Genomic DNA, 144,179 nt, shown 5'->3' on the forward strand with positions numbered 1-144,179 from the left:
ATTACAGCCATTAACTTCAGATTAATCATCATTATCATCCCTTTCACTGAGAGGGAGACCATGCTGGATGAAGATTAGCTGAATGCCCTCTTAGCACTGATGAAATCCTAGTTTGTGGCAATGGTTGTCTTTTAAGTTCATAATGTGCTTGCATTTATGCATTTAGTTTTAGAAAGGAGAGCAGTTGGAGCTTTAAGGAATGACCACAAAACCAAAAACACTCATCTTGACATAATTAATCAGTTAAAATTAGTTTTACATATATGACACTATGCTGTATAAGATAGTCGTGTACACACACTTACCTTTTCTCATCTATTGCTGCCATTCCCTAAATCTACATTCTTTAATTATTTTATACTGACCAGTATTCCCAGTAGGGTGAGGAGGAGACACTTGGCAGGTATACCTTCATTTATTGCATATTTGTGCAGGTTGATTAAGCTAAAATAATTAGTAAACAATCAAAAGTATTTGTACGGTCTCACACCTGGTTAATTTAGGGCTATTTGCATACCTTTATTGTCTGTGTTTCCAAGTCACATTCTTTTAAAGATGGCAGCTGCCTCTTTCAGTGACCACAGCTAAGAATCTAGCCAGTGCATTTATAAAAGAAGACTATATCTTTCTCCTTTGCCTTTAGCCACTAAGCTTTTACTGCTTAAAGGGATAGTTCACCCGAAATTGAAATTTCACTCATTATCTACACACACCAAAAAACATCCAAATACCGCCATGCTGCTCGTATGTAATGTCCGTCTTGTATTGAAGCCCCGAAATGCGAAATTGTCCCGAAAAAAATTAAATATTAAGTCTATTTTTCAAGCTTGTTTGTAGCGGAAGCTCCTCTTCCCAGTTCGTCAAATTTGGACGAACCAGGGTCTGTCCTCTTCCCAGTTCGTCCAAATTTGACGAACCGGGAAGAGGAGCTTTGAGAAGCTTCCGCTACAAAACAAGCTTGAAATATAGACTTATTTAATTTTTTTCGGGACAATTTCGCATTTTGGGGCTTCAATACAAGACGGACATTACATACGAGCAGCATGGAGGTATTTGGATGTTTTTTGGTGTGTCTTTTTGTTACGAAGACAGTTGGTATCCATTTGCAACCGTTATATGGACATGCACTGCTACGCCGAGACCCCCTGTAACTCAGAGAAGCCACGGATAACTCTGAAACTTCTCCCAGCCCTTAGTCGATATGAGGGTGAGTAGATAATGAGTGAAATTTCAATTTTGGGTGAACTATCCCTTTAAAGAGACAGCGTATGTGGCCCAGATATGGCTCCACTTCAAAAAAAGATGTGTTTTGTGGAGGTATGAGCAATTGAGGGAAAAAATGGGAATCATTTACTATCATGTGGCCGCTGGTGCAAAATCTGAGTCACTGACTGTGTCTGACAAGTAAGTATGCTGAAGTAATGGCACAGTCAAATTAAAAATTGTGAAAGAGATGAGTATCGGATATTATGGAGATTAGCTTTATACGTGTAAACTGCATCATATAAAGTCATGTGGTGCACAGGTGCACTTCAGGTCACTGAAAATTCCATCTGTGAATCAGTTTTACTTCAGATTTTAGACTTAATGTCATTAACATGATGGGTAATGTTACAGTGACACACTTACTTCCTCTTGCAAAGAGAAATAAATGGAAATTGAGCAGTGGCGAAAAGCAGCATGCATAATAATTAACCACTGAAAAACTATACTGAACACCAATGTTCATCTTTATTTTCTCAGTGTAATTATGTAAGAAGCACATCTCACCAAGTTCAGATGTTCACTTAACCACAGGCAACCCTCAGGCAACCTCTCCCAGATTTCATTTGATGTTGCATAACAATACTAAGCTCCTTTTCAAGTATGTTCCTCTCTTAAACACCTGTTGACAGTACTCAGTTGTATCCGAACAGACGAAGAAGTGTTGCATCAAAAAATGTTATCTTTTTCTCCCGACTTAGGACACTTTCACACATCACTGTACATGCAGGAGAAATGATCTGATGATGTGAGAGATGTCTCTGCCAACCCATGCAAAACTTTAGGTGTGTACACTGGGATCTGTTACGCACCACCCGTGAACCCCAGATGCACAAACACAGAAACAGTAACGTGATCCGCCATCTTTTCCCCAGTAGGCAGATTTATGCACATAAATCATTTCCTATGCCGTGTTTTGGGGGATTTATAGCAATAATAGGCCATCTCTGCCATTCCCATCCTGTTCCCCCGGTGCAGTCCCTGGGAAAAAACCTCACAGGTCTTAACTTTTGGTCACATCGGGTTTTCACTTGCAGCGTTACCTTTTCCTAACCTCATGGCCCCTGAACATAATCATGTGTTTCCATGAAGTTACCTGCCCAATCTAATCTCAGAGAGCTTTGAAACAGCAGCAGGCCAGTGTGTAACAATGTTTTGGAACATGTCCATATGACCCTTTTCTGCTGTTTGATCATGTTGGTTTTACTGGGAGGGTCCACTGGTAAAACACAGAGACTGCTTGTACAATAATATCGCCACTGTCATGTTTAATAGACGTCTTGATTGTGCGTGTCATTCATTGTTGCTCTGTCTATTGCGGAGGCGCTGTTGCTTATGTGTAATGTTACAGATTTTCCCAGTAGCCATATCTGACATGTAAAAGAGTTTGGGGAAGAACTTGGAAGATTTTGTTGTTTACTCTGATTTGCTGCAAGACTAATGTGGGACTGGCATGCTCCTATTAAAGCAGAAGTAAGCGGAATATTTGTGTTAATATAAGTCTTAAATAGTTATATCTTCCGACAGCAATCACTTAAATACTGTAGAGTGTTTGGTCTGAAACACGAGTCTGTCAGTCACTCTGCTCTGCTGTAAGCCGAGGAGAAAACTTCCCTGGTATCCTAAAACCTTTATCCAATGAGGAGAGAGAACGGCATAAAGGGGCGGTCCTCTCTGTGTGTGCAGCCAAGGGATGCGCGTGAATGTGGTGACGTAGGGACGAGGGCCGGGACTGCTAACTCCATCAGCTGACAAGAAGTTAGCCAAAACGACCGGATCGCTTACTTCTGCTTTAATTAGATAAAAATGAGCGGCAACCTCTATCACGCGAAATGACTTGAATAAAGTGCAATTGCTGGATCTTATTTTATGCTCAAATTTTGCTTTTGAGCCTAACCTTTGTTAAATACAACAGTACAATCAGTATGCTTGGTCTAACCCTAACACTCACCTAGTTTCTGAGAAGCAGCTTTGCAAAACCGGCCACACTGTTAACATAATTACCTAAAGTACCTGAGACAGAAAACAGATTTGCCACAAGTTTTAAGTTGTAAATAATGATTTTTTGATCTTGGTATACTGCTTAAACATGTTGTTATGACAATGAAAGTGAATTTATTTTGAAGTGATGTGAAAGTACATACAGTTACAGGAAACAGACACCTTGATTTGATGAACACATTATTGTGACGCACAACCATGATGGTCATCTGTGGTATTACTCAGCTGTGCTGCATGTTCCCAGTGGTTTAAGACGTCAAACTCAAATTTCATTCTTGACAACAAAACTTTTGTGAAGACAGTGAACAGCAACTGTCTGTGCAGCTCATACAGCTGCTTAAACTTTAACATTCATACATCAACAACGCTCTACTCTGTTAAATCTCACGAACACATAAACCCTCCCCAACGCCGACACTTGTTTCAATTTGAAAATGCTCCCGAACACCTTAGTCAGAACTGTTTATTTCCAGTACTGTATGGCCTTAGCTCACTGTTTTTTACATCATGTTCTGTAAGTTGAGAGCAAACTGTACGTACCAGGGTGAGGCTGAAAAGAGTCAAGATGTACACTGTAGCCTGTTAGCTGCGTTTCTTTTGTTTGGTAAGTGAATTTGTTCAAACATGCAAGTAAAATATCATGATGCAGTGATGATGATGCAGTGACTACAGAGTTGGTCTAAAGAACTTTTGGTCATTTTACTGTAAATGCACTGTTAAGCTGACTCTCAGAGCATTGTGAACTGACCTGCCAGTACAGATTTGATGTCTAAAGTCTTAACCTGCCCTCATCCATTCACATGTTGGGCATTTAGCTGATAGTCCAAGTGACTTACTTGGTTGCTTGAAATAGACACATGGCTGTTGATGGACTCATTGACTCCAAAGGCACTAGGCCACCCCACTGCCTGACATGGGGAAGGCACAGCCGTCTGAGCGATAAATGTGGTAGGTAGTAATGGGGGATAACATCATCCTCAAGCGCAGAAGCCCATCACGCTTCACTCCTTTTTATGACCATCTTAAATGGATACTGCATACTCATTTCCTGTGAAGCACCTGCATAACAGGTCTTATGGTACTGTGCAAATCTCATATCAGATGGCTTTTTTTTCCTTATTTTTGCTGAGCACATATACTTCCACAGCTCTGTTCTGCTTTTCATTAATTCATATTCATACATACACACACCTTAATGAAGCAAGGTGAAGTTCTTGGGAACCTGCCCAACAAAGGCAAAGAAAGCTGTTATCCTTTCCCTCCTGCCACTTTAGTCAGATGGGTGGATTTTCCAAGAAAGTTTACAGATCTCAGTTGGTGAGATGGGTGAGAGTTCCAACCTTTGGTCTAGTATCACCGCATTTGCCTGTTAACAAATCAGTGGTTTCATAATTATAAAGCACTGTGACAGTGGTTATGATTTGTGAACCCTGTAACTATCTTGGGCTTGTTTGAGTAGGCCAAAATTAGTGAGTATGAATGATGACAGAATTAGAAACAATGATATGAGACACAGGTAGGCTGTCCTTGTGCAGGAGTGTATACAAACATAATTCAGAAAAGCATGACGTGATCTCCAAGCATTATTTTTGGTTTAATAGCATTAAGTGTTTATGGGTATTACTAAATGAATCTGAAACGTCTGCTGGATTTTTGCCCAACTCGGATACAAGATATTTATTTGTCTAGAAATTTAGTAATTCATTTTTTCATTTATCTACTTTTTTTGGATATGAATTTTGAATTCAAGCCAGTAACATTTGTTGAATAAATGACTGCCTTTTCTTCCTCTAATAGATTTGCCTTATACTGAAGTATGAAGGGATAGAGGCAGATTTGTGTCACGTTGATTAAATATGCTTCATATTTTAATTTTATTAGTGCAGTAGCTTGTTTGTACAGTCAGAGTTGCAGATGATGGTCTGTACATGATTTTTCTTTGTTATTATGAGTTATTATTACTATTACTATTACTATTATGAGTTATTATGAGTTATTATTACAGTTCCACCTGTTTTAAATATCACTGAGACAATTTTTTAACATGACCCATCAAACTAAAACAGCGGTGGAAAAATCCTTGTGGTTCGAAGAGTGTTTGCTAGCATTGCTAAAGCCCGTTTTTCACAGCAAAATAGATTAGACATTGCTGTGCCCTTCTGAAGTGAGGAGCGATCACCAAAGTAGTCGAAGAGGTGTTTTGGTTCAGCAACTCAATGACATCATGGAGGAGTGCACCCTCGTTAGCAAAAGGGACGGAGAGCAATTAGCTAGTGCAATTAACCTTTAAAAGGCTGCCTATCTGGAATGAGCAGGGATGAATAATAGTCAAGTCTCCAGTATAAATCCAAGGCATTGCCATCCAAAGATCCTCCCAAGAGACTGCTGAGGTAAATGACTGCAAGGGCACCATGCAGGAGCTTGGTGAGTCAGGAAAAGGAGAGATTGCCAAGTCACACTTTGGCGTAAGCAAAATTGGCATAAATACTTGTCTTTTCTCCTTTCCTTATCATGGTTTCTGTGACTGGTCTGTGTTTGTTTCCCTGACAGCCATCACAACTCTAATTACCTTCAGGGCCATAAATTACATTGAGGCAGTGACAGGTATTTAACTGAGCCTTCGGCCAATAAACTGCAATCCCAATGTAATATTTACTTCCTATGGAAACAGGTTTTTTTTTATTTTTTTTAATGAAAAACAATCAAACAACAACTGTCTCAGAGACAAATACAGCCCCAACCTTAATATAAAAGCTAATATTGGAAAGTGTCAGATTAACCACCCACCCATGGATTGGTTGAAGATGCAGAAAAGGTGTTGCCCCCAGAGAGCATACATCACTCCCACGATGCCTTGCACTGACAAATGGGACAGTGGGATGCCGTCACAGTGACGTCTGAGAGGGCCTCTGTTGTGAGAGCAGAGCTTGTGCGTGTTTGTGTATGATAAGGGTCAGTGTGCATTCCGGGTCATTGTTGTCCAGGCATTAACCTCTTAGCACCACATCAGCTGCTGCCACCCACTTGCTTAATTACCAGGGGACAAAGGATGGCTGCATGTGAATGTGTGATGACAATGCTTTAGTCTACAAAGGTAGGTGGATATGGTGGGGATCCTGTATGTTTTATCTTTAAAGTTTAGAAGTTTTTGTTTTAATTTTAGATTTATAAACAGCTCACTGGTCTTTTGTTGGCGTATTTACCTTTACTTTATATGACTGCCCAGTGAGGACGGCCTCAACATCTTCTCACTGCAGGAAACACTGGAACATTAAAATGGGCAAGTTTTTGTGTGCTGTTAGTGACCTGTGTGTGTATAATGTGGAAATACTATATAGTACGTCAGAGGTGGAAATACCACTAACATGCGTGCATGTATATTTATAAACACAGTTCGACTATTGTTACATTTCCTTAACAGAGCAACCAGAAACTATAACTGCAGCCCAATCACACTGCTGTGTGAGGAGGTGTGAGGGAAAGAACAATAACTCTAATTATCCTCACTGATTGGTTTTGCATGCGTTGGCGTTCACCCTGTCAAACTGTTGTTTCTATTTGTGGCCAGTCTGACTGCAGAACACCAAAATGTCTATTTTAGTATGATGAAATGCCAGTGACCCACACTGAAGAGCTTACACTTACCGGTGACTTGTAGCAATACCCCACCTTCACTAAAGTACATCATGAAACACTCCCGCTGAAATTTCACACAAATTTGTAGCTTTACAAAGTTTTACGGTGTGTTGACTGAAACCTGGAGCGTGTCCTCAGATGTCATGCTGGACTATATTTCACACTGTAAGGGCATAAACAGTTTTCTTCAAGCAAGTGTAATGCTTAACAGTTGTGCCACTGCCGCCAAGTTCCTGGTTTGGTTTAATGACTTTTGGATGGTGTGACTGCGTTTTTGGAAGGCACCAAGGTGTGAATTACTGACTGGAACATCCATTTGCTTCCATCGGACGATGGTGATGCTCAAAGCTAATGGAGACAGGCATAAATATCTTGATGTAATGGATTGCTCATAAATGCCATGAATATTAGGTATGATGATTTATTTGTTTTTAATTGAAGATACTCGTAATACAAAGAGGTGCCTGTCAACACGTTATCACAAATCAACCGGGAATCTTTTTTTTTCTGTTTCATGAAAGCACAGAAGTGAAACAATGAAAAGCCTTCTTTTTGCCATCTTTCACAGCGCTGTTTAGGATCACTGTAATGTGTACATGCTCATGTGGTACGTGAGTCTGTGCATGGGTGTTTTTATTGTGTCAGTGTGTGTGTGTGTGTGTGTGTGTGTGTGCTCGCGCATGTCTGTGTCTGAGCTGTTTTTGAGTAATCCATACCAGGTTTTTTTTCTTAATCATTCTTAAGCACTCCTCATCAAACCTGTTTTCAGAATTGCAAGCTCAGCCAAAAGAGATGCGGGATAACGCACGTACGTAATCTTATCAAAAACAACACTGAAATGCCCTAATCTCTTCTGCAGTGTTAAAGCAACAAGTACAGACGTTATCGAAACTGTTTGATTTCCTGCCAGTAAGTATGAAATCTCAGCTGAAGCAAGTGTATCCCCTCAGAAAGAAAATAGAAGATGGAGATAGCAGCAGGGTCTAGTGACCACACACACACACAAACACACATACATATTCAGTAAGTTTGTTGAGATACTGTTGTGAAATATTAACAAAGATTAAAACTTGTAAGTTGGGGCTTGAGTAAATATATGTACTGTATTTACCACTAAATAAACACTACAGACTTTATGCCAGAACTGGCTGTAGGTAAAGCTTCAGTCGCTCACATTAGTAGATGATTTTGAGAGGTTCATGTTTTGAAGTCTGCTTCAAACAGATGCAAGCCATTACAGCACAACTGGTGCACTGATTACCCACCACACACACACACACACACACACTCTCTCTCACTCTCTGTCTCTCACTCCCACCCGCTCTCTCTAACACACACACACACCTCTTGTTGCTTTAAACCAGCATTATGAAAACAATTTGACAGCCCACACCCCTGCAGATAGATATAATCAGATGCGTATTGTGGGGTCCACTATATATACAATAATATCAAACAATATAATGGCCATCGTCTGCTTTTTTCTAAGGCAATACTTCACTCTTGCAGAGACTGACGTAGTATGGACAAGCTGGCAGTTGTTAAGATGTGTTCAGTACATGTACAAATGAATTCTTATCAATAAATCTTCAAAGTAAACCAACTACATTGCATCACTATTGTCACTGAATGAATCAGGAGCTCAGTGAAGTTCCCACTCACTGCGAGTGTCAACTCAGCTGTGACGCACAGCACTGACTCTGTTGCTTTCTCAATAAAAGCATATGAAATCCACAGAAACAGTTTGGTAACTGTTGTAAGTAAGGCATTATGTTCTTAGGTTGTGTACGTGTACCTTGGGAGCACATCATCTCAGTCACACCCTTAGGGACAACATTTTTTGACATCAGGTGTGACACCTGTCCAGGTGCAGCTGATCTCCACAGCGGAGGGTCTTTTTTTTTGTCACCGGGACCTGTCAGCGAGGATCGGGCCGAACCAGCCGAACCATGCCATCAGTGCTGATGGTTATAAAGTTGCGGCTCTGATTTCTCAAACACTTATGTTTAGTAAACTGCAAGAGCATTTCATGAGATCGCTGGGTTCCCTAACGTGATCGGTGATACGTGCGTCTGCAGCCTCCATCCACCACTGATGATGCTTTTATCCATCACAGACACTCTATTAATGTCCAGATATTTAATGGTGCCGCCCTCTCCCTGTTGAACGTAGTAATGTCAGATAAACACCAAGCCGGTTCTACAGTACACCGAAATCGGCAATGTACACACTTTTCGTAAATCACACGTGGCACTTGGCGCACGCTGATATTTACACCAGATTCTACGCAAGTTTGATAAATGAAGGCCATTATCTCTGGAACTCTTAAAGAAAATCCCCTCATATTTGGTATTACTGTGCGTTCACACCAAAAGCTTCCAAAGCGTCAAAAACGCTCGAGGGTGCGCTTCAGACAAGACAGCTTCCAAAACGGCAAATATTTTCGGCCGCTTTGGTCGCTCGTCACGTGACTGACGTCAAAGTTCGATCGCGCTGGTCATTAGGGAGCCGAAATACAAAAAAAGGGGAAAAAAAGGGAGCCAAAGGACCTCTCTATTCTGACAGGATGCCACCGAACCGCGTCATAGCTAATTACCCAAGGCTCAACCTCTCGTCTGGTGACGCTTTGGAAACGCGGTGACACAAGTTGACCTTTGGACGCTCAGTGTCGCCGGACTCTCATTGAAAATGAATTGACTTCCGGCGTTTTGACGCTTTGGAAGCTTTTGGTGTGAACGCAGTTATAGTTTTTTTCAATTGCCAACAAGCATTGGTCGAAACTGAAGTCACAGTTTCAAATCTCTTTAAGGGATAGTTCACCCAAAATTGAAATTTCACTCATTATCTACTCAGGCTCGTGTCGACTAAGGGCTGGGAGAAGTTAGAAGAGTTATCCGTGGATTCTCTGAGTCACAGGGGGTCTCGGCATAGCAGTGCATGTCCATATAACGGTTGAAAATGGATACCAACTGTCTTTGTAACAAAAAGACACACCAAAAAACATCCAAATACCTCCATGCTGCTCGTATGTAATGTCCGTCTTGTATTGAAGCCCCGAAATGCGAAATTGTCCCGAAAAAAATTAAATAAGTCTATTTTTCAAGCTTGTTTGTAACGGAAGCTCCTCTTCCTGGTTCGTCAAATTTGGACGAATTTTGCCCATTTCGGGGCTTCAATACAAGACGGACATTACATACAAGCAGCATGGAGGTATTTGGATGTTTTTTGGTGTGTCTTTTTGTTACAAAGACAGTTGGTATCCATTTTCAACCGTTATATGGACATGCACTGCTATGCCGAGACCCCCTGTGACTCAGAGAATCCACGGATAACTCTTCTAACTTCTCCCAGCCCTTAGTCGACACGAGCCTGAGTAGATAATGAGTGAAATTTCAATTTTGGGTGAACTATCCCTTAAAGAGATTTGAAACTGTGACTTCAGTTTCGACCAATGCTTGTTGGCAATTGAAAAAAACTATAACTGCGTTCACACCAAAAGCTTCCAAAGCGTCAAAACGCCAGAAGTCAATTCATTTTCAATGAGAGCCCGGCGACACTGAGCATCCAAAGGTGAGGTAGATAAGGGTGAGTAGATAATGAGTGAAATTTCAATTTTGGGTGAACTATCCCTTTAACACAGTCTGCAAAACAGAAGTCCATGTGGAGTAACCTGTGAATCACTTTTGCATTCAGTGACCAGTCACCAAAATTCATGAACTCTTTTCTCAGTTACTAGTCCACCAGCATCTGCAAAACACTTAAGTTTTACAGCACTTTTTTCAAATCCCAACACACTTCGTTGAAAACAGAAACACAATCAAAAAGAAAAAAAAACTCCATATTCCATATCAAAATATTGGCAATACGTAAAATAAAATGTGAAGAAATATTGAAGATAAAAATTATACAAAATATAAAAGATGAGAACGACTAAGGAAGAAACGTCATTGGGCAGCAGGCAACTGTGGATGTCCCAGGTCAGAGAGTGTGAGGCACTCTCTGCCATGAAGATATGTCATCATTGGTCTTGTTGGACCCTACAACATTTGTTGTTGTGGGGTATACGTAATGTGGTATTTGACCACTCTGCTGCAGTCACTGACTGGTTTGCTGCTGATGATGAAAACATCTGGAAACATGTGGCCAGATTCAGATATTTCTGACATTTCGATTTTCTAACATTTCCATGCTGTCAAGATGCAATGTATTATCAGGTTTTTGTCTTGATAACAGAATTTTTGACATTTTGACAATTTTTGAAATCTGCCCTCACAGCCGCTAATCCATTTGTGATGTTCTTGTTTTCTTCCTAATTTGTCTCTTGGTGCCCCGACCACTGCTGCAAAGCAGCTTTAATTCTTTACATATTTATAGTAAAATGTATTTTTTGTGGGAACTATAAATCACTATACACAATACATTCACTGTAACTGAAGCAAAATGTTGTGTTGCTGATTCATACAGTATATACAATATATAATACAATAATTTAGTGCACTCAGTGAAGGTCAAAATGTTTTTCAGTGATAAAATAGCTTAATGATTTATCTGAAAAAACAACAACATCAAAACCTAAAAGATAAAATATATTTTATGTAATGCTATTTTGTAGTTCAGTGTGTTTAGGGTGATTGTGTTTGTTTCTGAAGTGAGACTTTTTGCCAGTGTTGTGGATGAATGAGCTTCTTTTGAGACATGTAGGAAGTGTTTTGTTGGTGAGAAACAGTTTTGGGGATGAGATGAACTGTTAAGCTTAGATGCATGATGGAAATGCAGACTGTCTTACAGGGTTTTGTCACCTGTGTGACGTGTTGCACAAGCCGGCCAATGGTGTTTGCCCTTGATTGCTTGGTTGTTGGTGATTGACAGAGAAATCTCTCAGATCTTTGAGGGTGATTGCGGCAAAAGATGAAGAGAGAGTGAAAGAGAGGTGCACAGGGATGGAACAAAAAGCTGCTCGATGTAAGGAAACAGTAATAAAACAAAAACAACAACTGTGTTTTGGACACTCTTACACTATGGTGAAACACTGTACTGTGTTTGATGTTTTGATCCTTTTTTTCCACAAATATTTATTTAAAAATCCCTAAATATCTCACATGTGGACAAAATGTAACCAACAAGCCAACTCAGATGCCTGTGCCAGAATTGTTCACTGGCAATGTAGCCTGTTAGTTTTGACTTTTAAGCAATCAACATCAGTTATGGAAATGAAATGTTTCAATTTCAGAAATGAAAGGAAACTTTATTCCACTCCTACTCCGCAAGCTTTTTCTTTTTTTTTCAAATGTACCAGATGGCTGGTATTTACAGCATAAGGACAACTCTGATAGCCTCAGGTATATTGTCAGTCTTGGAAAAGTATATGAAATTGACCTTTAAACATCTCCTAGTGGTTGTCTAAACTTTCCAGCTTTCATTCTACCCATACAGTGATCCCCAGCCATCTGGCAAGAGATTAGACTAAATCAAACTATAATATGCTGTGCCAAACATTGTTTACCCCAAGTCTCACAGTGGCAACTTTTTAGGAAACCCTTTTTTTTAACCAGACTTGCATCATTTTAACGACTGACATTCATATTTTCTTAAATCAACTTCACCTTTTTCATGATTTCCCATGTTGGTCAGGCCTACACTCTGTCGTACAGTTTTTCTTAGTTCAATCTCCACAACGTTTAGTTATTTGTGCACATCATTGTAGCAATTTCTCCTTCCTTTGAACAAATTGCAATTGCAAATGCTTTTGGACATGTATCAGTTGCTCTCATACAATTCTCTGCTGTTTTATAACATTATCATTTGCTTATGACATGTCAGTCAATATGAACTATACTTATGAATGCTGAATAGTCGTTCCCTCTAAAACTAATAGTCCTCATTTCATTGCTTGAGTCATTACATACAAGATTGTTGAAGTAGTTGTCAAAATCTGTCAAACTAATTTTAAATGTTGGGAGAACCACTGTGAATTCAATTATTCAAACATTTCAGGGAGAACGGGTATGTATAGTATTGGACAGTAATTCAGCACTAAACAATCTGCACTGCACTACTGTCATTGTATCAGGCATTAAGTTTACAGCGGGTGCCAGTTTCATTGACATGAATACTTGCTTTTGCAGAATGAGCTATCCATTTTGAGAAAGTGACACACTTTTGCAGGTTATCCACTTGGTTTTGCAGTTTGTACTAATTGTTTTGAGAAATGCACCAAACCAACAGAGAAAAACTGTAACATTTGCATTTGTTTTTATTCCTTCCCAAATAAGTCAGAGTACATTTAGATTTTCTCCAGGCAGTGATGAGCTTAACTTTCTGAATAAAGAGAAGTGTTATTTTTTAAGCTCCTACTATATTTTAAATTCCCATGTATGTAATCTTTAAACAATCAATAAGATAAGATATTTGCCACGTAGACAGACAGACAGACAGACAGACAGACAGACAGACAGACAGACAGACAGACAGACAGACAGACAGATAGACAGATAGATAGATAGATAGATAGATAGATAGATAGATAGATAGATAGATAGATAGATAGATAGATAGATAGATAGATAGATAGATAGATAGATAGATAGATAGATAGATAGATAGATGTCTTTATGACAAGAGTCTGTCCAAGGCATTGTGTCAGTGTCCTCTCAAAGGACAACCTTAAGTGATTTCCCTTGAAACTCTTATCCCAACTTTGGTCTTTTACTTTTACAACTGTAACTGAATCGGTCTTTGATCCAAGAGGTTTGATGTGGCTTCCTGTGGACACTTGAGAAGCCTTGGGGTTCATGGTAGTCTAAAAATGATCAGGGGTTTTGTCACCTGTGTGACGTGTTGCACAAGCAGGCCAACGGTGTGTGTCCTTGATTGCTCGGCTGCTGGTGATTGAGAGTGAAATCTCTCTGATCTTTGAGGGTGATTGCGGCAAAAGATGAAGAGAGAGTGAAAGAGAGGTGCACAGGGACGGAGTTAGCAAGAGTACACCAGTGACCCTTGGCTGAGCTCTCCTACCCACAACATGCACCAGCGGAAATGGGGGAGGGTGGGGGAGCACTCACAAAAACTGCAGCAACACTGAAGAGGGGAAGAGAGTGAAAGAGAGCGAGAAGCCACAGGCAGGGGGAAATAGAAACAGAAGGGAGGGGTGGAAACAGAGAGGGGGACGGAGTGAGCAGAAGCGATTAGGGGTTCAGGTTTACCAAAACATGACTTAAGCAATTAACTGTGAACAGCCCAGTCAAGGTCATCGACAAAGGGCTAAGGAGCCATTCCTGAAGGCAAAGCCCTACAAATGAATTTTAGCCACGCTGCCACAGCATCCGTTTGGCTCATTGGACATTTCAGGTGCCACTTTTGCCTTTCTAAAATTGGCCAAATCTTTGGCAGCAGCTCTGTGAAAGAATTAGAGTAAGCATGGAAAGTATTAGATCATGGCCTGATATTCCCATATCCTCTCAATGGCAAAATGAATGAGTTTTCCTTCAGTATTTAGAAGTGTTGAGAACCCAAACCTGCAGCGATAATAGAGGCTAGTGTGGATCTGATTGCCACACATATGCTCAAAAACCTCTTTCTCAGGACTCCCCTTTTTTTTTTCTTGCGGTGCTTAATCAAACAGCTAGAAGGAAATTCAATGTCACAAGCTATGCAACCAATACAGTATAGTGTGCAATATACTGCATTTATGAAATGTAAGTAATGTAAGTATGATGTGTTTTTTTAATATGCAATTTGATTATATTTTTGCACTTATTCACTAAATACATATAAGAAATGCTTATATGCTTTCAGTGAGTTATGACAAATTAGCATATGATGTATCAGACTCTGTCTATACTCTAATAGATTTAACAAAACCTCCTCTCGATCGATGTGAGGGTCTAAGGACAGAGGACAGAGGATGTTGTTACGATGCCATGTAAAGCCCTTTGAGACAAACTGTTTGTAAAAACGGGCTATACAAATAAAATTGCCTTGCCTTGCCTTGCCTTGCCTCTCCTCTGAGATGTCAGTGTGTTGCACCAAGATTGCACACAGGCACACAGCATGGCAGGTGGGCCATTGTTTCATTTTTATAAGATGTAATATTTACTTTCCTCTTGACGTAGGCAGCCATTCACCTAGACAAGTTCAAGGTAACATTTCCTTTCTCTGTTTTCATGATCACCCAAATAAGTTGTATTATTGCATCAGCAATACCATTGGTAAATGGTAATGACACTCTAAGCCAGCGGTACTCAATAGGCGGCCCGCGGGCCGCATCCGGCCCGCCGAACCTTCCAATCAGACCCGCGACTGAGTTCTACTAGTTTACATATTACTGTATACTGTATTTCTCGGGCTCCGTGCGCCTGTAAGTCAAAGCGCTGGGACATGGAAACACGTGCCGAGCGTTTGTGTGTGCCTGTGAGGCGCTGCACTGGGATACAGAAACGCTGACGAACCCAAATCACCATGCGTGAGTGTTCGGGGAGCGGGCTGGACTGCAGGGTTTTCCCTGCCTGTCTGCAAAGGCCATGGGTGATTTTGACCGCCGTCTTGGTTCAACTGTGTGTGCATCATGCACGGGGGGCCGTTCAGATGAAGCGTCTTTTGCGCGCGCTCAAACCCATTCAATGTAGCCGCGCGTCATGCACGCTCACGCCTAGGATCCACTGGCGTCAATGCGATTTCTTGCCGGACGCGACGCCTCCAAAAAAAACGGACGCTTCGGTAGGCGGGAACACAGACCGGCGAGTTAACGGACAGTGGACAAGCAGACCCCCGCCCCCCCGAGCTGTTCTCTATCTCGCTCCCCATTGGACAGTGACCCTGCGTCGGACGCATTCATTTGCATAAAGTTGAGCTCCGGTCAACTTTTGGACGCGCCGCAACTGCTCGAACGGACGCGCCGCGTACCCAGAATGCTTTGCGGGCGCGTCATTAACGGTTCGACGCGTCCCATAGAAATGAACAGGCAGCCGCGTCGCGGCGGACGAAACGAACGCCAGTGGATCCCAGGCGTCACAACTCAAAAGCCGTAGCCACGCGCATTTGATGAGACGCAATTGTTTTTTCGTGCACGTCCGCGGCGCACAGCTGCACGACCTGCTTCTCCCCCGGTGTTGTGTCCCGGTTCCATCGGCCTGTGTCTCTCCTACTGTTTCCCACTGAGCTCTGCCTCGTTTGAAAGGTGAAGGAAGCCCATGTGTGGAAAGACGTCGCCTCTGAGATGTAGAATGTGGATTATAGAAGAGAAACACACATCTCAGGACCAATGACTTGTATCCTCAGAACAGAGTCAGACATGTCCTGTGATGGTCAGCCTCCTTTCATATTTAAGCTGAAAATCACAGGGCATGTCTGAGGATACAAGTCAGCAGTGTAAAGCTCCAGCATGATATGTAAATGATGATATGATAATGTCAAGATTTTTCATTTTATATCATACTAAACACCATGGAGTGTATAAATAAAAAATTTGTGCTTACAAGTAAAATAAAAATATTTAAATTATTAGACGAAAAAGGTTAATTTAATTTTAATCTAGGCCTATTTGAATGTGCGGCCCCCAAGGTGTCTGTTAAGAAAAATTCTGGCCCTTTGACAAATGTATTTGAGTACCCCTGCTCTAAGCTCTAAGTCTTGTTATCTGACCCAACAGTCAAAATCAGTTCCAAGGGGAAATGGCTACCCCAAACCAGACCTGATTTCCACCAGGAGAAATACAATTTTGAAGAGTGGGGGCTCAAAAATGGATAAGTAACCCTTTGTATTTCTAATGCTGCAATAAACCATACCATGAAATTACATCTCATGATCTGCAATTTTAAACCTATGTGCTACCCGTCCATGGTCTTTGACTATCAGAGAACATGTATCATGTCTCATTGACCAGCTACTAGACCTCCTGCCAGTGCATTGAATTAAGCAGTGTCTCTCTCATCATCTCCTCTGTGCATTAAAACTGAGCGTTCAATCACTCAGTATGTTTAGACTCGACTGCCTATGGAGATCACACATCTTTGTAGAAAAGATGGGACAGCTCCATCAACAGAACTTAAGAGACTTAACCCTTGGTTTGGGACAACCTACCAACAGGTTGTCAAGGTCCTGCAGTGCTGCATCTGGGCTCCATTACCATAGGATTGTTTAGTAAATTGTTTAACACATCATTAAAGCACTCCCTGTAAAAAATCTGATGCTCCGACCATCTCACAACTTGCATCTTTCCATGTTGAAGCTATTTTTAATGTCGTCAGAACACTTAATTGTTTCCTTGTTGCTAAAAATAAACAAAGGTTTGGCTTACATGTCTGGTCATTAAGTACCTAAGAATCGTAAAGTGAGGGGTGTTAAATACTTGGGGCTTAATTTTTTTTGCCTGCACCTCAATTAGATGTTTAGAATTTGTCCGTTTGTGCATTCAAATATTACAAATGTACGTAAACTCATGATTGGAAAAAAACAAACATGCAAACCATTGTCCTCAATCCAGTAAATTACCAATGTTAACAAGACCGGTATATGGGGTGTCCCAAATGGTGATGGTCAAGATGATAGTGGTTCTGTTGTTTGAGGATGTATTTCACCTGGGTCAGAGCCCTGATACTAGGGTGTGTGAACATCATGATATGTTGACTAATCATACCTTCAGACTGAAAAAAAAACCAAATTTATTTAATCCAGTCCATCTGGGAATTTGTGTTTTCAAGGGAAGTGAAGGAGCCTTATAACAGGTTCATTTGTACAATTTACAAAAGCTTCCCAAGACTGAAAAGAGAAAGGGAGAAAGAAGCAAAAAAGGCCTTTGAATCAGTGATCGATGAGGTGGCTTTATTTGACTTCAAAGACTTCAAGAGCCGTTCAGGCCGAGTTTTGGCCACGTCTTTGCTCTTTCAGTGGTGGAAGCGAAGCACGTGATGTGCCTCCGTTCTCGCTGGAAGTCTACCCCTGCTGTTGTAAACAAAAAGATCCTAACAATACTACTTTCTCTCAGTCTGGCGCACCATGTCAGTGGCTATTTTACCCCAATCTCCACATTTTCCCCCTTTTTCCTGCCTTTTGGGCATTCATTTTTATTGGCCTCCTTGTTTTGTACCCTTTGCGCAGTGGTCCTCAAGTAAAAGAAGCCAGGATTCTTTTCCCCATTTCCTTTTGTGAAGAGGTTCGTGCTGGGAATATCTATGACTACTCATATCAGGGGTCGTGTAAACCCTGCCTTTTGACTGTGTGGTTGTGGCATTTTTCTTTGTGTTGGGTCTGAGTGATGTGAAACATTCTGACTCAGTCATGCAGCACCTAATTTGATCAAGGAGCTTAACGAAGTTTTCATGTGCAAAAGTTCACTCTCTATGGGCATGTGAAAAAGGTGCAAAGAAAAGGTTTCACCAGAGATTCCAGCCAACCTTTACTATTAATGAAACATATAAGTGTCTTGACTTGATATTTAACTTAGACCACTTACAACAGACTGAGTCTTTTCTTGTAATTTTTGAGTTAGTGCCACACTCATAGCCCTCAGGCTGACAGGATTTAGATACACTGGGTTGCAACACCTGACCCCTGAAAGGACGCTGTTGTAGGGGGGTCATCAACTGCACCTCCCATTGAGGTGTTATGGAGCATTTTTATTTGGTCTGGACACCAAAACGGTTCTAATTGGACTATTTGGCTCCATGTAAACCCAGCTAGTGCGTCCTTTGCCAGCCTGCTAAATTTGCAGGCTGAAAAAAAAAAGTGATTCTTCTTGTGCGAGGCGATAATGTCTCACGCCACACAATTACGTCACATCATAATATTCCCAAGGCAACAGGGGGAAAATGGCTGCTTCTGTTTAAAGTAAATACCGTATGCAACATTTTTCTTTCAACTTTCTGCGAAGATATATGGACCTTTTTTGCTACAGACATGCAGGTATTCTGAGGGCTGGTTGTAGCGAGGGCTGTAGCCTCTGCATTTGGGGCGCCTACTCAACCCAATAGGCTACACAGCATACCGAAAATCGGCAATTCATGTCGCAGAAGTGTGGCGTCCTTGAAAAAATGTGACACCTGCATAATATGTGGCTGATTATGTGTTGAATTGTTGCATAATCCCTTTTTTCTGGAGGGACTGGCTAGTGTTTTGTTTGACCTGCGGCCTTTTGCTACATGTCATCCTCTCTCTTCTCTCTCTCTTCTCTCTCTCTCTCTCTCTCTCTCTCTCTCTCTAGGACAAGAGTAAATATTGTAGATATCTGAACTACTAATGCAAGTGTATCTAAAACAATGTTCATTCAATAAATAAACCCCTCTAAAGTTTACTTGCACATGACAACAAGACTTTAAAACATTTACATTGTTAACTACAATACCAGCCTTGTGAAGACCAAAAGCCGTCCCTTCCTGTTAAATATTTTCAGATTTCTCACTACAAAGTGTGTGTCACTTTTTTCCTTGTTTGGAGTCTGACATGAATTACCTTTCAGCAGCTAGGAGTATAGCATCAAGCGGCCTGCCTGGAAATAATCAATTCAGGAGGTAAATTATACATAATAAAAAGCTTCTTTCTTCTGAAGTGTAAGCAATGTGGGCAGTCCCGGCCCCATCTTTTTCCTGTGAAGGTAAAATGGCTTGATATAACTGGAAACTACACAAGTATTGCAGTCAGTGCATCAGCAGTGATTGATAATGTTGCAGTAGTGTAATTTGAGGGTTAGAACATGAGTGCATTGTGTCAAGTCGAAGTGTTCACACACCATATCTTTACAATTTGTTTTGACTTGTTCCCTTTTAGTTCCAATACAGTAATTCTGTGAATCGTTTATCTACTGTAGATGTATAGCTCTCATGGAATTTTACCTTTCAACTATAGAATCCGTGGGCTTGTGGGCTTCAGATGAGGAAATCTAGGTTGCATTTCACACTTAAAGTCTTTACAGAAGGGAATGCTAATTCCCTGGCAACCTGAACCCTCAGGCAGTAGTGCAGTGAGCACCATCCAAAAGTCTATGTCCCTGACTTATAGCATATAGCCGCCTTCAAAATACAAAGCACTTTGTGAATATATGTATAGTAATTGTTGCAACCCAAGCACAAGTTCACAATGAAGCCAAGCTTTTACCCCTCAGAGCATTTTGGAGCAAACAACTTTGGCATGTCAGGAATTGTCTTCCTCTGGGAGTATTTTCAATATTCTGTCCTATTCCATATGCTTGCTCATATCCAGGTATATGCATGAAATAAGCCTTGATTTTATAAGGCCTGACAATCAACTGGGTATGACTGGCATGTGAAATCTTTGACACTAACAAGAGTGGAAATACTGGTCTTTTTGTGTAGCCTATCAACACCCCCCACAGGCTGCAGTGGAGAAATTGTGGGCTGCAGTCACAATCCATTGGGTAACTGAAATGTTGCTGCAAGGTGTGGAGAGCCTTCAAAAGAACCAGAGATTAGTTTTGAAAGGGAAAGTGTCAACCAGTGTAGATGCTGTTGTCATGAAAATGGGAAGAAGTAGTTGACAAAACTGCAGCAAATGCTTCACTGCTGTACGTACAATAAAGCAGCATAAAGATTGGCGTGAGTGTGCACACTCATGCACAATTGCTTGTGGTCTACAAAGGTTTAAGTTTAAAGAACTGTTTTACAAATCAAGGTTGTGGCAAAAGTTGGCTTCGCAAATGGAAAAGGAACCAGTTTTAAAATGTGGCCTGCATTTTATTTTATTTAATGTTTTTGACGGCAATCAAAACAAATGTGTGCTGATGGGCGGAATGTATGAGGTACTGGTCTGCTCTAGTATTTGACTATTTTGCTTTGACTCAAGTATCTCCTGCTATGGATACAGCGTTGGACAACGGAGTGTGTATGGCATTGTATTGCAGTTAAGCGCAGTGTGGCTGAATATTACTCAAAAATACTTAGACCCAATTTTATTCTAAAAAAAAATGACAGTGTTGGCACTATTTTAGTAATGTGTGTACCACCTACATCGCATGTCTGCATCGAAATATACCCATGTTAGGAAAAGTGTTTAAAAGAAGTGATTTTGTACAAAATTGCAGCAAATTAAAATACTGCATAGCACTAAACTGTGCAAATTGGATGTTGGACCCTCTAAATTTATGATTCAAATTTTCTTTAATTGGGCGGCAACCATAGCTATTTGATGTATTTTTGAAATAAGCAATGTGGACAATGACACATCAAGAATATAGACAGGAAACCTATTATAGGTGCACTTTAACAGGGACCCATTCCCAGCCCCATTATCATCTGCACAGATGTGACCCACAGGAGTAAGGTACAGTTGAGTAAAATAGGGCTTTCCCATACAGCAGCTTTTAGTCTGTCTTCACACTGCTGCTTAAATCACCCCAATATTATTTCCTTTCACAGGTTACACAGATCTGACATGTTAATTGTTTTTTTCTACTTCTCCTGAGGTGAATTTCAGTGCAGACTTCAGCTTGTTTTGGATTTTTGATCGCTGGTTCAGTTCAGAAAGACGAGTGGCAGTAGGTGCTATCCCATGAGGCCAGGAGGTCAGCCCAGCCCTGCATGTGTAAATCGCTCTCAGGCTAAAGTCACCATGTTTAGTTCATCATGGACCATTCCCACAGGTTCTTTCTAGCCCACCAACACTTAGTGGTCTGTGCCTTGGATTATGATTTTATATGGTTTTATAAACAGGTGACAGATTAAAGGAGAACCCGAATAAAAGGTGTTTTGGATTTTCGACAGAGAGTGCTACCATAATCATAAAACCACTAAAGAAGGGAATATCTTTTGGCGACTTCCAGAGACTTGTAGAGTCAATGCCAGGGTGCATTGAAGCTGTTGGTGCAGCATGTGTCGGCGGGTTACTTTTGCACACAGAGAAAGTATAAACCACGCACACAGAAATGAATTACTGTCAGAGATACTGCAGTGGCATGTTCATCTCTTCAACAGATGTTCCTTGTGCTCTGTTTGTGCGTGCTCTTTTTTCTTCTTTTTTTTAAATTTAAAGTTTTTCATATAATATGTAAATCTCTTTCATTTGCCCTTAAGATGCTTTACAGATGAACCTTCACATTATCCTGCCAATTACAGCTTTTTTCCCCATAGTGTACAGATAATCTTACACCAATGCTGTGTATCTCCTAAGGGAATTCCTTGCCCATCTTACGTATAAGAAATAACAGTTACGTTGCCATCCACGTATTGTATTTCCCATTTAGTGATAGATTAATGCCCTGCAATGTAATCATACCTGTCAGCAAAATAGTACAAAGAAGAAGTTTGTCCTCAGTGTGGGTGGTGCCTAGATGTGGTTAATGATAAGAGGTCTATTTATCTGATGGCAAGAGACCTCATTTGCATTCCTCCAACCTATCTCTCTAATCTGCTACTAAGCAGGTAAAGACATGTCCGACAGATATCATGTTTATATATCAAAGTAAACAGTGTTACAAGACCTTATCTCTGCATCTGTGTGTCTTTACTCTATAAATCAAAGAATAATGTAATCAAAATGAGAATACAGTGTATTGAACCATTTTCCTCCGGTGGGTTTCACTGACTGTTGTATCATGTGGAATATTAAAACCACTTGTTTATAAAACAGTATCACCTTTACTTTCTTGTGCTTAATGATGTGTATGGGTAATGTCTTCTCATTTGGAAATAAAACAAAAAACAAAGTAAATCATATTGAGAAAGATTTTATGTACAACTTTGCCTTAATGCAAATGTGAGAAAATTAAATTGATTCAAACTACAGGTAATTTATGTAAATGACACTACCAGTATATCTATATAATGGCTTAAATTGTAATAGCACAGTATCACAAAATCATACTGAGGCCTTGAAGGTGAAGTAAAGGCTTTTTCTCAGGCTATTGAGAACCAGGATCTACCACCAGAGGGATTGTCCAGTAGCAGGCTCGCTTCAGAAACTTGGCCCCAGGCCTGAGTGCAGGACCATGTAACTCCTCTAATGTTACTGTATGGCTTGTGTTAGAGCTTGAGTTTCCAGAGTTTGAGTGGAAAATTAGGCCTTTATCATGAAAAGGAGACCACACAAGAGCCGCATAGGTATTAAACTTTCCCACTAAAAGTTTATTGAGTTATTTTGGTTGCAATATTGCAATACCCAACCCAGTATGGGCCCCCCAAAATAGAAACCAGTGTAGTAGTTTGAACATGGGATCTCACAATAAAATCAGCTCCCTGCAGCAGCGAAGTGCTGGGCAGGTAAACGCTACCAGGGAATCCTCAGGATATTTCCCTGTGTGAGGGGGTTTCCCATCATTCAGGAAGTACAGAAGCTGACGCACTGCAGGCCTGCCCATTTGTCTTTTGGCTCCTGCATTTCTCTTGCCCTCCTTCACTTTAATGGCCCACTGAGGCTTCCCAGTCAACAACTTTGAGCCAATTTCAGATTAAATAATTCTACCGTCTCTTTTCATGTTGAATCATTGGTTGTTCAGTCAAACCTTTGCCTGGCGATTAAGTAGGGGTCCTGGAGAGCTTGAAAAACAAAAAAGAGATAGATAAATCTCCAGACATGGACACTGGGGCGATGTACAGACAGACCGGAGAACGGTTTACCTTTTCATTCTCAACTTGGTCTGAGGATTTATGTTTGGCGAGAGCTAGCAGTCTAATTTAATGGTGGGACAGCGTTTGGGAATCACGCATCGTTTCTAGATGACAGTCATGGTAATACACTGCTGTAATTAGACAGTGAACCGTTGATGAGTGCAATGCTATATAACTACATCCATCAGACTAAGCAGTAATAATAATTATAACTAATGACGTCACTTATCACACAAGGGGATTTCACAAGGGCATCAGCATCATCTGCTCACCAAGATGTAAATCCCTGGTCATCTTTAGCTTGTTGGCTCCTTATCCTACTATATTAAGATAAGGAAAAATGATAAGTGGTAGAAGGGAAGGACTGGGGCTGTGCCGATATACATGATGATCTTGGTGATAGCTTTTGTCTTTGCCCATGTTAAGACGATCGTAATGGCTGTTGACAGTTTTACAAAGTATCGCAACAAAGATTTGATCATGGTTAAGATCATGAAACCCAAGTAAAAATACTGAATAGGAGTATTCAAAAGAAGTAGAGAACATACCAGTGGTGCAAAAGCCTCACATTTTGAAATGATGAAACAAAGTATTGTGGAATCTCACATTTACATATCCACAAGAATAATGGGACAGACATATGCTCAGTAGAAAAAGCTCTCAAAGTCTTATTACACAACTACATGTAGGTTGCTGATGCCCAAATAATTGTTCACTTTCCCAGGGCAGTGATGGAAAAGCCTTTGTTCTCTGGCAGTGAAGGTGGAAAGCTGGACAGATGTTGACTTCATGATGAAAATAGAGGGGCCAGGTTAATAAGAAGAGGGGATTTGTGCGTGGCGGCTGCAAGGGAGCGGTTGGTATCGTCAGAGAGGGGGCCCACTTGATCCAGTGCCCATGTAGGTGTCTGAATATTTTCAAGTAATAGCAGATTCCTGGCAGAATGAAATTCTTATATATCTTGTTGCTCCTGCTGTCTGTTGACAACAGAGGTAATCGGTGATATGTAACCATGGGAACCACAGGTACCCTGCCATCAGTCATTCTGCAAAAAACATTACAGGAAAGAATAAAGTAGCCTACAGTTTGTACAGCAGTTTTCTATCACACTGTTTTCTGGTACAGTAGCTTAATTGTGGCAAACTTCAGACGTTCCTGTGAACATCTTTGATCCATGTAACATAAAGCTCTTTTTAAAAGGTTTAGGGAGCGTGGGAGAGACTGATGCAATAAACTCATTGTGAGTATACAAATACAGTAATTAACACGCTTGTTACTGTTTGGAAACCAAAAATCATGGAGAAACCATCCAGGAAAGGTAATTACAGTGCATAATCTTGTATGGGAAAAAAAAAAAAAAACATATTATAAGAACCTGGTTTAAAAGCTCCTGCACATTAAAAATTGCAAAGATGGGGGAGGGGTGTTTTTAGCTTTGGACCCCAGCCCAGATGCTTGTGAAAAGACTTTGACCATACAGTAACTCCATTCTGGGCCAAAATAGGGTTTTGCTTGTAAGAACGTTGAGGTAATGAAACATCACCATCTTAAAAAGAATAATTGTAGGTTTATGTTGTATTTCTGAACTAATGTTTTGTTTGATGACTTTGGCAGTGAGGAACATTTTCTACTGAGTAGGTGTTCTGAAAATATTAAGTCTTATTATTCCTGATATTTGGTTGTGTGTTATTTCAACTATGAATGTACACATTTTACGGTTTATGCTAGACTTTGTGATCTATTCAGACTAATGTCTATTCAGTATTGAAAAGTCCATGTACTCAAAGGATCTGACCAGCCCAGTGTGTTAGAGGCCAGTGGACAGTGTGGAGCTGTTCTTCAGCACCAGTGCTCCAAGCAAACAAATCTTTCCTCAACCTCTGTGTTACTTTGAAGTTATGTTGAGAAAGGACTGCCAATTTTATGCCCCTATTCATTAACCAAATACAAAGATTATTACTGATTATTTGTCTTAATCACAAATTCCCAAGACCTCTACACTGGGCACCTTTTTGAACAGTTTCCCCCATGTAATATCCTTAGATCTCTCTTTAGTATGTCCTTTTTTAAATTAATATTAATCAAAAACTGATGTTATGTCACTTACTTTGACTTTGACAGCAGTTTGCTCCTTCTTTTGATCAAGTCATTGTTTAGGGTTACAGACAGCACAAATTACACTGACTTCAAATATTTCAGGAGTACAAAGTCTACTTGAATTAAAAACACCCCCTGGATTACATAGCCAGGGGAATCATTGTTGATGGGTTACTAGTTTATTTGAAACACACAGAACCAGAGCACTGTTCATTTACTTTTTTTTCTCCTTTTTTTTTTTAATCAATTTGAGAAATTCATTTTTTAAACCACAAAAAAGGTTAAAATTTGAAAGCACCATGAATTCACATAAATTCTTGAATGACTTGATAGAATAAAACAAACCCAAGCTGTTACTAAACTGTTTCAATGCTGTTCGGTCCAGAACATATCCAGTTATAATTTCAGAAGTTGGCAGACTTTATTTCAGCACCGCTCTGTGACTGATGCTTGGTTCCTGGTGTCCTCTGCTTGAACTTCTCTGTTTGGAGCTGACTGGCATCGAGGTCACAACAGTACCCAGCACCTGAACTGAGATCAGAGATTCTGTCAAAGGTGGTAACTAAGTAATACAGGTTTTCAGTTTGCTCAGCCTCACTGAGGGGAATGATTCCCCCACCCAACCTCTTTGAAATCTACTCCCATTGCTGCTCAGGTTTAATCTTTTGTTTCTAGAGCCCCTCACTGAGGACAAAGTATGACTTGGCAGCATGACTCCTGAAGATCAAACTGTTGCTGTGGTCAAAATAATGACATCATCAATTTGCATTTGTTTAAATTGATTTTGGGAGGACAGGAGTATGGAAGAAAAACCTCAAGGTTGACTGCTTTGGTTTCTAATTACCGTGACCTTTTCCAAACACTGACGTCTCAGAAGATGAATCAACAATATATTCTGTTTTTGGATCAACCCCCACCCAAAGTATAATTCACTTACTGTGCTGTTGCTTTGTTACTTTTGTTGACATCCGGTGTGGCCTAAAGGGTAAACGTCAAGCTGAGGATCAATTCAGTGTGTAGGAGTGTGTCTATTCTAACAGTGACCCTCAGAGCTCAGAGATCCAGCACAATGTAAGCACAGCAGGGTGACAGTCAACCTATTGCTACAGAGTGACACACACACACACACACACACATAGGGCTGGGTGATAAAACGATCTCGATTCAGGATCGCAATACATTTTTGATCGATTTCAATGCCGTCTGATACTTCGCCTACTGTCGTGAGCATGTACTGTAAAGTTTCTTTTGAGCTGCAGCAGCTGCAGCTAAAGGAAGGAACGATAAAGTGAAAGTTGTAAAAGAGGGAGAAAATGAGTGGAAATGGAGCCGATGGCAACCGAAGCGATGGTGAACGCGTGGAGCGGTCAGTTCGTCTGTCTCAGGTCGTCATGAAAAGAAGCCTGGCAATGTGGAGTCAGAGCGGCCTGATTATACAACGGTAAGAAAGTGGAGGAGAAAAGTCCAACTGAAAACACAGAGCTGCTCGTGACGTTTATTCTGCTCATAAACTCATTGGCTGCCAGCCATTTTCAGAGCAGAGAGCCCCATACTGCCAGCCGTTTTAGAGCATTTTGACCGATCTTTCAAGACCCACATAATATTGTGTTCTATGACTATGTAAACACCTGAACTACCCAGAGAAAGAGTAGACTCTCTTCTTTCATTAGGAAAAAAAAGTTTGTTTCTACCCTTTTCCGTTCTTTAGTAAACAGCAGTAGAACATAGGCTGGTTTCGCGAAAAACACCAGTTTTTGACCAAAACACTGAGAAAACGAGCTGTTTGTGGAAAGAAACATGTCAAGCAGAACAGTGACTTTGATGTTAATATCCTTTGCTATAGTGACACCTCAAACATCTGAACAGTGTTTTCCAAAATAACACTGAGAAAGGACTTTTGGTGGCAAAATATATTTATTTACAAAATGCATGGTCTGTTATAACCATTGGATGAATTACCATGGAATTCAATTGTCTACAACTCAATGGAAAATGTATTGAAATTAACTTTGTTAAAAAATGTGTTAATTTTATTTAATATATTTAATTTATTTAACAAATTGTTGACTTGACTGTTTCTGTAGCACCTGTAGACTAGCTTATGGACATTAAGTGGTTTTGATTAAAATGTGTAAATTGCCATGGAAGTTGGAGCAGCACCTCCTGAGTGTGCATCCCTAATTGTCTTTTAGTGCCATCAACACCTCAAATTGTTACATTGTCCAATAATTAGTTTTATTATCAAACACAATAATACAGGTAACATTCATACAATATTTTACCGTTCATTATTTTGAAAACAGGAACCCAGTTTTGTTGTTGTTAAAAAAAAAATAGACACAATTGTGTCAACAACTTTTAAATTAATTTTAATTAGAAATATTGTATTATCATTTAGCAATGTAAAAGTTATATAAAATAGCCTAATATTGAATGACCAACATGCACAATATGAAACAGAGAGATCTGAGAATGAAGTCCAACCCACTCCAATCCCATTTGATTGTATGAGAACACTGAAACTCTTTTGTTCGGTCTAATTGACACAAATTCAGCTTTTGTTGGGTCAAATGCACATAAATTATTAAAACACACAAGGACAAGGACTGCTGCAGATCTTTTTTCCCAAGCCATTAACACACAATCTATAGTAGTAGGCTACTTATGTCATGTATATATCTAACAGTCAACAGGAATAACATGAAAAATGACCGGACACAGCAAAGTGATGCTGGATGTTCAGGTCTCACTTTTTCCCAGGGAGAGAAAAGCAGGCTGTATTTTCAATGACTGCATAACTCAAAACCCCCACTGATATAATTGGCCAGAGCCAGAGCAGAGAACGACATACCCCTCTCTGGGGCCATGACCAATCTCCTGGACAGATCAATCAAACAGTTCAACACTGGCTCTTTCAGGTCTAAGCCCACCCTGGACTGATGAATGACCTTGGCTACAGTACACCCCCTACACACACAAACCTGACGCAAACATGTGGCTCCCTTAGTACTGTCAGGACGGCCTGACAAATACCTGTAGCTGCCCACCCACCAAACTGACAACAGCTAAATGAGTCCAGTGGAGATAGCCTATAACTCTCAATGCTGATACTAAATGTAGTAAGTCCATTTGGTAGATGCTTTTACCCAAATAGTACATACACTTAAATCAGAGAAATCCTGGTTTGAACCCGTTACCCCTGACAGTTGAAGATACAACTCCACACTGGCAGCATATACACAAAATTGAAACGTCCCCTGTAGCTCAGAGCAGTCAGAACAGCCTCATTTAACATCTGTTTGAATTATGTAAGTGACTCATGTTCCCTCTACCTTTACTTATCAAATTGATCTGGCCATAGCCAGGATTTTAGAATTACGGCACTGACGTCATCATGCAGGGTTTCTGTCTCTGCTTTTTTAAGTACATTTTTTGTTTGTAATTAATTTATCCAGTCAAGTATTCAGTAATATTTTGTGTGCATTTTATTTTCCAACAGGAAGGAAGGTCTGAAGGTCTGAACAGAATGCTAGAGGAGAAATGCTTAATTTAATTTGATTTAATTAATTCATTTGTTTGTTTGTTTAAAAGAGTCAAATTCAAATTTATGTCGTCAAAAAGTTTGGGATCATCTTATAAAATGCCCTCTGTGGTGAAAATAAAAAACTAAAAAATGACTTTACTGGATCTGTACCAGCAGCGTATTGCAACCTGTAGCTTATTGATAGTAGCTGTAGTAAATATGACAGGAGCAAAACAGGAGAAAGTTCTCACTGTGAGGAGGAGGATTGGGGTATATGGGTTGGAAAACACAGGACTTTGACGCAGACCACTCTTTCGTTGCTGTTTGAATATTGTAATCGCGCAATAGCTTATAATCTTGATTATCTTTGATTATCATTGATTATCATTACTATTTCACAACCTCAACTGCGGCTCCTCCAGGCTGCATGTCAAAGTGCCCTTGGGCGAGACACTGAACCCACATTTGCCATTGTATATATAATAATAATATTATTATATATGTATGCCTGCAATCGTTTTTTATCCCTAAACATGAGCAAACCATAGCATAACTGTAAGGATAACTATTTTGCATGTTTATTATTTAACCGCTACAACGAAAGTCAGCTATGCCTGCTGCCATTGCCCACCCACATACGGTGATATATAGTTGTGTAACTTTTTACAACTTATCTGCAAACAATCTCCTCCAAAAGTATTTTTTGTCTACAATGTGGTTTTACAAATATGTTTTCCTTTCTCACAAACTGAAAAAATGCCACCAAGGTGACATGTTATTGTAGTATAAGTGTTATCATGCACCTATCAGCTTTAATCTACCAGCAGGATATTGGTTTACATAGTAGTAATGACTGGATCATGTAAGAATGCACATGAGATGATGAATGTAATCATCACACAGTTAGTAGGTTAGCCCTAGGTTAGTTAATGTGACTATTTTTGACTGACCTTCACTTGTTCTGAGCATCCTTCTCTTGTTACCATTTCATAAATAGTAAACCACACCACTCCATTTTTCAGAGTGGGTCATTTACATGCTAGGCAGTCATTTATTAGAAGTCCACCCACATTTTCTCCACATCCGCACTGAATTGGCACCTGAACTGATTTAAGCTCTCCCTCTCCCATGTTAGAGCAATAATTTGATAACTATTAACACAAAAAGGAAAGATTAATGTCAGGTAAGAAGGTGTTTGTATATATATGTTTCCCCTTTTGTGCAGTGCTTCTGGTAATCTGATGATCTTGTTATTCTTTTCTCTCAACTTTCCTGACAAGTGACACATGAAGTGGAAAAGGCAGGAGCTGAATCATTTGAATGCTTTTTGGTTCATGTTCATTTCACTGTGGTTTTCCCTTTAATCACCACAGATGAGGAAGAAAAATTACATGACACTTGGCAGGTGGAAGTGGATATTTTTAATCGGTAAAAGCATAACATAAATAAGGCACACTTTTCATGTCTTCATGATAGTCATTAAGTATTACCAGTAAGCCTCTAATTACTCCTTGAAGAAATACTGTTCAAGCTGTAGCTTGACTTCAACTGGATCAATCCCACTTGACGACAGGGTGGCTGATTTTATGAAGTCTCGGGTCATTTTTAATCAAGGTGGAAGCATATGAAGTTCCAAAAAGGTTCTATGTGTATTTATTAAATACTGTAGTATGGAGTATGTATGAAACAGATGTTGTTCCATTCAGTACAAATGCTTCTCACCTAAAAGTTTATTTCCATCGATCCCTTTCATCCTCTGTCTGTTATTAAATGCATTGTCTCTCTCTTTATCATCTGCTGTCTCACTATCATTAGTTCTAGTCTTTTCTTCCAGCTTTCTTTATTATCTCAGTCTCTTTCACTCTCCTTCTCCCTTTCCTCACTGTTGCAGTCAACTGCCTTTCCCATACACTGCTGGCAGGTTAAATCCATATCCAAGAAGGAATTACTGAGAAAACATCTCTGGTTACCACCGTCTCTGTGGCCATGCTCTTTACCAATTTTTACAAGTGGTTCGTTTGAAGTCATGAATGAAAAATGACAACACTTTTGCTCCAACCTAAAAAACAGGTTGGTGAGAGCTGTTCACTGGCAATTAGAAACCTCATGCAAGTATTGTATGAAAGTACTTGGCTGTATTCGCCCTTCCTGCTTCTTATTTCTCTGATCAAAAGACTCAATCAAGGATTTGCAAAAGCTCTCAAGTAAGAGTGGGCAAAGGCCTCTCAAAAGTTATGCAAAAAGACAAATTTGTTTTTTTAAACTAAAATAATAATCATTGGTAGTGTTTATTTAAAGCAGAAGTAAGCGGAATGTTTGTGTTGATATAAGTCTTAAATAGTTATATCTTCCGACAGCAATCACTGTTTGGTCCGAAACACGGGTCTGTCAGTCACTCTGCTCTGCTGTAAGCCGAGGAGAAAACTTTCCTTGTATCCTACAACCTTAGGAGAGAGAACGACATAAAGGGGCGGTCCTCTCTGTGTGTGCAGCCAAGGGATGCGCGTGAATGTGGTGACGTAGGGACGAGGACCAATAGATCCATGACGAGGGCGGGGACTGCTAACTCCATTGGCTGACAAGAAGTTAGCCAAAACGACCGGATCGCTTACTTCTGCTTTAACATTCAAATGGTTTTACGTGCATAATATTCAAACTGGTAACCAGGTTTAAAACAATAATGTAATTCCTGGACACAGGCAGCAACTATTAACTGAATTTACTACAATGGTGATTTTGTAGTCACCCTTCAATATTATATGTTTTGTTTAGATAATAATCCTCCACCTAAATGAATGACTGAGTCCAAGTCCAGCTGAGACTAAAGTTATTAGTCATTGTAGCGCAAAAGTCACATAATGTTATTGTACAAGTAGCAAAGCCCGTAAATGGTTGTACAACAACTATGACTCTTGTCTCTCGTCTGGAAGAAAGGAGCAAGTAATGTGACGTTATAGAGTCACAAAGTCTGACAGAGCGATGATGCTGGGGTGATTGGATGGCACAACAAAATGTTGGACATTGATGTGGGAGTTGGTTTTTCACTTCCTTTCTGTCTTGACCATAACCACGATTGTTCCCTGACCTTAACCCTGTGGTTATTATTACAGACATGATGACGATGGTCCCTTAATCTTAGTAATGTTGTAAAGTTGTCATTAAACCCAAATAATGTTTTCCTACCCTTACGCTGAGCTATTGGCTGAAACCAGGCTGTGATTTGTTATGGTGCCATCAGATCTGAAAACTTCCATCTGCAATGCATATTGTCATTTAATTTTCAAGGACTATTGGGAAAATATAATATTTATCCAACTAGTAACCTTTAAGATGAATCCTTTTCCTGAAATCTCCTTATGTCACACTAGATTTTAGTATTATGTAGCATTGTTTTTTTTATTCAGAATGGTTTGTTTAGAAAACTAAACATGAAAAATATCTCATTGTCTCTATGTGGATCCAAATGTCATAAGTGTCCATTGTTTTTTAAATGAAAAGTTTAAACTTGACCTTGAAAAGCTGTTTTGGAGATTTATATCACAGTATTTTATAACAAATTTGTTTGCCTAAATCCCACAAAAGTAATATTTACTCCTTAACAGGTCAAGAGCAGCCCTTATCATGAAATTATTTTGTCAGTTTTGCCCTGTCCTCACAATGGAGGCTAGTGGCTTATACAGACAACTGGACCTCCTTCTGGGGAAAACCTGGTCTGATTAGGAGAGATGGCATCCATCCTACTTTGGATGGTATGAGTTTCGCTTTTACCGTGCTGTCATGCATGCACCCTTCTCTCTCTGTCTCTCTCTCTCTCTGTGTGTGTGTGTGTGTGTGTGTGTGTGTGTGTGAACGCCAGTAACGGTGAAAAACCGCTATGCGGAGATGAATGAACAGAACGATATTGCCGCTTCAGGTGCCCGTTCATCGCCGTGGTGCTGCTGTAGTATGCCATTTCTGTTTTTCTGCTGCACGTGTTCACAACCTGATGGTGTGTTGTACGTGTCAACGTATTCACGTGATCGACATAATCAAAAACAACTCGATGGTATGTTGCAAATGTGGACGTATTTACATCATCGACGTAATCGATTAGGTCGATTAATCGGGACAGCCCTACTTTTAGTCATATCCTTGATTTAGTACTAACTTATGGAATAGAAGCTGGCCACATCTTAATAACCATTTGGACCTACAGCAGAGTTACGTATGGTGTACCACAGGGTTCCATTTTAGGGCCATTCATTACATGCTCCCATTAGGGGATATAATCCGGAAGTACTCAATCAATTGTCATTGTTACACAGATGTTGCTCTACTCATTGATAGAGCCAGATGATAGAAGCCGCCTCACCAATCTGCAAGAAAGACATTAAATCCTTATTGCTTCTTGCTATTGAACTTAGATAAAACTGAGGTCATTGTGTTTGGACCTAAACATCTCGGGACACTTTTTCCAACCGGATTGCTACTCTTGATGGCATTACCCTGAACTCAAGTACAACTGCAAGGAACCTTAGAGTCATTTTTGACCAGGACCTTTCCTTGAGCTCCCACATAAAACAGTGACTCGGCCCGCCTTCTTTCACCTGCACAGTATCTGCAGGTCTGTTAGTGACTCCTACTATCTTTAAAACAGACTGGGAGGTAGAGCGTTCAGTTACCGGGCTCCTTTACTTTGGAACCAGCTCTCTCCATGGGTCAGAGAGGCAGACACTCTTCACATTTAAGTCCAGGTTTAAAACCTTCCTCTATGACAGAGCTTTTAGTTAGGGCTGATTCAGGTAGCTCTGAGCCATTTTATAGCTATGCTGCTACAGGCGTAGACTGCTGGGGGACACATCAGGTTACGTGGAGCCCTGTCCTGTCCTCTCCTCTCCTCTCGTCTCCTCCCCTCTCGTACATTTTGAACTGTCATTATCTTTTGCACTTTGTAGTTTGGCCTTGGTGTCTCGCACTCTGTGTTTCCACAGATCCACAGAGCTCCATCTCTCCCATCGCCCCCTTCCCCCCCTTTTCCCCTGCTGTTAAACTGACCTGCTCTTGGTGCCCATGAACCAGTCTGCCATCCAGTACTCCCATTACGCTGGCCTGCTCTCCCTGCCTTCCCTCCCACCAGAAGCTGCCTTCGTCAGCTCTTGTTAACATTTCCATGTTTTGCATATTCTGTCCTATAAAACTGTTTTCTTGTCTGTGTACAACATCTATTGCACGTCTACCCGTCCTGGGTGAGGGATCCCTCCTCTGTTGCTCACCCTGAGGTTTCTCCAATTTTTCCCTGTTAAAAGGGTTTCCGGGGGTTTTTCCTCAGTCGATGTGAGGGTCTAAGGGCAGAGGATGTTGTTATGATGCCATGTAATGCCCTTGGAGACAAACCTGTTTGTAAAAATGGGCTATACAAATAAAATTCCCTTGCCTTGCCTAATGAATGTCATATCAACTTGAAGCCAATGTGGCAGAGGAGTCCTCAGAGGAATGGAAATGTAAACATATACAATACAATTGCGTGACAACTGAGAAAACTCCATCTGCTGAGGAAGTTCACGTGGTGGAGGTAATCATTTTGCCAGCACATGGCACAGGGTGGTCTGGTTCTGAGTGCTTTTCAATAACAATGTTCTACTCAATTCATGCTCCTCTTTAAAAGTCTGTTTTTCGCTGTAGATAGTCAAAGCCCCATGAAGTTGTAGATGAACAGAGCTCTGTGTGTGAACCATTAGGATATTCCAACAGAGCTGCTCTCTATGATACTGCAAAGAACAAAGTGATTAACTCAGAATTGACTTATTAATTTCCAGAATTTTAAGCTGCATTGATGTTCAAAATTAAAAGCTAAGCTTGTCACAAGCCTGAATGAATAATTGATCCTTTGAATAAAACGCTAGCAGGCAACCCCACGTTAAAACACACCCACACTGACCACACAGGACTTACAGTAAATTTCTCCCGCTGTCTAATAGGTTTCCCTCCTTTCTTTGCAATCTCCTCTTTTTCTCTTTCCCACTCTAACAAACACACACACACCCGACCACCTAGACAATTACAGACGTCTGCTCATTTTGCCTTGGGAACCTTTGGCAGTTTATGGGCCAGATACCGCACTTTAGAAGAAACAATTTGGTACAGTCATGAAAGAGCAGAAAAAGCTCACCATAAAAAGGCTGCTCACAAGGTCTTCTCCTTTCAGGTAAATGGTTAGCTCCATACCTTTTTCCATTTAGGAATATAGTGTTATTGAGAGTTTGTTGTATGGTGTGCCAGCTAGATCATGACAGAACCTAACAACCTGTGCTTGTATTTATTTCTCCCTGTGGCTTAGGTGTTCTTCACGTTTATCAGTGCATCCTCTGTTCTCACTGCAGTAAATCTGAAAAATAAAAAAAACAAAGCAAATGTATTACATGTAATGTGTCTCACTCTATACAATCAAAAACATCTTGTGTTGAAACCAAGAACAAGGCCAACTGCCCTTTCAGAAAAGTGGAATTGTGTAATAGGCATAACTCAACGTGGTATCAGTCGTGGGAGCCTTGCTAATACACCAGTACAGGTGAAAGAACTGCTGGTTTAAAATCTGTAAAATGTCCACAGTTGAGATGGCCTTGAGCAAGGCATTTAAACTGCAACTGCTTTCAAGAACTTATACAGAGAAGAAACATTGTGACAGAGGGTTTCTGGTTTGTATCCCTATACCAGCTGGGAAACTGTCTGGGGAAAATGAGTAACATGCTCTGCTCACTTAGAAAACCACAGTTAAGGTGCCGCTAAGCAAGGCACTGGACCCTGCAGCTGCCACAGCTGGGGTCAGTGACCAGTGGAGTTCCCAGGCCAGAACATAAAGCTGGAATTTTCTTTATAAAAAGCAGGCTCAGTTCATTTTTCCCAAATAAGTCAAACTGTACCACGATGTACTGAGAACATACAGTATGTGGGATGTGCTAAAAACGATATATCCTTTGTAAAAACCCATGGCTTAATGTTGACCATGTGAAACAAAAACGAAACACCTTCAACATCACTCAAATTAACCAACCAACAGAATGTGAACACGTGTGTCAACATCAACAAAAAAAGTGATGACATCCTTGACAGTTTTTCTTTTTCTGTCTGATGATGAAGTTTTCCATTGAAAGAGAGAGAGAAAAAAAGAGCTCAGGGTAGTGACAATGTAAGAGAACAAAAAATAACCATCTCGATCATGTTCCAGGCATCATGTGCCCCTCTGGTCCTGTTTGATGTCTCTTTCAAACAAAGGGACAGAAACCCCCCACAGAACAGAACAAAGGCACAAAACACTTTCCATATAAATGTGGAATGGAAAGAACACTAAAACCAGAGTAAGAGTGAGCAGATGTGCCCAGCGCAGAGATGACACCATGCCGTTCGTCTTTGAAAAAGCCACATGTGTCTGATGTTGGGGACATGTAAAACGTCTATCGTCATTCAATGAGCAGAGAGGAAAGACTGTGGTGCTGAAGCTGCTGCTGGATTGTATTTTCTTTTTTCTTTTTCCTTTTTCTGCTGGTGAAGTCGTCAGCAGTGTCACTCCTGCCACCTTCTGGATCTCTGTGGCACGATGGATTAGGTCAGGAAAGGAGGAGGAAACAACAGAAGTCAAGGGCGTCTTTGTGTGTGTGCAATAGACCTTACTCAAAAGGTGCATGCACATTACGATTAGCATGCGTATTGGGGTGTTCTGATTTTTTTCAGCATGTCTTTCTGAAAGGTTCAGTGGAAGGAAAAACACAATTACAGACAATGAGGTCTAAAGGAGGCGTGCAACAACCGCTGATGGGTCGCCACTGAGTGTTAGCAAGTTCTAGCAGAAATTGCACTGAACAAGTAAATAAATGCTTAAATATAACGTAAAGTCTCATGGGGCACTGTAATGAATATCATCTGACCCATTACAAATTAACGGAGGAGAGATAAATTATTAATCTATAAATGAAAAACATGCAGACATGTTTGGCAAAGTATTAGTGAAAATAATGATATAATGAATGAACACAAATCTTATGGTATAGCCTTGCTAAAATATCCTTAATCCTGGCTCCTGGCACAAAGCAAGGAACAGCTGTTTTTTCTCTGATGAAGCTGGACATAACATTGTCTTGTGTTGGATTGTTTTAAGCTCAAATTCTGTTTATGTATTTGCCATGGATGGTTGCTGAGAGAGAAAAAAATTAAATGTTTCTATGCATGGTGCTGAAAAAGCAATAAAAACGATTTTGTAAGCAATGTTCTATGTATAGACTAGATATCATCTCCCTATTTATCCATCTAAGTGGACTATTTTTGAAATATGAATATGCAAACAAATGTACTAGATGAAAATCATTGACATCACCCTCTCTTTCTTGCCAAAGATTAATAAGATCTATAAATCATTTTACATCCATGGGCGATCACCATAAATACACTTTGCACAGTTTTATAAGTCCTCTCTTGCCTCAGACTGTTATATCTGTCTTCATACTGTACAGCAGCCTCTGGCTGAAACTACATAAAACCCTGTACTTCCTGCCAGCTCTTTGAAAAAATAGGTAGAACAAATTTCCAATCTCATCAAGACTAATCTGGAAAATGGTGGTTAAATCAAATGATTTAGAAGTTATACAGTAAGTAGCAAGGCATCAGAAGGATCCATGATTTACAGGATCAGGGCCTACACATCCTGGGTTCTGACTGACCCATATTTCTAGAGCCAGGAAACTTGTCCTCACCACCACCACCTCCACAAGCAGCCAGGTCCAATACAGGTTAGCTGTAGAGGGCCTACTGATCGTGATCCAATGCGACCCTGTGCTAATTCCCTGGTGAAAGCCACCCAGTCAGTCCAGCGATGCCTCAAAACCTCAAGGTTTATATGAACAAGCTCCACTCTGAATGGGAACCCAGGAACTAGGCCGGTAATAACAGACCTCAGGAAAAAAGCTTTTGACCAAAGAGAGAGCGGTGAACAGAGACTCACCCCGTTCGCCCCCTCGTTTTCTTTCCCTGCAGGTTTTGGGAGAATGTCGAACACGCTTCCTGTAAAAGTATGTAGTATTTATTACAGCCTCCGTTTTTGATGGCTGGGGTCATGTAGCCTGCTGTCTATTTATCCTAGAGGTTATTTACTACATTAGGTCTGGTTTCAGGGCCAGGAGAGGAAGAAAGGAACGAAATCTAAGATGCAGGAACTAAATTGGTAGCAAATGTATAGCCTCGAGCTTGACCCTTGGCCCCAATGCGTTTTTCAAGCACTCTGCTCACCGTGCTCCAAGATGCGGGGACGGCTTGCCTCTGAAATAATATTTCAACAGTGGTTACAGACGCAAAACCGGCGCCATCTCTCAGCTTGGGTTGTTCCCACCAAAGTGCAGCATAAGGGATTTTCATTTTATTTCTGGGAAGATATTATGCTTTGCTGTGTAGCGGTGGTGACCTTAAGGTTAAAAGAAGGAGCCTCGTGACCAAAAAGGTTGCAGGTTTGATTTCTTAGAGCAAGTGCTACAACAGATGGAGTTCCACTGTGTCCACTGAGGTGCCTCTGAGCTCAGCATTTAACTGCATCTCCACTGGAGCTGTGCACTGGTTTCAGTAGGAGACTGTGGTTGTACTGGGCCGCTCCCAGGTTGGATGAATGTAACTGTGTGAATGTGTAGCAGGGCGTTGCTGGAAAAAAAGAGCATGTGTGCTCAAATCCCCGAGAAAGGTTTAAAAACAGACATCAGTGCAGAGGCTACCAGGCCGCCCACAGGAGCCTGAAACAGAGCAGCTGAAGCTATACAAACAAATTGAAAAACACACCTTGTGTTAATGAGAGATCATTTACCCCTATGGTATAGTCATTCTGGTCAGCCATTTTGCAAAAAGGATTTGCACTAAGTTTGAAATCAGTGCCTCAAAGATGCTTACAAGGAGACTCAATCACCATTCCTCTGCCACTAAACTGTCTAAAAGATTACTTTGACCATCTCATTTTCATTTAAATGGCTCAGTGGAGAATCATTTGCTCTCCTCTTCCCTAAAGCCCAACAGCCTCAATAAAAGTCAATGAGCTGATGAAAAGAGGAAAACCTTGTTGTTGTCTTATACAAACAGCATATGGTTAGCTCAGTGTGGCTGCACATGGCAGCAATCCTTCGACTTCATTTGCTCCTCTGTATCAAGTTGTCCTCTTACCATCTGGGCAATTATGAAGTTTCACACTCCAAGTTTCTTTTGTCAACACTGCACAAGAACCTGATTCAAGTACATTCAGCATATGCACATTATGAATATATTATTCAGCATCTGTTGTGCATTTAATAGTTCTGTTCAGTTTCAGAATGAAACAAACGGGCATTTAAATATCAGGGAATATTACTATTTGTTTTAACTTTTAACTTGGAAAGATATTTAGTACACATTGCTGTGGTGTTTTTTAACATGAAAGATAGAGGGGCTTGAATAAACTTTAATCTTTTTCTTATGTCAGTTTAGTGACTTAACCACTCCAGTATAAAAAGTGTGGTACACAAAAGCTACAAGCATTTTTTTTTGTTCGTAATAGTGAATTGACAAAAAATGCGGTAGGTAGATTTTTTATTTATTTTTTTAAACTTGAGTTTACAGTTTCCCCTTGTTTCCAATCTTTATGCTAAGCTAAGCCAAGCTTTATGCTAAACTAAGCTAACTCAGTGAGTAGGCTACCTACTCTTCAGCCATGGTGGTGGTAGATTGTTGACTGAGGAGATCCCTCATAATCTTTTGTGGACATTGTCTCATATTGCAAAATCATCACCTCAGCTGCTCCCGCCACAATCAGACATTCCCAGAAACTTAATCGACAGCCTCACTGTCTTCACCTAGTTGTCAACGGCGCCTGCTTGTTTTTTTTTTTTTTCCAAAACTAAAAAGTATCTCCCCTCTGGACCTTGAAAAGATAAAGGAGCAGGATGTGTTCTTGTCATAGTGCCAGGCTCTGATCAGCAGCCATGCATGTAGCTGTCAGGATGTTGCAGATGTTTAAAAAGATACCCCCTTCCCCAAGGCAAAGTGAAATTAATGGTGCTATTGTAAACACCTGTCACACAGCCCAGATTTAACAAAGCATAAAGGCTTCCAAAAATCCTTGGTTTGTAAAGATCTGTGGCTCTTTTTGCTGCTTCATGTCTTGGCAGAGACTGATTATGATGCCATGGAGGTAGAGGGATAAGAGCAAAAATTAAATTGATGCCTCACATGGTGTGCTGCACCTGCCTGTGGGGCCACCAAGATGCCTCGTTCCACAGCTGCATGCCGTTTCTCTCCTGGACGTTTTGACACAAATGTGTGGATGGATTCAAAAGCCCTTGAAATTAGATTTAAAGGATGTTAATGAAATGAGTGTATTTTATAACATGTTTATACATGCGTCTAGTACACTTATGCAGTAGTGTGTGTACGTGAATTGGATTATCATGTGCGGACGTGACATGGAAGACTACGGCTGCTCATTAAATTGCCTCAGAACATTTAAGGTATTAAGTGAGATTGATGTTTGACTCGGGTGCCTCTGTCATTAGGGAGTCCAGCCAAAAAGTCTTGTTACTCAGCAACTTCTGTCTATTCATGATTATCTGGCAAATCAAACAAGTGTCAGGATGTTTCTCTTTCTCTCTCATTGCACACTGTCAGTAAAGGAAATATGGCAACAACATGGTGGTGGTGTTGGTGGTGGAGGAGTGGGGGATCACTGGATGTTCTCACCATGACCACTAGGTGGGGTAAAGACATTTGCAGTGAGTAAAGACAGAGGGGTGCATTTCATTTCAGAGTAGTTTTTAGTAATTTGTCATTGATATTAGAATTACATAAAAACTATATAAAAAAATATATTGACATAGTTTGATAAAATTATTTCATTTTGACCTTTTTGTAATTCACTGTTTTGTCTTATGCCCTATTTTTGTGTGAATAATTATTACTATTAATTAACATTGTTGCATGTGGCAAGACTAGAGAGGACAATGAAGATTGTGTTGGGTATACTTTGATTTAATCTCCTAGGTTTAAATGAATTATTCTGAAGGTAATATATAATTTATGTTACCCTTAAATGTTAGGAATCATTGTCACTCGTGATATTTCAGTCAGAGTTTAACACTTTTTAGGTGCTGCTGCCCTCTACAGGAATTATTACTGTGTCTGGTCACTTATCATGTGCAGTAAGACAAAATACGTAAATGAACTTTTCTGTCTCGTCATAAATCATAATGAAACAATTTTGAGTTATTTCAAAAGTCAATAACAACTTGATACAAATATATATTTATTGCAATAAAAGGACACATAATTGGGAGGACCAAAAAAGAGACTTGGAGACTGTTGTTACAGTTAATGGCAAATAGCAAATAAACAAGCTGCAAAAAGAAGTTCAGTTCATTATAGTTCCCAAAATGTTCACACATAAGTTCTTAGGAATTAAAATATCCTAAGAAAACACGACTGGTTCAATGAGAAAACTAATTTACACAATAATGAGCCTCATTGTCTTACCAGGAAGCTTCAGAAGGTTCATTGTACAAAAAAAGCAATCTGAGCTAAAGTACACTCTGAACATTTAAGAAACTTTATGCAAAAAGAGGACAAAGGCTTCTATTTGAAACAGAAACGGTCTTATATTGTTACTGTTGCCAATGTCAGCTACAACTGTTAGTTATTACATTGAAACTATTTGGTCATTTCCCTTTATGGTCTTCATTGGACTCAGGAAAAGATTTTAAAAAAAACACAGGTTTAGTCCCCTTTTGCATGATGTTGATCTGCAGGGTACAGTGAACTCGATGTGTCCTTTTTTTCCCGCACTGATTTAAATGCTCAAATCCCTCAATCCACATTGGATTGTTTTTTTGTTGTTGTTTTTTACAGCTTGTGTACCCTATTTGCAAAATATATGCAAAAGACCAGAATAAGTTTGGACCTCCAGACAATGTACAGTGAAGTTGTATCAGTCGCCATCTGACGATTCACTGGAGCTGGAAGAAGAGGAAGAGGAGGAGGATGGTGATTGGGGCTTTCTGCTCTTCTGCTTCTTCTTATGATGCTTCCCATGCTTTTTGTTCTTTTTGCTTGTCTTCTTGTGGGTTTTCAGTTTCTTTTTCTTCTTCCTCTCCTCTTTATCAGATGAGGAGTAGGACCTGCTGCGTTTCTTTTTCTTCTTTGTTAGCTCCTCATCACTTGATGATGACACAGATCTAGTGTATGACATAAGCGAATGAATGAAAGCTCAGGACTCTGTGAAATGACCTTTTCTCAAAATAAGTAACGTGGAGAGAAATGTATGTATCCAAGTATCAAAGCTGAAATATCAAGTTTGAAGTGTGAAAAAAACAAGTTACCTCTTTCTTGACTTTCTATCTCTGCTTTTCTTCTGTTTATGTCGCTCTTTTCTACCACCATCGTCTTCATCATCATTGGAACCTAATACACACCATTTTTTGAGACAGAATGGTCAAGATATTCTTGATATAAGAGGAGATGTTCATTAAGTCAAAGGCGGGTAACTCAACATCTGTAAAAGCATGTCTTAGTTGCACAACTGAGGCTTCAGCCACATGCACTGCTGGGGCAACCACTCCTCTCTCTCAACTCTGCACAAAATTGTATAGTAGTTAAAAAAAAAAAAAAAAGCTGTAGCATATTGTTTTTATTACCTTTGCGATGCTGGCTGCTTCGCCCCAGCTTCTCATTGCGCTGTGGTACAGGTGTATCGTCTTCACTCTCCTCACTGCTGGTGCTGCTCACATCCAGGACAATGTCTTTCTGAGGGTCAACTCTGACAAAGTTTCGGCACTCAAACGTCAAGTGACCCGCTGGTGGAAAAAATCCCAAAGTGAATGGATGAAATAATAAATAATAAAGTTATAACTTAAAGCAAATAAAAATACGTATCTGGCACATATTGTTCATTTTACTACTCATAATTACCCTCAATATCTCTGCATTACATCTAGTTTAAAGGGATAGTATAATTTTTTTAAAGCGGGGTTGTATGATCTACAAATAGCCCCTAAGTACTTTAATTGCAGTAGAAGGCTCTCTGCACTCCTCCCGTTAGCAACGCCAGCCCATAATAGCCCTGCCCAGAGATTTACAACATACATTGTTGTGAATGGACCCAAAGAAACGGCCTATTTTCACAGCCTAAAAGAGGTTTTACCTGAAAAAAAAATACACAGTTCCATTGTTCGCTATAATATAATTTTTTCCAGCCCTTCAAAGTGCAGGAAAAACGCAGTTTTTATTTGGACCTAACCAACTCACGTGTTTTTCAGGTAAAACCTCTTTTAGGCTGTGAAAATAGGCCGTTTCTTTGGGTCCATTCACAACACTGTATGTTGTAAATCTCTGGGCAGGGCTATGGGCTGGTGTTGCTAACGGGAGGAGTGCAGAGAGTCTTCTACTGCAATTAAAGTACTTAGGGGCTATTTGTAGATCATACAACCCCACTTTAAAAAAATGCTACTATCCCTTTAAAACAGATTCTATGATGACTCTAACAAGCCTACATTTACCCATCTTAAGGACACTTAAACTTAAAGCAGATAACAGCGGCACGGCCGTTTCGGCTAATGCTGTGTTCAAGGCAGGCTTTTGAAACCGTAAGTTACAGCTTCAAGTCACAACTACGACTTGGTAGCGTTCCAGGTAACCCGTAGCTCGTGTTTTTACCGTCCTGTTGTCTGTGAAAGTTCCCTATAACGGCCACTCGTAACTTCCGACCCGTGAACTCGTACCAGATCGAACTGGTATGACTTCACAGGAAGGAAAAACACAAAGTACGAGTTTCCTTGAACGCACCATGAGTTAGCAGCCCCCGCCCTTGTCAGGCATCAATTGGTCCTCGTGCTACGTCACCACATTCACGCGCATCCCTTGGCTGCACACACAGCCCTTCATGCCGTTCTCTCCCCTCATTGGATAACACTTGTATCCCACAAGGAAAATTTTCTCCTCGGGTTACAGCAGAGCAGAGTGACGGAGAGACTCGTGTTTAGGCTGAAATACTTCATGTAAGTGATTGCTGACGGAAAATAGGACTATTTAGGACTTATATTAACAAAAACATTCCACTGATATCTGCTTTAAACTGACAATGAAACATGTGGGTCAAAGCTTTACTCACGATATCCACATTTCTTGCACCCAGCTCTGATGTTGTCCTTGTTAGGCCCTGGAAGATATATTAAAAAAGTTTTGGGATAGTGTGAAGTAATTATCTGAACAGACACAGGTTTGAATAACTTTTTTTTTTTTACAAAGCAATTAGGCTAGAAATCTATATAGTCATGCAGTCATATCAAAAGATAAGAGACACTGAGACAGCCTGAATCCACAGATGAACTGTGGAAACAACCTACCTACCAAGTACCATGAAGACTGGTGCCATTTCAGAGGCAGAGGATCGTCACACTAAATATTCACCTAGATATCTGTTCTGCACTTTGTGTTAGGTTAACCGAGATATAAAAACCTTGTTGGCATTTCATTTGAAAGCTTATGTAGCCCATATGAAGTCCTTGTACTCTTTAATGCGACCTTGTTGTCTAACACGCTGGGCTCCACTTTGATTTCTACAGACACCTCCGAAGGGTTCTACATTAATGAATGAAAAAATGCACCATAGTCTAACTTACATGTGTTTGCATGTGTTCGGCTGTTTCTCGTTAGAGGGAGAAGATAAAGACTAACGTTAAAGAGAAGTTGTTTGGTCTGGCTAACTTTGAGGCTAGCGTTCATGTTAGCGCCACTTTTAACCATGTTCGACCATTACAATTGAATTCCACAATAAACCACACAGGTGAGACGGAATAAAAACGTAAACGTATATACACTATTAAACTATAGTGCCTACCTGGGGCAGCCATTGTATTTTGAACAGTAAATCAGTAAAAAAAAATGTTTTTTGTCCCGGGAGCGGACCCACGAAATTTCATCCGGTCCTCACTCAAAATACCGCCGACCGGAAACATTTGCTCACGAAACAACTGAGTTCCCCCATCCTACTCTGGTTCCCCCGGTTCACTGGAGGAAAAGATCATTACCTGTGCATTACTGCCACCACTTGGACTGGAGCGCGGAGCAGTCGATTACACTGGTTTTAATGGGATTGTTCCTCCTTTTAATCACAATATCTATGATCATATTAATAATGATAATAATAATAATAATAATATTGGAGAACTGAAAACAGAGACATTCTATATTGTAGTAGAAGGACTAGAAGGACTTTGCTGAAAAGCACTGTTTATAAAAACAACAACAGTCAAACCAAAGAAAGCCCTGAAAGCTTCTGTTTTGAATTATTTAGTTTTCCCATAGATTCACAACTCATTCTCTTAAATAACACAGGCTATGGAGCAAATTATAGGGTTTAGGGGGTGAGTAAATGGAAAACTGTTCTATTCTCTCTCATACTTGTTTCAATTCATTCTAACCGAATAGGCCAACTCATTATAAGAAGGTTTGTGTAAAAATTACTGCCCTTTTGGTCTAATTTTAAATGTTCATATGTTGTAATTAGGTGCCACATGGGCAGACATTGACATAAAAATTGGTGCAATAGCCTATGTGCAGAAAACCTAAGACCATCAGCCTAGTGAGCACAGCTTACATCAAAGTTTCTATAAGCTCCGCCTGAATTTCCCAGATCCTGAGCATTTCCAAGCATCAACTTGCTCTATTAAAATAATGCTCTGATTTTTTTTTTTTTTTTGCATTATGTTCCCAGTAATGCCAGTTGTGGTTTTAGTCAAGGGTTAATTGAAGCAGCCAGAGTCAGACTGACAGATGGAAAATGTCGACTTATGCAGAGGCCCCCAGACATGCTCTCATCATCTAGTCTATGACTGTGGCGCGTACACACACACACACACACATCTAGATCTTGCTCTTTTGATGATGCCATCTGTCTCAGTGATTGTTCTGCCAGAAATTTACACATCACTTTATTTACAATTAAAACTTAAATTTGTACAGTCACTGTTACCTAATCAGATGATGCCTCATGATAAGCTCCCTCACAGTTCACAGGTTCCACTCAGACAAAGGACTTTGATCCATAACACCACTTTGCTCCTCTTTTCTTTCAGTTACCTCACATGCTTAAAAACACATGTCACCTGCTCCTTTTTCCAGCCACTGGCCATATGTACCCTATGTACCTTAATTTTTTGTCCAGATAGTGATATGTTAATATATTATCGCTGATTTTGACAAAGCCCATGGAGTTCTGTTTTGATGATTCTTTAATCATTCTTGTCTTTTTGTTTCATAGTCAGTTGAAAACGTTTAATTGTTGCATTGTACATTTCTTTTAGCATAGCCTTATCTCATTTTAACATTTTGTATTACATTATCCAGTTTAAGTAAAACCTTTCTCCAGGCAAACAAACCTCAACTGTTCATATCAGGACTTGCTGTGAAGGAGCCTCAATTATTTAACAAGGCTTTGATACAGTTCAAATGAGTTTGCGTTATCTCTTTATCTCTGTCAGTTTTTTTGTTTGTTTTTTTCGCCCCAGGTGAGCGATTAAAACAAAGAGCGTATATCAGAAGCCTTTGCAGCTGTTTGCTGCAGTGTGTCTTTATTGCTGGAAGGAAACGTTAAATTCACTTTTCAGCCACTGGAAGGTGCAAAGATCACTTAGAAGTAAGGCAAGGCAACCCCTGTAAAACCATTATTTTACTGGTGGAATGAATAGGCAGCCATAAAATGGACAAACGACACAACACATAATTTAAAAGCTCAAAACAGAAACATAACACACAGTTAACAACATCTATGATTAATTCATGCCACTCATTTGTCTGTGTACACCAACACAAGGGAGAAATGCACACCACCAGTCATAAGGGGATAAGGAACTACCCTGCTGCCCACTAATTTACATCTGGGAGTTGCCACCTTAAAACTGACTGGCACAGAAAGCTCTTAGTTAGTGTATCTATGTTTCCACCTTCCCTAATTGTATCTGTGTCAGTCCTGGATGAGGATAGTTCTAACTGGTTGTGTTAGTCTATGTGCCAATTGAAAGAAATGTTTCATTGCCTTTATGAAATTCTTTAGGGGCCAAGTGCAGAACAGACATATCTCTTTAAAAAATCCCATCAGTAGGCTAAATATGATAATCATATTCAACATTTAAAAGTTACCATGTAATCTGACTTAAGTGAGTCAACTCTGTTCTGCCTGTAAAGCAAGTCCAAACTTGGCAAGGTAGCCCACTAGGCTGTGTGATTCAAGGCTCATGCCTACATTTCTATTATAAAAAGAAGCAAAATAACTGCTTATTTCCCATCTATGTTTTAAAAGAGTTGAGCCTTGAAGGAGGCCCTTATTGGTAGCTGCTGACAGGCTGGTTCACAAACTTGTCCACATTTCTGCTCACATCATAAAAAGCTCTCTGACAATGATAAGACCACAGTAAAACATTCCTCACTTGCTATGCTGCTGCTAGTTTCCTTTCATCCTTATCCGAGCACATGTCTACAGTGTCTGTCCTCTATTGTGCATTTTGTTACTTGACAAAAACAACAAGGGAGAGTTGCAGCTGTGAAAATGTAATGCTCCATGTAGTGTTAACTAATACCACTGTATTTGAAATACCACACCTTTAACAGTGTGCATAATAGATCGTTAAACAGACATTAATTTTAGTCTGCAGTATCTATGAGTAGGGAAACAAACAAAACATAATTATTTTTCTAATTATTATTGCAACTTTAATTTCAATTATTTTCCCATCTCATCTGATGGGAATAACTGTGCAAATGTAATACTTCCATTTGGTTTGTGGGTATTTTTCTTGACTTAGGTTGGAATCAAAAGTGGTATTGCATGCAAAACATTTCCATTGAAACCAATTCTACTGGCACTGCAGGGGCTTCAAAGAGAAAAATTCTTCCTCATGGACAGCAAAGCTGTACCTTGCACAACCACACACACACACACACACAGTGCATAAAAGTGCATTCGATTAAAATAGTTGCTTCCCATTCCTTGATGGGATTTATGAAATTCTTCAACTGAGATGAATCATTGCCTTCACACACCAACGTCAAATCATTCCAAAATGGATTTAAGAAAGATTTGACAATGTGTTCATGAACAAAGTTGTAAACAAAAGCCTCAAACAACCTGTACCCCTCTGGGATACTCCACCGTCACTAAAATATAAAACTTATGTACCAGCTTTTGCATGAACTCTAGTCATTATTCATATCTTAATGCCACAAACATCAAAGACAAGGCTTCAGACGGTTCACTAAACCCTTTTCCCAGCCTGAATATTTCTTTTGCCCATTTTCATGTTAAACAACAAGCATCTGGAGACCTGGGTTGGGGGCAGCTGAATGCTTAGGTATGTGGAACCAACAGAAATGTTTTTAAGGAAGATGCAAAAATCTCTTTCATGCTTACTCTTATATCACATTTTTAGTGAAGAGAAGAACAACAGAGTCCATGCTGATGGCTCTATGAGGCTGTATGAGCTGCTCAAGCTACAGTATATGCTAAAACATCTTATTGATAGCACATCAACATTTAGTAATTAGCACTCCTGTTCTTATTTCATTGATGGTGTTACATGAGGAGTTAAAGGATTACTGAAGTTATTGAAATTCATCCTGATGGGGACATGAATGCCTGTATCAGATTTCACAGCAATCCATCCAGTGGTTGTTTAAAACATTTCACTCAAAACCAAGAATGTGAACCTCATGGTGGCCGAATGTGCCAATCCGTTTAAAGGATGTTAAGCTATTTTGCAGGATAAGTGAAAACTCTGACCTACTAGATGTGCTACAGGGAATGTCACCAGTATTATCACGACACAGTGAATATTGGTATCAAATCCTTGGATGGATTACCATAGGATTACCATACCACCCATCCAAGGACATCCAAGGTAATGTGTCATCAAAAACCATAAAAAATATTCTTAATTCTTCCAAATCATGACATAATTGGTGGGCCGACTGAGCAACACTTCCATTTCTGGCACAAAACTTCTGCAGTAAATTCTAAACAACCAAGAAGAGCAGTAAGAGTTCATGAAACACAGTGCAATGTGATCTTAAGTAACAATACACTCATGGCAGAGTGATCAGAATTATCAAGGAGTTGTGCTTATTTATGATGTATTCAGTTACAACCTCCAGCATGATAACAACAGTCAAGAAATCTTTGCAAGACTTTAAAGTGAGTGATTAGGTGAGTACTGACTGCTTAGAATAGACTAAACAGTTAGCAAACATACAGAAATGCTGAGACATAATAACATCCATTCTAGATCAGTGAAGTTTGAGACGCCTGGATTGGTGCCTGGCCACACAAGTTAAATGGTGATATGATCATTTCACTAGCCATTGTTCAGTAGTAACATGGTCAATTACTCATCTATTGTGAAATGGACTCTATAGCTCAAGAGGACGATGCAAGCGGGGGAAAAAAAGGTTTCTGTTGTTGCAGCGCTTACTGGTCATGTTGCAGTTCATGCGAATTACAAATTGAACTGTGCTGCATGCAGCCTCCTAGGTGGTCTGGGGTGGTCCCCAAGAAATGTCAACTGCATGGCTTATTGATAATCCATGCATGAATGTTTGACCCGAATGCCCGTTTGTAAATGTAAGTGAATGGCTCTGAACTTTAGCTAACGAGAGAAGAAGCGGTGCATCTCACAGCTAAAAGGCTGTGTCTGGTCAGTGCCTGGCAGATGCTGAGGGCGCTGAGGAGGATGTTGTTGGATAGAGGCCTGCCTAGGAAAATAAACCTACGTCTGACCTCAAGCGCCAGTTACGGAGTCTCCTCACCTCATCACCTGACACAATGTTCCCCCCACAAGCATGAGCACCGCTCCTGGGTGGCCATGCAGGAAGAGGGAACTCTCTTTGGCATCCTTTCAGAAGGGAAAACAAAAGCTATAAGGAAGAAGAGTAAGACTCTGAATTTATGCTGACTGGACTCCTTCATTTATTAACATGCATCCTCTTGTCCTCCATTTACATTCCCTCTGACTATAATAAAACTGATTTAGGAGCCTTTTTTTGCACATTGTTCTTGCTTCTGCCCGATCTTGTCCAAGGGCTTGCCAGGTAGGCAAATACCAGCTGGAATTGATTTGTTTTGAATGATACTTCTGTATGCCGTAGGAGTGGGATTGCCCACCACCCACCTCCCCTCCTCCCTCCTCCCTCCTCCCTCCCCGCTCTCTTGTTCTCCCTCCCTGAATCTTTCTCTGCATGTGTGATGGCCTCTGTAATGAGGGCTCTTTGATGTGGAGGAGATCTAGGGTAAGCAGAGTACTTAGTTGAGTGGGAGGCGAGGAATGCGAGGCAGGTAAAACTCTTGTTTTCTCCCATCAGACAATGCTCACCCATCCTGAATACGAATGCATCTCTCTGGATTTTCACAGTTTCACTCTCCATGTGCAACAACGGTTTTCATTCAGCGTTTAGCTCATTAGCACAAGTTTGTTCTCACATGGTTGTCATTGTAATGTACACCATAGAGTATACACACTTGTTTATTCCTCTGCATTCCTTAAACCCTTTGTCCCACTTTGACTCCTCTGAAACCTCGACATTTCCTGCAGCAAAAGCCCGAACCTGTGTGAACTGCTGACAGACATGTGTCCACAAAGGACTCAGAGAGACAAACACTTTGAGTCGATGCCTTGTGGAGAAAAAAAGATGGGCAGTGTGGGGAGAGAAATGGGTCTGCTCTCTGATTTGATGGATATTTCTGACGCAAACCGGTAAAAAGGTGAGCGCCGCTGGTAGTGCAGATGCTTGTGTGTGTGTGTGTGTCCAAAGAAGTGTGTTTCCCCCTCCTCCTCTGCCTCTGCCTCAAACAAAAGATGCAAGCTTATGCTACAAAATGGTAGTGGTGGAAAGAAAATACATTTGTTTTCCATCATTCATTTATGACTTCTCTGGATACCTTGGAGGTGAGAAACTTTGCCAGCCATTGTTGCAGAAGGACCTACAGTGAGGTGTTGTAAAGCAATTTGTAGGCATTTGGAGGAGCAGGAGACACAGAAAAGGAAGTGGAACGCCAAGAAGAGGAAAGTGGAGAGAACTATTACAGTGGCAGAAAAGAGAGATAAGTCTGACAGCTGAACTGATTTTAAGGCTCAGAGGCAAGATGATGGTGTTGATAAGCTTACTCCTCCTCGCTGGATGTGGCCCTGCAGGTGAGTCAGAATTATATATTTGGGATGTTCCTAAGAGGGCGAGAAGGAAGGCGAAGGTTTGCAAACCAACAGCCATATGCAAAGATTTGATGTGGTCGCTCTGCACCCATGAAAGCATTTTTTTATGATGTGATGTCAAATGCAATATATTCTTCAATGCTCACAGTAAAACTGGAGCTGTGACTTTACTGCAATTTACTTTTTTCCATGTTATGACTTGTAGGTCTGAAGGCAGACTTAACAAACTATCCACAATTATTACACATCACAGAGAGTTTGGCAGACATGTTTACACACACGCATACACACACACACCCCTCTCTCCACCCCCCACCTCCTCTCCCTCTCTGCTTCTTACTAGACCAGTCTCTTTAATTTACTTACCACTTCACGTGCGTACACACTGACACATATGCTATAGCCTAATTAGGATAAACTCCATATTTCCTTTATGAGTCCAATTAAAAACTAAGAGGGGCCGTTTCTCAAAGCTGTCAGACTGTTTGATGTTGAGGTGGCAATCTCTTCCCGGAGCTGCTGTGAGTCGCTGCCTTAAGTTGGGGTGTGGGTCTCTGTACTTTACTTCTAATTGTCCCCCAATTGAGTTGCATGCCTGCAGTAAAACCTTTTATGACTGTCCTTCCAACTATTCAGAGAGGGGATCTCAGCTCTTCACATAAAAACCAGTTACATCATTTATGGTGCCTCCTTAAATTGAACTAGATATAGTCTTGGTCCGTCTTGTGGATGTCACTCTGAGTGTATGAGGGAACTGGGGCTCATATTTGTGATGAGGCCAAAATAGATCACAAGCATCATTGCAGGCGATAGTTTAATTGTTCCAGCAGAGCTGTCTCTGTTTTGATTGTGTGTAAAATCTGGCAGTCTTCTCGTGTTTTCCCCCCTTTTGTCCCTTCTGGATGCCTAAATCTCTTCTTTCTTTATAATATTATATCAAACATCAATTACTTTCACCATCAATATTGCTGGCCCAGTCTTTCCTCTTCCTCATATCTGAAAAAATGCTGTTGAAAGATATCTTTTAAGAGTCAGGGGAAAGGATTTTGCTCCGTCTTTGAAAATGTGGATGTGTGGTCTGGCACCACCCACATGTATATCCTCACTTTGACAACCTGAACCTAAACATTTCCCTCCACAAGTTGTAGCCTAGACCCCAAATCTGGCTAACCACTATAATTTACAGAACCTATAGGTTAAAGAATCCTGGCATGTTAAGAGGAGAGTGAAGGAAAGTGGAGGGGAAAATAACATTTGTAATTTACTTGTAGTGGAGTGACTGACTCAGCGTCCAGATGCTTGAATGAGGGGGTGCTTTTATGTGTGAAGAGGTAGGTGTGTGTCTGTAAACCAAGTGTATATTTCAACATTCCTTAAAAAGATTTGTTTTGGGTTCTTTACAAATCAACCTTGTAGTGTAGCGTATGGCAACCCCTGCTAGGAACCTACCTATAAAAAGAATATACACATATTATTCCCTTTACATGGCTGATCTTGCACATTTGTTGTTATTATTAGACAGTGAGCACTACAGTAGATGGTGATGGGAGGGAGAAATGGAGAATCATATGCTACTGAAATCAACAGACACAGTTGAACTGGAAAAGGCTGTGATTACATGATCAGTGTCAGTGGTTAAACCACACTATGTCCCGTTTTTCCATTTTTCAGTTGTTTTAGGGATTTTTTACCGTAACAAATTGGACAATTTTCAATATGATTCAAACACAGGACGTCACACTTAAACATAGTTAATCTAATGACAGTTTACATTTGTCTTTACCAGCCTGGATCTTACAATACATGCATGTAGACAGGTTTTTTGTTTTGTTTTGTTTTGCCTTCATTAGATATAACAGGTCATCTGTTTATGCACAACACACAGTTAAGAACGCCCACCCTCCACACAACCCCCCATTGTACAGTTTCCTTTGCTTCGTGATCTCAATAGTGAACACATAGTGAACACATATCACCATCTGTTACACTATAAATATCCCATATACTCACTCTCTATTGGAAGGAAAATATGTTTTTTTTTTCTTCTTACCAGCATGTATCTTGTTACCGCTTCTCCATGCTTCACTGTTTTCCTTGGTGGAATAAATAGATGTAATATGCTTTTGTTTGATAACTGCCCCGTGGTGAACAAGTGATTTTATTTTTCAATACATATATAGTCATATCTGTCATGTACAACCTTTGAGTAAGAGACCAGATCAGAGGTACGGCATTCACTTTTAGATACTGAATGCTCTATTACTGAATTGTATATAAAGTATATATTTGGACTAGAGCTCTTAAACAGTTGCGCTTTGCTTTGTTTTTGTTTGCTCCTTGTTTGCTCCTCTAAATTCCCAGGAGCTCACTGCCTTCCCATGAACATTCAAGCTTGCCATTATAATCAGCCGACAAAAGCGCCTAAGTACCTTTCAGTAGATGGATGATCCATGCTGAGACCTAAAACAGCCACCAGGTGTTTACACTTGTCATGCAGGAAACTAATTTGACTTTCCCAACATAAGCGAGACTTTCTCTCAGGGGCGAGCCCATAACAAATGGACGGACAGACAGGCCTCCACAAGTTTTCCTTGCTCTAACACATAGCTGCCGGTATTTCCAGTTAATGTTGTGTGGGCTACATCATGTGAGGCCTCCTTCCCCAGATTGCTGCTATGATTTTATTGCAGTCTTGATTAGGCACATGTGACTAACTGCAAACCCCTGTTGGCAACGGGTGAGTGGTTGGCAGAAAGCAGAGGTCTTCCAGAGCTCTGAATTGTAACGAGATTCAGCCTCGCGGGTTCAGGAGGCGAAAGAGCCGTTCGCTGGGAATTTGATTCTTCTGGTCGTGTGGAGCAAAGTTGGCTCAACTCACCTCATTTCACACATTAACTGTTGTGTTTGCGTAGAAGAGAGACATTTTCATTCTGCAGGCGGTCTCCACTACCTCACGAAAGAAAAATGCTAAACCCACTTTACTTCCCATGGAAAAACAGCCAAGTTGACTCGGAGAGAGAGAGCGAAATTATTGGGGTCTTCTAAATGCAAACAGTTCAGAGGAGGAGAAATGAATATATGACAATTTTCCTGACGTGGAGAGCAGAGCACATCAAGACTCAATCATGATATACTCAAAAATAGGTTGGACCTTGTTTCCTTCCCTCCCCTTGGACTGTTTTTTTCCAGTGTATGGGGGGAAAAGAAATGGAAAGAGACATGGTTATGATTTGTGTCATGATGGGTGCCAACACAAATTGGGCAGCTATTTTTTTCTCTCCCCCATTTAAGGGGCTGCTGTATAAAGAGACCTATTATACATTTACCACATCAAAGGAACGTGTAAATATCTATCGTGTACACTTCATGGAAATGAGGTACAACTATGCTGAAGAAACCTTTTAAAACAATACGGAGGGGGGTGGTGCATGTGGTTGAATCAAAATGAGTAGAGGGGCTAGGATGCTCCAGCACTCTTGTGTGGTCCTTGCTCCTCTGTCTCTTCGCTCTCCCTCTCTCCCTTTCCCTCTCTCTCTCTCTCTCTCTCTCTCTCGCCCCCTTTGCTCTTCCTCCCTCTCTCACATTGCCTCTTCCTCCTTTTGTGGCTCTAAGCCTATGAGCTGTCGTGGGCCCTTCCTTACTACACACCCAGCGGGGCTTTAAAAAGGAAGGGCCAGAGGTCTCAGCAGCCACACACACTCTCTGCCTGTTGGTCCCGGCGTACTGCTCTGAAAACCGACTGTGTCAACCTCTCCAACCTCCAGGTTGCTTGGATTAGAGATGCAGACGCCACATCGCAGGGCCCCAAATCTCCTGTTCATCCTCCTGTGCCCCACCCTGCTGGCTGTGGGCTGGGCTGCTGTGGAGAGCCAAGGTGAGGACATGACAGAGAGTCATTATTGCTGCCTGCACGGTGTGGATATTAGTGGCACTTTGTGGGCAAACGACAGGACGCGCAGAGAGACTTGAATATGTAACCTCAACCTGGGAAAGGGTGAGTGTGTACAGTGAGGACAGACTGTGTTTGAGAACGTCAGCTGCTGTGGTCCAGGAGCACGTACTCAGGTGTGTAGGTGTAATGGAGGGAATGTGTTGGTGCAGATGCACAAAAGCATGTGTGAGTATATTTTTGCCTTGTGTCTACCTGTTTATACAGAATGTGGTGTGGACTGTTTGTCTTTCCGTTGTTTTGATGTGTGGCCGGGGAAACGTTCCTTTTAGACTTCCTTCACTGCGAGCTTCTCAGTGGGCATGGACAGACTGAAACCAAAGTGTCCTCTTGGCTGTTTTTGTCGTTTTGACACCTCTGGAGGAGCCCCTTTTCTTGTCTACCCTGAAGGCAAAATACAACTCACAGTGTCAGAGAAAGGCAGAGAAAGATACATGAGCTTGCAGACACCCACCGACACACTTGAATTCACTTGAAGCTTCTGTGCACTGGAGATTCACCAATCCACACCATGCAAACAGCACACTCATACTAAGCAGTGACTATCACACACATGCCTCACTCTCTAACTGTGTAGCCTCTTAAATCCACTCTGGATCCATACATACCATACTCCCCACGCACTCATCTAATACTCTATCTTTGTGTGTTTCCATGGAGCAGCACTGTATGAACTCGAGAAGGAGCCAGCTTATTGGGATGCTCAGGCGAGGGCAACACTGGATGCTGCACTGAAACTCCACCCTCGTAATCACCGGGCCAAGAACATCATCCTCTTCCTCGGTGACGGTAGGTCATGCTATCGTTGTGGAATCCATCACAGAAAACATTCATTGTGGGTGAAGTCTGACAGCTACTGAATGACAAATATGCAGCATATGAGCTGTGAGCGTCTTCTGTTACGGTGTGTTTGCTGTGCCCAGAATGGATGTAGGGACAGTGGCTTGGACAGTGGACTGTGTATGAGAAGTAACTAGATTTGTGGCAACTCAAATGCTTAATATAAATTACATTTACATTGATTTAGGCAAAGAACTGTATGACTAGTCACTGTTTATTTATTAATAAAACACATTTATTTAAGAGTCTTAGTTTCATCATTTTCCAGTTCATTGATGTGGTTCAGTTTTATTTGTAAGTAAACCCTAAACATTATATTTCAATGTTGGACTCAATTTCATCAGATGGCCAGGAACCTTATTCCAGATAAATGTTATTGCTGAAACACACTGAAATACAACCTCTTTTGTTGTGTAGAGATGAGGACTTGTTGAACTTTGGAACTTTTTGGAATGGAGGTGACAATTAAGGTGGCAATGGTAATTAGTGAAGGGTGTTATGTCGCTCTGAATGTGCTGACATGCCACATTTCTCATGGCTCCTTTTCTCGCGTAGTCTGGCGTTCACTAACTTACACAGTAAGGGATAACTGTTGCCAGTTGGGATACATTTCAATTTAAATTTGACAGGAAAATAATTCACATTAATTCTCACATGTGTGATGTATTTACAGCTGGTGAGGCATGAAAGTAATCTTCTGAGGAAGAGATTTTGGAGCATTCTCTCCTGGTAACTGCTTGAGTATCTGTTTTAAATCAAACCTTCTTAGTCACATTTCTGGGTGGTCGAGGCTGAGTTTTCTTTGTGCATCTCTGCTGTAATGCCCGGCTCAGAGCCTGCTCTTGGTTTACAATGTGATATTTAAAGGAGAGTAAAGTGATCACAGTAACTTGAGTTTCTTAAACTAGGACTTTTGAAGTTAGGGGTGGGAGCCTTTAGTTAACCACAGAAAAATGGTTCATTAAAAAACAGATCAAAAGGCATGAACTGTATCTTTTCATGGAATATATGCTATTGAGTATAGCAGGACCTTTGGGTCTGTTGATGATAGATTTTCTACAAATAATGGTCCGAATAGTTGCCTGGAAGAGTCAGCCTGTGTGACGATTTTGTTTGAGAATGTGGTTTTCCCTAGAAAACCACTGCTTTAACTGCCCTGTTCATTTGCGGATCCAGTTGAGGTTAATGATCTTGCCATGTTTTGACTTTGTTTGCTGAGAGAATTACTGAATCAGTGTTTTTTCTCCAGTATGGCAGCTACACTCAGAGATTTTCAAACATGGAACATTATAATATTTCTGGTTTGGAGTCTAATAACCCAAAAAGTGGACTGAGAACAGTTCATTCAGTCACTGTGGAGTCTGTTGGGGTTAGAACAGTTCAACTTTCAAAAACATCTTCAGATTTCAAGGACATACTTGGACGCTTACACCATTTGTATCTTTAATATGTCAGATATCAATGCTTATCAGTAACCCTCACCTGGAAATCCCTCTTTCCCAGGTATGGGTGTGTCTACAGTATCGGCAGCTCGAATCCTACGTGGTCAGATGGCAGGTGCATCTGGAGAGGAGACCATGCTGGCCATGGACACCTTCCCATATGTGGCCATGTCTAAGGTGACAACACAACACTGACTTGTTAGTCATCAGTCTTTATTCATCAACAAGTTATTCATGGTTTGGACTGCAATTACTGAGCCCGGTAGGTTTCATCATCCAGGTTCAGCTGAGTTTTGCAAATTATTTCCCCTTTCTCAGAAGCCCTATTTTTATAATCAGTGTTTTTGTCCGCTCTGGTCTACTGAGTACCTTTTCCATGCGCTACATGCATCATTTAAAGCTTTTTGATTTAAATAGCCAATGTTTTTTCACCTTTCGCCTTTTGGTGCCACGGAATTTTAATCTTAATAATAGTATTGAAATAAACATATTCATCAACCTTCTGTACATGTCCCTGGCATGTTAACAGTTGAACATTTATTACAGTATATTGCTTTTTAATAGTGAAAGGTTTTACCATATGCATATTATCGGATTTGTATTGGATGATTTAAAAGAGACAAAGTAATTAAGACAATGCAAGTTCATGCATTAATGTGGTTGTTTGGTAAATCAGTACAACATGAAGCAAACGAGAAAGTTTTAGTTAGAAACAAAGAGAAAGACAGCGGTTTAGTGTTTGTGTCCATTTTTCACATGCTTTGTTCTCTTAACATGTAACATCTTGCCACATACCATCCTGCTCTCTTAACGTTAAAGAGCATCAAGGGATTTGGCTAAATCAACACTTAAACAGAAAATGCTGACACTGTGGTAAAAACACATTTAAAGTCTTATAAAAGTTGAATTCATCCTTGTGGCCAAACATAATTCAATGTCTTTAGCGTCTCTATGTTCTAGCCTATAATCAAACAAGATTTTTTATATTTGCTTATTCAAGAAAAATGCACAATTTTCTGGTTGGGTTAATGTTGTAGACCTTTCCCAGGAATATACTCTGCCCTTTGTACAAGACTAGTTTCATTCAAATGAACATAGTGACAGTGTTTGGGATTAGCAATGTCTCCCCGGCTTAGTGGCTCTCAGGTTTCCACACTGTTTGACTGTCAGTTTTTCTCTGCTCAAACAAAGAGAGACATTGCTTCTTCTAGTTTAACTGTATATTTATTTTGGTTCTGTTTTTAATAGTGTTTATGTTTCCACTCCACAGACCTACAGTGTGGACAAACAGGTAGCTGACAGTGCTAGCACGGCTACGGCCTACCACTGTGGGGTCAAGGCCAACGCTAAGACAGTAGGACTCAGCGCTAATGCAGTGGCCTACGAGTGTAACACCACCTTTGGAAATGAGGTCTTCTCGGTATTACGACGCGCTAAGGCACAAGGTAAGTAGAATAAATAGTTGGGCTAAATCACAGGAGCGCAGTGTAAGAATTACATTCTTATCTAAAGATACACACTGACCACTACCTTAGAATAAAATATAGTAAAACAATCATCTGATAAGCATGTTCTCTGCTACTTTATTGTCTCCTCCAGGTATAGTTCAGTGTTCAGATCAGCTGCCTGACATACAATATGTATACTGACCAGCCTTGTGGTAATGGGCAATTCACAACATGTTATTTGTGTGGAAATATACTCATTATGTACAACATTACATATATTACATGTTATGTTTGTTATGAGAGTCATAGATACAGCAGCTATAAATACCTTGGTAACAACATGTTTACGAAGCACTGGAGTGTTTGTTTAGTCTTTTCTATGAAACTGCAAAGTTTGGATATTTTATTAGAGGCAGCAGGAAAGTTAAACCTCCGTGGTTGGAGCCCACAAAGCTGAGTTTTCAGAGGGCAAGTTCATTTGCATTTTAATTGAATTATTAACCATTTGAATCACAAATACAAAATGCTTTTCTACATTTCTGTCTTATTTATTGCTGTGGCAGCAGGTTTATTAACTTTCCTGCAGCGTGTCAAGTTCTATGATTAACTCATTTCCACTACTTCCTCCACTGGGCTTCATTACTTGGTCAGAAAAGGCTTCAGGAGTGTGGATACGCACACTGAGAACTTAACAAGTGCCATTATTTCTTCATTCAGACCAGTCTGTGTCTGAGAGATCTTTGAATACATACTCAATCACAAAAAAACTATTCATATGTGTTTATTTGTCAACCCTTTTATGATTTGGGTGTGTGTCTGATTTGTTCCAGGTAAATCAGTTGGTATTGTGACAACCACCCGTGTCCAGCACGCCTCCCCAGCTGCTGCCTATGCACACTCTGTCAGCCGAAGCTGGTACAGTGATGCTGATCTTCCTGCCATTGCCCACAAACAGGGCTGTGTCGACATTGCCACACAAATGGTCACCAACTTTGACATTGATGTATGTGAGAGCAATTTCACTTTGCATTTTTTATCATTATTAAATAAGATATTTAATTCAAGTTCCATTTAAGAAACAATGTGTTGTTATTGTACTATAACTCTGTTTTATATATTGTGCTTATCTAAAATAGTATATTAGTATAATAGTATTTTATTTTCATGTTCAGATGGCTAATGCAATATAATTTACTTGATATTGTTTACAAGTTAATGAAAGATATTATTGGTATGTGACTCATTTTATTGTCAAAGTCCAATCAGTCCACAAGGACTGGTCTGGTTAAATGATTGAAGACAGTACAAGACAGCTGTAGAATAGAGGATTGGCTGCCAAGGTGCAAGGGAAAAAAACAAAATAAGAACAGGATAGGGCCTTAGAGTATAATGCAGGCAAGGTATGTGTCCAAGATTTACATTCATTACAATCATTACATTCATACAAAACAACAGAAATTGACTTAAGAAATTCAGAGCATTCAGAAATGTACATTACAAAAAACATTTCATCCTATGCTGGAGGCTGCTCACACTTGCATGATTTCTGGTTCGCACATTTAGTTTTATAGCACATCACTGGACTAGATGTACTTCATGGGTTCACTTTAGGCAAGCACACTGCACTAAGAATACAGACTGTGTATGGTCTAAATTTAAATGTGGTGAGCCTCCACAGCATAGTATTTTCTAAGTTACAACTACTACACAAATACAAACAGAGTGTGTAATCAAAAGAACTTTGCATTGTGCATACCTCATAACATCAATTTTGCATGCTGCTCTGTGGTCATAGCTTGTAACACTTATTATTGTGCTATGATGTTTTCATGTGCTGTCAGAGTGCTCTACTTTGTTTCAGCTACAACAATTAGCTGATGAACAGCAGCTTTCTTGTATAAAAGACTTTTATAAAAGTGAAACAGTTTTGCCAATTGTTTGACATGGCTGCAGTACAATGCAGCCTTTAAAAAAAATACAGATGTAGAGATCCACATTGCAGTATTCATCGTTCATGGGTCTCATGTCTAATGTCCACATAGAATGATTTTGATTTACACATATCTGATGGAAAATTAATATAGTTAACTACTTTAAGTAACCCTTCTCCTGTTTTGTTAATGCCTTTAGTCTGTGTAATGATTTAAATGATTGAATGATTGAATGATTCCATTATGTCTGCTGTACCTTTAAGGTGATTCTGGGGGGAGGGAGGATGTACATGACACCGAAAGGTACCCCAGACCCCGAGTACCCTACCTCCAACTCTCGCAAGGGCGACCGCAAAGACAAGAGGAACCTCATAGACGTGTGGCTGAATGCTAAACCAGTGAGACTATTTAATATGTAGATATTACTTACCACGTCTTATACAGATAAGCAGTCACAGATTCACATATCCGCTCACTTGTCTTCCAGAACAAGAGGTCGCACTATGTTTGGCACAGAAAGGACTTCGATGAGATTTCTGCTAAAACTACTGACCGGCTTATGGGTGAGTACAGAGATATGCCAACACACAAGGTTGTTGTATAAAACACACCCTGGCACTGTACACATGATACACAAGACAGAGACAATTTGTATCTTAGACATTACCCAGGTATTGACAGATATATTTCTTATCTAAGTTTCAAAACCTTATCAAGGGCTTTAAACAAGAAGATTCCAGTAAGGCCAACTTTCATCTTTACAACCATGTTACTGTAAGTACACATGATGGTGCGTCTAAGTTAGCTGGTACTATCAAGCCTTGCTACAACCATAAAATAATACTCTTTCTTCTGATTCTAGTTTGGTCTTTGGCTTTTATTCTTATGTTAACTCATTCTGTATTGTGTGTGTTCTGCCTTCCTTCTTTTTTCTTGTACATGATCCCAGGTTTGTTTGAGCCAAAGGACATGAGATTTGAGGTTTTCCGGAACAGCTCCCGAGATCCCTCCATTGTGGAGATGACAGAGAAGGCCATACAAATCCTCAGCAAGAATCCCAAAGGATACTTCCTGTTTGTGGAAGATGAGTATTATATGAACAGCCCTTTGACTTGAAAAACCGATCGTTATCATATGTCAGTCAATGCAAAATTAAATCTTTTATTTTTGAGAAAAGGTTGATTTAAAGATAGACTATATCATAATTGATATAAGTTGACATCAAGCACAAACCACTTGTTACATCCAAACAAAAGAAAGAATTGATGGACTAATTCACTTTATTTGTGGTTTCATAGCACGAGGGAGAATTGATCATGGCCATCATGACGGTATTGCCAAGCTGGCTCTGACAGAGACTGTGATGTTTGACCGAGCAATTGAGCGTGCTGCACAGCTAACCAGAGAAAATGATACACTGACTGTGGTCACTGCTGACCACTCCCACGTCTTTACTTTTGGCGGCAACACACCTCGAGGGAATCCAATCTTTGGTAAGTCTTAAATTCAGAAAGTGCAGGGGGATGAAAATTAAGACACAAGCCATTCATGGAAAATAACAGAAGTTGCCTAGAATTACAAATTTTGAGGCATTTTTATATGGGGGTGATTACATAATTTCTAAGATTGTCATTATGTAACTTGCATTTTTCTTCGAAATACTTTTTTGTCTTATACATAAAGACAAAGCAAATAATACCCTTACCAATGGACTATTACTCATTCTGTCTACCATTTTGCTATTCAGGTCTGGCACCAAAGAAAGCTGACGACAGAATGCCTTTCACCAGCATCCTGTATGCCAATGGCCCTGGTTATGTCCACATAAATGGAACCAGAGGAAACATCACAATGGTGGATTTCTGTGAGTACAAACTAATGCCTTTCAGATGCGGCACTGGTCTGTGCTGATGTGTGTACAGACATCGTGAACTGATGTGGTTAAGGCTGACTCATGCCTGTGTTTTCCTCTGGAAAGCAGAGATGAAATATGATGTTTATGGCACCATGCTGTCTTCTCTTGTGTTCTGTGCACAGGCGCCATTGTGTGCATGTAACTGTCCTTTAAAAGGCTGTTTGTGTTTCTTTGTGGAACAGTGGACAGCAATGATCTGGGTCCTCCCTCTCCTGTTCTGCACCACTCGCTTTAGTCATTGCATGAGTGTGTATACTTAGGACACTAAGGATGGAATATCTCTATCAAGGGAAAAATTACCCCCAATTTTGGCTTTTTGAACAGGACTCACTTTATATTTTTGGAACCAGTTGTTGTGTCTCCAAAGTGCACACTCAACCCTGTCTGTCACCTACAGAAATGTGTGATTACATGTAAGAGAGTCATTTCTACAACTTTATATATCCATCTGGAGAATCACTGGAAAGGACAGCATCTGCGGTCTCATAATGAGTTGTTATTTTCAGAGCAGCAAAGATATTATTAGTGAAAGAGAATAAGGGCTTCCAGCAGACTGTTGCAACAGTTTATACACATTACTACAAAAGAAACCCTTATCTAGAACAGACAAAAGGACCTCATCAGGTCTTCTTTTTTTTTTTTTTTTTACATCATAACTACATGACATTTTGACTCTGACAGTAATGCCAGTGGCTCTGACAGCATAGTTTGTTTTTGGGTGGAAAGTATATACAATCTTTCGATACACCTCACTTTAGAAAAGTCAGGCAGTAAATGCTGTAATTTCATCAAAAAGGCTTCAAGTTGAACCAGGTGAATTACACAACATTTGCCAATCAGCGTTTTGTGGACAAAACAGCCACAAAAACAGCACTGAGGCAACTGTCGAGTGTACTCTTAAAGATATCTGAAGATGCTCTGCTCTCTGAAGAGGGTGGTGTAGTATGAACCAACAAAGAGAAGCCAGTGCAATCTCTTGAAACAGCAATGCTATACGAAGTTGTCAATGTCAAAAAAAGAAAAAAAAAGATTTATTTGAAAGCTCTGTTTATTTCTTCCCAGATGATGAGGAGTACATGCAGCAGGCTGCTGTCCCATTGGATGCAGAGACACATGGTGGAGAGGATGTACTTATCTACGCCAAAGGCCCAATGGCTCACCTGTTCCATGGGGTGAAAGAGCAGAACTACGTGGCACACGTCATGGCCTATGCTGCCTGTTTGGAGCCCTACAAAAATTGCCCTCCGCATGGCCACAATCATACCTCAGCTGGGTGTGTAAAGACACTCTCAACCTTTCTATTCGGCTCACTTGGCCTCCTCTGGTTGTTCAGATGACCCCCAGACACCCACAACAAAAAGGGCACACTCACTCAGAACCATTGTATGCATGCAGCAATACAGACTCTTGCACTAAACATTCACACAGGCGCACACTCTCACTGTATGCACACAAGCTGGCCAGTCAGAATGCAGGGATAAACATATACGGTACCGTATGAGATAACTGAAAAATACTCACACTCCCCAATTACATCCACATCCACATCCAGCATGTGTTATCTACTGTGCATGCAACACACAGGCTTAAACTCACACCAGATCTCATTTCAAGTGCATACTAACGAACAGGTAGCTTTTGCAGGCTAGAACACAGGCAGGTAGGGATTTAAATATCCATGCAAAGATTAACATTAATTCACATGCAAGCAGATCTTGAAGAAACACTCCATGCTGTAGCTTTCATTGCAGAGGAGTCAGCATCGACAGTATTTACTATTTTCAACATGCAATGTCACTACAAACTTGCACTAACTGGTTATTTCTTTTGTTTTGGTTGGACTTTGCAAAACAACTTCTGCTAGCATAAACCGCTTGCTAAGAGCTATCAAACAAGAAGCTGTAATTTCCCATTTGTACATTTACTTTGGGCTTTATCCAGAATTGCTACCAGCAAGCAAAATGAGGGCTCACTGTTTATCTTGTGCACGCTCAGAGGGGACACACAGCTGTTGATGTACATGGAAAATGTCTATATGACAGCAACATGAACTGGAACTACGGCCATCATGCCATGTCTGCCACACCAACAGACCTTATAAGGACTCATGAAGATACTGTACCTCCTATAGGAGTGAATAACATGTAGCTTTTAAGATTTTTTACGTTTTTACCCTGACCTCATTTGGATCCAAATAGTAAATCTTTTTTCTGTCAGATTGTCTGTCACTTGATACAGTATGCAGTCTATGTAGATTGTATATGAATGTATTTTGTAAGCAAATATTGTCTATGTATTTTTCTATTGTGTTTTTGCAAATATTACTTAAATAAGGATAAAAATAGATTTTTTGATGAGTCGATTGTCCATTTTATTCTAGCGATCATAGATTATTACAGGCCATTTTATTTTGTGGTTCCTTCTGAAAAGTCCCTAAAAGGAACTGATATTTAATTGTTACATCAGTCAACTGTAACTTTTTAATTTCTAAATAAAGAAACATAAGGATCTATGCGGTTACTTGAGTTTTGCTATCGCTGTATAGCTACCAATAGCACTAACAGCTGTTTACTTATGAGTCTAGTTGAAATGTTGTTAGTTCAACATCAAGCTTTATTCCTTTACTTGACAGAAGCTGTCTCTAGCGGTGGAAACAAATCCCATTTTCGAAGTCTTTTTTTTTGCCTTTATTATAGTGACAGTGTGAGAGAGCCTTTTTTGTACCAAATTTAACTAGCCACCCTGGCTAGGAGGAAACCATTTCCAGATACCAACTCACTATACAGCATCAAAGCCACCCCAAAGAGCTAGCACTGCTCAGAAAGTATATTGTAACCTATCAGGAGAAGTGAAAAGTAAACAGCTATTAATGTTGCTATGTGGCTGTGTAACAATAGCGAGACTTACAAAGCTTTGGATTTTAAAAAAAAGAATAGAAGAGTCGTCGTCCCTAAGCATTTAACACAAGTGAATCTATCTACTGTGTTGTAATGGCATCATCAAAAGGTTCCCACCTACACTTAAGTCCACGGCATCAACCATTAGTAGAAAGTCAAGGTCACTTCTTGCAAGAGGGTCTGCGCAATGCTGTGTCTGTCATACAAGATGTCATATACTTCTTATTTTGCCCTGTATTACTCAGGTTTTGGCAATATTAGTCCCAAAGCATATATCATTCACTGACTCTTTCAGAGGTCCTGCTCTTTTCAGAAAGCCTTTTGGACTTGTGATTTAGTCAAAATGGTGATAACAGAAAAACATGGAATGGAGGGTGCAGCCTTGTGTTGGTCTGTCTGAAACTCAACCACAACCACACTGCTGAAAAGCAGTAACACAGATGTGCAGTCGGACCCACCTGTACACACACAGACTCACATGGGATCCATTAATTCTCACAAAGTCACAAATTCAAATAAATGCTTGCTCTGTCAGAGAACTGTTCAAAAGTTGGCAAAATTCCCATTCAAATATGAGCGGTATAATTGCAAAACAATACAAAAAGTAAACCAGAAAACCCTATAATCAACATCATCATTAGATGATGATTTATAGTGGCAATAAGACAAAATATAATAAAGATAATAAAGCTGCTGCTGGTTAACGTTTAAGAGATAAGGTTCCGTATTCCAGCTGCGTTTGCACTTCTACTAACCTGGAACTAATACAAAAATAAAATGGTTTCAGATAATGGATTCATTAGATCACTGTTAAGATTAATGACTAATAAGCTAGATGTGCTCATAACACTCCACTTCAAAATAAAAGCTATCATTTTCAGCCAAGAATAATATGTATCCAAAGCAATTTAAAATAAAAACTGCTGGCGCCAGTCTGTTGTGACCTCAGTGCACAAAGGCAGTTCATTGGACTTGAAAACAACTGCTTACATATAAGCACCTTTGCCAACAGAAGTGCTATCATGAGAGATATAATGAACTTCAGGCATTAACTCCTGTCACTGGAAATATCGTTAATCACAATTTACAGATTTGAATACCTCAAAGAGAAATTAGAGCCTGTTGTTTTTTCAGAAGCCAATATCTAGTTTACTGCCTCTTTCCTGCTCTGTATGTGTGTGTGTGTGTGTGTGCGTGCGTGCGTGCGCGCAATATACCTTGATTGCTCACTTTGTACTGCTCCTTCATGTGTCCTTTGCTCCTTGGGTGCAGCTATAAAAGGACAGTGTGTGTGCGCAGCCCCCATTGAATTTCATAGAATCTACCCATAGTCGACACCATGGCTATCAAACATAAGCTCATTTTTGCTGGATTATTGATTTTAATTTCAGTGCAGTGGACTGTGTGTGCTTCAGGTAAGGATCTGTTACACATTGATGCAGTTTTGTTACATCAGAAAAGGGTTGCTTTTATATTTCAAGTTGGAATCATACATGTGGATCTTAAGAAAAACACAAAAACAAACAGAAATTTAAGTGTAATCAAAACAACTTTTACTGTTATGGCACCAAATTACAGCTAACCATTTGGTACTTCAATTCTTTTCCCTGATGGACCATTTGTTGTTTGATGAAAATATACTTACATTAATAGATCATAGTTTATATCACAAAACCATCTGCATCAAACACTTCTGCATAATATGAAGATATGTGATTAAAATGATATCAAGGTTGCATTCTTCTCTGTTATGATTTCTCATGGCCATTATGTGTAACATTATTCTAGTGTGGTAAAAAGTATGGATATTTATCTGTCCCTCATAACTTTTATCACACATTTATATACTTTATTATTCTTACTGATCATTGTACGTATTATTTCAGTTCGCTTCTAATGTCATATTATATGTTTGTATCACATTCTTGCCCCCAGATGAAGAGCTCCACGCTGATTACTGGAACAACAAAGCAAAGCAAGCTCTTCACAGTTCCCTGAACATTCAGCCTAATGTCCACCAAGCCAAGAACCTCATCCTCTTCCTGGGGGACGGTGAGTGTGGTAAACAGACCTCTCTCCACCATTTAAGACGTTTTCCCTGACTTGTGCAACATTTGCGGCTTTTAGTTCAGTTCGTTTGTTCAGGTGAGGAGAGAACAATGGGAGTTTGAAAGTGCGAGTCTCATTATGAACTGCGGTCGAGTGCACCAAGAGGGAGCCAAATGTGCTATGTGACCCTGAAAAGCATGGGTTTATGGGTAGAGAGATGAATGTTGGCATCTGATCACCAGTGGTTACTACTGCTTGGAAAGCCACACATAACAAAATGAACTGAGGCCAAACCACAGTCCACAGTATTCCATTATTTTACTGTAACTGATCTGAACACAGCAAAGAGTTCAGACAAGTTCATCATGCATAGCTAAACTTTCAGACACTGTTGGACTGCTAAAACCTTTAAACTGGTCTTTGGCTGGTTTTCAGGTCTTCAGTACTTGTAAATGTGATTTCATTTTCTTAATTATGGAAAATAAAACAGAGGTAAAAATGTAAACTTTTCCCAAAACTCTTAGGGCAAAAGAAAACAGTATTTCTAACGGTATTTTTCATTCCTGTTCAGGATACCCTACAAGATGAATTCAAATGTCCTCATAATGCATTTTAACTGTGGCCATGACCCCCGAACCTTGCAAAAAGATAAAGTAGTTACTCACGTGCACTTCCTCCTGTTTACTCAATAATCCCAACCCCACTGCAACAAATCACAAATTTATAGATGGAGTGTTAGTTTATGGTTACAGCTGCCTCCACCCTAACTGACCTGTATGCTGATAGCAGCATTTTAGTTTTTTATCAATGTTTGGGATTGGCCAGTAACATTTAACTACCCTATAAATGAGATGTTTAAGAAAACCAGTTGCAAAGATCTATGTCCTAATGACTTAATGGTCATACCTCTCTGTAGAGGAATAACATCTACTGTCATTAACTAAAGCTATAGTAGCTATTGGTGCCCAAACATTCAACTGTTTTGTGTTGAAATGTGTTACACATCACATATGCCGCATTACCATTTATGACATGGCATTGTTTTATGTGGTTCCATACATACATTTAAGTCAATAAAGATAACTGCCTCATTCTCCTTACACCTTGAATCTGTATTCGATAAGACAAGCTCTGACAAGACATGTTGTAAAAGATGCCCTGGATTTTTCACAAAATATATATATACGTATATAGAAAAATCATGTTTGCAGCAGAGAATAAATGCTATAAACTGCTAATGTTTTTGCTGTGCATATTATCCACCATTTGTGAGTGTAAATAACTTGGATGTCTTTCACCGGCCTTTAAACTCACAAGCTTTATGAGGTTCACTGAGGACAATGGCAGCTCTGTGCCTCCCTGGCCGACGTTATCTAACACTCCGGTGTGTATCCACCTGTTTGCAGGTATGGGGATAACAACAGTGACTGCTACCAGGATCCTCAAAGGCCAGTTGGAAGGAGCATCAGGGGAGGAGACCAGTCTGGTTATGGATACCTTCCCCCACCTGGCGCTGTCAAAGGTCAGCCTGACTGACTCAAGTTATGAACTCTGTCCGAGCATTATACTGTTAAGTAAGAGCACGCCATGTAATAGCTGTCATGAAGTTGAGCAGCCCCGACTACAGAATAATGTGAAGCTGTTAAAAATATCATATTTTACAGTGTATGGCTGTGTTGCTTGTGCTTTCATAACAAGCTCATAATACTTGCATGTTGTCTGCTTTGCACATCATTTCAAGGTGACAGAGTAGTCTGTTATCAGTTGATGGTAACACAGGTCACATGTTGCACAAAATGTCCGGGTATTCTGAATGCAGGCAGTTTTGACAGTACTGAGGATCACGTAAAACTACACAGACAGCCCAAAATAAACAACTTACAACGACTCTACTGCAAAAGTAAGACACAATTGAAATTTGCTTACTCTGTTCATGTGTGTGATTGCTCTCGGTCCTGCAGACATACAACGTGGACCAGCAGATGCCAGACAGTGCTGGCACAGCCACAGCGTACCTATGTGGTGTGAAGGCGAACTATGGCACCGTAGGTGTCACTGCTGCCACCCCAAGGTCCAACTGTAAAGCTACCTACGGGAATGAAGTCACATCCATTCTGCACCGTGCCAAGAAAGCAGGTTTGTGTATAGCTACTGTAGTTAGACAACAGCAGTTTACAGTGGCTTTATCTATCCTGGGATTTCAGATTAGTTCTGCCACAGGTTTTGACCAAGTTATTCATTAAGGAGACCTGTGTAAAAAGCACAGTATTATTCTGTCATTTCATGTTTTTGTTAAATGTAAGACAATTTGTCCTTTTTAATGTGAGAACAAAATCAAGTATACACTGAAAAACATATAATTGACAGGACAGTTTGCCATGTGGAAGTGGTTCTTTCCGAACACATAATTAAACACAGTGGTGGAATTTGCATTTCGTCCACAAAACACTGAATTAATTAGTACCACATTGTTCTGATTTCAGGCAAATCTGTGGGAATTGTCACAACAACCCGAGTGCAGCACGCCTCTCCAAGTGCCAGTTATGCTCACTCCGCCGATCGAGGCTGGTATTCTGACTCTCACCTCTCCATTGAGGCTGTCAGAGATGGATGCCGTGACATTGCATATCAGCTGGTTCACAACACAGAAATAAATGTAAGCCTTAATATAAATCTGTCTCCATTCATCCCAAATAATTGTTCACCACTACTTAAATGATGAATCATCCAATCTCTGTTTTCTTTAGAGAAAAGTGTTCCATCCGCATCATTCTCATTCACAGTAAAACACAAAATATATGAAGTCTGAAATATATACTGTATAAATTGTCACCATGTCTCTCAATCCAGGTCATTCTTGGTGGAGGTCGTCAGTACATGTTTCCCAAAGACAAACAAGATCCAGAGTATCCAAAAGACACAGGAGACCGAAACGATGGACAAAATCTTGTTGTGGAGTGGATGAAGAACAAAACGGTACATAGTAGAATTTACACCTGTACCCATTAGGTTGAGCGTGAATAGATGTCATTCTCTTTCTCTGAGGCTCAGTTCTAATAATGTTTATTTATTTCCTACAGAATGCTAAATATGTTTGGAACAAAGCCGATTTTGATGCAGTCAATCCTGCAAATACAGACTTCCTGATGGGTAAGAGTTTTTTCATGGTAATCAGTAACAAGTATGCAGACTTTAACTGAAAAACCAAGCTACTGTACTGGCTAAAGGTTTAAGTGAAAGAAAATGTCACTGACAAGTCTGATAATAACATAATTTCATTTGACAAAGTCATGTATCAAATAAAATCCTTAACATGTTGTGCTTCATGGTCAAAACTACTGTGAGGTATTCAGGGGAAATCAATTGGTCTCAATAAGAAAGATGGGATGCTTTCACTTTTACTGCCCAAATGTACAATTTAGTACATTTTTCACAGAAGAGCTCTCACATTTTAAAATTTGGCCTTTGGCCTGATCTTTGAAAATGAGTCCTGCAATTTCTGTCGCAATTTCTGTTAGGTCTATTTGAACCCAAGGACTGCCGCTATGAATTGGAGCGTGATCCGTCCACGGACCCTTCCCTCACTGAGATGATGGAGAAAGCAATAAAGATTCTCAGCAAAAACCCCAAAGGATTTTTCCTCTTCGTGGAAGATAAGTATAACTGTTTTTTGTAGGGCTTCCAAGTATCATAAAATATCAAGTCAGTGTTAAACTGTCAATTCAAAGTATTTAATGTTCATGCCACATCACTCTCACTCCCATCTGTATTAAAAAGAAGAGGGGGTGCTTAAAATAGTGCATATGGTGATTTTGACACAAGCGATCATCACTTTAGAATCACAGTTTTTAAACAGTGGGTATCCTTTCTTTGTGCCACAGTAATATCTGAATTAATTCAATTCATTCAAACCTTTATTTAAGCCTCGTAATCATTGAAGTTTCCCTCATTTGCATTAATGTCAAGGTACAACAACATAAAAATACAAATCAAACAGTGAGACAAAGTTAAAACATTTGGAGACAATAGCTACTCAGTAAAGCAGAGAGGTGGTTTGAGAGCAATATCTTAAAATGTCCAGGAGGAATGAGCGTGTCAATCATGAGTATGTTTTGAAGATGGTCCCATGTAGTTGGTGCACAAAAACTAAAAGCAGATTTTCCTAGTTCAGAGTGAACTCGTGGGACTTGAAGTGTAAGATAGTCAGCTGAATACATCAAATCTGTAAAAAAAAAAAAAAAGTTAATTAATTAATTTAATAACTTTCTTTTGGACTTTAAGTGGGAGAATTGACCACGGGCATCATGGAGGAAAAGCCAAAAAAGCCCTGTATGAGGCTGTTGAGTTTGACCGGGCAATCGGGCGAGCTGCTGAACTCACCAGTGAACTGGACACCCTGTCTGTGGTCACTGCTGATCACTCTCATGTCTTCGCATTTGGTGGATATTCTGCCAGAGGAAACCCAGTTCTTGGTAAGACACACTTATAGAGATTGATAAGACTTAGTTAATGGGGGTTTTGAATCAAACGTGAAAGTCCTCCGACAATCCAAACTAAAAAACATGTCACTCTTTAGATGCCAATTTGTTCTGTGATTTGCAGGAGTGTCTCGCTCTCTAGCTGATGATGACAAGCACTTCACCACTGCTGTGTATGGAAACGGACCAGGATACCAGATTAACAATGGAACTCGTCCAGATATGAATGCGTCAGTTTCATGTAAGTGTACATTGATAATCCTTCAGGAGAAGACAAATGAAGTAGCTCCATCTAGTGGTGTAACTGGATATCCTACTGTAGAGGCACAACGAGGCATTTGGGATGATCACCTGCTCACTTATTTACTTAGAAAGAAGAAGGTTTGTTTCAACCACACATTTAAAAACATATGACTTATCATATTATAAGAACAATGCAGTGTAATGTAATACTCAACTGCAAGTTACTATAACATTGTCAAGTGTCAGTGTGATAGACAAATGTTTGCCTTTATACTACAGTAGGTCTGCAAAATACTACATAAATAGATAAAGCTTGTAGTATGCAGTTGTTTGTGGTTAAGATGTATTGTATTTCATCAAAATGTTAGATGTCCCCTTTATTTTAATCGCATCACTATGTGGTCACTTTACGTTTGCAAATACAGATACAGCTAATGTGATTTTCCTTTGTCCCATTGTCCTCTAGCGTCTAATGATTATCGTCAGCAAGCCCCTGTCCCTCTGGGCTCAGAAACCCATGGTATAGAAGATGTAGCCATCTTTGCCAAAGGTCCCATGTCACACCTCTTCCATGGGGTCCAGGAGCAGAGCTACATCGCCCATGTCATGGCTTTCGCGGCCTGTCTGGAGCCCTATGAAAACTGCGCACTGACACTCAACCATGCTGGAGTCTTCCACCCAAGCCTGATGCTCCTCCTGCTGGGACTCCTTCTCTTCTCTCTCTGCACTGTCTGAGTCAGTGCGACATTTCAGCTGTCAAAAAAGAGAAAAAAGAAAAAAATGTAAAAGTCTTGACATTGCACATTTTGTGTGGAATTTAGAAACTGTACAGCTGCACAGCTTAGACATGTTCTGCTGGTCGAGATAACTTTTTTTTAAAAAGATGTATATGTATATTATAATGCTGTTATGACTGCATAGAGCATAGACTTTTAATACTGAATTTAGTTTATTTATATTAAAACATGATTTTCAAAGTGATTCATGTTGTCTTTTGCTCTGCTTTGTATAAGAAGACCATGGTTGAACCAAGAGTGGAAGTTTCTCAACTTTGAGGGTTAGGAGTCATTTTCATGCCCCTCTAGCTTCCTATAGCCCCTTATTTACATATGAAAGAGCAGCTTAATGTTGTTTCTAATCTGTTTTTAATCACTTCCACTTTACACATAATAGAAATATACAGTTTACTGTAGCCTACAATGAAAATCCAAATACACTATTTAGTGGGGGATAATCTGTTTTGTTTATTATAGCAATAACCCACTTTTCGAACAAATTCAAAGAAAATATGTTGATTTAGTGCATCAAGTACTAAATATTAGAAATTGTAACAATAGAAATTAATAGAAATCTCATATAGAATTCAAAGAGTGAGCGAAAACAGCACGGTTTGGCTCTGATGGGAATTAGAGTGCCTATTCTCTATAGGCACTCTAATGGGAATATAAATCAATGAAAACTGCGCCTACATTTCAAGTAACCTGATTGGCGAAAATGAAATAACCATCCAATCAGAGAGGTCAGTGGGCGGGACTTCCGCCTGCCGTCTGCAAAGGAGGTAGGTCCTGTGGGCTTGGAGGGAAGTTTAACCCAAACAACCACGCAGTCTATGTGGATAAACATTTGGTGAATGTTTTTTAGAGTTTGAAAACATTACTCCTCGAAGTACTTAAGGAGCGACGCAATGATTTTCCAACGAGTTAGCTTCATTGAAAAGCGATGTTAGGTGTGTAAAGCGTTAGTATGTTTTTATTTTTTATTTTTGCAGCTTAGCCGTTGCTATTAGCTCGGCTTGCTAACATTAGCCTCGTCTAAAAGTTACCCACAGTTAGTAGCAGCTCGAATTTAGGCCGGGGCCTGAATCGGAATATGCCGATACACAGTCATAGATCATGTATAAACGGACTGCTGTGATCATGGATCGAAAGAGGAAGAGTCTGGACAGTCAACTGTGCGACGCTGTGAACGATGGAGAACCCAGGTGATGCTCTGCCCCCTTTCTTTGTTTTTGCCCAGACATGCCTTCTGTCGAGAGAGAGCGACAGAGACGACAGTGGAAATGTTCACTATCCCTAGCAAGTTATTTTCTAACATGCAAGTATTGAAGTAGATAGATGGACAGTTTGGAGAGTGTTCACTTGAGCCATCACAAACATTTCATTGGCGCTAGCTAGGGTAAGATCTTAGATGTTATTTTTCTAAAATGTAATCATTAATAGCTTGAGCCCCACTGAACTCTGGCCGTAATGTGTGGCATTGATTTGCAAATATGAAAGACACCGAAACTATACAGTGTCAAACAGGTGACGCCAGTAAATAATAAGTGAAACAAATAATGATAATAGTGACTATGAGTGTTTTCATTTGGGATTATAGAGACAAGCAGGGAAGTCGATAGCTTTTTGAATGGAAAATGTTCTAGATCTAGATCTAGATGTCATGTTAAAGTTATAAGTCATATGAATATCATATGAAAGGGGATCAAGGAGAGACAAGCACACCCTTAAGGGTGCTAACTGACATGCTAAATAATTATGTAAAAGATTCTGCTGTTTTGTCCTGCAGCTTTTTATGTAAACCACACTTCACTGCACTGTATGCTTTTCCTTGGCAGATCTGTGCAGCTGCTTCTTTCCCAAGGTGCATGTCCTGACTTTGTGGGTATTAAAGGGGTGGCTGCCATACACTTGGCCGCTGGTAAAGAGACTGAGAAGAACACACGCTGCTTGAAAACGTTGCTGCAATATGGAGCAGACCCCAATATCAGGTATGGTCACAAAACACTGTAGTGAAAAGTCACCATGTCTCTGTGTGTGATCATTTTCTTCATCACAGTCTCCAGGACTACAGAAACCACCTAATTAGTTCCAATGTCTAGCTATACGTCTATTCAACAAATTTGTATATAGGTTTCTGCGCAATCTTCTACACTAAATGCATAATACATAGACCTGCTATGACTGCATCATGCTGTTTCCAGTATCATCTTCCCTCTGGAAATATACTTAAATATTGACATAAAACACAAAAGCAATCTTCTTTTGGATAATTTATTGTCTTGCATAATATATGTTTTCTTGCATGTCTTAGATCATCAGAGGGTCTGACTCCTCTACATATTGCTGCTCTGTGGGGATGTTTTCAAAATGTAAAGATGCTCTTGATGAATGGAGGGGACCCAAGCATTAAAGATAAGGTAAGAATTCAGTTTCACTGATAAATTTAGTGTGTGTGTGTGTGTGTGTGTGTGTGTGTGTGTGTGTGTGTGTGTGTGTGTGTGTGTTAAGTTTAACAGATATGCACTATTAACAAATTATCTAAACTATCTCAGCTTTATGGGAAATTTCCTAATTGTTGGGACTTGTACAAATTATGATCATGTCAGATTTGGTTTGATTTATGACTGTTGCCTCCTTCATCCATGCAGGAAGGCAATACACCACGGCAGCTTGCAGAGCAAGAGGAGAATAGAAAATGTGCGTTGCTACTTCAGGAGTACCAGACCAGCTCAGTGGACACTGAGGAGGACGACTTGCCTCAGTTTCAATATTGTAAGACAGTCTCCTTAAAATCTTTGTCTTCTCAGGATTATTAAAACCATTCATCCTTAAAACTAGCACTTGTATACAGAAGGTTTGTCCAACATTCATTCATCAGTGGAAGACTTCCTAGTTAACAATGGTGTTAGAAATGTTATTTAGATATATTTCAGTAATAGGTCAGATCATTAATATTGTACTTGAAAGCTGGCAGGTTGTCATTTCACATGAACACCACTATCATTTGCAAATCCTCTGAATTTTCGGGACGTTGTACCTGAAAACTCTGTGAATATAAATTTTGCATGTGTCGTAAATAATGTTAGCAGAAAAAGTAGGAAAATACTCACATCAACATTCACTCTACTTTGAAATTTGCCAGTTACACTCACTATTTTCCCCCGTCAAATGAAAAAACAAACACAAGGCTGATCATCTGCCAAACAGTCTGGCACAGCATAAAGTAGAGATCAGATGAGTTTCTGTTATATATTTCCAGAATCTGGCTAGCTAGTGGTTTTTTAAAAAAAATCTTTCTAGGAACTGTTAATTTTTGTTTATTTTTTTTCCCCTCCACAGCTGTTTATTCGGACCAGGCAGACACGTCCAGCTATCCTGAATCAGACTACAGCTTCAGTTCCCGCTCATCTATGATAAGTGACTTTGGCGAAGCCCCGATGAGCAGCACACGGCGCTCGTCATTTTTTGACTTGTCTAACATTAATGAGAGGCCAAGTTGCAGAGGATTACCATATAACAGACTGTCTGATATGGACACCAGGGGGCAGGACTGGGATAATTCCTCTGCACATTGGACTTCTGAAGGTCCCTCCATACTATCAAGCACTCGCATGTCTGCAGTGGGGCATTTAGCTCCAATGCCAGTTCTTCAGGAGGATGATGTGTTTACATCAAAAGGAAATGAACTTGATGCTGCTACTGGTGGCAGCATCTCCCCCTCCAGAAGAGACACACTTCCAGCATTTCCTTCCAGGCGAGCGAGCCGAAAGAGCGTGAGCTTCAGGGATGTGGATGAATATTTTCCCGTCTTTAGTCCTGAATTTCCAAAACAACAAACTGCTGAGGACAGCAGCCAGTGCAACAGTGACTTGACCTTTGATCTGTCCGAGTACTCCAACTTCCTAGATTCACAACGCATGGCCACTGTTTTACACACGCAGGGCATTGACGTCACATCCCCGGACCACGTCTACGTCTTCTGCAGGGAGAGCAGCACGAGCACAGAGGAGGACATGGAGAAAACAGTCATAAGTCATTGTAATATAGGAGAGAGTGATGATGAACAGGAGGAGGAAGATGTAAAAGAGACCCAGATGAAGATACCTGAGCAGCCAGCACAGTCATGTGGGGGCAGCAGTAGCAGTGGGACCGCTAGTAGTCATTACAGTAGCTGTGATAGTGACCATTACACCAGTGCTCTGGATGTTTCCTTACACCCCAGACATGTTTCACACAAGGTTGGTTCTTTTGGGGACGCAGCTGAGAAAGAGCTTGCAATTTCTCCTAAGTCTGCTTCTGTATTTTCAAGGCAAGGTGGAAATCTCACCCCTGAACAACCTCACACAGATTCAGACTCTGAAACTATAGAGCATTTACCAGGTATCCTTAACAAACTGACCTTGGATGAAATGAAGCATCCAAACGAGGATGCATTAAGTTGTAGTGGCGAAGTCGTGGATGCCACTCGTAAAGATGATGTTGACGAGGTGGCTACAAAGCTCACATCAGACACCAAATCCGATGACAGAGTTGGGGTAATAGATGAAGTAACTGACCTACCGCTCACACCCAGTCCTTTTGTAACAGGCAGGACTCGATCGAGGTTGAGTCGTTGCTCACTGAGAACAAGCAGGACGCCTGAAAGCCTCCTTATGACATCTTGTCTGTTCGACGAGACCCTACCAACACCGGTTCGAACGCGCCGCCAGACGCCCAGGTCTCAGAGCAGTGAGGACTATTACAGATCACCACAAGCGCCTTATCATACATCAGCCCATTCGTGGGATAGTACAGGAGGAGACTCCTTGCCTGTGGATTGCCAAGACACACAGTCCAGCACCCTGAGAGCTGGTTCAAGTTTAAGCAATAGCCAAGCAGATACCTTTATCCTCACCAAGAGCGTAAATGGCAGTGACTCTGAATCACAAACGTTATCTGATACATTTATACTGGAGAAAAGCGAGAACTCCTCAATGGTTGCTTATGAAAGACACCTTGCAGAGATTGCTCTTGCTATGCAGTGCCAAGGAAGAGAGCTTGCTGAAGGAGGGGATTTTATGACGGACGATCTAACAAGTACAGATGAGGCAACAACAAAGGGAGAGATAACTGATGTCCCTGTTAAGGGCAGAGTGGACAGCTCACAAGTTGAAGATGTCTGGATCACAGAGGACTGCAGCTCTCAGCCTCAGTCTGCGTCATCTTCATCCAGCTCCAGCTATTTTTCCCCGAGGAGGTCCAGGGAAGACTCTGACCTTCCGAACACCCCAGGCACTGGATGCACGCCCAGGTACAGCATGAGCAGGCTGTCGAGCTGCCGCAGGCCACAGCACCTGGCTAACCTGTCTTATACACCTGGGGGGCGTCCGCTCATTCAGGATCTGGACGAACCAGTGGAGTATCTATACACAGATACAGAACAGGGCCACAAGTTGATCGAGACCCATGTCCCACCTACAGCTAACACCTCCCTTAGCTCCAGCATGAGCACCACCAGCGCCGAGGAGACTATCATTTACGAGTGGCGTTCCATGCAGGCAGACATGACGAGCAACGGGGGAAAGGAGAACCAGAAGCCCCCGAAGGTGCTGCAGAAAGATAACAGTGGCGAAGGTGAGGGAAGTATGATACCAGACACGAGAGGGATGACTGACAAGGAGCTGAGATTGAGGCTCGTGGAGCTGGGGGAGAGTCCTGGCCCCATCAGCATCCGCACCAGGCCCACCTACATGCGAAGGCTGCGTCGTCTGTTGCAGGAGTCAAACTTCCAATCGCCACGTCCCCAGAAGGAAAAAGAGCAGCCACAATCAGGTGATGCTTACCTTAATGTAAAATTACTCTTTTTTTTACCAACTATATTACCATAATTCACCTGCTTGGTCTGGGATTAGGTTATGATTTTATTTCTGAAGCTGGATTTGGATTGTGAGTACTTTTAAAATGTAGAAGCATTAACATGTTTTTTTAATGATAAATGAATAATGATGTTATTGCTCAAGTGAATGTTTGTAATATTTGTGTTTGGAGATTCAGTCATTTTGATTAGAGCCATTGAATTAATAAGAATCCATGTATACACTTATTAGCATATAGATCATCATGACTATCACGTCCACAGTTTCAATCATTTTCATTAGTTCTTTTTTTTTTATTCCTGCAGATTTAGGTTACAGTCCTGAATTGTGTCGCGCCCTGCAGACTTTCAAGCTGCCCGATTGCCAGGCAGACGAGCAGGCTTTGTGCCAGCAGTTTGACCAACCAGATCAAAACAGAAAGTGGAGGGAGGGCATCATCAAGTCCAGCTTCAACTACCTGCTGCTCGACCCAAGGTCTCCTGCCTCTCATGTTGCTTTGTGTCTGCCTTTGTTTCCTTCTCTGCACTGTTGTCTGCCCTTCTTTTCATGAAAATGATTTCTACATTTCACTCCAACCTGTAACTAAAACACAAGGCTATGAATTATTGTTGTGAGTGAGAAACATTCATCATATTGATGGACAATGAAGTACCCACAATGTTGATTTGACATTGAATCCCATGGGAACACACACTGATATTGCAAGCAAAACTGGTTAATTCATTGTTTTTATTGATTGTTGGGCATGTCGTCAAAAAACTGTGTAATCAAATCAACAATAGTAGCAGAAATCTGTGTTCTGTTTCATATTGTTTTTGAAGGGCTGACTTCTTTTGAGTTTAACTACCCACAGCCCTGTGACATTGAAATGTAATTGAAGACATATTTGAATGGATCTTTGTCTCTCTCATCTGTCAGAGTGACAAAGAACCTCCCGTTCCGCAGCCACACCATGACTACACAGGAGTGTTTCCAGACATTTATCCACTCTATATTTTATGTGGGCAAAGGAAAACGTTCCCGTCCCTACAGTCACCTGTATGAGGCTTTAGAATACTACAGTGGCGACAAAACCTCCAAGGTAGGACGGCATACGCTGATCAGCCTTGCTTGATTAAAATGAATGAGATATGAACTATTTAGATAAAACATTGGCCTTTTCTTCTCTGTGACAGAAATTGTGTCCCAAAGTGCAGCACATCCTTAACGTGTGGAAAGCTGGGCAGGGCGTCATCTCTCTGCATTGCTTCCAGAACGTCATTCCAGTGGAGGCTTACACAAGAGAGGCCTGCATGGTGGAGGCCATGGGTGAGTACAAGCCGGATGAAACTCATCACCAGTTATCTCTGTAAAGTGGCAGACGCTGATATAATCCACTGGGGAACGTCTCAGCAGCTCTTTATCAGGCTCTTAGATTACCCTGTCAGGGCTTGTTTTGTCATAATTTTCAGTTAATTATTGCTCACATAAATGTGGCATAAGTGGAGGACTTAATGACGGGCTGGCAAAAAAGGATGTATCTCTACACTTAATTCTGCCTTAATCTATCTCATCTGAAAAATTATTGGAACAATTAGATAAAAAAAGATGCAGGAGATGGATGTGGTTGTTAGAATCAACTGAAGGGACTTCTATGGGAGTCAAAGGGAGGTCATTACAAAATTATTTTTGCTAGATGTTGTAATGGGAACACAACCAAACCGAGCCGAGCCGAGCCGTATCTAGCTGAGCCGTGCTAGTGGAAAGGCGCCATTAAACTCATGCAATCTGTTAATACACTCGACAGTTTATTTTCTTAAATTTATAAGATTTTAATCTGATAATGCTGTATGAGGCACCGCTGGTTTTTCAGGGAATTGTCTGATGGTTTTACTGGTACTTACTGTACAAGCACAGTGTTTTCATGTTTTTGGTGACACAAGCCACAACTAAACAAATGAACAAATGAAACAATAAGAGAACATTTTCCTTGTGTTGCTCCAGCCTTGAGCCACCAACTCAATTCTCCAATCACGTTCTAGGTCTGAAAATGCTCACAAATCAGAAGCGAGGGGATTTCTATGGCATCGTGTCCAATTGGCAGGCGAGACAGAAGCGGGAGCTGGGTGTCCATCTGCTGTACCGGGCCATGCAGATCTTCCTGGCTGAGGGTGAGAGACAGCTCAGACCAGCAGATATCAGACAGTAGTGACATCCACTGGAGGGCGCTTTGAGCAGCAGCGAAAGACCAACGGACAGAGGGGTAAATACCACTAGTTAAAGGCATTAAGCAGCTCTTGGTTGAACAGTTGTTCACTCAAAGGCAGGGTTGGGTTTACAACATCAGCACCCCTTGAGCTGAACTCTGCTCACTCAGCAAAAAACTCTTTGTCACACATGTGACATCCTCTGGTAAAATTTACATACCTTGAATTTGCCAGTGAAGAACATCTCACTCCCACTCTAAAATCTCTGCTTAAAGATTCCTTTTACAAACACGTTAAGCAGGGTGGCAGTGAGTCATTTAGAAAGACTGAAAAATGACTGAAAAAGAAATACCTACATATTAAATTTAACTTGTTTATATCTGCAGACATCCTGTTAATATTGAAGCGGCCCGATTTCTGTTTCACATGGATTTAATTTTGCATTTCTGTATATGTGGATTGGGGATTTCCTTTCCACAGTCCACTGCACAGATGACACAACAAATAATGATTCCACAAAAAAACTTGAGGTGGAGCAATCTAATTGAGCACAAATGGCGGAAAAATGTGAGTGTGCGAATACAAACACGATGTGGCAGTCAAAATTAACTGCAGCTTTGTCATGAGTCATGGCTCATACACACAACAAAGTTATTTTCCATAGACACTCTCCCAAATGGGACACTTGAATTCTAAACTGCTGTAGTACTACTGACCTTTTCCAGATTGAGTCACAACAAAATTCAAACAATTTACGCAGCGTAATCAAATTGACTGGTGCTACATAAACTATTTCTGAAGGTATTTTCCAAAGATGCTGGGAGAGTGATATTTTCAAAGCAGGCCTAGTAGCTAGTCTCATTACTTTTGTAGTGTTAAAAAAAAAGATATGATGATGAATTTATCAGAGACCTGTTACTGTAGGTACATAGCATGATTGGTTTCATGAACAGTGAAGTGCAGAGTTTTAGAAACCTAATGTTAAAAAGTGATTATTATGTGTTTACATGACTGGATTTCCTTTAAATTGACTGTGCTGTTTTGTTATTGTTAATACATGTTTAGCAGGGAAGTCGATGATGTCATTATATTCAACAGTTATACTGTAAGTGTTTATATGTGTTTATGCTTTTAGAGACATATTATTTAGAAAATAGGATGGTAGACTTTGTCACTCATACATTAGTTAAGACAACAGTTAGAGGTAGATCTTGTTTGTGTTATTATGCTTACTGTGACCAGTGGAGATAATTCCCACTGGTGCTGTGGTCAGGTCACAGTCTTCTTTTTTAAAATTATTAAAACCAATTAAGATAATATTTGTTCATCAAAGTAACCTCTGATTTCAACCACTTACTTCAAAACCATTCATTATGTCCTCAGGGTAAAACATGGCCACTTATGTGGAGTACGCACTTAGTCTTTATGAACACAAAAGGCTTTAAGACCATTATAAACTGAAATTTGTATAAATATATATTTTTTTACGTTTTAAAAGACCAGAATGGCATGAGATGACCACCACACAGAGAAGTCAAACACTTGATCTATAGCATTAACATTTTACTATAAAAATGTATTGCACAGAAATGATTCAATCCATTAATTAAACGTGAAAGTCATTTTAATAGTAAATTGATTCAGTGCATAGCTGCCTTTTTCATATTACAGCAGGTTTTTAGTCAAGCCTCATTGTGATCAGTGACTGATGCAGCTTCCTTACTGTCCATAAGCATCTTTTATTTTTTTGTAGAAAAATATAATAGCTTCTGGATTACATTAAATTGACTGTTCTTTTTTCCATGATGATCATTAACTTGTGTTGTTGCTGCTATGTTTTTCCATTTGCATTTATGTAAAAAAGAAAAAAAAAAGAAGAAATAGAAGACATAAACTTGAATGTGTTGAGTGTTTGGTCTTTTTTATGTCCTTGGTGTCCCTCTAGTGGACAAAGGAAGTCATTAATCTTTGTCTTAAGTCTTCAAGTAGAACATCCACAATGATTATTTTTAAATGAATGTTTGGTGTCAACTCCACAAGCAGGATTTCTAGCCAACAGGCATTCAAAATTAAATTCAAAATTAATTTCTACAAGTTCATTTTAATGTTTACCATTTTGCAACCTAAAGCTTCAGTTCCCTCCATCCTATTGAAAATACCACTTAGGTGTTAATATTTAGCTTGTAAATGTTTTGCAAGTACAAGTTCCTCCTCTTGTTAGAAGATGCAAATCTAATTCAGTCACAATGGTCTTCAATTACTACTATTATGACTCATTCAGTTTCATGGACCTGCAGCTTCTTGGTAATGGTGAGCCTATGTATTGTTACAAACATCTGTGGTTTATAGGCCACAGTAAACAACGTCATGTCTTGTGTCAGAACTGAGTCTCTGTGACTTAAATAACACATTAAATTCAGAGACTGAGCAAAACATATGTGACCTGAATAAGTGTTTCAGTGCACAGATATTAAAATTCATACTCTGTAAGATAACTGTCTTAAAAATGTATGTAATAAATACTGGTAATAATGCAGGGCTATTTTGAAAGCATAAAAATTACAGTTAGGACCGTTATGTGGTGTGTAGCTGAAACTAAAAGTCCATGCAAAGCAAAGGGGGTTTTCCAATTTCACCAGTAGTGTTCTTCTTTTTTTGCTGGTCAAGCAGTGGCAGCACTCTTCACTTCTACACACACACACAATACTGTTCGGGTACTTTCCTGCAGACTTTTTTCCCGGGTAGAGTAGCATATCTCACAAATAAGCCTCATACTCAAATAGCAGACTCGCAAGCAGTTATCTGTGAGTGATTTAGCGGCACACTTTTTGCATTTACTGTCTTGCTTTAATTACTTGTAATTGTCTCATTCAGTGGAAAACAAACTAATGAGCTTACAGACAGTGTAAAATATATTCTGCTCATTAAAATAATAATAATTTCAACCTAATTTAGTGGAATTACAAAATGTCTAAAACTGTATTTTACCAAATGTGTTCTATATTGGGCAACTGGATAAGCAGCTGGATTGAACTTTTTTGTAGTAAAACTATTTAATATGAATTTTACACTTACATTAACTCCTTCCTTTTACATTTAAATTGTAACAAAAATGTCATGTAACATAAAAGAGAATGAAGAATAGGAACTTTGTCCTTATGTGCAGCAGTAGCCCAGGTTAAATTTAACTCTGTGAATTCAGGGTGAACAGGCGTGAGAAAGTCAGCTTTTTGTAAAGGTCGTTATCACGTCAAGTTGTTTTGATTTAGACTGTGCTGACACTTCAAACAGCTTGTTAGGGTTGGGTGTGTACATTTCGGTCATAACTGTAGTTATTGTTTGTATGTGACTTGTTGACTAATCTGTCGAATCAAAAATGCATTTCATATTTACACAAATACGTTAACACAACTTGTACTGATTACTTACAACATATTTATATTTTAGTTTATCCTCCGGTTATATTAAATCAGTGTGATTAAAGCACATTTGTAAATGACTTAAAATACGAAAAATTTTACAAATACTGCAATTAAAATTGAAGTAGATTGTTCTTAATGAACCATTAATATTAATGAAATCTTGCGTGATTAAAAAGTACAAACCAAAGATGAGAGGTGTATTTAAAAAATAGCTTTTTATTAGTTCTAATACTATATGTTTGCTGTTTAAAGATCAGATCAGTGGTGCGCTGCCTTAATCAACAGGAAAAATCTTCTGCAGATAAGTTACCTCTTCTGAATGTGTAAAGGAAAGGGACAGGACTCTTATCACTTTCACATCTCTACTAAGAACAGCCAAATGGAAAAAATAAAACAAAAAAACCCCTTCTATATCACTTGGGGCAGAAATTGTGATAATTTATTTGATAAACTACAGCAAATTAAATGTCATACAGAAAACATGAGGAATACACAGTAATGTATAATTTCATGGCTCTTTAATGGTTTCTCCAACAAAATATACAAAAAACATAAAAACCAGTTCATGTTTTAACACATTGACATTTCAACATAGATTCAAACATTTTAATACATTTACCTCTGCATCTTCTGGTGGTCTACCTGGCAGTCCAACGGGTGGAGAAAAAAAATCTGAATTTCAATGACAACATCCTTTTTAATTCCAAAAAGGTCATTCATCATGTTAGTGTGCATCTGTACATAATTCAACACATTCTCCCCAGTTTGTTTTTCATGTTATATTTACAACAACTAAATCATTTATCAAACCTTAGATGCAAGGCGGCCCATATATTCTTGGTGGATAATACTTTAAAGGTCATTTGTTTCCCAACTATCTCCTGCATCTTTATTCTTCTTCCCCCTGCTGCTGTAGCCAAACTTGGACCCCCTCCGCCCCAGCCAGCCGTGATCGAGATGCAATCTGAACTGCCTGTCAATTCACGCCGCCCGTGTGCGCCTGTTGTTGGTGGGAGGCGAAGCGGTCGGGGTTGGGGGGGATGCTGGCAGAGAAATAAATAATGCCATCATCAGCATATCATGACGCGAGTCGTTGTGACCGTTGGATGAAATCTGGGACACAGTTGCATTCATCGTTCAGTGAGCTCTTCCACACAGTTAAACCCACCGACAGCAATGAATGTTGATTGTGACCTTTGCTGTGGTTTGGAGGCTGGAGGTTGTTTTTGTTTGTTTGTTTGTTTTGTGGCGGAGGGATGTGGCAATTCTTCTTGTGATTGGTCAAGGAGAGTGGTCTGCTATGCCTGTGTGCAGGTTCCTGCACGTGTCCGACTTCTTTTTTGGAGACGTTGAGTGACAAAGGCCGGCCACAGGGTACAATCAACGGTCGATGGTTTTTCCAATTTAGCACAAACTCACCGACAGCGTTGAATGTTCACTGGGGCGAGCAGAGACCTGATGGTGACCAGAGATGACAGTCTGCTTAGAGATGCAGAGGCAGCGAGTCTTAAGTGTGGGCGGAGAGGCTTCTAACTCTCTCCCTTCATGCTAAATCCCCCTTTCTCATTCTCTGAGAAAAGAGGACACTAAAAGAATCATGAGTGTTTTACTATGCTCTCATGCCATCTTCTCCATTTTGGCACATCTACTGGCTTCAAGAAGGGAACAATAATCCCATATCTATTTGTATTGGAAGTCTTTGAGAATTTTAAATGATCAAAGCCTGCTGCTACATGTTCATGCACACATCATTATGATTTTCCCCCTACATTCTTTTGTGCTGGCCATTTACACACTGTACCTGAAGATAAGAGACAGAAAATGATTAATTTCAAGGAACCAACATGTTACACCTCACATAACAATTTATTATTAAAATATCTGCTTCCTGTGCAGCTGGCTGAGCCCCACCTCTTCTTCAATCCGTGCAAAGGCCACATTTGATTGCCCCTAATGGAACATGAGCAAGACAAGACATTTCCAACGTATGGGAACACATTTTATTTCACTACAAGTAGCAGTTAGAGGAGAGAAGTCATCTTGAAACTCATGACTCATAGCGGGTTTTAGTAAACACAGCACCTGGGTGGAGGTTGCAGCCAGTCATCATATGCCGTATTGAAACAAAGCTGTGCAGCCTCTTGAGAGACACTAGCATGCCTTGAGCATGCAAGGTGGGGGGGATGAGGGAGACAGTGGGCCTGAAACTGTCGACTCACCCAGATCAATAGTGTCTGTTGTTTTCACTATGATGTGTCACTGTGGCTGAAGACCGGTTGTTTTCTTTTTTTTTGCCTTCCTCTTGCACTTATACCAGTAAAGAAACTGTCCACCGGCTTGCGTGAAAGATTTTATTACGAAGTGCTTAATCAGAGTTGCTCATCATGGGAAAAAAAAAGGCGCCGAGTTTGTGAGAAGCAAAAAAAATCAGATGCCACAGAGCTGCTGTAGCAATGTGACAAAGCTGTGACAAAGCTGTGGCAGTGAGTCAAGATGTGGTCAGATGATAAATAGGATGTTGGGACACTTTAACCGGGCAGGATAAGGAGTGACTAAGATGATGCAGTGGATATCTAATCTACTGCCAAATATTTCTTTCACACAGAAAACAGAGTTAAAAATATCACTGACTGGTCTTAACTATAAAGCGGCGACACACTAAGTAGTAATAATTGAAGATCTTCTTAAGTTTTCACCCACATGCCTGACAGCTGAGACTGTGCTGCTTCTGTTCTCTCCTTTAGATCACAAGAGCTGTCATTTCCTGTGCATCTCAGTTAATGTATTCCTCTGAAAAGATTGTCAGTTGTGAGCAAAAACTACATCATAACTCAAAATACTTCAATCAAATAAAAAACAGTTTTGCTGGCTGCTGACACATCTCCCCAGCTTGGACCAAAAAGCACAGTCCTTGCTGCGAGGGACACCGCTAACTCAGCCTCTCTCCACTCTCTAGAACCGTGATTTGAGTGACAGCGTTGGAATTGACAGAAGTGGATGAGAAGGAATGTTGCTTTATAAGGTCTTCTCTGGCCGCAGGACGAGGGTGACAGTAGGAAGAAAGATCCAGGACACGCAACTAGAGAGAGCAGGGCCCTGAGCTGACAATGTGGCCCTAATCTGAATGACAAGGTCTGCACATCAGCCTGGGGTGGGTGGAGGGGCCAAGAGAGAGAGAGAGAGAGGAGGAAGAAGGGGGAGAGCAAGAGGAATAAGGAGGGGGAGGGAGAGGGCAGACAAGGGTGTCCTTCCTTCAAACATGCTGGCCTTAATGGCATGGACAGCTCTGACATTTAACCACTGAATCATTTTTAGATAAGTGGATGCGGTGGGGAGAGATGTGACTTGTAAAAATTTCAGGAGGCGTTTTTCTGGCTAAATCTAAAAAGCATTGAAAACGACGAGAACAAAACCGCAGCAAGGGAATAATGCTCATCACAGAACGTGGTAGATCTTCCTAATGAGTGGAACAACTTCAATTCAAGGACGAGGGTAGATGACAGAGAGGCGAGGGGGTGCCTTTAAGAGGCAGCGAATTGCTGGATCTGTGCAGGAGTGAACCGATAGACCTTATTTCATAACTCCTGCTGAGGTTCTCTTAAGCAACAATCTAACCCACAGCTGGTTCAGTCAAGCGGCTCGGTGGCCAACACTAGGAGACCGCAAATGAAGCGAGCATCTCCCAAAGGGGAATTAGTATGAATGTGATACAGGACACCACAGATTAAGGCCACACATGCTGCGCAGATTGTGAATGACAGAAAGCTATAAAATCTAAAAATGTCAACGCTGCTCCGAGGATCTCTAACAACAGCAAAACTAGCAGAACGAGTTTGCGAAAGAGATACTGTCAAAGTTTCACAATTAGCACTGAGGACCCTGTCAAAACACCCTCATAATTCCAGAAAGACATCACCCAGGAGGTGATCGAGTTACTCCAAAATAAAAGAACCATCTGTACTTGATATCACAGTAGCGTGTGAAAGTGCTGATCTTTTTCTTTCTTCATAATGTCAAATGTCTTTTCATCAGTTGAGGTAAAGAAGGAATGTTGGACTAAAAAATGTGGCAGAAGTACATTTTTTCATTAAATAACAAAAAAAAAAAAGACTAAAAAAAAAAAAACTCAATTGTGGCTATAAGACTCGCCACAAATAATACCAACATCCTCTGTTGTAAGTCAATTTTAAGATTTAATGTTCTCTGAAACAAAAAAGTACTGTTTTTATGGACTTTATGACATGAAAGCATTCTGGTTGTCAGAATTCAAATTTCATTGACATGTAAAAAGCTTTTCTTTTGAGCAAATTTTTAAATTTCTGGCCTGGCCTTAGATACAGACTAGATTTCCACTGCTTCTTATCACATTTTAAATCGACACAAAAAAAAAAAAAACAGACAAACATCTGCTTTGTGTCCGTGTCCAATTATTTTGTGACCCTGAAGGTATTCTGATCAGAAAAACTAAATTCAGCAGCCAGTTTGTGTTGGGGCTTTAAAGTGCGGTTTGCATAAACGCACACCTCACAGTGGAAATCCCAGTTTCTGTCATGCTCTCACCTTCAGTCAGTCACTCTCTCGCTATGTCTCTCGGGAGGGGGAGGACATTCCTGGTGCGGGTGCTGTGAGTTGTTGCTCCGTGCCTGCAGGTACAGACCGGCCTCCTCTGTCTGCCTGTCTGCAGATATCATACCGCGACGTGATCTGTTTAGCTGCCTGACTTAATGCTCACCTGCTCTCTCGCGCCTCCGGCTTGTGTTTCTCAGTGTGTGTGTGTGTGTGTTTGAGTGCTTATGTGTGTTGACTTCTTCCGTCTCCTCCCAGCAGGAATGGCATCTCCCACTTTATCAGCTGGCCTGCGATTACAGACACACACACACAGAATGATAGATGGATTTAACCCTACTGGCAAGATTTTTTTTTTTTTTTGATTTTTTTTTTTTTTACAAATTTAAACACAATCAGTCTTCTCACAAACAATGTGCAGTCAAAAAGAAAATACACACACATGCACTGACAAGCTGCATTAGAAAGAATGGGGTTAATTATAGTAATTGTGAGGAAGGCAGTACTGCATGTGCAGAAATAAATGTACATAAAACCTCGTAATATTTGCCGGAATTTATCAAAACTAGCATTACCTGTTTAAGACGTCTAATTTCAATCTCTAGGGTGTGTTGTATATCTCAATAAGTAGGGGAAAGGGTGTGATTCCCCCTGATGCTGAAAGCAGCTTCCCTCCACTGTGTTATTTTTTGTTATTTTATCCTAAGGTTGTCAGAGCACTGACAGATACAGGCTGACGTCCACGACCACGCTCACGCAAACACACACAGACACACTTGAGGAGGGGTCTGAGTCCAGCTGGAGGTGGTCTCCTGCCAAACCTGCAGGCAGGCTGCCTGTATTCATATTCATCACACACACGCTGATTGAAACTGACAGGACACACACACACACACACACACACATGCAGCTGGGAGAAAATATCTACTAGTGGGTAAATCAATATTTCAAGGGCAGCCTGCTATCCTAAAAATTTTATAACGAGAAACTATTTTGCCGCTGCCGGTGCATTATTCTGTCTTTGACTTCTTCTTCTTTCTGCTAATTCATCCACTATCTCACTGTGCATTTAAAAAAAAAACATGACAGTTGAGAAAGAGAAATAGAGGTTGCTGTGGAGAGAAGACAATCACAATTGATGTGGACTTGCAGCAGTGAGTAATGTCATGAGAGGAGCAGAGTGGGGAGAAAAAGCGAGAAGTGAATAATAGCCAATAGGCTGGGAGAGCGACAGGAGCGAGGGAGATGGAGGAAGAGTGCCTCTGCCTCTCTCACACACAAACACACATGCACACAGAGAGAGAGAGAGAGAGAGAGAGACTCCGCAGGGTGCCAAATAATAACCTTCCTTGTCATTATCATCACCCAGCCAAACCGCTCTCCACTCCTCCTCCACCTCCTTCCGTCCTCAACACAATCATTGCCCTATCGTTTACAGTGTGCTGCTAAATGGGAACATCAATAGACACATCCATTAGCAGTGCGAGTCCTTTCGTCTCTGATTCTCAAGTGCTTTAATAGCCGGCACACACACACAGACGCTCTCGTGCTGCACTTCGGCCGACTGTTAACCAAGCTAGCCCCTGTGCGCGGCCACAGCTGAACTGATGGAGTGTGTCATTACAGCTGGTTAGTAGCACGGTCGCTGTGAGGACGGTGCCATCACTTAACCTGAAACTAGAGACCAAGATGATGGGCCTGCTTCCTGATTTAAGTAGCTTTACCTACAAGCATCAACCCTAAAATTTCCTCTTTTCATTGATTTATTTTGCCCATGTTTTTGCTGCAATAAACAGCTGTGCTGTAATTTTATATCTTTTTTGCAATATAATTTTTTTAATAAAATCTTTTTCAGTGCAGGATTTTCTTTCACTTCTCAATCACTACTTAGGCCTATAATAACTACTCAGTTCCTCTTTTATTTGTTGCAAACAATCTGCTGGAAAAATATTATCTGGGCATGACCTAAATCTGAAACACAGTATGATGAAATACTATTAGCATTATCAATGATTCATTTGTTTACGTCTTAGATATTGTGTTCAAAACAGTTCATAGAACACACAGAATCACAGACATGGAGATTTTTCTGTAAATGTAATTTGGAAAGGCAGACAAATCAGAACTAATCAATACAAAGAAGCAGATCTTATTTATATTTAGCTCTGTATTAAAACCTTGGTAACCTCAACCTGAACTATAACCACTGTACCTCTAGATGGAAATTAGCAAGGGCGGCTGTTTGACAGTTTATTGAACATCAAAATAAGTCCCCACCCGAACCCATCCTAAAGTGGCAGAATGAGGAAAAAGATAAGGAGGGACAAGAGGGGAGAAATGCAGCACTTCAGAGGGAGGGTTTCCCACAATGCCGCCTCACACACTGTAATTTCAGGATGCATGTTTTCTTCTTTTTTTTTTAGGACGGAGGCGAAGCAGGATGCTGGGAAGCCTGGGAGGGGCACTGGGTGGGTAAGGGGAGGTTGTGGGGTTTTGTGGGATATGTGGTGCAGCTGTTAAAGTTGACTTGTGGAGATTGGTTTTGACTGATGGAAAACAGAACAAAAAATGAAGCAGGTTTTTTCTGCATGCACACACACGGACACACTAGGAATAGCATGCAGACAGCAGACACACAGTTACTCCTTTATAATGTAAATTGACATTATAAAAAACACACAGAAAACTCTTTTTTATAGCGTATCTGTGTATTTTTTTTATTTTTATTACTGAATTTGCAGCATTTTGGGATACAAGTAGTCAATTTGTCTTTAAATTACTCAGAGAGGAAAACAGCAGTGGATAATGAGTTTGTTTTCTCACATTCACACCATTATTATCCTCCTGACTCGGTGGTCTCTGATTCTTACCGTAACAGGCATCTGTGTGTGTGTCTGTGTGGCAGGCTGGTGGTACACCGCAGACAGACTCTAGGTGCCGTTGAATGTGTGTGTGTGCGTGCCTCCATCGTGTCTGGACAAGGGCAGAAAAAAACACAGAGAAGAAGAAAGCACAGGATAAATTCAGGTGTTGTTTGGTAAACCATGTTATTAAAATGTCATACACACTCATGTGCACACAGACAGACAGACACACACACACACACACACACACACACACACACAAGATGAGCCATCTAAGTGAATGAATCAGCAGGAAGCACATGCACATACACTCTACAAGGAAGACAAACACCCACACACTCAACAAATCCTTGTAACCAAAAGTGTTTTATTACCAAAGTCAAACTGCTCATTTCACACAAAGTGGTTTACAGCTCTTCCATTTCCAAACAACATGTGTGTGGAGTTGATATGTGTCCTGAATTATTCACTTAAATTATTCAACAACACTGACTGATATGTCCAACAGTATTAGCTGTAATAAGTCTGCCCCCCCCACCCCTGCTCCCCCCACCCCTCACCCCCTCTAAAGAACACGCACATGATTATATATGTCCAACAAGCCCACTCACAACCCAGTTCTTATAAACACCCTGGGTGGTCTTGAGGAATGATGACAAGGAGCCGTCATGTGTGTACATTAACACACGATTCATCTTAAAATAAAAAGAAAAGAAAAAAAGACGGATGTTAGGTGGTTTAAAGAGAAAAACACTGTGATGCCTCAAGAACAAGAGCCCCGCTAACACAAAACCATATGGAATCGGCCTTTGAAGCCACTCTGCAGTCTGTAAAAATCAGATCTTGACAAAACACGCTGGTGATTTTGAGCCGTGATGGCTGTTATGTCTCTTAATAAAGCTGAAATGTCACTGATGCGCTTTAAGGTGGCGCCCTAAACACAATAAAGAATTTCAGGATAATGACGCCACTGACTGTAATGTATTATATAGAGCCGGGTGTCTGACGTGCCCACAGCATGATGAGGCTGGGAGCGATGTGCACTGAGACAGAATGAATTATCAAAAAGAATTTCTGAGTATAACTTCTTAGGTTGACCAGATGGAAAGGGAGAGAAAACACAACCTGGAGATGGAGCAGGGGACGACTAATGTAGCTTTTCCTGGTTTCGTTTGACTAAACCTATTCATAATTTACAATGTCTGAAAAAAAAAAGATATTATTTTAATTACTACGTATTGATGTTATTTTAATCAAGATAAAATCTGAATGATAAAAGCATTCTTCTCCACATTCACCATAGAGAAAGAGACAAGTGAACTGGAACTGCAGTCAGTGATTATTCTACATTACTGATGAATCTGAGTATTTGTTTCTGGGTGAATGAATTGTCAATTTTTATTTGATCTGAGAAATGTCACAAAATGTGTAAAAATTTGAGACAGACATTTCAAAAAATCATGTTCACATATTTGCCTTTTCTGCACAAAAACTGAATAATTCAGTGTACGCACACATACACACGCGCGCGCGCCCTCTTCAAAAAGACTATTATTGCACATCTGGCAAATCAAAATGTTTATGATCAATTCTAATTAATAGACCAAGCACAGACTTAAATGAACATCAGTGAAAATTATTATCATTCCAATTAAAATGGGTGTGTCCATCCATGTGTGGCTCCTGTAAAACATCAGTGATATTCAAGAAAAAAAGAAGAAAGAATTAATGCTAGTATTGTAGCAGCAGTAGTACTGAGTCACATTGCAGTTTTTCCGTGAGTCATGTTGTGGCTCCTCTGCATCTCCTGATGTTTTCTTTGATTTGAGTACCATTTGCTGTCCCATTGTGACCAATAATGAGTCACAGAGAGTGACACAGACAAACACTGTGTGTGTATTGTGGTCAGTAAGCGCATTAAAGTTCCTGTGGGGGATGTATTCTTCAATGTTTTTCTTAAGCCACTTTAGCTGTAATAATAATCTGAGCACCTTGCTGTTTGGAGTTTTAACTCCCTCAAAGTCACAAAGTATTTCTTCTTCTGTTCAAGGACCGCTTGGTCCTTGGCAGAAACTCTGCCACATGTCATGATTAGATGTGGCAAGTACAAGTGGCCCTTACTAAAGATATCTGCAAGTCTAAATGTGCTGTGTTTAAGCACACTAAGTACTGTATGTCCAAACTAGTTATATTTTTGCTTTATATAAACATCAGGAGTGGAGTTTTGGATCTTAAATCTGATCCTAGAGCAGGCCTCTGATCCTAAACTACAAATCTGTGTGCAGAATCCAAGGCCAACGTCAACTTTGACATTTTATTACATGTAGTGGTAATCTTTTAAGCAAACATCAATCTTGCTTTTTCTTTCATATTGCATGCTTTTAGTGCCATGCATTATTTCAAGCAGTCTAGACACAGCTCTAATAAAACCTATGTTAAATAATAACACCACAGCTGCAATAAATTGGCCCGAAAATTCTTAGAAATCATATGTATAAACTGAAAACACACACACACAAAAAAAAGAAGGGGAAAAAAATCAAAAGGGTTGCTGAAAGGTGACTTGCTAAAATAGACTTGCCAGTGAAATATGGTTCCTCTAAATTCCTCTCAGCCGGATCTACATCCACACAGAAAGAACAATGATTGACCTTGGCCGGATGAAAAATTGCCTCAATTGTTCATACTTCACTTTGATGTTAAATACAGTGAAACAGGGCAGCACAGGAAAGCTGCTCACCACAGCCGAAGGAGAAATTAAACCTTTTATGCCGCCTAAAACTGCCCCCCCCCCTCCTGCCCGCTTCTCTTTCTAAAGTTACCCTTTGTTCATTTTACTGCATCTGCCAGAATATACATGCAATTTACTATTTCTGTCATGCAGAGCTAATGTATCCTTAAGTTACTACTCTTTTCTGTGCTATGTTCCTTCCTACATCCACTATGTTTTTTTAACCACCTCCTGCATCATTTCCCTCCCACCTCCCCATTTTTACCTCATTGTTTTTCCTCTCTCCCACTCCATCCCTCTCTCTGCTCCAGTAAGCAGACTTGCTGAGACTGGGGAAGGCACCTCCGTCATTAAGGTCTCGGCACGGAGTCACCAATTTATTCTCTCATTAACAAATCCATGTGCTGCTCAGTACATGACAAAAAAAAAAAAACTGGGACCACCCATGAGTTTAGGCCCCCTCAAAACAAAATGCAACAATAAAGATCTGTGTTCTCTCTGCCAGCTAAATGAGGCAATTCACGCGAAAGGAAAAAAAAGAAAGAAAAAAGTTCCAAATTAATGGACGTTTTGATGGTACACAGAGTGTTTATGTGTTAACGAGAAGATGCTATTAATCAGGATTTACTGCTTGAAAAGCTCTTGTTGTGGGATTGACTGGCAATGCAGCTTTAATTCTTTTTCTACAAAGTAAAGGAAGCCTGATCTAAATTACAGTTTGTCTCCAGTTGTATATAAAAAAGACAATTAGATGTGTCTAATTTTTATATTGACTCCTTACAAATGACTAAGACAAATTGAATACTGAATCCTTTCGCCCAACAAAAGAAGCATATCTTCTAATTTCTTAATCAATAGGTGCCATTTAGTCTGAGAGAGGACGGACAACAGTCACATGATGCTAAAACCTGATTTCTAGTGACCCAGAGGAGATTCTTTTTCCCTCTACAGACTGCTGCAGAGAGACTACAGGGACACACAAATAAACCTAGAAGTTATTAATGAACGTGAACCTTCTTGGAGTTAAAGACAAATTTTGTACTTGTGGTCCTGTGTGGCTCCATTGGCAGATAACACACAAACACTGCAAACACTAAAGGTTCTGCTTGCACTGGGCCACCCAGGGTTGAAGTGAAAGATAGATGTCTATCTGTAGTAATGTAGTGTATCTGTAGTATGAAATGTTTAGTCTTCACAGAAAAAAGTGCAATCATGGAAAAACCAAAATATATTTACAGTCTTTATGGTGACCTTGAATATATACAGTACATAACTCAAGGCTCCTTTTGAATCGTCTGGCTTCTATTCAATACCTAAATAAAGGACTGCACAACAGATACTTCGACGACGGCTACAGGTTTTTTTTTTTAATGATTAAACGCACTGACTCACAGTTGTATATTGTAAAGTAAAGCAGTCATTTGTTTGTACACTTCGTCAGGTATGTCTGCCAACTGCTTTGATCAATTCTGCTCTTAAAAAAACAAAAAACACACTACACCATGTCCTGCCAACCATCACAGCCAGAAAACAAGTGGTATGGCTGTTTTACCTTCTGTGCCATTTATGTCTGAATGTATTATATATGCTAATCTTTTTGCTTTGTCAGCATATGTTTGTGTTCTTACCATGTTGTGCCTGTTTGTAATAAAACCAGTACAGGCATGTAGACCTAGACCACCCAGAACAGTTACCCATGCACCCTCCTTACTTACACACACACAAAAAAAAGAAGTCACTAGTCTTAATTATATCCATCCTCTGGGCGTGTCTTTCTGCTCAAAACAGACATCTGAGCCACCCACCCCCCCTCAACCCCCCCACACACACATACACCAACGGGCCACAAACCTCACCGAGGGCTTATGGAAAGAACTTTTTGGTGAACACACTGACCTTAGATGGAAATAAGTGTAGGCTATTTGGTTCTTTACTGAGGTTAAAGTCACTCTGATTTTATATTGTTTATTCTTGGATTATCTCCTTGGATGCCCTTGGACTTTAAAAGTTCCCAAAGAGGTTTTTTCTGATAAGAAAATGTGTAGATGTTAAAAAAAAATGTGGGTGAATAGTTTACCATATCAGAAGTGGTGCGATGAAATACCAATATCAAAACCTGCATCAAGTAGGTACTTAGATAAAAGGGTGGGAAAGACAAGACAGTATGTGCATGTGAACACACATTCACACAGACACACCCACCCACCCGGGTGCTGTAATAGGGAGGTGTCTGCTCTAGGGAGAAGGTTGTTGTGGCTGCACTTTTTTTTTTTTTTTTCCTTTTTTCATGATCTATAATTTTCAAGCTGGCAATGTGAGGGGGCAACCTGGTGGTGTGCACAGAGAGAGTGAGTCTCTACACAGGCAGGACCCCAGCAACTATCTGCCAGACAAATCCTCCTTGGGCTTTGATCCTCTGCCCACTCTCTCTCTGTGGTTTTTGTTTTCAGGCAAACAACTGTGATGTTTAGCTGAAGTGCAATGAGATTCCAAGGCCTTAAAAAAAGAGCAAAGCCTCAAAAATCTGCTTCTAAAAATGAGCACAAACACAAAAGAGCTAATTTAAGACAGAAATAGCCCAAAAGAAAAAGAAAAAAAATCAGCATCCACCCTCTGCACTCCTTCAATATGTTATCCTCCAAGGATCCAGGGGTTAATCTGCTTCTGTTGTGTATTAGCTGAGATGCTATCGAAGGCCATTTGTTCCAAGCAGCGAGGCTAATGACCCTGAGCCGATGCTTGGCGTTTGGCCGGGAACTCAGAGCAGAGCAAGGGAAGGTAAGTAAACTCATATATTCTCTTGGGGTGGGGGAGGGGGCTGAGCTAATGAGAGAGAATGGGCATACGAGCTACGGTCCATCATCTACTTAGGACCTCGACAGCAGTGCTGTCGTCCTCCCCTTAATCTACAGACACACACACACAGGAAGACACTAAAAGGAAACCCAACCATCTTTCTCTCCTTGCACCTAATTTTACTCCTGTCTTGTTAAGTAAATGTAATGTGTGTAGCTTTTTATCATCAATAAGTCAATACTACATTAATTCTGAGAGATTGCTATTATTACTATAAACAAGGAGTTCTATCATCGAGATGGCAGGAAGCCTCCACCAACATTTAACTACATTTATGTGTCTGCTATATGCTTGACTGCAGAAAACATTATAAAGAAGGCAGTGGCCATACTGCTTTTGTAGCAGAATTAACATGGACATAAAGGACAATAATTGGACTTACTGCAATGGTATGAAGATAACAACGATGTACGTTTTAATCTTGAAATTCTTTATCATAAATGAGCTATGGAGTGAAATCATAAATAAAAACAGTATCAGGTTTCTGTGTGTTCATTATTGTCGGCGAAGTTGCAGCCATATGTGGATGAACACGCCAGCGTGGACGCCCCAGCCATGCGAGGCTGAGTGAATCCTGTTGTGATGGGAAAGCAGCAGGGAGTCCACTCCTCTGCCTTTATTCGATTCAATTCGAGCCAGAATGCCTCTTTCACTTCTCTGGCGCGAATACGGATATTTATGCGTATGTATGTGGGAAAAAGTGAATGGGTACAGGAGTAAGTACCCAACTGCACTCTGTGTATGAGAGTGTGTGCATAAGTGTGTCTATGTGTGTTCGTAATACCACCAATGGCAGACTAATGATAGGTCTTATCGACACCCAGCAGTGAATGCAGGCCTTTGTCTCCTCTCAGGACGCATTATGGAAAGCTTAGGGGGCTGCCTTTGACTCCTTTTCATTTTGCACCCACTGATAAAACCCAGTACAAAAAAGGCAACTGTTATACAGCTCCCATAGCGTGGCAAGTTGAGACACAATACACCCCCGGACTCCCATCATCAAAATCAGCAAATGTTACGTGCTCAGCTCATGAACTCAGTTTAAGTCACTAACAAAAGATAAAAGTTAAGACTGGAATTTACATTTTGGAGCAAAACAAAGTCACAATGCCTGCAGTCACCCATTGTTTTGAGTATACAGCAAAAACAGGGTGACTGGATGGAAAGTAAAAAACCATAAGATGTGTGTAGGTTTGGTGATGCAGAATGATGTTAAGACAAAGGTTTGAATATTTTTTCAATGACACTCGATAAGACAACGTGGAGAATGGGAATCGTATAATAAAGCATATTAACACATGTATTACTAGATAGTATATGTATTTTGTTTCAGTCCATTTGATGAAATCATTTTTCAAATACTAAAAAGAGAGAAACAGAGGCAACATTGCTCTGTTGTCTGTTTGAATTCTACACCTCTGCTCAATATTTCATCTCTTGGACTTGTGGGTAAATATAAAATATCTGGATTTAGATAAAGGATTTTATTTTGGCAGGTACATTTTTATCTGGTCCAAAACATTTCACAAGACTGTCACTACAAATATTGATATTAATGGTTCTTCCATTCAAGTACATCTGCAGGTATCTGGAGCATAGTTTAGAAAAAGCATGTGCCTTTTACTAGAATTAAAAGAAAAACAAAAACCAAAGCTTTCCTCCTCCTCTGTTCTTTACTGTGCTGATTTGAGGTTGGGGCAGGGTCCCTTAGACAAGCAGTTTATGAAATGAAAATGTTTTCTTTTCCAATGATGGCAAGCGTTACTTTTACACATTTTTAAGAGTTCAGCATATAGCTCCTTGGGGAAGCGTAGCCATTTCTATGGTTGTTTCCTGCTGAGTCTATAAAATCCCCTCTTTCTCCACTCTTGTCTGCTCTTTCACAGCCTTGTCTTCAAGTGCTGATTGTAAAGAAATAGTATAAGTACATTATTTCATTACTCTTAGCTTCTTGTCTTTGGATTCCTCTAACTCTACTTCCTGTCATCCTCCATCCAGCTTTATTTTCTTTGCAACACAACTCTGAGGGGAACATTAAAGTGCAGAGCTTCTCTCTCTCTCTCGCTCTACTTTAATTTCAAGAGTAAGGACAATAAGGAATATTCAAACATAGACCTTCCATGAATTGCTCTCCCTATGTGTCCATGTTGCTGGCATAGCAATCCCAGACTGAGCCCTCAAGGCCAAGCAGTGAGGATTTAGGGGCCTCATTTGTAGAAGGCAGGTAGAGTCAAGCATCCCCCCCCAATCCCCCCTCCACTCCCCTTCCATCCTATTCCTCTCAGCAATTAGAAGGGGGGCAGGAAGTGCAAGCTTTTATGGCCTTATAAAGACATTAGAGGCATCGCTTCATTGGCCCTCACCCCCTACTTCTCTATTTACCAGTTCTACAGTATCTCTACCCTTTTGAGAAACTCTCTCATAGATAATTCTCTCATGTTCACTTAGATATCTTCTCCGTCTTTCTCTTTCATCTCAACGCACTCCGAAACGTTGTCTGCTCGCTGTGTTTTCCTGTTTGTTTTTTTCGATCTCTACCCCCTCCTATCCATCTATCCAGCCATTACTATTTTTGACACTTGTCCATCAGCTTTTTATGCCCTTTCCTCACCTCAGTTTGTTTTCCTCCCCTCCCCATTGAAAACCATAGTCCATCATGTGTCTGTTATTTTGCGTGAGCATGAAACTGACAATTACTCGCTCTGTCCCCCGTCCTGCAGTGAATCAATATGACTTGACAGAGTGACTCATTTGCCTGTCATTTTCCAATATGCGGTTTTTGAAATATGAAACCGTGAGATACACTGTGGCTTGAGCCGTGCAACCCCGCCTCCGTATACACAAATGGACACCAAAAAGAAAACCATGCTGCTTCTTGAATGCTGTGGCTTTTCAAGCCAGCTTAGACAGACTTGGCTGCTCCTGAAAGACCTTCTTCCACCGGAGCAGAAGACACACACACTTGAGAGGAAAAAGGGCAGAGAAGAAAGAAAAGTGTCATGTCTGGATACTTACCCTCCACATTCTGTCATCCCCAGGGAAGTCATTTCTTCCTCAAATGAGTTCAAAACCACTTCCATTAAAAAACAACATTGTCCTATCCAACTGGATTTATTTGGGCAGAGATTTGAAATGTGAGGAAGTCCAATAATTAAAAGTGATTATTATTGGCATTAGATAATCCCTAGGGGAATATCTTCCCATTCCTTAAAACCAGCACTCCACAGCCCCACAGCCCATCTATTTTATTACCATCTTTTGGCTTTTGAAATAGTAAAATACCATTATTTTGCTGGTGGTTGTGGATAGAAGAAAGATGGTCTTGGGAAAGAAACACTGTGATGGAGGGATACAAATGAAGACAAAACGTGTTGCATGTGCAAAAACATGAAAAAGGAGGGGCTGTGGTCACTGGAGAGAAGAAGAACAAAAACTTGAAAATGTGAAATTGCAAAGCTCAAGCTGAATAAAAATAAGAAAGTCAGACTGCAACACATGAAGAGCTTGGCGTGAGAATTGAGTTCAGCTGGACTGAGTTGATATGAAATGAGTCGAGCTGAACTGAAATGGAGTGCACTGGATCTGTCTCAAAGAGTGAGATGCGGCGGACTGGTTCGAACCAAATCTCTGAAGTAAAATCGCACCACTGATATTGTAACCTCTGGGTGGGAGGTTGAGGTGGAAGAGAGTATCATCAGAAAGGAGGATGACAAGAACCGAGAAAAACAACATTTTCTTTTCCTCTCGCTCCCTCCCCTCTTTAACCACCCTCCCCTATGTGTGCATGGTGGCAGCCATTCTGGCTATAGCTGCATGGTAGAAAATGATTTACTGCCGCTTTCAGCCTCACACAGAGAGAGCGAGAAGATTAGTTTCTGAGGGACCGCTCACTTTGGGAACCGCTGAAACACAGTTAAGACAATAAGGTGGCTCTTCTCCCAGTCTCACTGTGTTTTGCCTTTTGGCTATGTTGTTCTCCAAGGTAAATTTTTATTTTTTTTTACTCCCTGCATCCCTGAAATGTTGGCTTTTTTTCATCCTAATTGATGCTGGAGAGAAAAGGTCAAGACCCTACAACATGGAACGGATTCTCTGTGTTCTGACACAAAACAGGGAGAGGACAAAACATCTGTGATAAAACAGGTGGAGGATATGCGCTCATTAAAGTCAATATTGATAAAGACATTTACACCACTTAACCCAACCTTACTACAGAAATGTAGTATTCATGGCCACACTACAGTACACATGGCAGATTCTGAAATAAATTCTACTCAGTATTAAAGTAAAGTAAAACAGTTAAATAAGCCACATTTTAGTTATTGAAACTTAATTATTTAATTTAAATATTAAAATGTGCAAAGGAAAAAAAATCCAATTTCACTGTTCATCTGTGGCAGTGATTAATGAGAAAACCCAAATCACTAGTCGGTGTATGATATTTAATAAAATGTGTCAAACAAAGGCCACATGTGATTAAAACCAGTCCCTATGAACTAATCACTGATGTGCGATTTCTGCATTTCAAGTAATGATGGCTGCTTGTGTTTAGTATAGAGGAACAAATGTGTGGAACACAGAGGGAAAGATGAGGAGAAAGAGAGACAATAGAAAAGTTTGGGATGCAGCAGGTGAGTCAGACCAGACAGTCCGATCTTCACCTGGCAGCTGTGGCTCCACGCCAGGGACACACATAAAAACAGTCACACCGATAACAAAAACACACATGCACACATTCATGCCAACACTAAGCCCACTTGAGGTACACATCTGACTCATGCAGCCAGGTGGAAGGGCAAGAGAGGACACACACACACACACACACAACGCATACACAAAAGACAATGTGTAACCCCAGGGCAACCCAAGCTGTCTTACCTCTCTTTCATCACTCTTGTCTTTTCCCCGTTGCATTGTGCTCTGGGGCTTTTCTGCTTCCCTTCTTTCCGCTCTGCGGTGAAGGCTACGGCTGCTAGCACTCGTTTGTGTTTCTTCTTCTTCTTCTTCGTCGTCTTGTGCTAGCTCCTTTCATGATCTGAAACAGAAGAGGACAGAGACGGGAAACCAACCATTAAGAAACTGGTTTAGGTGGAACCCTGACATCTCTGCCAGCATCTCACATCAGGCAAAATAAATAAAAAACAACTCTTCAGTTCATTCACAGAGTCGGGCCATGCGGGATTCCAGTTACTGCCTTCAAAATTCAGTTATCCTTCAAAACAACATCTTACTCGCGGTAGAAAGAATGTGTGAATGAGATATGCACAGAGATTCAGTTCATGACCTTAAACAGCGTGTGCTTGCATGAACATTTAAAGTCAAGCTATATTTTGTTATGTTGCTTTCCCTCCCGAGTGTTCAGTAACTATTTAAAAAAAACATAAAGCTGAAAACCTGAGCGACAGCCAGTGGTATATTTGCGGAACGGAACAAGCTTGTTTAGTGTAACAAAAGACCGAGGTTCACGAAGGGGTCAGAGAGTAGTGACTGGCAAACAGTGCCAAGAGGTATTAGAGTACAGTATTAGAATTAATATCATGATTATTATTGCTATTATTATGATCATTATTTGCATTTACACTTTGCATACTTATGTCTGTTTCATGGTCCAGATTTTGTTTGCGTAGACTAAGTTGACGTGTAATCGTGCTGCTCAGAGTGATTTTTATCACAGCTGTGGTGCTTTACAGTTTGTGTGTACTGTATGTGTGTGTGTGTATCTGGGCGGTGGGGGGGGGGGGGGGGGTGGGTCGTCTTACAGTGCACAGATGAAATTGCTAACAGCTGTGACAGCCGCCGTCGTACACTTTTCGCCATCTCATTTGTAGCATGCAGCTGCACAGATAAAGCACGAGGGTTAAGCAAATATTGTACAATGGCCAGGAAACAATGAACCATCCCCATCCCTCCCCTATCTCTCACACTCACTCACACTAACTGCAGCATTGCTAAGAGTCTGCCAACTCTTTGTGTGTGTGTGTGTGTGTGTGTGTGTGTGTAGATGCGTGTGAAAAAATGACTGGCACTGCTTGTCCTCTTTATTACTGTGAACAGAACAGACACCCCTGCTCCCCTCCCATTCATTTTAATCTCTATTCTTAATCATAAACCTCCTCAGTCACACTCCCTCTCTCTCTCTCTCTCTCTCCGTCTGTACCCCTCCACCCGCACCCTCTCCATCCTGGTGTCGACCCTCCCCAAAAACCCCGGCAAAGCAGCAACAGTGCTCCTTTGTTTGCCCTCCTCCCCTCCTCTCCTCTTGCCCCCTCACCCTGCCACGGACGATGCTGGTTGGCGGGGATGGAGGCATGCCTCGACAGGAACGCCGGAGGAGAGGAAGGGAGGGAACGGAGGACTGAGGGAGGGAGGGATAGGAGCAAAATATGTAGGTGGAGAGAGGGGAGGGTCACTTCGGAGAAGAGAAAAAAAAGGGAATGAGAGTAGGGGTCTTGCAGTCATTTTTCAGTCTTTTTTTTTTTTTACTCTGCTCTCTTTCATTTCTGTACTTTTCTGTCCATTCAGCATTACATGAGAGGGGCTTCTCAGAGAGTCTGTGGGGAGGAGTGAGGGAGGGACGTGGGCTCGGAGGGACAACACCCTCACTGAACCCACCAACTCCAGTTGACTGAGACATAGTATATAGACAGTCGTTTGCAGAGGACTATTTCTGGTTTGGACGACGAAGCTAATTTTAAACACCAAAGTAAAGAAGGTGAAGAGGGAAAAACAACACCTCTTACAAGGTTTTTATTTCTGCTCTGAAAGAACAAACACTTGAAAAAAGAAACACCCGCTCTATTCCTTGGCTTTTACATTCATATGCTCAGAAATAATATACATGATATTCCAACAGGGGAATGTGTAAAAATAGACTTTAAACACACAACTTGTAATTTCTCATTTATGCAAAGAAAAATACTGGACCTGCCCATTGAGGTTAGACAAGACATAATTTTAGCTGTTTCGTTCTGCTACCACTGCTAGCGTGGTGAACCCAGTTCCCTAATAGCATAAATACTGCTCTTGTAATGGTGCCTGGGGCATGTCTCATTTGGAAGTGAGGGAGACAGCACGGCAGAGCAGTGCCTTTTCCCCTCAGCCAAAAACACACATGTGCACACACACAGACGCTGTGGCAGCTCCGAGGCAATCGGATCATTAACCCCAACTAATCTGCAAACGTTATGTTTATAGAAAACGCTTTTCCAGCACAGCCAAAGCCATGTTAATTCATTTCAAATGTGTGTGTGATATGATGCATTTGTGAGTTATGATGACATGTGTGTGTGTGTGTGTGTGTGTGTGTCAGCACTGCTGGGTGTGTCATGTCTCTCAGTATGCATGTGTGTACACGTCTGCTGTGACAGACACAGAGAGAACATGACAGAGACAGTGAAAGAGTGCATGTGAATGAGTGTGAAGGTGCGTGCGCGTGAATGTGTGAGTGAGTGTGGTGTGACTGCCAGTGATGCAGCTCGCAGCCTTGATCTAGACTCCTACCTCTCTCGGATACCCTGCTGTGCCTGCTTCATTAATCAATAGGACAGATAAAGACAGACTCCCGCTGCGCTGTGAGGGAAAAACGGTGGCGTGTGTGTGTATGAGCGTTTCTGCATGTAAGGAGACCAGAATGACCTCGGGGAGAATGTGGCAGAAATGATGCAAACCTTCAAGGCTTCATGCACGCACAGAGATCATCTGTACTGGATTTGCTTTGTACCAGCAAAAAAAAAAAAAAAAGTCTGACTCCATTTGATAGATGATTTATTTGCCAATGTATTAACCCTAACCTCCCACAACCACCCATGTCTACAAAAGATGAGAAAAGAAATGCAAATGGGGATTGTGAATATCTAAAAAAACTAAAATTCAATTACATTCCGTCATTTTCTCACCTTCTAAGGTTGTAGGAAGTGGTGCAACTAATTTTGGAAGCATTTAATATCCGCCAAAAATCACGCTGAGTACTAAACTGCTTTGATGCCATAACCATTTTCCCTCTTCTGCAGTTTAACACCGGGATAGAAAAAAAAGGCAGCAAAGAAGACATTTCTGTTGGTCAGATGAGACTCTCACCCTGAACCCAGGAAGTCAATTACACACATAATTGTAATTACTTTGCTCCTTCTGTCCCAAATGATGTGTCTATCTGTATTCCTCAAAACCTTGGCTATAAAAAAGAAAACATCTCAAGGGCTTATTCAGAAATCTTTATGAAAATGGCTTTAATGTACCTTCAGGCACAGTCAAATGAAGTGGAAACTACTTAGAAGCTTAGAGAAAAAAAAAACCTGGCAGATCGAGTGCACCTCTGATATTTTCATTGCTTGAAATATTTTCTGTCAATTCAAGAACCTGTGAGACTGTGAACACAGTGGTGGAAGAGGCACCTCAAACTGCCACTCAGGAGAGGGAAAGAAGATCAGAAATAGCTCGCTGGGTGTCATCAAGACTCATTCACCTGGCATATTTGCTTATCTGCAAAGTAGGAAGGTACGTCCTTGTGCAGACCACATTACAAGCAACTGTATGTTGTGACAAGAGAATGTGATATAATTAGTCAATGCAGTGTCCCTTTGTGAGACAGGAATAGTAACAACGTTGACTTGAGAAAATCTGAGACTGAATATTTCAGTAAATGACTCAGAGTGCCCAGATGTAAATGTTTATGCTTATCTGTTTTTTCTTTTCTTTCTTTGAAGAAAAAAAAAAGATTTTCAGAAAATAATCAAGTAGCTACAAGAGCCTTTGTCACTCTATGGGAGAATTGTGCATGTGTGTGACTGTACTTCTCAAAAATTATTCGAAAAATTAAACAGAAGACTTTAAAACCACAGAGAGATAGTATTTCAGAACACTTACCCATGTACAGACAGTGCAATTTATGATCTATTGTTAATTATTATGGAGGACGTCTGGCAAGAGAGAATTTAAAAAAAACTTTTTGGTACAATCAAATCGTCCTTTATATTTGAAGTCAAATTTTAATAAGTCCCCAAAGCACAATGAAATCAAGCCTAAAAATCAATTTCACGACTTCTTGCAAAGTAATCAAGAATGAAATTTGACACAATTATGCAGAAAAAGTAGGGAACTAAATTCAAGTTTATTTTGTTACTGCAAAAAGAGGAATGTGTGTCATTTCCTGGTGCTCGAAGTGGCTAAATGACTTGAATGCAAAGCAGCAGAAGCCGTTTCTCCCACAGTGCATAAATCCTGCAGAACTGTTATCAGTCATGGGAGGTTTTGCCTCCACAGTTTACAGCAAGCTTTTTTGTTTGTTTTCAATGTAACTTGTGATATTTGGCCGGGACTCAGTGCCCTCTTTGTTGCTCATTGTGTGGAGATGAATGAATCTTTCTTCCAAATTTCATACAGACATGCACTGTGTGAAACCATAGAAACACCTTTGAGACCACTAAACTGAACTCTAGACTGTGAATGTAAACACCAGGGACAGGGCTCTTTGTATAAACCTATATGAAGCAATGATTTACTCTAACATACTATCACACCAATATAACCATTGACTAGTCAATGATGAATTTCGTGATTTTCACGTCACAAATATTGGAATTTCCTATAAGCATGCCTCATCTGATCTGGCTTTATTAAGAAGTACAGTGCATCTCTCAAAGTGTTCTTGCAGGAAGTAGAGTAAGTTGATAATGGCATTGTGTTGATTTTTTTCAAATTTGATATTGAGACTGGGTAATACACAAAACCACAGTGTCTCATTGTTCAAATTACAAAAAAACAACCGTTAGAAAGAGTTTGATGGCTTTACCATAATTAGCAAAGATGTGGCCTGTGACTGAGATGCATTCTGGTTTATTGATGCCTCAGTAGAGAAATGAGCATCTCTTCCTCTTTCATGATGAAGCTGTCTTTGTATGACTGTAACTGCTGCAGAGATGTCTTTTTGATTGCTAGTAACTCATAACAAAATCCGTTGTTTACTCATATACAGAATGCGCTTCAACCTGATAGCATTCTGAGAATATTCTCGCCCTAGGCCACATGTGTCACACAAGTCATTTACAGAAATAAAAAAAAAGAACATGATGTAACAACCGGTTGGGAGCGTGCATGTGTTTAATGCAGTAGCTGTTTTTAAATAGTTTTAAGTCGGTATTTAAGCGATTCGCTGATTTTTCTTTAGACAAAAGTATTTTACACAAAAAAAATGTGCATACATTTGTAAAGTTGCTACAAAAATGAAACCTATTTTAATGTTTGATCCTTAAATTAAGTTAAAGAAAAAAGAAAATTCCAGACATGAAATCCTGTGTCAGTTCCTAACCCGAGATGCCCTGATTGCATAGGCACATTGTGTGATTTGACATTGTACTGATGCCTGATGCTCAGACAAAGGAGCCGGTGCAGGCCTCGAGGGGGCAGATGACAAACACTCCTAAACCATGGCCAGACATAACCCCCCCCTCCTCTCCCTCTCTCCACCTCCCGCCAAACCCCACAACAAACGCGCAGTGGAGGGGGACTTATTCAGAGCATATTAGGGAGGTGAAGGAGGCCAGGCACTGAGGGACTCTCCACACTTGGCTGTCCTAATCATCTGAGACAACCCCTCCAGAGGCAGACCCCCCCCCACCCCAATCTCCTTCCCGCCTACAAACCCCACTCCACCCCCCAATGCATGACCCAGACACATCCAGGAGCGTTTAAAGGGCGGACAGCCATGAAGTAGGGAAGCTGACCAAAATGAACAGCCCCCCCGGGAGAGGTAGTTTAATTGTCCATCTTCTTGGTCCAAATTAAACAAGCTCGAGCGCATTCAAGTACCTACACATACACACACACACACACACACACACACACCCTCCCACCAACTTCACCCTACTTTAAACAGACTGGCACGTTCCATAGAGCATGCCATTGATGCAGAATGATGAGCGAGACCCCATTGTCTCGTTATATTGTCTTCAATTAGGCAGGAGATGATAGGAGACAATGACAGGAGCATTTGTAATCATGAGCCTCACAAACTCATGCTGAGAGACAGAACTTCATTATGCCCAATGGTCCCTCATCGACGATAAAACTCAGAATATGTGTGGCTCATCCTTAGGAAGTTTTCAAGCATAAATGGCTCGGAAAGAAGTGAGTCACCAGGAAATACTGTAGGGGGTTCTGAAACTGAAGACAACAAAACACATTGGTGGAGGCAAATCTTCTTCTTTTATCTGCACAGCAAGAGAACAGCAGTTTTCAACCAGAAATGGCACCCGTTCTCTTATTACATCTCCTGTTCACTTACCTGAAATCTCCCCATATGCAAGTTCTCTACTCTGGTATTTAAAGTTTTATAAGTAAGAATTGAGAGTGTTTTAGAAAAGAGAGCTTGGGTGACATTAGGAAAAAAAAAATCACTGATAAAACTTTAAGAAGAACAAGAAACTCTGGCATTTCTGAGCTGGTTTTTCAGGGATGAAATTTACAGGCGTAAAGTGTAGCCATGATGTCTTTTCATCTTCAGCACATAAATGTTGTACAAGCTTAGCTCTGAGAACAGAAGCTCTGGCAGCGCTGGTGTCAGCTCAGAGCTGTCTGTGGAAATGAGACTTCTTTAAGAAAGAGAAAGAAAAACTCGAGAGCGCATTATCTGCATTTACCTGGAGAGCGTTCAGCTGAGAAATGACTCTAACCCGACATCTTCCCGGCTTTGTAGCTCGCCCCGTCATTTAATTCACGTTCCACCGTGGCTGTTGGGCTTTGATAGAACCATCCGACTGGACAAATACCGCTTTCATGAAATTGTGCAAATGATTTCTTTCAACTGGGATCGCAGCAGTATTGTTACCCCCCCATCCCTGACCCCCCTCATCCGCCCCATCCTCCCACCCCGTCTTTCCTCTCTCCTCACGGCACAAAGAGCTAATCTGAGACGAACACTCGCACCAGCTCTGACACATTGTCAAACCAAAACCAGGGTGATTTTATTATTCTTTAAATCATGTAAGTGAAGCATGAGGTAAAAGCCGTCATCCATGGAGGACAACAGAGGGGTTAGAGAAATAGCTACGTATTTTCTCCCGGTAAATGCTGCAGGGATTATACATTATGCTCCCTTTTACCCATGTATCCCTTCAGCTGTTCGTTCACATGTACAGTATCAGAGAGGGACCAGATAGATCCTGAAACGTTTTGGTTTTGCCCATTTGCAGATGAAATCAGCCCGCAATGGGTGCCAGTAGGAGGGATATCCGTCAAGTCAAGCTGCCCTGGGGCCAAACAACCTTTCCTGCAAGGCCCTGCTCCCTTATCTGATTCCAGCAGACGTGGCAAGATGATGGCCATGCCAGCCAGAGCCTTTGATTTTTTAAGTATATCCCTCTGCCTTCACACTGCTTTATTGATCGCCGACAGACCTCATTTTGTTCCTCTGCTAAAAAAGCGCTGTGAGAATTCTCTATTTGTAATGTGATCACCCAGATGAGGATGGCAAAGAGGTGGACAGACACTAATCCTCTTTTTACCGCAGTCTCCAGCATCGTCTATAGTGATTTTTTTTGTGGATCGGCCCTGTCGAGTTTCTCATTGCCTGAGGCCCAGATGACTCCCTTCTCCCTGACATGGGGAGGGGTCAGGGTATAATCCACACTTAAGTGTCACTTTTTATGTAGAACAATTGCTCATGCTGCTGACCTGAGAGTTGTAATAAAAGTCGATACTGACCGCATTAAATATAAGTCAAAAGAAAACCTTACACCCCACACCATCTCACAATAGGGTTAAATAAAATCAAACACACATTGAAAAGATGTTGATGCTTATTTCTACAAAACAGAAATTTTCAGTTCATTCACAAACGGTTTTGACAGCAGACTTAACGTTGAATGCGCTCGCCGACCTCTGCGGGCCTGTCACATTCCTCCATGTTGAACAGCACAACAGCAACAGTACCGAGTGAGGGAGCATCTGCCTCGTCACTCCACCCAGATGGCAGCAGAAAGTATGTAAATTGGTTCATTAACCTTACAGCGCTTTAACCAGTGTGCCATGCAGAGGGCTCATTCCATCCGGGTTTTCTTGAATTTTATTAACGCGCATTAATAGCATCGAGAAACTTTCACTAATGGCCTGAGGTGGTTTGCGGTGGTGTTATCAAACACTGTAGTAATTATACATGACATCCCTCTGATTAACACTCCTGTGATTATTGCACTGTGTCAGATCATCTTTTTTTCCCCCCATTTAAAGACAGTCATCCATTTTCTTGCTGAGAAAATATCTCAGCAGAAGAAAAAAGAAAGAAAGAAAAAAAAAGAAAGAGGCCAGACATAATCACAACAGCCCCCTCAACCCAACATGCAGGCTTGGATCTTTAACCCCTGACAATAGAGCAGCATGAAAAAGAAGAAGCGGGGGGGGTGAACATGTGAAAAGGATCTGCGTTTTCATACGGCGTTTCCCCCCCAGTGCTTGCAGAGTGTGTGAAAAATTAGCTTGTACTGTGTCTCTGTGTGTGCGAGCTGCCAGCAGTGAGGGCTTGCACCTGGAGCAGGGAGGAGCATGCGAGAGGTCAAGGGTCAGGATTGAAGTTCTCCCGCTTCCTAAGAGGGCTAGACGATCCCTGCGGCTGCAGCGCACAACACGGGCCCGTTCACATCCCTTCCTCCTCTTTCCCCCCTCTCTCTCTCCTTCTCCTCCCGTTCACCTCCTTTTTCCCCCCTTTCTCCTTTGGAAAGACGCAGTAATCCATAACCCACTCAACTATCAGCAGCTCAATTATCCCTCCTGTTCGCCCATTTTCTCTCCTTGGATGGAGATTCAAAAACAATTAACCTCTTCACGGCTGGGGACTTTTCCCAGGAAAGGGCACGGTGGTAATTGAATGACTCCGCCATTTACATTCCTGACCATGACTTCACTCCTTCATGCATAAATCTGGTTACCGAAAATCCTAATCTGAGGCTTTGTGATTGTCTGATGTCATTATCACGGTTGTTGTATTATCACGCTATGAGCACAGTATTTTACTTCAAGCGGGATTTAATGGGACAATTTGGTAATGTTTACGCAACACCCTTTTGACCTACTTAAACCTAATGAATTTACATCATTTGTACTCAAACACACTGACAGGTCAGTGGTGTTCTAGAAAATTACACCTTCATAGAAGCTAAAATAATCATTACCCCTATGTCAGACCTGGTGGACAGTGCTCTCCTGTAAACTGGTACAACTGGACTATTTCACACCAAGTGTCTTCAAGCTATGGCGCATCCCCCCACATCCTCAGCCTTCAATAAAATCTTCTCTTCTCCCCCTTCGTTATGGAGGGGCCTCCTATTCATCTCCAGGTAGAAAGCCTGAAAGTGTAGGAGGGCAGAACAGCTTGCTGCACCCATTGAGCTTTTTATTACTTCCCCCTTCAAAGGGTGGTGGCAGAGGAAGAGACATCCTCCGTCTCCTTGATGCCATGATACACAGTGTCAGCTTTCAGAAAACACACACAAACAAGTGGTAGGATTTTGACTGGAGCCCTGTGCAAATTTTCATAAACATTTGTTCTTCAAAACAGCACATCTGAGGAGATTACGTGGCTGCGGATACACAGAAAACACGTTCCAGCTGTTAGGGGGATAATCTTTTAACAAACAAGTTGATCAAAAATGGACGCCGTTGAGAAAAACAATTCCGAATGCGCATAAAAATTGGAGGCAGAAAAACATTACATGCAACTCGATACTTTTGATTTCCACTGTTATCAAGCAAAGGCGTCCAACAAAGACACCACTCCAAGCAGCCATTTTACATAAAGCAAGCTAGCGTATTATCTAGCTAACCCAGCAGCAGTCAAATGATGTAATCCCTAACCAACACGCGTCAAGAAAACAAAGACGCGCACTCCTCAAAAGAAAAACACTCCTGCAGATGTATTTGTCTGTCAAAGTGATACTCACATTGAAGCATTTCCACCAACTCCCACCTCTAATTAGTGTTTTCTTACTTCAGAAGCCACCAAGCCTTAAGCTCCAACTCAAAGAAGCCCACCATCAGAGTCAAGGTGCGACAGACAGTTTCCAAGGGCCTCATTTAAAACCTCCAGTTTTAACTACGTTTTGTCTAGTTTTGAAGCACAACAGACTTAACTCCTGTTCGTTAATAAGGGGATTATGTTATTTTATGGTCCCTAATCTTTTCCAATTCCAACATCAAGACTAAGGTTTTAACACCATCACATTGGAAAAACTTAAAACATGAAAAACATCTAGCCTTCAAATCTCCTGTGTGTAGTAGAGAAAAATCCCGAACTGGGATATAATTAATGCAGCACTTAAGAAAAGAGCCAAGTGGCAGTGCATTTGAACCGAATAGAAAATAACTACAGGCACCATGCCATACCTATACTCCTGTAGACACTCGCAAGAGCAGCATAGCTTACATCTCATTCTCTCTCTCTCTCTCTCTCTCACTCACACACACACACACACAGAAGAAGTCTTTGATGTTTCCTCATGAGTGTGTGTATTGCAGCTGTGTGAGTCACCCACCCTCTATCCAAGACCCATATAGGCTACACAGAGGCAGCAACAGTAGCAGTAGCAGCAGCGATGAAACTGCAAACCCTTATACCACACACACACACACAAAAAAAACTTGCAAACAACATAGCGTGTCTTGATTGTGGACGGAAGACAAGGAAAGAGGGAGAGGCATGGGCAGGGCCAGCCAGGCCAGCAGGAGGACAAAAAAGAGAAGAAGAAAAGAAAGAGGAGGAGGAGGAGGAGGTGAAGAAGAAGAAGAAAACCTTAAACAACTGGCTGAGCTCCAGACAGACTGGAACTTCTCTTGATCATTATGTCTAGCCTTCAGGTGTCTGGGGTCGGGCCGACTGTAGGCGGTACTAAGGCTGAGGGTGGTGGAAGGATTTTTTTTTTTTTTTTTGGGGGGGGGGGGTGTAGATAACACAGCAGTCAGACAAAGAGGGAATAAGAGGGCTGCCTACATACCACCAGCATCAAGGAAGGGAGGGTGGGAGGCAAGGGAAGGAGCAGAAAAAAGGAGGGTTATAAAAATTTGATTAGACGATCCTTCGCTGAAGTGACTTTCTGTGTCGGTTTGCTTTTCTTTCTTTCTTTTTTTTCCATCAGTACCCCTCCCTTCTCGCTCCTCCAGAGCGCCGCCTCAGAGAACGGGGCAGACAGATTTTATAGGTCCTAATTAAAGCCATCTGAAGCCTTTCAAAACATCAAATGGCCCCGGTCCCCTCGCTCTTTCCCTCTGATTGTGCAGAAATTACGGAAAAATCAGAGGGCACCTTTTCTTTTTTTTTCTTTTTTGCTTTGACTCTTAAAATGTACATACATTTTGCGGCCCATACCCCCCACCTCCACCTCCAACCCCCCCTCTGACCCCACTACCTCCTCATTTCCAATCCATAAAAGGGTTCAGTGAATGACATGACCTCAAACAGTGCGTCACTTTCTGTGGAATATGACACAAACTCCATGCTAATTTCTAAAAACAAAAAGAAATCCATTTCGACCTTCTTTTTCTCAACCTGACCACAAGCTGAACTTAGGGACATTTTTTTTTTTGGTCACATCCTGCATTGGAAATGACACATAAGGTTGCTGAAGATCCACCCTTATCCTGTCTGTCTGGTTGAAGAGAAGTGCAGCCCTGTTTTTAGTGCGCTTCAAGTGCTCTTTTTTTCTCCTTCTCCTCCTCTCCCCCCACCACCACCACCACCACCACCTCCTCCTCCTCCCTAATTGTCCTCATTGAGCCGTGTGGACCGGTTGCACAGCCTCCCTGCCTGGGGTCAGCGGGTTTGCCGTGAGCTTTTTTTCTTTTTCTTTTTTTTTTTTTTTTTAAATCTATATTTCATGGTATGGCGCTGCGCGGAGACAACCACACGTCCACGATGAGGACAATTTCACAGAGACGCACAAAGAATGTCGACAGGACCGAATAAACTTAGACATCATTCATGTGCCAAGTGAAGTCAAATCTGATCAGCGATGTGAAGCATGTAGAGCTATTTTAAACGTTACATTTTTTCTGTTGAATGTAAACAAAAAACGACAGTGAGAACACGGCGCAAAAGTGACACATGCAATCATAAATCTAAAACCGAAGTCGGTTAGAAATTGGTGATAAATATAACTACCACTTCCCGGAATGGTAACAATAAATAAGCGATTAGAAGGTGAAAAAATATCATATCGCCTACTTACGATTCATTTCAATAACTTCTGGGCGTTATTGTCTCGCCCCGGCGCCTCTCCGGTCGTCAGAAGACGCAAAAAAGTCTCTGCTCCTCCGGCAAAGCGGGGCTGATTCTCTTTGACAGGGCGGCCAGCTTCATCGGACGGCGATCAAGTTTGCATAAGAGGAACACCTGGTTAATTCTGCCGAGAACAGTGGACGTCCGATTCCGCCGGTGTCGGGTCTTCAGTGATGCCCGCACTCGCCGGGATTGAGCACTGAGAAGAGAGGGAGCGCACAGAAAGGCGTCATGTGAGCCGGGAAGCGGTGCGCCATTGGCCAGCCGAGGATAAGTATGATAAGGCTGCTCTGTGCGCCATTGGCCCAGGACGGGAGCGGAGGCGCCTCCTCACTTGGCTGTGCGCAAGAATGTGAGTGCGGCTCACTGTTCATAATTTTCAGCAGCCGTGGGGGGGTTGGGGTGGCTGTGGAGGGGAGGGTGGAAGGAGAGAGAGAGAGAGGAGGGGGGGCATTAAGTAACAAATTGTTCCAAAGATGTTCTGTTTTTTGTCATCTACGCACACGAGTTAAACGGAGGGCAGCACGGAGAAATGCTCTATGCTCATTGCTTCCTCCTTTGCAGAAAAAAAAGGGGAATGAATGAAAATGTCTGGTGAATCTCGACGTATCAACTTTTCAATGGCTGCCAACTTGAAGCTGTGGACACTTTGATCTGAATAAGGCAAAAAAAACAAAAAAACAAACAATAGGCTAATCTTCACGTTATTGTCATTGAAGTGAAGAGTAAAGATGAGATTACATTTTAATGTAAAAAAAAAAAAAAAAAAAAGCACCATAGACAGCAGGAACTATGGCAGTTCAATACAATGGCAGTTTAGTTTTAGCTTTACAGTCAATCAATAGAATTTCCATAAATGTTGTAAACAGTTTCCAATGCTTTATTCTTCACATACCTGCTTATCATTTTTTGTAGTATTTTATTGTGAAATCTCTGTGAACTCACAATATTTGTCCTAGCTTTGGATGTGTCATCATGAAATTTCAACAAAACTCCAGCACTTAGTATATATTATATTATACTTGATTACAAGAGCAAGAATAAATCATCTCTTTGTGGTTCATATAGTTTCAGTTGTTCAAGTGTTGTTTTCCTGCATAATTTGTTGGCTGCATGAGCCATTGCACGTTGATCAGGAATTGTATTAATAAGATAGGCTACTTAACAAAGCAATCATCACAGGTATAGGCTTCAAATGTAAGTCATTTTCACGGGCTAATGATTGAAACTTAAAAAAGAGGAAAGGAACCACATGCTGTTAGAGGAATAGCTGCTGAGTTTTTAAAAGATGAGACAAAATGTGTGAATCGTACTATGCATACACCTTTTCTTTTCAAAGAGGACATGTTTATATTTTCTGGGTGATTTCCCACCATGCTTTGAAAAAACCTAAACAAACATATACAATCATATTTGAGCCTAATAAATTCTGAGGCTCATTCATTATTTAGGAGTCAGGGAGCTAATTGGAAGGAGGGCATACAACCTATAGGTGCCATGGTTACAACACAAAGGCTTCCACAGTTACACATATAGAAACACAAGGAACATAATGTTTTACATATTTATGCCTATTTTGTATTTCCACATTGATTTTCTTCACAGTTGGTCTTCACAGAGGGCAACAACACATAAAACAACGCACTCTCTTCTCTCTGGTTCTCTGGAGTGTGGAGGCAGAGGATCTCAAGGTTCTGTATGGTTGGGAAATAGAGCGCATGTAATCTGGAGCGCGCATCTTCCCCTGCTCAGTCTGCGGCATTAAATCAATATTCCGCAAAGCTTTCTCTTGTTTTCACATTCACTTGACTGCTGCCGTGATGCGCCGTGAGGGTCGAGCAGCCGCTCCCTGATTTTTGTGGCACTTGCACCCCCTCCCCACCTCGTCCCCCTTTCCTCCTCCTTCTCCTCCTCCTCCTTAACTTCACTTCACTTCATGGCAGACACCCTCATTTGGATGGCTCCAAGGCGATGCACCCATTCCATTTGTCTTGTGCGTTAACGGGCGGCGGCAGGAATAAGGCAACGCGTTATCTCGACACAAAACATTATCTCCGCCTCGCTCCTCCATAACCGTGAAACAATGATTATTAACTGCTTGAGGAGCATGTTCAGGGGTTTTCGAGGCTTGTTGTCACACTTAAGGAACATGAAATATATTTCACAACACCCCCCCACACACACGCACACACGCTAGATTTTTTTGAATTTTTTTGACTCAAGATAATGCTTCCCCTTTTTTGCCACTTGTGAGTACTTTCAGTACTGGCTTGCCTGTCGCCCCGGGGGGAGTATGGCTAACGGCATTATGAGTGGACGTGTGACAGTAGCATTTTTACCAGAAACCAGACTAGCACTTCCTTTTCAAGATTTAAAAGCCTGTCGTGCTGCATCATCCCGGTGTATGATACTGGTTATGCATTCATACACACGCGCGCTCACTCACACCCCATCGTTATGAAAGCAAAACCCTGCCTCTGCAAAATGGGTCATACACTGCAGTCACTTTATCTCAGCAAATGTATTGTGCCTGCATGAGTGTGTGAGTGGTAGACATGCGCATGTGTGATTATACATCAAAGGAAAGACTCCAATATTGGAGCATGAGTGTCTTCGCTGAAACAGGACTTGAGCAAGTCGAACCATTCAGTGTTTTCAGGGGGTAGCGAGCGTCAGTGATACAGTTCGCCCCGAGAGCAAAAGTGTCAGTCTCTCTTTAATACCTTTAAAGAGCCAAGAGGAAGGTGCTCTTGCTCTATAATAAACTCCAGTGGCGTCGTTTTTTTTCTACCACCATGCCTTGTGTGATTTACATGTCAGCAATTTGAACCAAACATTTGAACACAAACGATTTGCTCAGAAAGACCATTCATTCGTAGTTTGTGTATGAGGACGATGTAGTAGACACACACATGCTCTTGCAGATATTTACCCGCTGCGGAGTGAATCCGAGCTGTGGGGTTCAAAGCCTTGACAGTCAAAGACGGAAGACAGCTCTATGCCGCTGTCTTATAGACCCATCACTGTGCAAGCTAATCTGCGGTGCGTTCCAGCCCTATATTTAGACCAGTGTTTTGTGAACACTTAGCATAATTCGCTCAGACGAAAGGAGCTTTTGGAAGCCGTTAACCTCGTCTCTCTAAGACTAATTTGGAGTTTTTCAGCTGTGCATTCCAAAAACACCTGTTCTCACCTTTGTTGTCCTGTGAAATGCTCTCCACTTCAACGAGCAAACCGTTTGTTATGAATGAAGATGATGGTGCAGCGTGACTTTAAATGTAAGGAGGTGGTTGATTCTTGCAGTTGCTCACACGGGTAATAGTGGTATTATCTGAAATTAATTCCAAATGCAATGTGAACCGTGGTTTTAAAGGTGCCCAGGTTGCCTCAGACAGTATCACCCTGTGTCATCTCAATGAATGAATGATAACTCCGTCCCACTGATCATGTCCTTATGAATTTAAAGGAAGAACATTTTTCTGGAGTAACACCACACCTGGTTATAATTCATTGCCATTTATTATTATCCAGGGAGTACAGACGGTTTAAGTCATGTGTGTGTATCTGTGTGTGTGTGTGAGTACCAAATGCTCTGATCGAGTCCAGGTGGGCCAGGGGGAGTTGGTCATACTAAAAGCCTTTACCTCCATCTGCTGTGTGGTCTGCACAAACACACACGTTTACACACAAACACACTGACAAGATGGACTGTCTGGTTCAAAAGCCTGTCCCTTAAGCATTAAACGCTATACGCTTTGGCCACAGAAACATGCCACACTGGGGGCCTGCATGGCATCTGCCTCCCAGCTCCCGGAGCCAAGGCATGGGGCTGAGGGAGGGGCCTGGGGCCGAGATAAGCTCTTCCTCCCCTGGTCACCGTAACGCCATGGGGACCGGACAGGCCTGGAGCCTCAGCTGAGCACCACTGATAATATCCACATGAGTGTAACGTGTGTATGTGCATGTGGTCGGATGGATGGGTGTGTGTTGAGAGGGAGATGCTTGTTTAAAGGGATGCATGTATTTGGGTGTGTGTGCGTGTTTTTGTGGGTGGGCGGGAGCATGCACCGATGCACACACTTGCATGTTTGTCCAAAAGTCAAATATCACAGCTAAGACAAAAATTCCTTGTCCTGAAGTATTAAAAGTTGCACATTTCAGTGCCAAATGTTCACAGACGTGTGTGCAGATATGTTTCCTCATGAGGAATGCCTTCGCTTTCAGGAATCATAAATGGTAAAGGGGAAAAAAAACAAGCAAAAAAATATACAAAGCCTTAAAATCACAATTCTGCAAAAATGGGAATAACTAATTTAACCTGACGTCTTGATTGTGCTTAAAATTATTTGACACAGCATAACCTTGTTGGAAAAAATGTCTTAAATTAAGTGACAGAGCATTAATAGACTTATCTGCTCATTTCATTGTTGATATTCTCACTGAAACCTGCACAAGAAACAAATATAATTATCCAATTTGCAGATTGTCGAACTCGTTTTTAGGGGAAGAAATTTAAAGAACTAATATGCAACGCCTATTACGCCGCAGGGACAGAGACAAAGCATGTCATAAGAACAGTACATTACACTCACTACATGACAGAAACATGAAGCAATGGTGCACATTGTGTGTCTTTTTCACTCTTTGAGTTTTTTTTTTCCTGTAGCCTCACTTGTGGTGTAAGATTAATTGCTCTGCCGCTAACTGCAAATCAATCTGTTCGTGTTCGCTCGCTCAAATTCATTGTTTATTTAACATGAGTGTAATCTAGTCCTTTGTCGAATGACAGAAAATGGTCCCTCTTTGTTCAGCAGCACTGACCTTATCATTTTAACTTGTCATATTGCAATAGTCATTTACTCATCACGTTAAGAGTCGCCTCACGTAACAACCCAGTGAAGCAAATTAAATTAATTCTCGGCTACTTTTAATCGTGTTGATGTTTTAAATAACAGTGCATGAGAAGAGGGTCTGGATGATGAGAGAAACACTAATTGGTACAAAAATGTTTTTTGAAATGGAAGGGATAATATTTTATATTACGTATAGGCTGCATATCTTAATGAGACAAAATTTGGACCAGATGAGGACGTGGTCTCTGAGCAAAATTCACTGAGCAGCAGTTCATAAATGTGTATCATTACACATCTGCTAAACATTATTTCATTGATTTTGAGAGGAAAATCTAATCATTAAATATAAATACTTAAACTCACTGCTGAGGAAATTGGCAGCCTCTGCATTACATTTCACATTATACTTTATCAGTCAGGTTCAGTAGGGAATATTGAGATTCCTTCACATCACATCACAAGAAGAGGCCACTTCGTATTTGTTTTCATTTACAGCTGAAGCTTTGCAGCATGTTAACCCTCTTTGTAAAGTCAAAGAAAGAAACAAGGTTTTTTTCTTTGTGGTCGTAAGCAACTGAGTTTATAGTAAATGTGGTTTTTGGAAAACATCAGCACCAACAAAATCAGTGTGGCGAGAATCTTCATTTTCTTGAGAAAATTCCTGCAAACTGGGAACACTTAGTGAATCTGTGGTGTCCACTTCGTCTGGAGGTACAGGCAATTTAACTACAAGGTCTTGGATGTGAATTCATCCAAAGACATTCTCTATGTCATTCCCAAATTTCCTGTTGCTTGACACAGTCGACCAAGACCAAAAATTAAAAGAAGTCTCTCCATTTCTCCTCAGACTGCTTCTTTTATGAGTAAAATGCACCAGTGCAACCACTGCAGACCCGCTTTTTATTATGCTTGCTGCTGCATTGTGTTTGATCCTAAGAAGAATTGCTTTGAGGAAGAAAAAAAAAACAAAGTTGTACCCACTTCCTGCTTGTGGAAAGTTAACCGACTTCTTAAGAGTCACTGTAGACTCATATGCCCTGACTGCACATCAGTCAAGAAGTAATTATCTGCAGTAAGACACAAGATAAATGCATTAAGGCAGATTTTTCTCGTGTTTAACAATGAGTGCTAGTTTTTAACTTTAGGCAACTATGTGATGAATTGTGGCTGCGCTGCAGCCTGGTTGAGAGACTTGCCATATCAAATGAAGAATAGTGAACATGGTGTAACGTACCTTGGCTTGTCGTGTGTGTAACCCTCAGAGTTAAAGCATGTGTTTTGACAGGGAGAGAGCGAGAAAGAGACACAGACATAGAGAGAAATATGCAGAGATCCAGGTCAGCTGTGAGGCCTCAGCTGGAGTGGAGGGCTACACCTGTCAGCGCCCGGGGGCCTCTCTCTCTCACTCTGTCTCTCTCTCTCTCTGTCGTCTTTCTGTCTCTTTCTCTTTCTGTCCAGCTGGACGTGCAGGAACCTCTCAACCCCCCTTCCACACAGCCTCCTCCTCCCGGATCCAGGCCAGTTCAGCCCAGCCATGCGTGGTCATCTCTGGGAATTCATTCCGGATGCTTCCTGTTCATTGCATCCACTCCTTTCTCTCTCCTGTTTTTCTATCTGCTCAAACTTGTCATTTGTCGCTCATTTGTTATGCAATTTAAAATTATACCACTTTGGTTGGAAATATGCAAACAGAATTACATTACTTGAAAGTCCTAATTTAGAGACATTATTCTAACCAGGCTCAGAAACTTTTGATACATTTACCACTATAACCTAATTCATAATTTCTTGGCTTGGTCAAGATCGAATTTATATGCTTAGGATTAGGTTGAGAATACCATAAAAACACATGGCATCCTTTTTGATCTCTCACACACAGTACCAGACGAGTCTTACTGCCAGTGCTTCACCTGGATTTAAATACCGGCCTGCAGTGGACATACAGCCCACATACTGTACCATAAGAAAAAGCTACATATTTATTTTCTGTCAGTGTTTTGCAGAAATAAGCAGCTACCTTTGTCAGGAAACACAATGGCGCAAATATCCAAAGTTTTGTTTTTTCATTCTGAAGTTGCAGCAGGAAACACTGAGAAACGCACAACACATTCCCACTTCTCCAGACCCCTACTGTGCATCCATAGCTGTCTTTCAGTGCAGTCAGTGGAGACAGCTACGGTGGCCCTGAACATTAAAATGCCACTACAAGCTTCCTCTTTGTTCTGATATTGCGTCTGCAGCCTATTTTCCCCAAAGTATTCCAGCACTGTACAGTAAAATTACAATGCTGCGATATTTCTGCAGTACAGTACATGTTGGTTGTGTACAGAGGAAGCAAAATTACCTCTTTATATCTGACATATTGTATGCTTCTTTATAGGAGCAAGTATATACATAAATACATATTCTATGTATATGTTGTTGCACAATGCACAGTATATTTTAGTCTTCACAAGTGTTATCTGGTGTGAAGGTTTTAGAGTGTTTTTAGACTCTGTTGTTTGTGTTCACAAGGTAACAGACCCAAGCGATCCAAAGTTGAAAAGAAATGCTACGAACGAACCAACTGTTCTCTCATTGGTCAGAAATCTTACCTGGAAGGAGTAGGAGTTTACTTGGGAAAAACAACAACCGTGGAACATCAGCAGCGTGTGTGGCTAGTTTTTTTTTTCTTCTTTTGTTTGGTGTTTTAGTCAGTTGTGTCTGTTGAGTTGATTACCTTCTCACTGCACTGAACCGCTTTAGGGCTCGAATGGAAGCGAGCCGAGACCACCCCGTCTTGGCGATCTTGGCCCGCTTGCTTTATCCCGCATCCAAGCGCAATTACTGTGTTCACATATGCCCAAACAATCCGATCTTTAGGGTTAAATGCTCCCTGTTTCGGAACAATTTCTTCAAACAAGTCAGGTCTGAAAACGCCCTTAGCTTTCATGTATATTGTCACATACATATTGTGTGAGGTAAATGTTTTAAAAGTTTGGGGTCAAAGGTCAGAACTGATGGTTCTTCCATAAGGCAAAAACAAAAGGAATAAAATATTAGAGGCAAACTATATGAATGCATATGAACTTCATGTATACTGTATAACTCTAGCTCAGACACAGTGATGAATTTTTTATACACTGTATGGAGCAGTTCATAACAAGCTTTAACTTGGGTTCAATCAAAAGATGAAAACATTACAGTGCATGTCTCCTTAAACTGCAGCTGTGCCTACAGCACAGAGGAGACTAAATCCAATCAAGATAGCTGCATGTTTTGTGGAAATGAAGACATCAGTTTTCTGTCTGGTCCCACTTTTGGTACACATCTCCTATCTCAAATTACACCTTAGTTATGCATTATATTCCATTGAATCTCTAATATTTTATTCAACAGGGAGCTCCGTAAATGCGTCCAAACAACAGGTTTTTACAATGTTCAACCCCTTTCAGTGTCTATTTGTCATTTCCAGTAATATTCAGCCATTTGTGGTTTTATTTCACAGCACATGATGTGCAATTTTTGTGAAACATGAGCAGCAAACACATATACTTATTGGAAGCCCAGGAATTATATCACTTGTGCATGCCACCTGATTTAGCATCCCTTTCAGGTCATCCCAGAATCCATTAATTCCTGCTATAAACAGAAATGCAAAAAATAAGTGTTCTCTCTCCCCCTTTGTAGCTATGATACGAGTCCCATTTTTTTATTTATAGTTCCACCTGCAATTTGCTTTCTCATAATAGAATGAGACCAGAATGTGTAAAAAGATATTGGGTATACAGGATAAAAGAAAGATAACAGTAATGGGTTTGGCTGAAAATGATAGCAGTGAACTGTCAACCTGTAATAAACTGTGGAGTATAAAAACCTGGACATGGTTTAATGCTCTAAAGCTTGTTCTGTGTTACAATTGATTTTTGGATAAATGGCCTGCCAATAACTTGCACTGGCATTAAAATTAAAACAGCAGCCACTAGCAGCTGTCAGTGTCTCGTAAACCACAACATTGGTATTTTTCCATTGGATACCTAAAAGATGTCCCGGTTAGTTTATGCTGTAAGGGACAAGCTTGTAAAAATCTGCCATTTAACCTCACTGAATCTCCATTTTGTCCCGCAGCAAGATGGAGTCGAGGATTGAATAATAGTAAGCTTATTCTCCTGCTGAACTCACACCACATCCTATCCTACACGCCGGCTACTGAATTATTCAACTGTTTGTACCTGTGAGGCAAGCAGGCCCTGTTAAGGGCTGCCCCAGTATGATCTATAATTAAATATAATGCAACATGAAAGTGCATAAGACATGAGACTAGGGTTTGGACAAGTCACTCAGACTTCCTCCTAGTTATCCATTTTGTGTCGGTTCATATGCTGACTGCAGCTGTTTTTATTTTTGAGTATTTATTTAACATGCTTTTTCAGGCTTATGCGCACTGTTCTGTTTTTTTCCCCCTCGTACTTTTCCTTAGCTACTCCCTTAGTAAGTGGTCTTGAATGTTTGCTATCAGCAGTTGACATTTGGAGGGCAATAAGATCATGTCATGTTTGATTATGCTATTATTGTCTCGCTGTTCTCTAAGTACACAGAATTACACCCAATAGGGCCCCTGTCTTTTGCAGTATATTTGTTTTGCTCTCCCTAGCAGCTCAATTGTAAAGCCTTTCAAAGCTCACACTCAGAAATAATCCTGCTGTGCATTTAGAAATATGACCATAACAAAACCCTTTACAGGCTCCCTAAATTGACCATTTGGGATACATAAAACCCAGCATCCGTCCATTGTTCCCAGCAAGTGTCCAACTATCCCTGAGGTAGATGCAAACAATTACCTCGACCACAACCGCACAGATATTGACATGCTTCCCAAAGTTACAGATTTTGCTTTGAACCAATTTCTAAAATCACCTCCCCTTCATACGGTGAAGACAAAATCTTACTTAGAGAAATCAAACTGTGATAGATATTTAGTGAATGTTGAAATCTCAGTGACAGCTCAAGTCCCTAACCTTGCATAACCACACACATACACAGCCACACACACACACACACACACACACATACACCACAGTAGGATCCTCGCATCTGTCCAAATGTGAACGGTAATATCTCCACCTTGCAGGCAGCTGCGGGGAGGGGAGGCTTAGCGGCTCGCTCACTTTCTTCCTTCACTGGCTGTGAAGTGGAGTCTGAGGTGTCAGGAGTTTTTTTTTTCCATCCCCCCTCTCTCTCTCTGTCTTTTCCTCTCTCTCTCCCTCTCTCTCTCTCTCATGCACACACTCTTTCCCTCTCTCGCTCGCTCTGTCTTTTCACAGCAAGTACATCTCTATAGTGGTTGAGTCTGTACTTTACAGGGAACGCTGTGAGCGCCTGATAAGAAGCTGAAAGCAGATATATACATCCTGGAGTGAGCTGCAGATACACAGTCAGGGAGACAGTAAACAGATCACATACATTATGTTTCTAGGATTTACGTATTGCATATGATACAGAGGTTTTAGCATAAGGTGATTGTAAAAGGCTCGCTAACTTCTATCCTTGCACCTAAAAGCAGAGTAAAGGGATCATGAGTGCTTGCGAGGATAGATTCTAGATTTCAACAAAAAAAACAAGGTGCCATGTCTCATTTTGCTCCCAGACAAATTGAATTGACCCTTTTCCATCACTGTTGTGCCAAATAAAAATTATAAAAAAATAATTTCCGTCAACAGGCAAAATAAACAGAGTGAGTGTTCATTTCTCCCGGCCATGTGCTGGGAGCGTTTAGAGAGTTGCACACCCCCCCATCCCTTGACAAGCCTTTACCTCTTCCCCTTTATAAAGACCCAGCAATTACTCTGGTTTGCTGACACCCTGAATACCAATACAACAATGCCTCTCGTCTCTCTGCAAGACACCCCCCACCCTACTACCACCTCCAAACACACACACATCTTAGCACCATCCTCCCCACCCAAACACCCTCATCACCCACCCACCCCTCCCTTACTCCCCTCCCCAAATACAAAGTTGCCCGTGGGTTGCTATGGCTACCGCAGGAGTTCATAAATCCAAGCACAGAGGGACTTTCTCATTCCTTGAAAATTATCAGGAGGATTATTTTTTGGGAGTGGGGGGTGGAGAATTGAAGGCGGAGGTGGGAGGCGGGAGGGTGGGGGTGGGGGGTGATCTAGGAGACATAGGATGAAGGATTTGGATGAAGAAGGTAAAGGGGAGAGAGGGGGTGAGGCAGGGAGGAAGCCCGTCCCTCTCCTCCTACCACGAGCCCTGCTGAAGCAGATGGTGCAGTGTGGCTCCGCCATGCCACCGCGGTCGCCTTCTGAGCACTGCTGCCATAAGGAGGCAGGTTAGTAGGAGATTTGGGGTGACAGTGTTTGGCATGGGCTACAAAGTGGAGGTGTAGGGAGGGAGAAAGTGCTCAGTGCCTTGGGCTGACACAAAGGTAAGCTGCTGTTATGTTCCTGTCTCTGTGATTTAGTGCCCATGTGGTGCAAGACGTGGAAGGCAAAGGTAGCTTTCAGGTTCAGGGTTTCAGCATCACACCTCGCTGTATCCCGCTGTGCATCTTTGTTTGGGGGATAAACTACTTCAACGATTATGTCACCCAGTGATCAAAGCTTTCCTCCATACTCTATTTCTCCTCATGAACCAAAGATGCAGCTTAATAAATAACTGCTTTACATCTGCATTCAACTCTTGAACCCAGTTAAATTTAGTTTTTGTTGCATTTATGATCACTGTGTTTATTTTTGGCATGTTTCCTGAACTACAGTATGACACTGCTGCCAAGACAAACATCCATTTTTATATTGTGAGTCTATTTGGTTGGATGAAGATCACCTGCCTTTGGTCCAACACAAATAACACAAATGATTTAACTATAGTTTTTGTAATCTCAGATTTCCTTTTTTTTTTTTTTACCAGAGGATTTACCATCTGTTTTTATCTTTCAAGGAGCAAGGAGGAAAAACCACAACATTGCTGTTGTGAGAAGAAATAATGCAAAATTTTGACAGATGCTTTGCACAGTTTGAGAAACACAACATGTTAAAAGTAAAAGTAGTACCTAAAAACAGTTATCAACAGTTGATAAAATATTTGTCATCTGTAGATGAAAACTGTTGCATGTCAGTGTGTGACTGTGGAGACTACATGCATGTGTGTGTGCCGCTGGGGTTTTTTTAAAATGTGTTTTTACATGATGCTAATTTTTGATTCATACACCGATTCCTCGCTCGGGGACTAATAAAGATGTCTTATGTTATTTTATATTACAGCTCAAAGTAAAAATCTAATTTGAGACTGACCCCAGCTAAGTACATCCATCTTGACATCCTCTGCCAGGAGATGACAGGCCCGCCTCGGTGAGAACATTGTGTACCGGTCTGAGCGTGGCGGGGTGGAGATGTGGGTGGGGTGGATGGGTTTGCAGGGGGAGTACAGGGTGGAGGGGTGGCGGGTTGGACTAGGGGGGTAAAATAGGGGAGTAGAGGGTCATCTGCTTGAATACTCCTGCACACATTATGACATGCTGTATCCGTCTGTCTCCCAACCTCTTGCTGTCACATGAAAACACTCATGCACACATTAGCCTCCCACATGCATTAAACCCATCTGCAGTCTGTGCCTTCTACACACACACACACACACACACACACACACACACACACACGCTAACAACCTAATCACACCAAAAAAAAACAAAAAAAAAACATGAAACACACAACTGTAGCCTTTGATCCATGACCTCACACAAACACACATATACACTGCCTTTCCACCAGACCCTATGCACTATATGCACCAATATACTCTTAAACACACACATAGAGACACACCAGCCTTGTCAGTCCGTGGCCTGGAAGAATGGAGCCAGTGTGCAGCGAGGCAGCCAGCAGACAAGGGCAGGGCCAGGGTTTTGCAGGGGCATGTGTGTGTGAGTGTGTGTGAAAAAGTGTGTGTTGGGGGTGCAGAGGGCTTGGAAATGTGGGTAGGTTTTGGGAGGGGCCCGGGCCTATATGTTTGAAATGTATTTAAGTAAATAGAGAGAGTCACAAATAGAATCTGAGAGGCATATTATGATAAACTGGGAGATCTGTGGTCGCATCTACAGTACAAAGCCCACGGAGTGTGTCCTTATAGGCCAGTTTGGGAATAAATCATTAAAATCATGGACATTTCCATGCTAAATTTAGAAGCTTGTCTACAAGCAGCGCTCAAAGGATTTCAGCGAAAAAGAAAAAAAATAGCTGCCTTTAAATAAATACTGCATGCAAAATGAAAATTCTGTCATTGACTGCTCACCTTCTTGTCAGATGAAACTCCACTGAACTTCATAGAACCGTCAAACAGAACAAGTTAACACCCATAGGTCTACCTCAGCTGTTGAGAAAATATAAGGGACGTATGATGACTGGATTTCAGGGCCCACGCTGCAAATTTGTTTGTAGAACTATCTGAACAATGGCGTATTAAAAATTGATAGGCACTGCATTATCCTTTAACTATGAAAAAATGAACCTGTTAATTCTAGAAGAAGACTAGGCAGCTGTATATTCTGTAATCCTAATCCTTTACCCAAGTATAGAATAAAAACTTACTTTTCAAACACTATGTCTTTAGAATAACCCCCCCAATCTAATTTTCAAGGTGCTTCAGACTCAGCCTCTTAACCTGTCACAGTTGTGCTTCTACTCCGTTTAACTGTGATTAAGATTATGAAACCAAATCTGACTTCACTATGTCAGTGTTTTTAAACTTTTAAAGCCATTTAGCTGACACTCCTTATCCGACTTAAAGTGTGAGCACACAGGCAGGATGTTACTGGGAGTGTTTTGCTCATGGACACTTCAGCAGGACAATGCAAAGTGTGAATGAAATTCAATGTTTCAGGAACAGCATTGTGAGTCTAAACACTCTATTAAGGGACTGTTTGTGAGTTTTCTCTGCTGCAAAATAGGCTATGGTTTCTTGCTGGGAGTGGGTGGCGGCCATTGTTGCTTGGCAGGAAGTTCAGCCATTGTTGTGTTTACAAGAGAAGAGGTAATAATACGTCTTATAAGCGGTGCTTCATTTTCAGAGCAGGAAGTCCCGATAAAAAGTGACAGACTGGATCTAGCTGGCTGCGTGACGCCTGCAGAATGTCTTGGTTTCCATTTTGTGTAACGCTGCGTTTCATTATCTAGAGATTCAGAGGTTTTGCAGCTGCATATGGAGACAATAGCATTTAAGCGACAACAATAAATCACAAATTAATTTATGATGAAAAGAAATCCAACATTCCAGTAAAAGGAGTAGTGCCATTTCAGTGACGTAGCTGCCACGCACATGGAACGCAGGCAGTCCTGGCATTAACATTGCCATTGCTTTCGACTGTTGTAAACTGTTGTGTGAGGTAGATATCTATAGTCAGTGGATTACCTACAGTAGAATCAGAACAGCAAGCCCCTATAGTTTGGACCAGTGATTGTTGAATTATAAAGTGCAACTACCATGCACACTGAATTATTCCATAGATCACCTGTTTGAGTCAGACAAGGCAAAGTATGAGTATACCCTGGTTCAATGGATGAAGGAAGGAATAGGCTTGATCTAAAGGAAATGGCTGAGAGCAAGATAGTGCTGGTTAAAATATTGAAAACACAGTGTAAACCTAAAATGATATAGTTTTTTTCTGCAAATGGCACTGTCAACGGCAACACACTACTCAGCCTGAGGGCAGTAGGCTGATCTGGATCTACTGCAGGTAATACACTGACTATGGTTGACTACCTCACACAGCCCCCATCTAACAACTTCACTTTAATAGCTTTGCTGCTTTTGTAACAATAGGAAAAAACAATTTGAAAAGTTTAAATTCATTATGACAATCAGTCAATCAAACAGAACACTGCCAAAAATTTTAGAATGGGGATTCTCATGTCACATCCTCCACTCATATACGTTCAGAGCAGCAGAGTCCGTTTATTACAGCTGTTGGTTGGTTTACTTTATTAATCCCTGTGAAGGGAAATTTATCGTCACCCTGTACGTACAAACATCCAACACACAATACTACAACAGCTGTTGAACAGACATCACAACCTGAGTGATGTTTTACAGCAAAGAAGAAACACAACCACCCTATATTTTGCCATAGCTACGTACAGTATTACTGCGTTAATGTAGAAGGGGTTTCAAAGTAGTGCAAAACTTCAAAGCTCACGATACTTGTATGGCTGGTTCCAATTCAAGAAAGAAAGCCGCAAAAAGCTGCAGGTGTTCTCAATACAGCAGCTGTAGTCTGCAACATTTATGTGGGGTAGATTTTTTTTCCACATTTACACTGAACCTGTTGCATTTTATCATCATATGTGTACACATTTCTCAGCTATTGTAAGACAGATGAAGACACACAGAGTCTGGTGACGCCTGTTGTTTCCTCACTCACAGGGGCCAGGACCGTCAGTGTGGGAAAGTTCTGGGTCAACCAATAAACATGAATTTTCCAACTTGCACCAACCACTTAGAGAATGACGTGGTTGTTTTTTTCCCCCCTTAAATTATGTGTACCATCACTGCCATAGTGCACTGTGCTGCCAGAACAGTGGGTTTTGTAAAATGATATACATACAATACTTGTTTCTGTTCGTTAGTTTAAGATTAAAGGGAACACAGTAACATTTTAATGTTTATTCAGGGCAGAATTATTGTGACTATAATATGGTTAATGTGACATCAATAGTAAAACTATCTTTGAATCTTAACTTCATGGCTCCATACTACTTTATTCTATGACTTTGAATATACACTGAAGACTGATGTCACATAAATCTGCACTGCCACTTTCAGCTTTCAACTTTTTTTCTGCCATTGTGCCTCATCGTTCCTCTCGCTGCTCCTTTCTTTATTTTCACTCATCATTTTCTTTTAAGAGAAGCAGATGTGAATGGGTCTGCATGTGTGTTAGTGTGGTTGAAAGTGTGTGTTTGTCCCTGTGTGTGTGTGTGTGTGTGCGCGTGTGTGTGTGTGTGTGTGAAGGAGAGAGAGTGTGTGCGGGAGGAAGGGAAGTTAGCCAACTAACCTTTTCCTCTGAACCCCAGAAGGCCTGGCTGACTCAAGTCTCCAACATGGCTGCTGTAAATCAGTGGGAGAAAGAGCTAAGTTAATTGCATGGGCGTTTATGAAGGAGAAAGCCTTGATTTACTCCAAAAGCTTTACATCTCCCCTGTGGATGTGGAGTGATGAAAGCTGTGGAGCAAGGGAAAAGGGCAGGAGGGGGAATGGCAGTGGCGACAGGGAAAGAACATGTGGGGTGTGAACAAATTTCACTTATGGCATATTAGATAAGCTGATTGGTAAACTAGATTGTGGACAGATATGCATCTATTGCCTTGGGAATAATTATTTAAAACTTTATAGAAGTCAGGATGACTTTGGTCTATATTGGAAATGTTCATTTTGGAGTAAAAAAAAAATAGAAGCACCACAAATAAACTACATACCGTGCAAGCAAATCAACATATATTTGCATAATGTAAATACTGTGAAACATGTTACAATTTGTGTTAGTATCAAGCCCTCTGGCATCAGAAAGGCTCACATTGTTCAAGGAAAAGTACACACATAAGAAGTGGACAACACTGTCCTTTTTCAGAGGCGCATTATTATGATATACAGGTGCTGGATAAAGTATTCATATTCAAACCAGTGAGAGAGTAATAGTGTTGTGTATACTGCTGATTACCAAACAACTTGGGTTCTTTTTGCTTTGCTTTTTTTGTCAAGAAAAGTGATCTTGTGTTTTAATCTACCCCACATTGTACTTACTGTTGGTCTAGTTCTGTCTCAATGACTTCCAGCAATATACAATATGACAATCAACCTTAATAAGTAGCGTTATCATGATCACACCCTTGTTCGATATGCAGCTGTGATACAGGGGTGTCTCTCCCACACATTATAATTTTTGAACACTTGTGCAACATAAGTTACATCCCACTGATGATTTAGACTGTTGAAAGAACGTCAACAATCTAACTCCAATGACAAAACACTGGAGATATATTGACATGATACCACACTATTCATCATAATGCAGGACTAGGATAAGTATATACCCCCCCCCCCCCCAAAAAAAAAAAAAAGAAAAAAGAAAAAAAAGAGATCATAGCCTACACGGAAATGTTTTTCTAATCATGTGAATATACTGTACTGTATGTTAACGGTACAACACTTCCATAGCCATAGCCTGCAACTTCATCTTCTTTTTGATGGCTGCCTAAAGCCTATGTGAGAATACTTGGTTTACACATACCGTGCATCCGTCTTGAGCTAATTAGTAGTGGCAATAATCTTTGGATAAGGGCACGCTGCTAATCCTGACCTCCACAAAGAAGCCGCAGTGAAGAAGTTTGAAGAGTTCCCATGCTTGCTGAACATCTGTTTTATCCACAAAGAGACAGATTAGCACTCAACCACAATTCTCCCCTTTCCTCCACATTTAGCAGCGCCAGCTAGTGTCTCTAGCTCACTAGCTTCTTTTCCTGTGTGATGATGCTATCAGGCTTTTGACTGCATTTTTGGCAGCTGTGTGCTGCTTACAGTCCCCCTACACACAAACACCCCCTCACACACGTGCGTGCACACACATACACACACATACACACAGTGAACAAGGAGGTGGAAGCGGTAAGAAACCGTTGAGGCAGTGGTTTGAAGGTAGGCCTTTGTGGCTGATGATGGGAAACATTCGTTACAGTAGGGTAGGGGAGGTGAAGCCACGACATAGGAAGATACAATAGATAGATATTGGAGATACAAAGGAGAGAGAGTTCAAGAGTGAAATAGAAAGGCTTATTTTTTTTATCAATTGCAGCTTTTTCATCTTTTTTTTTTTTTTGGTTTATATGTTAAATGTAAAGTGAGCACAATGTCCCGAAAATACCCCTAAAAAGTACCCTGATACTCGAAAGATATACACAAATCTCTCTACCAACGGTTTGACATTTTTTAACAGATCTCTTTTGTTTTCAGCTGGAGCTCGACTACTAGAAAACCTGTCAGAAATCTGTTCAAACAGTCCAAAAGTAGGTACAGTTTTTTCCGATGACTACAGTTCTAATGTTCTTTTGAAAAAAGCCTGATACTCATCAAACTGACACAGAAAATATATCATAGGTAAAATAAAATATGAAAAAAAATTCAACATTGGTTGTTTCCCAAATCTCTCAGTCATTCACCACTCACTACTCTATTACTATTAAAGAAAATATTATCTAATTTCCGGGACTTATGTAGAGACTTCAGAGCAAGCTCATAAGATAAAAAACACACAATGCTTCTTTGGTAATTTTCTCTGAACGTTTTCTCTGTCTTTAGGTACATTTGCTATGAATGATGGTATATATTCCTTGGTAACCATTGTTATACAGTACTCTTCACAATGTGTTATGGCATACTATGAGATACAACATATGGGGTACAATAATTCTCAATATACATCTGGACAGCACCACAAAATGGCAAATACCCCATAGAATATTCAGGGAGTCGTGAGTGATTTCAGACACAGCAATGTTGTTTATTGTCAATGATGATGGAGAGGTTAATGCTAATGTTAATGTAAAAATGTTATATAAAATTTGAAATAATCTTGTTTGCTGCTTTATCATATCCGAAAATCCACATCATTTTCGTATGTTGTTGGCACAATATGTGCAGGTAGAAAAGAAACACAGAAAAGGTTCGCTGTGTTCTTGCGCATCAGTTTTACACAGCCTCCAAGTTAAAATTACATTGGAAATAAGGTCACAATGTAATGTTTGTCAGATTCAGCCTAAAAACAAGAAATAACGAATGCAGTCATGGGGAATTGACAGTCAATCAGTTCAACTCCATGGTGTTCTCATTTTCCTGTTCACCACTGCTCCTGCAGTGATGCCACACATGGCGTGTTAAAAAGATGCCTCATGTATCGGGACCCATCATGTGTTTACAGACTCATTACATACTGTATATGAAAACTTGCTATTTGTGAATACTTAACACAACTTCCTCACTTGAACAATTAAACCCAACACTGCTCAAAGCTTCATTTAAAGAAACCTTCATCATTGTTGAGCCCTGCAATTTGAAAAACAACCCTCTTCTTGCCTCCACAGCCCAACAGAAGAATAATTCATGTCATTATTAGCAAAATAATATATGAGCTCCTGAAAAGCAAATGAATTTCCTCGTCTATTGTTAAGTGGGCTGTTAAGAAATATAGATGATAGTTTGTCACATGATTATTATTTTTAGTCAAGGAAGGTGTTACATCACACCTTGACACTTTAAAGGTACCCTCATTTGTTCTCACTATGTGCAGTCAATCACTATGAGAAGACTTGTCACTTTCTTCCCATGGTGGATACCTCTTTGTCGATGAAAACTCTCTGAAAGAATAAAATGCCTCTTTTATATGACGCTGTGACCTCAATAGAGAATTCTGCACTCCGTGTTCCCAGGTGCTTGAATCCCTTTAGTTTTACTCCAGAGGGGATTTGAACAGCATGAATATGGATGTGACGATGATGAACCCGATGATGAAGGTAGTTTGGTCTTCCTTCAGATAACCGCTAATCGCATTTGGAGACCGTGGCGGCAGAGCTAGGTGTAAACTTGGCCAGCAGCATTATGAGGATGGGGGGTGCGGAGTATAAGTGAAGGTGCTTTTGTGTGTGTGTGTGTGTGTGTGTGTGTGTGTGTGTGTGTGTGTGTGTGTGTGTGTGTGTGTTGATTGGGTCAGGAATTACTCGGTGCAGCCTTGAAACACTCACCCTGAAAGGAAGCACATCTCTGTGGGGGTGGGTGGGGTGGAGGATGATATCTGAGCACACGTAATCCTAAAGTAGGGATTGATCTCTTGACTCCTCCCTCCTTTCTTCCTCTCCTTTTCCTTCCTTCCTTCGTTCCTTCTTCCTTCCTCCTCCTCCTCCTCCTCTCATCCAGGAGTTTTTTGATTCCATTGAATGTCGCTTGGTGCTGACGAAGCAGTGGGATGAGGGGTTATAATTAGCTCAGATATCCTTATTCATATTCAAATTTCACATCTAATCTCACCACAGATTTCTGAGAGGGAAATCGGATTGGCTTGCCCATTTGCACCAAAAGACGTGATAGGTCACATCACCTAGCAACAGAGTAAACACATCTCCTTCGGTATATTTAATTCAGTTGTTGCCCAAGAGGGTGTTTTGGTGCATCTACCCACCTGCAAGTCTTTGTATTTCAAACTGAGTTGGGCTTATTTGATGTGATGTTGTAGTCAGTGAATTACCTGCAGTTGTTGCTCCCAGTTTAGAGAAGCAGCCGATGATAATGGCACAGAAGCTGAGCAATTTACTGATGGGAGGTGGAGCTAACTGCTTGAGTCACTTTAAAGAAACTGGCACTGCAAAAAAGCCAGTATTAGTTTAGGTGTATGCACTTTTGAATGTTGTCACAAGTTAATCTTGCTGATTTATCTTCTGGAATTACATTTTCTCAACCATTACACACAAACACACCTACTGTATATTTTTCCTGACTGTTTCAAATAAACAGATCTGCGGTGCATAGTAATAGCTACAGTAATTCAACAGCTGAGAAAATGCAGTTCCCAAATGATGTTAGCATCATTTTCTGTGAACATTTTTTGAAAGTGGGCAAAAAACATCTACATTGATCTGCCTCTGTGTAGGAACACAGTGGTAGGATGCTGATATGAATCTCCAGCAGGTAACACTTTGACTATGTACAGTATATCTACCTCACACACCCCATATCAAATAACCCAGGTAATCAGTAAAGTATTCCAAGTATTTCTAATTGAGATGTACACTTTTTGGCACAATATTCTTTAACCTTGCACTGGTTTCTCCTAGTTGAAGTACAGTCAGATCTGAAATGAGTGTGTCAGTTCTTGTGAAAATGAGTAACACTAGCCCTCCACTCACAGAGTTGGAGCTTGATGTCCAAAGAGTGTCAAGGTTAGCATGGATTCCCACTGGACGTTATTTTTCTTTAGTGTTAGCTCAACACCTGCCGAGTCATTGGCATCTCCTGTACAATCACAGCTGTGTTTGTCCTGCATTACAAAGAGAGAGAGCAGGTTCTTGCTGCTGTTTCGCTTTCATCTGTTCGTGGTGATAGTAAATGAACAGACTATAGAAGCTCACAGGAACGGGAAATCTTGTAACCTCTGCACAGATGTTGACTTTATTTTTGAATTTTATGTTTCCAGAAACAAATCCTATAAAATAATAATAAGAATACTATAATAATAATGATAATCATCATCATAAGTAGATGTTTACTTTGCACATTTATTTCTAAATGAAATAAAAATAAAATCATATCAGCACAAACACCTGCATCCCCGCAGTTTAACTTTATCCTTGACAATTTACCATATTTCGTGCTGATATCAGGCCTATTTTATTCAGCACAGGGCTGACTCCTCTCAGGCAGGGGTTGTGTCACAAGGATGCAGTGAAGCTTGCTTGACGTGTATATATATATAAAAAAAAAACTTTAAAAAAAAAAAAAACGCTCTGCTCCACTCACCTCAGGGTGTGTGGTGCATCCATGGCGTATGGCCTACATGCTCGCTCAAGCATAAGCTGATGTAGCCTCTGCCTCCCTGGCGCTGCAACTCAGAGTTTGTCATTTATCTCAGATGGGCTTTTATAATGTGCTGGAAGAAAATTCAATGTTTTTGGACGGAGGGTCAGACCATGGCAATCTCAATGGATATCTGTTTGTATTACATGTATGAATGTTAACTGCTGTGTTATATAATTTGGTTTAAAGCCTGTGTATGGGGCTTTTAACAACAAGCTAAGTTTTATTTCTAGCACTCCTGCACTAAGCACAACCACAACTGTGGACTGTGTCAGAGGCATGGCAGCCACCCACAGTAGACTTAGGTTCATATCTGTGCTGCTAGAGGTGGTAGATAAGAAAATAAGAGCTTTAAATAAAAGTAGGCCTGTGTATTTTTTTTTTAGTCCACCACAGGAGCAGGTGGAGGAGGAACGCAGTGAGAGAGGGGTGGCATTCGGGAAGTGCGTGTGACATGAATTATTTCTCAAAAAGCTGAGTCCACTGGTTATGACTCTTATTTTCAGAGTGCAAGAATTTTAAATGACATTGTTTGCTTTTGTTTTCTTTAACAGAGTATACTGTGCAAATACTTCTTTACAATTTACACATACTCTTGATTTTTACATATTCACTTTTCATGTAATTTAATTTTTACTTATTTTAGATGTGAACAAGATGGATAGAGATTTTCACTGTGGAGTCCAAGAACATTTCATGAACACTCAGAGTAAGAAAAAAAATCCATTTTCAGAGGGCATCTTATCCCTTTAATCTGATTTCAGAGCCATTTTTATCCTTTTTGAGGCCATTTAAACAAACCACAAAAGAACGTTTTATCTTATTTTCTCTCTCTGTCTTTCTACCTCTCATCTTCTTAATTCAGCTTCTTTGTAAAACTTAAAATCTAAAGGCAGGCCTTATAGAAGAGGATCAGTGTTGGAGCCCTCATTCTGTGCTCAATTTCTGATCCTGCTGACAACATATACCATCAAACTATCCTGATGCAAGAACTCCGCCTCCATCCAGTTCCTCAAGTAGGTCACATCATCCACCAAGAATGATTCACAAATGCTAATTGGCCAAAGTGTGATGAAAGCTCAACACTACGTTAGCAAAGATTAATTGGTATGAAAGATATTCTATAAGGTCACATGTTTATCTCCCATCCTCAGCTCTAAATGTTAGGGCTGTTTAAATTTATTTAGATGATAGGACCCCACACCAGCCCAGGGATTGAGAAGCCATTCCCGAGAGCGGCATCATGTTCACTTTGTACATACGAAAAGACACTTTGTACTGATGTGATTCCTTTAACTCAATCATATTTATTTAGTTTGTCATGTCGACCAACACAATTTGAGCAATTGTTATTTAAACCATATATTCTGTCATAGTGCTCACTGTTTGGTTCTGTTTGAAGCAGGATGGTGAAAACTCCACAGACAGGAGCCACCTTGTGACATGGCTAGTGCCAGCTTCAATCTTGTTCACCCACTGACTGACAGCGACGACATTTCATGGTTGGAAGGCATTCATTCTGAGTGCTTTGTCTCAAGCTTGACCTATCACCAGTTTCCTCCCCCCTATAAAGTGTTGGGACATTTCTCTTGATCTTTCATGTCATTTGTGGGCTTTTGACTTATGCCAATATCCTGAATGCCCATAGACACCAGTTCATGTAGGTATATGTTGGTGGTATACCACCAACTCACTGGTTTGATTCCAAGTTCACTTCAACTATTAAAGCACTGCTCTGCTCACATTCTGACCTTTGCACATTTTTGAAAATTTCAAGTTGCACATTGTGATTTAACTTAACCAGTTGGAGTATAAAAAGGTGCTTGCACAACCAATCAGATAAACATCCCTTTGGTAGCCAGACACCTTGGACAACACCATGTCTTTCTGCTTTCAGCACAGAGTAAAAAAAATCAATTACAATAAAAAGTGAAACTAGATTTAAGTGGTTGACAGCCCTGCACTTTATTTATCTTCTCCTTCTCACAAACATAACCAGCAGCAGTCCAAGTAATTTACCCAAGTCACTTCACTTAAGTCTTATTTTGTGTGACTGGTAAAACTGATATCTTTCCTTGTTTTACAGAATAAACTGTACCTCTGTAAATAAACCAGAGCACATACTGTAAATGGTTTGCCTCCAAGTAATTCAAATCAATGCGCTGTTGTAACACGCTGATTTTTATTCAGTTATAATACCAACATAATAATACTGTCTATAGGTGCCAAATGTCTTCTCAATGTACAGTCCATATTGTGTGACAGTCAGCTATGTTGACATTTAGGTGGAACTTGTATAACAGCTACTTGCCCAACAGCTTAGAATCTTAGTTGTATGTTGGTGTTGCACAACAGGTGATGAGGTCACAAAAGTTATCACTTGCTGTCAAGAAAAATTAATTTTCTTCATTGAGTTCTGACATGACATTTGAAAAGACATTTGCCATTCTGCCGTTGCCCTGCCCTATTTTAACCAAACATTTCGCGTCACATCTGTGATTCATACCAGAGGCTTCCTGATTACAGATTCGTTTTCAAGCGGTTCATCTGATCTCCTGTACACGGATCACAGCATAATTGGGCACTGCCAATTATTTTGATGCAATGCATGTGATAAGGAAGAGGTTTATTCTGCCTCTGTCCTTCTTGCAAACTAGCACAAATCAATATCCATACAACACTGGTAATTGTGAAGATGCTGCCTTTACTCTTGCATGGAAATTTGAGTTCAAAACGCACCAAGGGAAAAAGGTTTGCATGTTCTGGAATGGGTGGTAAAAGGATTAGCAATTTATCTATGATAAATTAAAAAATAAAAAGGACAAGAAAGAAAGGGTTTTGGAGAACATCAACAACAACGCCTATTTTGTCAACATCACAGGAGAGAGTTGACAACTAAATGGCATGTATTTTATTTAACTTTTAAAATGTGCACAGCCAACACTTGAACCGCACAGACCACAATAATACAATTAGCTACAGAGATGGGTGACGCCAAGCCTTCAGTCAGAATTAGAGGATAAATCTCATCTCCCAACTCTAAGAAGCCAAAAATAAGCAGCCAGTTCTTTCTGTGCTGATGTAAAATATCATCCCCATTGCCTCTCTCCTCATAATGAAATGATGTTGTAACATGGCATTGAGTGATTGTCACAATGTCAACACACGCAATTTAAAAGTAACATGTTTCCAGTTAGCTTTGACCTCATGTTGTGTATTTTCTGTGCCAATTCACAATGAAAGAATGTGCATTCACATGGAACTTTGTGTGTGAATGCAAACAGAAATGCAAACGAAAGCAAACATGCGGCCTATTTTCTTCTCCTTTCGACACACGCCTTAATGCGCATCACCTGCCTGTCAATCTAAACATGCATACATGCATACAAACTGTCTCGACCTCACGCTTTCTCTTTCTGTCTATCAACTTGCCATATATACCTTCTAGCGTTCTTTCTTTTCACTGTCACGGTCAGATTACAGATGTGTTTACAGAAAGCGTAATCACCACTATATGTGACCATCAGGAGTCTATACCAAAAAGACAGTACAGTATATGTTCACAAAGCTGGGTGTTTTCTTCTCTTGCCCTCTTTTTTTTTCTTTTCTCATCATGTATCTGAGTAGTGTGTGAATCCTGTAGGAGACTTAATGGACTGTGTCTTTTACAGGCTCTGGGAGTCGACTCCCTGCTGTTAATGCAGTGAGAGAGGAGCAGAGGAGCGACTGGGCGAGCAAAGTCAGCCGCCGCCTCACACCGGGTGACTGACTGTACGAACTTCATCCTGAGCAGTAATAACACAGCGCCAGTGGATCTAGGTGCTGGGCTTGCAGAACATGGGCATTTGTAATACTATTTGGTGTTCAGAATCACATTTCTAATCTGAATGACTTTCCTATTTTTTTTTTTTTTTGCTCCTTGCCAGATGAACTACTTTTACTGTTGCTCCTTGGTAAAACTGATGTGTGAATTTCACTCCGTTTTTTCATCAGAATTTCTCAAGAATAGAAGGGCCGCTATCAGGCTAAATTGTTTTAATTGTATTATCTAACCTTTATCTCTGCTGTAGTAATAATGCAGATAAATGCACTGAGGGTAACTTTGGTCATCTGATAACTTTCCAATTCTCTCAGAATCTAAATATATTCTGATCATCTCTCCACAGAAACATTTAGAATAACACACATGGTAAGGATATAATACTGTAGTGATAGTAGTCAAATCCAAGCTCACTGAATGTTACAGATAAAAGCCCTGTGGATAGATACAATCTTAATAAAACATTTCAAGCACACTTGAATAAAGTATGTATGAAAAAGTAAGCTTGGTAACATTGGTGATTATCAACTAAAGTATCGTCGAAAGAAATACTGACATTGTGATTTTTTTTAAACCTCTAGACTAGTGTATTTTTTTCCATCAAGCTTAATTAGTCACCATGACCTCAGACCAGCCATCCTGCAAGTGAGTGATTACACAGCCTGTGTGTTAATTAGTGTTATGGGTGCAGAGTGGGTGTGGGTTTGGAAAACTGGACCTGTGCAGAACTCTGGGATGGCATAGTGTAGCTATCACCCATCTGTTTTAAGCCTTGTGATCCTTCCTATTGGCATGTACGCAAAGACTGTCTTTACCAGAAAACAATACAGGTATGTCTATACGTAAAGCAAAGGTCACAGTACGTTTTTTTTTTTTTTTTTTTAGAAATGGCTACAGCATCATTCATAGCCTTTATACACCAGTGTGTTATGCTGGACAATATAACCACAGCTGCAGACATGCAACTGTGAATCAATGTAATGATGATCAATAGAAAAAATGGAAAAGAGATCTACAGAGCAGTGCATTTCAGTCCAGTAATGGTCAAATGTGGGTTGTGCAAAATAATCACAAAAGAAGAAATCTGTCTGATGATGAAACATTTAGATAATGGCATGATATAATATTGTGTTTCTCTTTTCACAATAAGAAAAATTCTCACTGGGCTGAAAAGTTGTTTTAAGTTTACCTGCACTGAATACATGTTGGCTAAAAGATGAGGGGGTTGTTAACATTGAAGTAACTACTGGGAGCAAAAGTGACCTGCTTTACTGTAAACTAAACAAGTTAATTAGCACAGCCCACTGTCTTTTTTTGTGTGAAAAATCTGGTGTCATACTGTCACCATCCTTTTCTCACTCTTGTCTTTCTGTTCTTTTTGTTTTTAGAAAGCCTTTTGACACCCCTCCCCATACGGGGCCCCTGATGCCTGCTACTAAAACATTGTGCTTGAGGGACATTGTCAATAGTGAGAAATAACAAGATGTCTTGGACAAAATCCAAGCCTTGTTATACTTTATGGAAACATCAAATGAAATTATTTGCATGCTGGGGGAGGCTCCGGCCACAGAAAATGTATGGAATTTATTTATAGCCTCAACCCGATTTCCACCCAAGCTGGGCTGTGCCTGGTCTTTCCAGATGTTTAATTGAAGCCCCGTCAGTTCCCATGTAAAGTTTTTCATTTGAGTCGACAGTTTCAGGCATTTGGAGTGGGTTAAGAAAAAAAAAAACTGCCTACACACACTCTATCAAAGCAGCCAGACAAGATATAGTGCAATGCCTCTGGGATGATCGCTGTCTGAATTAGATAGACGTACATTCTCTAAAAACTTACAGCCTTATTCTAAACCAGTCCCTCAGCCACCATTTCAGAGCTCAAAGTTGATTTGATATAGATGATTTTAAAAGGTTGAAAAGAGAGGGGACAACAAAACCAGTTAACCAAGAGCTAAAAAACCTGAACAATGGATTTAGCTCATCTAAACTCCCATCCCCGGCACAGCAATTGGAAGTCAACAAGGCCCAAGGGAAAAGGGTCTAGGGATCCATTTGGATGTGGGCCCACAGTACCTTTGTATCTCATTGGCAGGGAGAAGTTGCCCTCCAGCTACAAGGCGAAACCACTCTTGCCTTTCCTTTGAGATCCTGCCTGTTGTTGCTGTCTATTTGTGTGGGTAGGGGAGCATGCTAGTGACTCAGGCAGACAGTTGTAATTAAGGCCAGCTTCTCAGCCGGATGAGCAGCGAGAGATAATGCGGATGTGTACAAACTACCAACCCCCCCTCCCACTACAACCACCACCACCACCTCCCTCTCTGTCTCTCTTACTCACACATACACACACACACACACACACACATAGAAAGCATGGACAACTTATGCAGCACACAAGGTTTGTAGTCATACACAGAGGCATGTGCACAAGATGAAAGCGTCAGAAAATCTCTGTAATGAATTGAACAAGTAGGACACTACTCATTAGAGATGCATTTGTGTACGTGAGGCATTGGCAATTCATTATTTTCAGCCTCACAAATTCTGGTGCAAGTCGGCGGAATCAGAAAGATATTTTAATATGTTTTCAGCTCAGAAAATCTGTTTAGCAGTTAGTCAGGATGGGTGCACACCCAAACTGGATAATAAACATTTGCTTTAAATGGCTTCAGCTGTCTTCATGTTTTTTATTGCGGTGGCACGCAAAGATGGAAAGAACTTAATTTATTATGTTTCAAGGGTGAGGGTGAGGGCAGAAAAAAATGCATTAATGCCCTTGTGCTCAAAGTCAGAAGGAATACAACTAAGTAAATAAGACAATAATGCAACAAGAAGTTAACAAAAAAATAGTTTGTGTTTGCATTTAATCTTTGCCACGTCATACATTGTATTTGTTCATTATATTTAGTAATTTGTTATATCAAGTCACTGGGAAAAGTCCAAGTAAGTGCTAGAAATTAGCCCAAACGGATATCAAAGCAGTTCAAGCAGGTCAACTGTACCTTACGACAACTACAACAACCATAAAGGTCTGTAAATCTGTCATAACTCAATTCCTCCTCTGCTGCCACCTTCCCGCTGCTAAACCTCGGTCCACACCAGTGCCCAGATTGCACTGTTGCTTGGCTGCCTGAGGCTTCATTGAATAGACACTTCCTGTAGTTTAGGGCCATGATTAACCAGTCCCTTTATGCTCCCAAGCACCCGTCGCTTTTGTCATCAGTACGCCTCACTTCCCCCTCACCAGGAGAGCAGTAGAAAAGACAACAGAGAGCTCCCAGGCCTAGTCAAACACACAAGCACAATCATGTTAACCCGCCATTGTTTCCCCACTCTCCTTCATTGTGGTTTTTAAAGAGTAGTAGACTGAGGACCTCATTGCAATAAACCTCTCTACATGTTTAGAGCCCCATGGCCCCTTTCTGTTGCCGGGTGTTGCCTCCAATTACGATGCTATTGAGACCCTTCTTCTATAATTACGCACGAGCCTTCTTCCACATGGCTCTGAAAGAAGGCCCTCTGTTTTGCATGTGAATCACCCCGGCCATGTTGTTAAAGTCAGCTTTGCTTTTGCTATATTAACCAAATGAACTACAATCCCCTCCAACACTAGATGGATGCAAAATAAATTGGTTGCCCTGCTTTTATGAAGGCACCTGTTCCTAAGCTCAAGGACATGTAAATAAAGTAAGCACAGCTCAGAAACGTTTTAAAATGAGGTTGTCTTGATATTTTTGAAATGTCTATATTTCTTCTTTGCTCTTTGGATCTGGAAAGATAGTGTTATCTTATTTTCTTTCAGATTAAACCAGATAAGGATACAAGCATTCAAATGATGCATGCAGTCTGTATCATATTTTGTCATTGCCTGGCTTAATTGATGGGAAAATAGCCAAACAA

At 40.7% G+C, this 144,179-nt stretch overlaps 4 protein-coding genes and 1 long non-coding RNA gene across 5 annotated transcripts; 3 read left to right on the forward strand and 2 right to left on the reverse strand.

The window, feature by feature from the left end:
• Window positions 1-41,846: 41,846 nt before the first annotated feature.
• srek1ip1 (SREK1-interacting protein 1) lies at window positions 41,847-45,066 on the reverse strand. The gene is made up of 5 exons (XM_085774599.1): window positions 44,933-45,066; window positions 44,204-44,251; window positions 42,732-42,890; window positions 42,417-42,498; window positions 41,847-42,272 (listed from the first exon to the last, which is right to left on the reverse strand). The coding sequence occupies exons 1-5, from the start codon at window positions 44,943-44,945 to the stop codon at window positions 42,026-42,028; spliced, it is 549 nt and encodes a 182-aa protein (XP_085630725.1). The 5' UTR covers window positions 44,946-45,066; the 3' UTR covers window positions 41,847-42,025.
• An 8,858-nt stretch (window positions 45,067-53,924) lies between these two features.
• On the forward strand, window positions 53,925-65,166 carry alpi.1 (alkaline phosphatase, intestinal, tandem duplicate 1). The gene is made up of 12 exons (XM_085774600.1): window positions 53,925-54,034; window positions 55,055-55,164; window positions 55,903-56,028; window positions 57,583-57,698; window positions 58,792-58,966; window positions 59,800-59,972; window positions 61,164-61,298; window positions 61,388-61,463; window positions 61,850-61,984; window positions 62,202-62,393; window positions 62,648-62,764; window positions 63,878-65,166. The coding sequence occupies exons 2-12, from the start codon at window positions 55,071-55,073 to the stop codon at window positions 64,150-64,152; spliced, it is 1,614 nt and encodes a 537-aa protein (XP_085630726.1). The 5' UTR covers window positions 53,925-54,034; window positions 55,055-55,070; the 3' UTR covers window positions 64,153-65,166.
• Window positions 65,167-67,042: 1,876 nt separating this feature from the next.
• Window positions 67,043-73,522, forward strand: alpi.2 (alkaline phosphatase, intestinal, tandem duplicate 2). The gene is made up of 11 exons (XM_085774601.1): window positions 67,043-67,127; window positions 67,648-67,764; window positions 69,168-69,283; window positions 69,723-69,897; window positions 70,245-70,417; window positions 70,612-70,737; window positions 70,842-70,911; window positions 71,280-71,418; window positions 72,043-72,233; window positions 72,364-72,480; window positions 72,949-73,522. Exons 1-11 carry the CDS (start codon window positions 67,052-67,054, stop codon window positions 73,215-73,217), a joined length of 1,569 nt encoding a protein of 522 aa, XP_085630727.1. The 5' UTR covers window positions 67,043-67,051; the 3' UTR covers window positions 73,218-73,522.
• A 524-nt stretch (window positions 73,523-74,046) lies between these two features.
• Window positions 74,047-82,175, forward strand: LOC146988869 (uncharacterized). The gene is made up of 9 exons (XM_085774602.1): window positions 74,047-74,463; window positions 75,097-75,249; window positions 75,573-75,678; window positions 75,910-76,033; window positions 76,601-79,072; window positions 79,422-79,590; window positions 80,035-80,197; window positions 80,292-80,424; window positions 81,138-82,175. The coding sequence occupies exons 1-9, from the start codon at window positions 74,375-74,377 to the stop codon at window positions 81,302-81,304; spliced, it is 3,576 nt and encodes a 1,191-aa protein (XP_085630728.1). The 5' UTR covers window positions 74,047-74,374; the 3' UTR covers window positions 81,305-82,175.
• Window positions 82,176-88,275: 6,100 nt separating this feature from the next.
• LOC146988870 (uncharacterized) lies at window positions 88,276-115,181 on the reverse strand. Its single transcript, XR_015035726.1, has 4 exons — window positions 114,949-115,181; window positions 102,620-102,776; window positions 92,161-92,263; window positions 88,276-89,580 (listed from the first exon to the last, which is right to left on the reverse strand). It is a non-coding gene; the product is annotated as an uncharacterized LOC146988870 (long non-coding RNA).
• Between the last annotated feature and the right edge of the window lie 28,998 nt (window positions 115,182-144,179).

The sequence above is a fragment of the Trachurus japonicus genome, chromosome 4 (assembly GCF_045865225.1).
Source record: "Trachurus japonicus isolate A0001 chromosome 4, Traja_1.0".
Taxonomy (NCBI): domain Eukaryota; kingdom Metazoa; phylum Chordata; class Actinopteri; order Carangiformes; family Carangidae; genus Trachurus; species Trachurus japonicus.

Excerpts from the sequence above, each read along its gene's own strand:
- alpi.2 (XM_085774601.1), top strand. The coding sequence starts at position 67,052 with ATGGCTATCAAACATAAGCTCATTTTTGCTGGATTATTGATTTTAATT. Across the intron at positions 69,898-70,244 it reads GCACCGTGCCAAGAAAGCAG|GCAAATCTGTGGGAATTGTC; the intron begins GTTTGTGTATAG and ends TTCTGATTTCAG. Across the intron at positions 71,419-72,042 it reads TTCCTCTTCGTGGAAGATAA|TGGGAGAATTGACCACGGGC; the intron begins GTATAACTGTTT and ends TTGGACTTTAAG.
- LOC146988869 (XM_085774602.1), top strand. The coding sequence starts at position 74,375 with ATGTATAAACGGACTGCTGTGATCATGGATCGAAAGAGGAAGAGTCTG. Across the intron at positions 75,250-75,572 it reads GGAGCAGACCCCAATATCAG|ATCATCAGAGGGTCTGACTC; the intron begins GTATGGTCACAA and ends TGCATGTCTTAG. Across the intron at positions 79,073-79,421 it reads AAAAGAGCAGCCACAATCAG|ATTTAGGTTACAGTCCTGAA; the intron begins GTGATGCTTACC and ends TTATTCCTGCAG.
- srek1ip1 (XM_085774599.1), bottom strand. Across the intron at positions 42,891-44,203 it reads GTGCAAGAAATGTGGATATC|CGGGTCACTTGACGTTTGAG; the intron begins GTGAGTAAAGCT and ends TTTTTCCACCAG. Across the intron at positions 42,499-42,731 it reads AAGCAGCCAGCATCGCAAAG|GTTCCAATGATGATGAAGAC; the intron begins GTAATAAAAACA and ends GGTGTGTATTAG.
- alpi.1 (XM_085774600.1), top strand. The coding sequence starts at position 55,071 with ATGCAGACGCCACATCGCAGGGCCCCAAATCTCCTGTTCATCCTCCTG. Across the intron at positions 61,299-61,387 it reads TGTGGCTGAATGCTAAACCA|AACAAGAGGTCGCACTATGT; the intron begins GTGAGACTATTT and ends CTTGTCTTCCAG. Across the intron at positions 61,464-61,849 it reads AACTACTGACCGGCTTATGG|GTTTGTTTGAGCCAAAGGAC; the intron begins GTGAGTACAGAG and ends ACATGATCCCAG.